Source organism: Puma concolor, chromosome A2 (genome assembly GCF_028749965.1).
Source record: "Puma concolor isolate L17-30 chromosome A2, mPumCon1.1.hap2, whole genome shotgun sequence".
In the NCBI taxonomy this organism is placed as follows: Eukaryota; Metazoa; Chordata; class Mammalia; order Carnivora; family Felidae; genus Puma; species Puma concolor.
Genome location: NC_141668.1, coordinates 41,325,963 through 41,470,141, shown reverse-complemented (window position 1 = coordinate 41,470,141; position 144,179 = coordinate 41,325,963). Strand labels below are relative to the sequence as shown.

At 35.9% G+C, this 144,179-nt stretch overlaps 1 long non-coding RNA gene and 1 pseudogene across 1 annotated transcript; one reads left to right on the top strand and one right to left on the bottom strand.

Moving 5' to 3' along the window:
* Positions 1 to 36,111: 36,111 nt before the first annotated feature.
* LOC112866384 (ATP synthase peripheral stalk subunit d, mitochondrial pseudogene) lies at positions 36,112 to 36,696 on the bottom strand (annotated as a pseudogene).
* Positions 36,697 to 73,913: 37,217 nt separating this feature from the next.
* Positions 73,914 to 127,809, top strand: LOC147583119 (uncharacterized). Its single transcript, XR_015242843.1, has 3 exons — positions 73,914 to 74,014; positions 121,774 to 121,878; positions 127,595 to 127,809. It is a non-coding gene; the product is annotated as an uncharacterized LOC147583119 (long non-coding RNA).
* Positions 127,810 to 144,179: the final 16,370 nt, after the last annotated feature.

The following is a 144,179-nucleotide window of genomic DNA, read 5'->3' as shown; positions in this document are numbered from 1 at the left end:
GTTGTAAATGGCAGGATTTACTTTGTTTATGGCTGGATAATATCCCTTTGTATATATATGCCACATTTCTACTTATCCATTCATCCATCTTTGGACACTTACGTTGTTTTCATGTCTTAGCTGTTTTTAATAATGCTGCAGTGAACATGGGATATAGATACCTTTTTGAGTTAGTGTTTTCATTTCCTGTGGATGAATACCCAGAGGTGGAATTGCTGGATCATATTGTGGTTCCCTGCTGTTTTTCATAGTGACTGCCCCATTTTGCATTCTTTACATGCTGTTTTCCACCCTGACTGTCCAGGCTGTTTTCCATTGTGACTGCCCCAATTTGCATTCCCACCAACAGTGCACAAGGGTTTCCTTTTCTTCATATTCTCAACAACACTTGTTATTTCCTGTCTTTTTGATAATAGACATCATAACAGGTGTGTGGTGATAATCTCATTTGGTTTTAATTTGCATTTCCCTGATGATTAGTGATTTTGAGCACCTTTTCATGTATCTACCTATTAGCCATCTCTATGCCTTTTTTGAAAAAATGTCTATTCAGATCCTTTGTCCACTTTTTAATTGGATTGTGACTTTTTTTCTTTTCTTTTCTTTTTTTTTTTTGCTGTTGAGTTGTATGATCATGAGTTATTTTATATTCTTACTTTTGGCCCTGATAAGTTTTCCTGAAAGATGCATCTGTTTTACTGTTCTCTCCAGAACATTAATTTTCAAGGCTTTTCCTTAAGAAAATTGAAGGTCAAAATCATGTAAATGTTAATAACTTGAAGACTGTTTTATTTTCTTTTTCATATATAATGTACTACAGATCTATAGGAGTGTAACACTATGGGACAGGGTGATTTTTGTAACAACCAGTACCTTAGCAGGTGTGCGGAGAGGAGGTAACTTAGGACTGATTATCAGAAGAGTCCGCTTGCCCGGCTGACCCTTGGCTGGCTTTTGTAATGATCTCTGATTGATAGGTTGTTCTGTGTGCCTGGGACAATGGATTCTGTTGTCCGACTTGTCTGGGCTATATACCAACAGTGTGATCAATAGTGAGCTCTTACTTTTCTTTTAACAGTCTGAGATTTCAGTGATTGTGGCTGATCATAAAGGCAGAGTGTCTGTCTTACCGGCTCACAATAAAAAACCTTGGAGTTTTAAGGGGCCTTACTTGAGCAGGAAAACTGCATAAGTGCTGTTACATTTTGCTATTGGAATAAGGAGACTGTAGGAAGCCTGTGCATGAGTTCCTCTAGATTCCACCTGATGTGTCTTTTTCCCTTGCAGACTGCTGTAATAAACTATAGCTGCGAATACAGCTGCATTTGAGCCCTGTGAATCTTTCCAGAGAATTGCTGAAATTGTGTTTGTGAGGACCTCAGAATAGAGGTCCTCAGTTACCAGTTATAGAATATCATGCAGTCAGGGATTATGTTAGGAAAGGTTATCAGAATTTATCTAGGGCAAGATCATAAATAATAGCTGGTTTAGAGTGTGAGAAGATAGCAGTTCCTCTGGGCTTAGCCCTAAAGGAGTTAGTGATGAAGTGAAATCCAGTAAAGGCACATTTTTTTATTGTTTTCTTCTTTTGTGTTGACAGTATGATAACCCATATGCATGTGTGGCTAGTGGATACCTTACTGAACAACGCCAATCTAGAAGTTTCAGATTTTTCCTGGCAGACACGTAAGGTGACAATGCTTGTTAGTTCTTAACATGGAATGAGATGGTCCTTTATTCTGGTGGAAGACATCATATGCCTACATTTTTTTCTCAAGCTGAAAGCATCTCTCCTGTACTCAAAGGCAGCGTTCTATAAAAATCTTTAGTTAAGCACTTAAATCAGTAAATTTTTTAGCATTTCTCCCAATATATGTTTTGTTTGTTCTTTATATGCATGCATCATTGTATTAATAATATATTATACATATTAGAAAATACACTAGAAATTTTTAAAGAATAAGCTACAGTAAATATAAAGTCTAATATTATTCTCCCACATAATAATGGTTGCTTTGAGTACCTGTGAAGTATGTGCACTTGCATTTGGAGACCTCACCCTTATTTCTAAATTCCATTCTTCCAGAACGTACTGTAGTTCATTGAAGAAATGTGTGACTGTGTTGCTGGTGCAAGGAAAATGCACCATAACCTTAGAACATGTTTTGGTACCAGAATGTAAGAAAGTGCTCAAAGAGTGATGGAGACATATCCAAATGATAATTGGGGCAAATTGAAAATCAAAATAAAATGTTAGCCCTCAATTTTAAACACTTTAAGCAAATTAGGAAACCATGGACCCATATTTATATAAATAAATAATGAATACCTAAATAAATTCAATAGAAAGGAAGCTCTACCATACAGTATCTCCGCTTAAAATAATCATTCATTGATTAATGAATGTAAAATACTATAAATTAACTTTTCAGTGGAGAAATTTGGCAGATATGATCTTAAGCAAGTGATAAAACTAACATCATTGATAATGAGAGGTAGAAACATCATGTAACCTGTGATGTTATGCACTGAGCAGAAAACATTCAATGTATCTTTGAATTCTAAACAAAGGAACAATTTATTTATGTGGAAAATCAGAAAAACCCCAAATGAGAGACTTTTTTAATGAAATTACTGACCTGTATGTCAAAGTTATGAAAGACAAGGAGACAAGCTGTTCCAGTTTACAGTAGGGTGAAGAAACATGACAACTAAATTCAACATGTGATCCTGGATGTATTAAAGACTTTACTGGGATAATTGGCAAAGTTGAGTGAGTTCTGTGAATTAAATGATAATCTAGTGCATAATGCTAATTTTGTGATTTTGATGGTTATAATTTGGTTTTGTAGGAAAAAGTTGTTATTTTTAGTGTATGCAAACTGAAGTATTAAGGAGTAATAGGATCATTTTGATTTTAATTTATTAAGTGGTAGAGAAAGTGTATTGTATATATATGTACCTGTATATATGCATACATATATTTATATAGACAGGTGTATTATATACACAAACATACAAAAAAAGCAAATAATAAGCCAAATGTGAAATGCAGATGACGTATATACTGAGATTCTTCTCTTTTTTTTTAAATTTTTTTAGAGCAGTTTTAAGTTCACAGCAACACAGAAATTTTTCATATACCCCATGTCCACACATTCATAGCCTGCCCCCCCCCCCACTATCAACCATCCCCCACCACAATGGGACCTTTTTATTATAATTGATGAAGCTACATTGACACATCATAATCTCCAAAAATCTATAGTTTACATTATGGCTCACTCTTGTTGATTCTGTAGTTTTGGACAAAGGTTTCACGACATGTATTCATTATAATGAGTTGGGTTTCTTTTATTAGTTTTGCAACATATCTGAAAGTTTTAAATCATGTCTGAGGTTTTAAAAAGTTCAAAACACTGAAGATATTATCTTAGAATTAGGAAACATGATATTTGCATCAGTAAAAACTTTTGCTTTGGCCAGGAGGCCATAATAATTGGCCTCTACCTTGGTAGAGGCCTTGAGAGAAAGACTGTGAGCCAGGGAATAGAGGGTCCAGCTAAGCTACACCCAGGGTTCCCCACCCACAAGAACTGTAAGATAATAAATATTGCCTTAAGCCACTAAATTTTTGGTTAATTTGTTATTCCACACAAGGTAACTAACATAGGTAATAGGCACTGTTATGATTCTCACCTTTGAAAGTGAGGACTCTGAAATTCGTTTCTGGAGTAACTGCTGGGATGTTCTTTGGTTTAAACACTCAGTGAGTATACTGGTACTGCCAGTTAGTTATCTGCCTGACTCATAAAGAAATTTGTCTTATTGTCATCCCCCAAAATGTCTTTTGCTTATGACAAAGCCCAATAACTAAGGTTTTCAGGGATTGTATTCTGAGAATACACTGACCAAATGCTTTAGCCAAATCTGTGTAGAACCCATTTGTGTGCTAGTTGAGCATATTATACTTTCAATAAATGTTTCAAACTCAGACTTTCTAGTTGAACTCTGGAACATTTCCCAGATTTCATAGATTTTTAATAATCCCCTGGTGAAACTATACTAGTTTATATTATTTTAACTGGATCTAGAGTCCTCTGAATCCTTTATATTGTATACTTTAGGTTAGGGATTCTGATGGGAGCAGCCTAAAGTATTAAAGGTCACAAGAGTGTGCTTAATTCTAATCTCTTTATTTACATAAATATCAATAAAATGGTCTCTCTGGAGTGTGTGTGTGTGTGTGTGTGTGTGTGTGTGTGTGTGTGTCTTTTTAACCAAATGCTTTTTATAGTTACTTTCCAATATTTTCATAGTTAAGTCTATTTAAATTTTATATAAATGTATTTTGCAGAATTTATTTTTCATTATTCAACAAGCAAAAATAAGAGAATAAAGGATAAAATTGCAAGAATGTGTTCTCAGTTAAAGGTTACAGAGGCATTGAGTTATTTGTCTCCTCAACCCTTATGTAAAGTGTATGGACTCCCCAGACCTGTCCCTGGCAGATATGAGCGGCCTTACCTTAAGTCCCAGTCTGAAATACAAATTTTAACATTTTATGGGGTCATGCCAAAAGAAAGAGCAGGATACAGCTTAGTAAAATCTTTGATAATGTACTTTTTCCCTCAATCCTGCCCTTTTATTCAGTCACAAATATATTGGGCAGGCTCTTAATAACAGAAATCCACTGTAGCTAATATGGGCAGAAAAGCAGTTTAAAGAGATGTCATGAAAGAATTCTTACAGAGATTGGGAAAGCTGGAATTTAAGGCTAATCAGCAAGAAATCATTTCCAGTTTGATTATGCTCTTGGATCTTGAAACTGGATTCAGACACCACAGCCTATACCAATAATACCCCGATACCTCCAGTGACATTTGCCTCTGGATTCTAGATGGTATACAGATAACTGCTATACTCTTACAATGAGCAAAGAGGAAGCACCTGCCACTGTCACTGTCTCTCCAAGAATGGATGCTGTGTGACTCTCACTTCTTCACCGCCTTCCAATTAAAGCTCAGAAGCAAGTGTTTGAATCCAGGCTTCCAAAAGGGGAAGGGTTATTTGACTTCTGCATGGGAGTGGCGTTTGCCTCCTAAGTTGAAAGAGTCCTTACACATAGGACTTTTGTTAAATGCAAGTAATGTGAAACAATGGCAAATGTACATGCAACCAACCATTATCATAAATCCATTAGAGATGATAGCTAAAATGGATCATTTAAGAATGGTGAAAGTTTAAATGATTATAAAACTAAGGAAATCTCTGTAAGGGTTGTTTCTGAAGATGTTAATGCACTGCTTAAATATTTAAGAAAAAATTAGTCTGTTTCAAAGCCATTTTCTGAGCTAAGTTCTGTTGGTTTTAAATTTGGAATGAAAAGTATGATTATTGGCCTAATAATGATTTGGAGGCTCATTTACTATCGTGGGTTACTGCTAAGCAATGTTTCAGATTCATTCATGATGGTAGGAAAAAAGTCAAAGTGAATAAAATGAGGCACGTTAACTCTTTTTCTTCCCTTACATTAGACATTCTTCAGAAATAAACGTGTTTATTAATTGATATTTTATTACCATCATAAGTTTACAGGAATCTTATTTTAGTTATTATGATACTTATATAAATACAGGTCATCTAAAGAAATGTGGTGATGAAATTATGAAATTTGGTATGTAATAACTGAAATGCTTGTGCTCTAAAACAGTTACCATTCTCACACTTTGAAAGCAATGTATGGTTTAGATTAAAAACGTTTATTCGGGACCAATATAGATTATGGGACAGCATTTAAAGAAATTCTCAACTCCTGGGATCTGTGAGCTTTCTAAACTGGATGACTCAGTCAACAAGTCATGGAACTTCCCTGTAACATGGACTGTAAAGTGTGACTCAATATAACCCTGTTCTAACATATTAGACTGTCAAAATCTTCTAAAGAAAACTGTCTTGTATTCAGTAATTTATTTGCACAATTATAGAATATTTTAAGCTTTAACTTTGTTCTCCTACCCACCTGTATGCACATGTGTGCACAAACACACACAAACCAACACACAGATAGACAATTAGACACACATACTCAACTGGGACGCAGAATAGTCAAACCTGTATTTTACTATCAGTTCTCCCACATTTAATTCTTTGAAGAACCAGACTTCAAAAAATAGTAAGTCCAATTACAGCTTGACTTTATAGCCAAACTCAAGTCTTGAGTAGTAGATAGGTGAGTTGTAATAACCGTTAATCAGTTTTTATAACTAGTGAATCTAGTTATAAGAAAAGCAATGTGTGGCAAAGAGGTAATGGAAGGAGGGTGGGAGTGGCAAGTAAAAGCAATAAACTTGTTCAATGGTATAATTTCCTTTTTTTATTTGGCTTTAAGAAACCAATTTGGGATCTGTTTTCATAAGTAAGTTCTTAACTCTGGCCCTATGATATTGTGATTGTAAGAAATATATATTTAGTCATTCAGATGGCCAAAATATATTTCTCATATATATTTGGTCTTTGTTCACAGTTCCTGGCTCACAGCTCCCAAAACCATAGCAATTTTTAAGTGTGGAAAGTGTTAAAAGTGTCTTTTGTTATATTAACAGGCTATCATTTGGAAAGCACTTAAAGATGGAGCCTGGTTGCCAAGAGAGCCAACCATGTGATTAGAAGGTTAGAATTTTAAGTCTCACCCCCTGATCTCTTGGGAGGGGAGAAGAGGTGGAAATTGAGTTTATTTGCGAAGGCTGATGATTTAATCAATGGTACTTAGGTCATAAAGCTTTTTTAAAACCTAAAAGAGGGAGAAGGAAGATGGCGGCGTAGGAGGACGCTGGGCTCACCGCGCGTCCTGCTGATCACTTAGATTCCACCTACACCTGTCTAAATAACCCAGAAAACCGCCAGAGGATTAGCAGAACGGAGTCGCCGGAGCCAAGCGCAGATGAGAGGCCCACGGAAGAGGGTAGGAAGGGCAGCGAGGCGGTGCGCGCTCCACGGACTGGCGGGAGGGAGCCGGGGCAGAGGGGTGGCTCGCAGGCCAAGCAGAGCCCCCGAGTCTGGCTTGCAAAAAGCGGAGGGGCCTGACGGACTGTGTTCCGACAGCAAGCGCGACTTAGCGGCTGGGAGGTCATAAGTTAACAGCTCTGCTCAGAAAGCGGGAAGGCTGGAGGACAAAGGGAAGGAGAGCTGCTGAGCCCCCTGACAACAGAGCTCAGTTTGGTGGGGAACAAAGGCGCTCACCAGCGCCATCTTCCCCGCCCATCCCCCAGCCAAAATCCCAAAGAGAACCAGTTCCTGCCAGGGAACTTGCTCGCTCCGCGCAAACACCCAACTCTGCGCTTCTGCGAGGCAAACCTCCAGCAGCGGATCTGACTCCCTCCTGCTACCACAGGGCCCCTCCTGAAGTGGATCACCTAAGGAGAAGCAAGCTAAGCCTGCCCCTCCTGCCCCTGTGCACCTTGCCTACCCACCCCAGCTAAGATGCCAGATCCCCAGCATCACAAGCCTGGCAATGTGCAAGTAGCCCAGACAGACCACCCCACCCCACAGTGAATCCCGCCCCTAGGAGAGGGGAAGAGAAGGCACGCACCAGTCTGACTGTGGCCCCAGCGGTGGGCTGGGGGCAGACATCAGGTCTGACTGCGGCTCCGCCCACCAACTCCAGTTATACACCACAGCACAGGGGAAGTGCCCTGCAGGTCCTCACCACGCCAGGGACTATCCAAAATGACCAAGAGGAAGAATTCCCCTCAGAAGAATCTCCAGGAAATAACAACAGCTAATGAGCTGATCAAAAAGGATTTAAATAATATAACAGAAAGTGAATTTAGAATAATAGTCATAAAATTAATCGCTGGGCTTGAAAACAGTATAGCTGACAGCAGAGAATCTCTTGCTACAGAGATCAAGGGACTAAGGAACAGTCACGAGGAGCTGAAAAACGCTTTAAACAAATGCATAACAAAATGGAAACCACCACGGCTCGGATTGAAGAGGCAGAGGAGAGAATAGGTGAACTAGAAGATAAAGTTATGGAAAAAGAGGAAGCTGAGAAAAAGAGAGATAAAAAAATCCAGGAGTATGAGGGGAAAATTAGAGAACTAAGTGATACACTAAAAAGAAATAATATATGCATAATTGGTATCCCAGAGGAGGAAGAGAGAGGGAAAGGTGCTGAAGGGGTACTTGAAGAAATAATAGCTGAGAACTTCCCTGAAGTGGGGAAGGAAAAAGGCATTGAAATCCAAGAGGCACAGAGAACTCCCTTCAGACGGAACTTGAATCGATCTACTGCACGACATATCATAGTGAAACTGGCAAAATACAAGGATAAAGAGAAAATTCTGAAAGCAGCAAGGGGTAAACGTGCCCTCACATATAAAGGGAGACCTATAAGACTCGTGACTGATCTCTCTTTTGAACCTTGGCAGGCCAGAAAGAATTGGCACGAGATTTTCAGTGTGCTAGACAGAAAAAATATGCAGCCGAGAATCCTTTATCCAGCAAGTCTGTCATTTAGAATCGAAGGAGAGATAAAGGTCTTCCCAAACAAACAAAAACTGAAGGAATTTGTCACCACTAAACCAGCCCTCCAAGAGATCCTAAGGGGGACCCTGTGAGACAAAGTACCAGAGATATCACTACAAGCATAAAACATACAGACATCACAATGACTCTAAACCCATATCTTTCTATAATAACACTGAATGTAAATGGATTAAATGCGCCAACCAAAAGACATAGGGTATCAGAATGGATAAAAAAACAAGACCCATCTATTTGCTGTCTAAAAGAGACTCATTTTAGACCTGAGGACACCTTTAGATTGAGAGTGAGGGGATGGAGAACTATTTATCATGCTACTGGAAGCCAAAAGAAAGCTGGAGTAGCCATACTTATATCAGACAAACTAGACTTTAAATTAAAGGCTGTAACAAGAGATGAAGAAGGACATTATATAATAGTGACAGGGTCTATCCATCAGGAAGAGCTAACAATTATAAATGTCTATGTGCCAAATACCGGAGCGCCCAAATATATAAAACAATTACTCATAAACATAAGCAACCTTATTGATAAGAGTGTGGTAATTGCAGGGGACTTTAACACCCCACTTACAGAAATGGATAGATCATCTAGACGCATGGTCAATAAAGAAACAAGGGCCCTGAATGAGACATTGGATCAGATGGACTTGACAGATCTATTTAGAACTCTGCATCCCAAAGCAACAGAATATACTTTCTTCTCGAGTGCACATGGAACATTCTCCAAGATAGATCATATACTGGGTCACAAAACAGCCCTTCATAAGTTTACAAGAATTGAAATCATACCATGCATACTTTCAGACCACAATGCTATGAAGCTTGAAATCAACCACAGAAAAAAGTCTGGAAAACCTCCAAAAGCATGGAGGTTAAAGAACACCCTACTAACGAATGAGTGGGTCAACCAGGCAATTAGAGAAGAAATTAAAAAATATATGGAAACAAACGAAAATGAAAATACAACAATCCAAACGCTTTGGGACGCAGCGAAGGCAGTCCTGAGAGGAAAATACATTGCAATCCAGGCCTATCTCAAGAAACAAGAAAAATCCCAAATACAAAATCTAACAGCACACCTAAAGGAAATAGAAGCAGAACAGCAAAGGCAGCCTAAACCCAGCAGAAGAAGAGAAATAATAAAGATCAGAGCAGAAATAAACAATATAGAATCTAAAAAAACTGTAGAGCAGATCAACGAAATCAAGAGTTGGTTTTTTGAAAAAATAAACAAAATTGACAAACCTCTAGCCAGGCTTCTCAAAAAGAAAAGGGAGATGACCCAAATAGATAAAATCATGAATGAAAATGGAATGATTACAACCAATCCCTCAGAGATACAAACAATTATCAGGGAATACTATGAAAAATTATATGCCAACAAATTGGACAACCTGGAAGAAATGGACAAATTCCTGAACACCCACACTCTTCCAAAACTCAATCAGGAGGAAATAGAAAGCTTGAACAGACCCATCACCAGCGAAGAAATTGAATCGGTTATCAAAAATCTCCCAACAAATAAGAGTCCAGGACCAGATGGCTTCCCAGGGGAGTTCTACCAGACGTTTAAAGCAGAGATAATACCTATCCTTCTCAAGCTATTCCAAGAAATAGAAAGGGAAGGAAAACTTCCAGACTCATTCTATGAAGCCAGTATGACTTTGATTCCTAAACCAGACAGAGACCCAGTAAAAAAAGAGAACTACAGGCCAATATCCCTGATGAATATGGATGCAAAAATTCTCAATAAGATACTAGCAAATCGAATTCAACGGCATATAAAAAGAATTATTCACCATGATCAAGTGGGATTCATTCCTGGGATGCAGGGCTGGTTCAACATTCGCAAATCAATCAACGTGATACATCACATTAACAAAAAAAAAGGAGAAAAACCATATGATCTTGTCAATCGATGCAGAAAAGGCCTTTGACAAAATCCAGCACCCTTTCTTAATAAAAATCCTTGAGAAAGTCGGGATAGAAGGAACATACTTAAAGATCATAAAAGCCATTTATGAAAAGTCCACAGCTAACATCATCCTCAACGGGGAAAAACTGAGAGCTTTTTCCCTGAGATCAGGAACACGACAGGGATGCCCACTCTCACCGCTGTTGTTTAACATAGTGCTGGAAGTTCTAGTCAGCAATCAGACAACAAAAGGAAATCAAAGGCGTCAAAATTGGCAAAGATGAAGTCAAGCTTTCGCTCTTTGCAGATGACATGATATTATACGTGGAAAATCCGATAGACTCCACCAAAAGTCTGCTAGAACTGATCCATGAATTCAGCAAAGTTGCAGGATACAAAATCAATGTACAGAAATCAGTTGCATTCTTATACACTAACAATGAAGCAACAGAAAGACAAATAAAGAAACTGATCCCATTCACAATTGCACCAAGAAGCATAAAATACCTGGGAATAAATCTAACCAAAGATGTAAAGGATCTGTATGCTGAAAACTATAGAAAGCTTATGAAGGTAATTGAAGAAGATTTAAAGAAATGGAAAGACATTCCCTGCTCATGGATTGGAAGAATAAATATTGTCAAAATGTCAATACTACCCAAAGCTATCTACACATTCAATGCAATCCCAATCAAAATTGCACCAGCATTCTTCTCGAAACTAGAACAAGCGATCCTAAAATTCATATGGAACCACAAAAGGCCCCGAATAGCCAAAGTAATTTTGAAGAAGAAGACCAAAGCAGGAGGCATCACAATCCCAGACTTTAGCCTCTACTACAAAGCTGTCATCATCAAGACAGCATGGTATTGGCACAAAAACAGACACATAGACCAATGGAATAGAATAGAAACCCCAGAACTAGACCCACAAACGTGTGGCCAACTAATCTTTGACAAAGCAGGAAAGAACACCCAATGGAAAAAAGACAGTCTTTAACAAATGGTGCTGGGAGAACTGGACAGCAACATGCAGAAGGTTGAAACTAGACCACTTTCTCACACCATTCACAAAAATAAACTCAAAATGGATAAAGGACCTGAATGTGAGACAGGAAACCATCAAAACCTTAGAGGAGAAAGCAGGAAAAGACCTCTCTGACCTCAGCCGTAACAATCTCTTACTCGACACATCCCCAAAGGCAAGGGAATTAAAAGCAAAAGTGAATTACTGGGACCTTATGAAGATAAAAAGCTTCTGCACAGCAAAGGAAACAACCAACAAAACTAAAAGGCAACCAACGGAATGGGAAAAGATATTTGCAAATGACATATCGGACAAAGGGCTAGTATCCAAAATCTATAAAGAGCTCACCAAACTCCACACCCGAAAAGCAAACAACCCAGTGAAGAAATGGGCAGAAAACATGAATAGACACTTCTCTAAAGAAGACATCCGGATGGCCAACAGGCACATGAAAAGATGTTCAGCGTCGCTCCTTATCAGGGAAATACAAATCAAAACCACACTCAGATATCACCTCACGCCAGTCAGAGTGGCCAAAATGAACAAATCAGGAGACTATAGATGCTGGAGAGGATGTGGAGAAACGGGAACCCTCTTGCACTGTTGGTGGGAATGCAAATTGGTGCAGCCACTCTGGAAAGCAGTGTGGAGGTTCCTCAGAAAATTAAAAATAGACCTACCCTATGACCCAGCAATAGCACTGCTAGGAATTTACCCAAGGGACACAGGAGTACTGATGCATAGGGGCACTTGTACCCCAATGTTCATAGCAGCACTCTCAACAATAGCCAAATTATGGAAAGAGCCTAAATGTCCATCAACTGATGAATGGATAAAGAAATTGTGGTTTATATACACAATGGAATACTACGTGGCAATGAGAAAAAATGAAATATGGCCTTTTGTAGCAACGTGGATGGAACTGGAGAGTGTGATGCTAAGTGAAATAAGCCATACAGAGAAAGACAGATACCATATGGTTTCACTCTTATGTGGATCCTGAGAAACTTAACAGGAACCCATGGGGGAGGGGAAGGAAAAAAAAAGAGGTTAGAGTGGGAGAGAGCCAAAGCATAAGAGACTGTGGAGAACTGAGAACAAACTAAGGGTTGATGGGGGGTGGGAGGGAGGAGAGGGTGGGTGATGGGTATTGGGGAGGGCACCTTTTGGGATGAGCACTGGGTGTTGTATGGAAACCAATTTGACAATAAATTTCATATATAAATTAAAAAAAAATCAAAAAAAAAAAAAAAGAAAATTAAAAATAGACTTACCCTATGACCCAGCAGTAGCACTGCTAGGAATACCCAGGGGATACAGGAGTGCTGATGCAGAGGGGCACTTGTACCCCAATGTTTATAGCAGCACTCTCAACAATAGCCAAATTATGGAAAGAGCCTAAATGTCCATCAACTGACGAATGGATAAAGAAATTGTGGTTTATATACACAATGGAGTACTACATGGCAATGACAAAGAATGAAATATGGACCTGTGTAGCAACGTGGATGGAACTGGAGAGTGTGATGCTAAGTGAAATAAGCCATACAGAGAAAGACAGATACCATATGTTTTCACTCTTATGTGGATCCTGAGAAACTTAACAGAAACCCATGGGGGACGGGAAGGAAAAAAAAAAAAAAAAGAGGTTAGAGTGGGAGAGAGCCAAAGCATAAGAGACTCTTAAAAACTGAGAACAAACTGAGGGTTGATGGGGGGTAGGAGGGAGGGGAGGGTAGGCGATGGGTATTGAAGAGGGCATCTTTTGGGATGAGCAGTGGGTGTTGTATGGAAACCAATTTGACAATAAATTTATATATTTAAAAAAAAAAAAAAACTAAAAGAATGGATTTGGAGAGTTTCTGGCTTGGTGAACACATAGCTATTCAGTGAGGGAGGTGCCCTGGAGAGGGCATGGAGGCTCTGTGCCCTTTCTCCATACCTTGTCCTATGTATCTTTTCCATCTGGCTATTCCTGAGTCATACCCATTTGTAATACACTGGTAATCTAGAAATTAAAATGTTTTTCTGAGTTGTGTGAGCCACTCCAGCAAGTTAATTGAACCCAAGGTGGAGATCCTGGGCACCTTTCATTTATAGCCACTCTTTGAGAAGTATGGGTAACAACCAGGCCTTGAAACTGGTATCTGAAGAGTGTGTGTGTATGTGTGTGTGGGTGTTGTTGTGTGGGTGTTGGTGCGTGGGTGGGTGTGTGCGCATGCACGTGTTGGAGCTGGGGTATCAGTCTTGTAGGACTGAACTCCTAACCTGTGGATTCTGATGCTATCTCTGGGTAGCTAGTGTAAGAATTGAGTCGATTTCTCCAACCCCCTGCTGGTGTCTGAGAATTATTAGTCAATGTCAGGGAATCCCCCTTTCCACATTGGAAATTGAGTCTCAGACTAGCAAAAGAAGCCCTTTTAAATTTACTGTGAACATTTTTATTGTATTTGTACTGGTACTGCTTTTGCCTTTAAGGCATGTATAATCTGAAACAATATAATTGTATACTTCTAAAATATAGAAATAATAGAATAAAATCTGAATTGATAAAAAAGTAATTAGCACATTGTACTCATTATGGCAAAAACAACATTACTCTTTCCTAACATAAAATCTTCTTTCTATGACCTGGATCTTATTGTAGAGAAATGGAATATTATAGTAATTAGAACTGTCAATTTTAACAAAGAAAACCTAGATTATCAGATAACCAAAGGAACTATCTTCTTTCTATACTCTGAAAAAAATATTCTATAAACCTGATAGAATCTTCATAATTTTCAGACTTTTTTGGATCATGCTGATAAGACATTCTCTTATGAATGTATGTGATGTAAAATCAGTGGCTGTTCACCACACAGTGACAGGAAGGTTAGGGTGATTAATGTGGAATGGGGGTAGGAGGCACTGGCAGAATGTAGCATTTTCATAAATTGTATGTTCCCCAAGGAGCTGCTTATTATGGCGCCTTCAGCACCAATCCCATCATTTCTTGTGGAACATGCCGTATTCCAAATTAGTGCTCCATTCCCAAGACAACTTTCCTCGAGAGGCAGTCCTTTCCTGTACCGTGGATTCTTTTGACAAACTATTTCAGCAAGTGACACTTGTCCTCTACTTTCTCCTTCACGTCTTCCTCATCTGGCTCATGAATTTTCAGTTCATGTTCTCGTACATTTGGGGGAAATTCTAGAACACTACCAACTGGACAAGTACTTAATTTCAACTCTGGCCATCAAATAAGTCTTTCAGGGTTTTAACACTTTTTCCACTTCTATGTTTCCTCATATTCTTATACTCAAACCTATGTTATTTCTATGCTTTTACTAAGCCCTGTGAAAATAGTAATAAAATTGATAAAGCTAATCTCAATATCTTTGTGGACAGAGATGGCATATAAATTAACATCTGAGCTGTGCTTCCATAGGCATGGTGTTCCAGGAGCTTGGTCTGGGGAGAGCAGCAGGGAGAGTTAACTTATGGGCTGTGGTACACGTTAATAAAGGGAGGAAAAGGGATATATTTTGTGAAGAAACCAAAATTGAATGCCAAGCAGAACAAATAACTGAGAAAAAAATCCAAATACTATCAAGGAAGTAAATGTATAATTTTGATGAGAACTTTTACCCAAGGAAAGAATAATCTGGAAGAATTCTCTGTGCCAGAAGAATTTTGTCAGAGATTCTCTTGACAGCCTCCCGTGCTTTCTGCCTTTGGTAAAAAGTACATTCTTAAGGGCAGTAAGTTTTCTTGAAATTCTACCCCTTCTTCAGAAATCCCTAATCTCAAGTAGGGTGGAGATGTTTTTTTTTTTTTTTTTCAGGTTTTCTTAGTGGGTGGTTTAAATATGCCTTTATATATTCCACTGTAGAGAAATGAGTTCTGACCATGGCCCTACAGGATGGACTTTCCAACTAACAAGGGTGCAGTTGCCAAGGCATTAATGAGAGCCTCTCTCTCCACTCACTTTGTTTACCACTTTATTCAATTAAAAATAAGAGTTTATCAAATGCCAAGGGCTGTACAAGATGTTGATGGCAAGTCAAAATAGAAATTGTCCATGTCATCATAGAATTCACAGGTTGGACAATTTATAAGCTCACTCCCCTCCAGCCTGGGTCGGTCATCAATTTAGAACTTGAGGTGCTGGGTGGGCAGTTAGTATTCATTTTCTGCATAAGAGCAGAGTAAGGTGGGATATTCATTGGTAGAATTTCATGAAATAGAGCTTTTTCTAGAGATCTTCAGGGAACTTACAAGGATTGTGTGTTTTTTCAAAAGTATGCCAAGAGTAGGAAAGGAATCCATTGTTACTATGAGAAAGGATATTTTTGATGAGGGACAGCAACAAATCAGTATAGATGGACATGGGGAGCAATCATGTTGTTCGTTAGGCATAACAACAGTTTAGTATTCATTTGACCAATATGTACCTACTACCTATTCTCTGAAAAGCATTGGAGATACAGCCTGCAAGAAGCAAATGTTTTTCTTTCTCTCATGAATCCCACATATTAACTGGAGAGACAAATTTAAAGAATGTAATTACACAATTTATTAATGAATGTAATTGCCAAGATTAAAGAGAAATTTCAGAATGTAAAGAGAGCACATCAGGAGGGTATATAACTTAGTTTAGGGCATTTGTAAATGTGTCTTTGAGTAAATTATACAAAGGGTAAGTAGAAGTTTCTATAAAATGTGTGCAGGAAGGATACATAAATACTATCGTCACAAGGAGCAGTCTTTGTGCACTCTGGAAGAATGATTAAGTATGATGAGTGTGAGTAACTAAATTTGGAATGAGAGCTTTTGGGGAGCACGTGGTTGTCTCTGCTCTGTGGAGCAGGCAATTCTTAATCTTATGGTTGTGATTTCAGGCCCCACGTTGGATATAGAGATTACTTACATAAATAAAATCTTTATTAAAAAGGAAAAAAGAAAGGGAGCCTTTGGGAGTGAAAGGCAGAGAATGGTAGACAAGGGTTAATTTCTGTGATTCCTAATTGACCACATTAAAGATTTCATGTTTTATCCTACTTGAGCGGGCATCTATCTAAGTTCTTGGGTCAGTGAAATGTCACAAATAGATTTGTCTCTAAAAAGTACTAGGAAGAATGTGTTGGGTTGAGGACAAGAATGAATTTAAAGAAAGCAGTGAGGAGACTACTTCATTATCCAAGAAAGTGGTGGTATAGATATAGAGTATGGTGATGGCAGGATTTGTTGTTGGGATGGATCTAAGGAGTAAGCAAGAAGGAAGAATCAAGTTTCTCTCTTATATAACTGCATAATAATTGTGCCAGTCACTGAAATAGAGGATATAAAAGTATTAATCCTTTTTGGAAGAAATAATCTAAATTTTATAGAGAGAGATAGAAGTGCTTCTACAAATAGCAATGTCAAATAGGGAGATGGTTCTGAGGTTCTGCAACTCAAAGGTGAAGTCAAGGCTAAAGGCATCAATGTGTGAGTCATTGTATGTCAGAGTGTAATTGAAGTTAGGAAAGTGGATAAGCTTGCCTGGGAAAAAGTGTAGAGTGAACAGAGACTAGCACATAGGGTCAAACCTAGAAGAACTACAGCATTTTAAAGATTAGAGGAATAAAAGAGTCTACAAAGGAGGCTGAGAACTGACCAGAAGTATAGAAGGAAAAGAAAGACTATCTTGGGGTATATGTCTTTTAAGTATATCACTGGTCTTCAGGGATCACATTTATAATCAGGATACCACTATTATGAACCCTCTGTGCCTCAATTTGCTCATCTATAAAGTAGAGGGTAAGAACACTTACCTGCCTATCTCAGGGGAATTTGAAGATCAAATATGATAATGTCCAAAAATAAATTCAAAATGGATTAGAGACCTAAATGTGAGACCTGAAACCATAAAACTCCTATAAGAAAATATAGGTAGTAATCTCTTTGATATAAGCCATAGAAACACTTTTGTAGTTCTGTTTCCTATGGCAAGGGAAACAAAAGCAAAATTAAACTATTGAGACTACATCAAATAAAAAACTTTTGCACAGCAAAGTAAACCATCAAGAAAACAAAAAGAACCTACTGAATGGGAGAAGATATTTGCAAATGGTATATCCAATGAGGGGTTAATATCCAAAATACATAAAGAACTTAAGCAACTCAACACCAAAAAACACAATCCAATTAAAAATGAGAAGACATGAATAGACATTTTTTCAAAGAGTACATACAGATGGCAAAGAGACACATGAAAAGATGCTCAACATCACTACTCATCAGGAAAATGCAAATTAAAACCACAATGATATACCACCTCACATGTGTCAGAATGGCTACAATTAACAACATAAGAAACAACAGGTGTTAGCAAGGATGTGGAGAAAAAGGAACCCTTGTGCATTGTTGCTGGGAATGCAAACTAGTGCAGCCACTGTGAAAAACACTATGGAAGTTTCTCAAAAAATTAAAAATGGAATTACCATATGATCCTGTAATTCTACTACTAGGTAATTTATGAAAACAAATAATAAGTTTGAATATGAAAACACTAACTTGAAAAGATATTTGTACCCTAATTTTATTGTAGCATTTACAATAGCCAAGATACGGAAGGAACCCAAGTGTCTATTCATAGATGAATGGACAAAGAAAGTGTGGTGTGTGTGTGTATGTATGCGTGCACACATATGCATGAGCATACACACACATATAGAAATATTATTCAGCCATAAAAAATGAAATCTTGCCACTTGCAATAACATGAATGGAACTAGAAGGTATAATGCTAAGTGAAATAAGAGAAAGACAAATACCACATGATTTCATTCGTGTGGAATTTAAGAAACCAGACAAAATTAAAAAAGAAACAAAAAACAGACTCTTACCTATAGAGAACAAACTGGTGGTTACCAGAGGGAAGATGAGTATGATGGGTGAAATAGGTAAAGGGGATTAAGCGTACATTTACTGTGGTGAATATTGAGTAATGTGTAGATAGTTGAGTCATTTTATTGTACACCAGAAACTAATATAACACTATGTTAATTATACTTGAAAAAAAAAATACATGATAATGTCTGAAAGGTCCCTGAGTACAAAAAAAAACTCTATGACAGCTTAAATTATAATTATGCATCATCATTTTCCCTCTTAAGTGTTTTATTATCTCTGTGTTCCTGAGGGTAAATGTACATGAAAATAAGACTCTGCCAAAAGCTTTTACTTAGCATGCTATCTCCTAACCTCTTTAGGTAAAGTTTTGTTCATTTTCCATCTCAGCTCAAGACTTACTTCTTTAGGAATGCTTGGCCTCAACTTCCAACATAGGCAAGACTCCATTGTTATAGAACTGAGTTCCTTTGCTTTAGAGGACTTAACTTGGATTTTTAATTAAACAGAATTTTGTGATTATTTGCTTACACTAGAATACATGCTTCATGAGAGCATGGACCATGTCTTTATTGATCTTTGCTTGATTACTATTTCTTAGAATACTCTTTGTGAAAGGTAGGTATTTAAAAATATTAGTAGAGGGGAGCCTAGGTGAGTCAGTCAGTCGAGCTTCCGACTCTTGATTTTGGCTTAGGTCATGATTCCAGGGTCATACAATTGAGCCCGTGCCTCATTGAGCATGGAGCCTGCTTAAGATTCTCTCTCTGTTTCTCTCTCTCCCTCTCTCCCTGTCCCTCTCCCCCACTTGTGCTCTTTATCTCTCTCTCTCTCTCTCTCTCAAAAAAAAAATATTAGTAAAATAAACTGAATAAATGGATTAATAAATGTTTTCTTCAAAAGTCAAGAAAGAGGAATTGAAAATAGAAAAATATTTAATTTACCAACATGTAACTCATGTGTGAAATTAGGAAGACCTAGCTCAGTAAAGCATTTGTGATGCAAAAATGAAGGGCATTGGAGAACAAATAGAAAATAAAATGCAATGATAGAGAACAGACAACTTGTTCAAGAGGATTGGCTATGATAAAGATGGGGGTGTGTGCCTGGGTAGCTCAGTCAGTTAAGTGTCTGACTTTGGCTCAGGTCATGATCTCATGGCTCATGAGTTTGAGCCTGCATAGGGCCTTTTGCTACCATCACAGAGTCTGCTTCGGATCCTTGGTCTCCTTCTCTCTCTGCCCCTACCCTGCTTGCTCTCGCTCTCAAAAACAAACAAAACTTAAAAGAGAGATGGGAGAAAGCAGTGGAAGTATTCTTCCACACCTAGTGAATATACCTTATTTCATGAACACTAGATAAGTGGAATCAACATTAGAGGACTACAAAGAGCATACTTTACAACCTGAAAACAATTCAGAGACTGAAGTTAGACCTGAGTAGCATGGCATCCCACAGAGACATCATTGTTTATGGATATGTGGGCAGTTGCATGTACAAAAAGGGGACCAGCACAGAAGATGAAGATGAAGTATATCATTTTTTGGAGGCTGTCTTCTTCATGTTAGGGTATCATTGTAGTGGGCCTGCCTGAACATGATTCTGTAGTACAGAAAGGAAGGTGTCCCTCAGTAAGCCTGCCATGGGAGTAGGCCTGTTGATGTCAGAAGGTGCGGGCTCAGAAGAAGGTATGTTGGTCCTTCAGGCTGTTTAGTACAGGTGAAGCAAGTACTCATATAGCACATATCCCACATCCCTGAGGATCCTGTGCAGTGCTTTGACCAGGCTGCATTAACACATGGTGGTAGTAGTACCTCATCACACTGGATGAACTGTTTCCCACGTTCATATCCCAGGTCTTAACGAACATCTCAGAGGCTCACTTTGATCATCTGAGTCAGTTTCTAACTAGATGGTATCACTGCACATTTCCCCATAAGAAGTAATTGCCAAAGGTGATGTCCCATGATACTTTAGACTCTAGGTTAAAACATCTTGAATATTTTCCTGAAAGATACATAAGAAATAGACCTGTAAAAGTCCTCAAAAGGGCTGCTTCTCTCTATAGACAATAGCCAAAGTATGGAAGGAGCCCAAATGCCCATCCACGGGTGAATGGATAAAGATGTGGTGTGTATATATATATATATATATATATATATATATACACCTGAAGTGTGTGTGGTGTATAGATATAGATATAGATATAGATATAGATATAGATATAGATATATATACCAGGTGTGTGTGTGTATATATATATATATAGATAGATAGATATAGATATAGATATATATATATATATTCTTGGTGATCAGAAAGAATGAAATCTTGACATTTGCAACTCATGGATGGAACTAGAGGGTATTATGCTAAGCGAAATTAGAGAAAGATAAATATCATATGACTTCACTCATATGTAGAATTTAAGATTCAAAACAGATGAATGTAAGGGAAGGGAAGCAAAAATAATATCAAAACAGGGAGGGGACAAAACATAAGAGGCTCTTAAATATAGAGAACAAACAGGGTTACTGGAGGGGTTGTGGGAGTGGGGATGGGCTTGGCTATTTCCAGCTTGGCTAGAATGAAATTCTCACGTTTTTCTTTAGACTGCTGTTGCCTGTTGGCAGACAACTGACCTCTTCGATAAAGTCTCCAAGGCTTGGAGGAAATTTGATGGTTAGAAATTTCCTTTCCCAAAGAAAGAAGTTGGTCTTTAGCTTTCAGGAGAAGGCCCACGGGAGGCAGCCATTGGGGATGGAGTAATTTTAGGCTCAATGACCCATACTAATTGCCAGAGGCTTTGGTCATAGTATAAAGGAAATGAGAGGCATTTTTAAAGGTGAAGTTCCATCTCAGTGCTAGTTAGAAGTCTCCTATAATCAAAATAAAGTCAATCTCCACGTGACCCAGTCTTCACCCAGTGTTGTAGTTTAATAAATTTCTGTATCTAAAAGTAATTTTAAAACATATAGAGATTAAATTGAGAAAACAACAAAAGAACATTATTTTCCAAATACAAAGAAGAGTTCCTAAAAATTCTATGTCCTCAACTATTTCTCTCAGAATCTGATAGCTACTTCTTTAACGTTTATTTATTTATTTATTTATTTATTTATTTATTTATTTATTTTTGGGACAGAGAGAGACAGAGCATGAACAGGGGAGGGGCAGAGAGAGAGGGAGACACAGAATCGGAAACAGGCTCCAGGCTCTGAGCCATCAGCCCAGAGCCCGACGCGGGGCTCGAACTCACAGACCGCGAGATCGTGACCTGGCTGAAGTCGGACGCTTAACCGACTGCGCCACCCAGGCGCCCCTGATAGCTACTTCTTTGAATCCTGTCTTCTTTTGGTAAAATTCCAGAAAATTCTCCATCTTCTTAGCTTGAGTCAAATCTCCTCTCCTTTTTCCAGTCTCCTTTTGGGCACCAGACCCATCAGTGGCTTTCCATATTTTGCAAAAACAAAAACAAAACAAACAAAAACCAAAATGAAGTTGATTTTGTGCCTCTAAAATTTCCTAATCATCACCCTGCTTCTAAACAATGGAGAAACAGAAATTGTGTAGGGATTCAGAATTCTCCTTAGTAGACAAAGAGAAGGGTAAATTCTTTATTTTCTTGTCACACAAGCTAAACCCCAGATTTCTCATTTCTTGAGCAAATGAATATATTGTGTACCTATTGACTCTAAAGTTGCACCAGCCTCATTTGAATTCAGAGCTGCTAATACTGGATATTTGACTTTGGGCAAGTCAGGTAATTTTCTCCTGTCTCAGTGGAGTTATTAATAGCTGCCACACAGGGATGTTGAGAGGATTACATGGAAAATATAGGAAACGATTCTGTTGTAAATGGCACATAGCTTGCAACAAGAGCTGGTTCCCTTGGAATAGAGTTCTCTGCTTGTGACAGTTGTAACTGGCACAGTAATAATTACTATGAGGATTAATTTTAACCTAAGTTTGTTTCAGCATATAAGGCAAGTTCAAAAATTTGACCAAAGACATTTCACTTTTACATATGACCTTGAATTGTATAACGCTTATGCTGTAAATAATTTTAAAATTATTAGTATTCAAATACCAGTGGGAAAAACATGGAGAGAATAGATTCCAACATGGTTTTTGGCAAATTGCTTACCATATGTGAAGTTGGATATTTTAATGAGGTGTTTTCTCTTGTTTCATCACACTTACTTGTGTTGACAACAATCCCTTGAACATGATCAATGCTAAAATCTCACTTTGGATATTAGTTAATATTCTCATGTTCTAAAATTAAAAAATACCTCTATTTCTACTGACATTCATTTGCCTTTGCTTCTTTTTGTAGTTGATTGTAAAAGAGTTACTGTCATAAATGTGTCATTACCATTAAGATTATTTGAAAACATTTTTATCAGTGTTTATCTTTGCTTCAAAGGATATAGTCAACTAATTTTCATGTCAGCCTTATCCTCAAGTAGAGTAGTTCCAGGGAACTTTTAACTGAACTTATTTATGTCTAAAAAACAACAACGTGCTGAATCAGTAACAAGAGAAGGAATCCAAAGCTTTTGGAAGTCTTTTTACTGAATTGAAAAATTTACTTTCATTGCATCAGTGTTTTATTAGAATAACTAATCAAATATATAATGCCCAAATTCTTTTATTTATCTATTTATTTATTTATCTGCTTATTTCTAAAAATGTTTTATTATTATTATTTTTTTCTTGAGAAAGAGCATGAGCAAGGGAGGGGAAGAGAGAGAGAGGGAGAAAGAGAATCCCAAGCAGGCTCCATTCTCAGTGTGGAGTCCGATGCAGTGCTCTGTCTCACAACTGTGAGATCATGGCCTGAGCCGAAATAGAGTCGGATGCTTACCTGACTGAGCCACCCAAGCACCCCAGGAAATTCTTTTAAATCAACGTGTTTGTGTTTTTCTTAAAAAATCATAGTTTGTGTCAAGGTAATTCTAAATTACATTGGATAACCAATTGGGATCAGATGGTTTGAATCAGTTTTAGTGTATGTTTCATTCACAAGAACCAATAGCATTCTTCTACTCAGGAATTTAGGGAATGAAGTCATTTGTTTATTAAAACAAAAATAGCAAAAATTTCTCAGAGTAAATACAAACCAAACATAAAACAATTTGGAATTGAAAGTGGAAAGTCACTAATAACTTCTTCTTTCCTTCCTTCCTTACTGCCTGCATTCTTTTCTCTTTTTTTCTGTCTTCCTTCTTTTCCTTCCTTCCTCCTTCCTTCCTTCCTTCCTTCCTTCCTTCCTTCCTTCCTTCCTTCCTTCCTTCCTTTTTCTTTCTGTCTTTCTTTGTTCTTTCTTTCCCTTTATCCCTTCCTTCCTTCCTTCCTTCCTTCCTTCCTTCCTTCCTTCCTTCCTTCCTTCCTTTTCCTGCTTTAATATCTTCCTTCAACTCATGTGAGAGACCCTATCCACAGGGATTTGAGATGGGGAGGTGAGCAGAGAGAGGAAATACATGTAGGCATCTCTTTGCAAATTGTTCTCAATGGTAGCTTCAGGAGGGGCAGACATGGGCCAAGAAGATTATATTAGAATGTACTAGAATATGTTTGTAGGCTATAAGGAAGAAAGAAAAATTAATATTTGTTGATTCACCTAGATTAAACACTTGTCTGACATTTGACATTTAACTGAGGGCAGTATTTCCCTTTGACTGCAGAACTACATGGTAATCTACCCTGCACAAACTCCTGTCCTGCCCATAGGTGAAGGAGTGAGAGGAGAGAAAACAGGGGAAATTAGAGTAGCACCTGCAGAACAGTCTGGTGCCTGAATCAGGTATAACTGTTAGTCCTAAAGGGATATACCATCATGTAGCCTGTGTCAGGACTGCTTTCCTTTTTATGGATGAATAATATTCCATTTTCTGGATGGACCACATTTAAAAATTTTTATTGATGCAAAGCTTTTTAAAAATTTTAAATTGAAGTTAATATACAGTGTAGTATTGGTTTTATTTGGGATTGTGTGACTACATAGATCAATTTCAGAAGAATTGACTTGTTAAAAATATTGAGTCTTTAATCCATTACCACAAAATATCTCTTCATTTATTTATGTTGTCTTTGTTTTTTTCTACTTTTTTGAGGTTTTATGCATATAGATTCTGCATATATTTTGTTAGATTTATACTTAAGTATTTTATTTTTTGAATTGTTATAATGTACATATATTACACAACATATTGTATACTAGATTGTATACTATAATAATATACAATATAATATAACCATAATTTGCACCTTTGATATGCTTGCTTTTTTACACAGATTTCTGGGAAGATTTTTTTTGGTGAGAGGAATAAATTCTGTAGAATTTTCTTTATAGCCAATTGTATTGTCTCTGAGACAGTTTTTTCTTTTTCAATCTATTTATCTTTTATTTCTTATTTTTGTCTTCTTATATTATTCTTTTACTTGTATTATTGTCTTTTTACTTCCAGCACAATGTTGAATATGAATGGAGAGAAAGAACATTCTTTTGTTCCTGATCTTAGAAGGAATGTGTTCAGCTTCTCATGATTTAGTATGGTGTTAGCTGTAGGTTTTATGTAGATGTTCTTTATCAAATTGAAGAATTTTTCTTGATTCCTAGTTTTATGTGGGTTTTTACCATGAGTGGATATTGGATTTTATTAAATGGTTTTCTGAATCAGTTAATATGATCGTAGGATTTTTCTGTTTATGTTAATTATATTGATTAATTCTCAAATGTGAGTTAGCCTTGCACACTTGGAATAAGTTTCACTTGGTTATGGTGTATGACACTTTTTATACATTGATGCATTCAAGTTGATGATATTTTTGAGGATTTTTGTGTCTTTGTTCATGAGAGACGTTGGTTTATAGCGTTCCTTTCTTGTAAAGTCTTTATTTGTTTTGATGTTGGGGCACTGATATCTCAGAGAAAGAGTTGGGAAGTATCTCCTTTGCATCTTTTTTCTGAAAGAGATGTTAGAGAATTGGTGCCATTTTTTCCTTAAATGTTTGTTAGAATTTACCAATGAAATGATCTGGGTCTGGTGATTTATTGGTTTGGAAGCCTATTGCTTATGATTCAACTTCTTTCATAGATATAGAATCATTCAAGTTTTTGTGTGAATTTTGGTAGTTTGTGTCTTTCAAGGAATTAGTCCATTTTATTTAAATTATCATATTTGTGGCCATAGAACTGTTCATATTATTCCTTTATCATTTTAATCCATGGAATCAGCAGTCATGAGTCCCTTTCAACTCCCATATTAATAATTTGTGTTTTCTTTCTTTTTTGTATGGTTAGCCTGGATAGAAGTTTATAAATTTTATGGCTGTTTTCAAAGAACTACCTTTTAGTTTTATTTATTTTTTCTATTGTTTTCTTGTTTTCAATTTTATGCTTAGTGCTCTAACTGCATTTTTTTTCCTTTTTCTTGCTTTAGAATTAAACTGATAATCTTTTTATAGTCTTTTAAAGTTGAAGCTGAAGTTAATTGATTTTAGATATTTCTTTTATATCATAAGTGGTAAATGTTACTCATTTCCCTTTAGACACTGCACTGTTTTCACAGCATGACAGTAACTTTGATAAGTTGTATTTTTATTTTCATTTAGTTCAAAATATGTTTTAATTCATCTTGAGACTCTTATTTAACCCATGTGTTATTTAGAAATGTTCCATTTGATTTCCAAATACTTGGTGATTTTCTAGCTAAGTTTCTGTTATTGACTTCTAGTTTAATCTCATTGTAGTTGGAGAACATACTTTGTAGTATTTATATACCTTTAAATTTGTTAAAGATGTTTTATGGCCCAGAATGTGGCCTCTTTTGGTTGGTGTTCCATATCAACTTGAGAAGAATGAATATTCAGCTGTTAATGAAGAGAGTATTCTAAAATTATCAATTAGACCAAGATGATTGATATTGCTGTTCGAGTCTACTCTCTCATTGATTTTCTACCTACTTGAACTATCAATTACTAAAGAGGAAGATGTTTTAATATCCAGCTATAATAGAGGGTTTGCCTATTTCTCTTTTCATTTCTATTTGTTTTTGCCTCACATATTTTGATGCTCTAGCACTAGGTCATACCCTTTTTGGATTGTTTTGCCTTCTTGGAGAATTAACCCCTTCATCATTGGGTAATGTTCCTCTTTATCACTGGTAATTCTCTTTGTTCTGAGTTTGTCTTGTTGGAAACTAATATTATTCTTCCAGCTTTCTTTTGATGAGTCTTAGTATAATTAGTCTTATCCCTTCCTTTGCATTTATCCTATCAGACTCTTTATATTTGAAATGATTTTGTTTTAGACAAAAATAAGTTGTGTTTTGTTTTTTATCCAGTCTGAAAATTTTTATTTTTAATTGCTATATTTAGGACATTTTATTTTATTTTATTTTAAGATTTTATTTTTTTAAGTAACCTCTATACCCAACATGGGCTCGAATTCACAACTCTGATATCAAGAGTGGTACATTCCACCAACTGAGCCAGCCAGGCGCTCCTTAGAGTGTTTTAATTTAAAGTGATTATTGATATGTTTGAATTAATATATTTTTTTAACATTTATTTATTTTTGAGACAGAGAGAGAGCATGAACAGGGGAGGGTCAGAAAAAGAGGGAGACACAGAATCTGAAACATGCTCCAGGCTCTGAGCTGTCAGAACATAGCCTGATGCGGGGCTCAAACTCACAGACCACGAGATCATGACCTGAGCCGAAGTCGGACGCTTAACTGACTGAGCCACCCAGGCACCCCATGTTTGGATTAGTATTAACCATGTTTGTAAATATTTTTTATTTCTTGTCAGAGATTTCTTTTTCAGACTTCTTTCATTTTAATTAAGCATATTACACAGTTTCATTTTATGTATCCTCCTAAAATATCAAGGATACATTTTTACAAATATGTTATTGGTTACCTCAGAGTTTACAATACACTTTTTGACTAACGTAAGTCTACCTTCAAATAACACTGTTCTCCTTCTCTTGTAGTGCAAGTATCTTAAGTCCAAGCATTCCCAATCTCTTGCTCCTGCTCCTTATAACATTGGTGTCATTTTACTTTGCTTATGTGTATGCTATCACCCAATGCCTTGTTGCTATTATTACTTTAAATACAATTAACTTCTAGATCAATTAAGAAGAAGAAAAGGCCCCTACCTTACAACACTCACAAAAATTAGCTGAAAATGGATTAAAGATTAAGTTAAGATCTGAAACTGTGAAACTCCTACAAGAAAACATAGAAGGAGGGAAAGCTCCTTGTCATTGGACATCAGCAAGTCAGACTATATGTAACTAAAAAGTTTCTGCACAACAAAAGAGAAAAGGAAGCCTACAAAATGGGAGAAAATATTCTCAAAACATAAATGTGATAAGAGGTTAATATGCAAAATATATAAGGAACCCATATACGTCAATAGCCAAAAGACAAATAATACAGTTAAAAATGTGCAAAGGGGCAACTGGGTGGCTCAGTCGGTTGTGTCTGACTCTTGATTTCAGCTCAGGTCATGATCTCACAGTTTCTGGGTTCGAACCCTGCATCAGGCCCTGTGCTGATGGTGTGGAACCTGCTTGGTATTTTCTTTATTCCCTTTTCTCTCCGCCCCTTGTGTTCTCTCTCTGTCTCTGTCTCTCTCAGAAACAAATATATATTAAAAATAAGAAAATAAAAACAAAAATGGGCAAGGGATCTAAATAGACTTTCCCAGAGAACATATACAAATGGTCAGTGGTACATGAAAAGGTGCTCAGTATAGCTAATGATCAGGGAAATGCAAATTGAAACCACAATAAGATATCATCTCACACCTGTTAGAATGGCCGTCAGTGCTGATGGGGATGTGGAGAAAAAATAATGCTGTGTGCTGTTCATGGAAATGTAAATTTGTATAGCCACTATGGAAATCAGTATGGAGGTTTCTCAAAATATTATAAATATCATATGATTCAGGATTCCACTTCTGGGTATTATCTGAGGGAAATGAAATCGCTATCTTGAAGAGATATCTATACCCCTAGTTCACTGCAGTATTGTTATAATAGCCAAGACATAGAAACAGGTGTTCATAAGTGGATTAATAGATGAAAAAAATGTGATACATATACACGTGCGTGCGCGCGCGCGCGCGCGTGCGCGCGCACACACACACACACACACACACACACACACACACACACAATGGATGATTATTCCACCATTAAAAAGAAATCCTGCCAGGGGCGCCTGGGTGGTTCAGTCGGTTAAGCGTGTGACTTCAGCTCAGGTCATGATCTCATGGTTCGTGAGTTCGAGCCCCTCATCGGGCTCTGTGCTGACAGCTCAGAGCCTGGAGCCTGCTTCGGATTCTGTGTGTGTGTCTCTCTCTCTGTCCTTCCCCTGTTCACACTCTGTCTCTCTCTCTCTCTCTCTCTCTCTCTCTCAAAAGTGAATAAACTTTAAAAAAGAAAAAGAAAAGAAATCCTGCCACTTATGACAACATGGATCAACCTTGAGGGCATTAAGTTAATTAAAAGAAATCAGACAAATACTGTGTGATCTTACTTATATGTGGAATCTAATAAAACCAAACATGTAGAAACAGAGAGTAAGTTAGTGCTGGCCAGGATCAGGCAGATGGGGGAAATGGGTGAGAGAAGTCAAAGGATACAAACTGCTAGTTATAAGATAAGTAAGTTGCGGGATAATGTACAAAATAATGGCTATAGTTAACAATACTATATGATACACTTGAAAAGTTGCTAAGAGTGTAGATCTCAGAAGTTCTCACCACATACAAACACACAAAAATGGTAACTATTAGGTGGTGGATGTGTTAACTAACCTTATTATGGCAATCCTTTCACAGTATTCTAATATCAAATCATCCCATTATACACCTTAAACCAATCCAATGGTACCTGTCAATTATATCCCAATAAAGCTGTAGAAAAAGAAATAAGAAAAATATTTTATTTTATTTTCATTTATTCCTTTCCCACTGTTCTTTTTTTTCTTTACATATATCTGTGTTTCTGACTTAATTTTACTTCTCTCTGAATTAACTTCTTTGGGTAGATTTTACAGGGCAGGTCAGCTAGTGATAAATTAATTCTCTGCTTTTTTTTTTGTCTGAGAATCTATTTTTCCTTCACTTTGGGGATAATTTTGCTAAGTGCAGATTTATAAACTGATTTTTTTTCTTTTAACACTTAAAAATATTTTGCTTCACTGTCCTCATGCTTGTACGTTTTCAGAGAAGTCTGCTGTAATTCTTCAAGTTATTTTCCTGTAGGTAATCCCTCCACCCCTACTTCTTTTAATGTGGCCCCATAGTCTTTGGTGTTCTGTTGTTTGAATAGGATATACCTCATGTTTTGCTTTTGGTGGGTATTTTTGCTGTTTCTCTGCTGGGTGTTCTCTGGTTTTCCTGTATCTGTGGTTTGATGAGCATCATTAATTTTAGAAAGCTCTTAGCCATTGCTGATTCAAATATTTCTTCTCTGTATATTCTGTCTTCTCTTTCTGGTTTTCCAAATGTTTATATATTAGGTCTTTTGAAATTGCCCTCGAAGTTCTTGGATTTTTTTTCAGGATTTTTTTTTCTATATTTCCATTTCACTTTTGGAAATTTTTATTGCTATGTATTTAAGCTCACTAATTCTTTCCTTAGCCAATTCAAGTTTATTGATGAACCCATTAAAGATTTCTTTATTTCTGTATCATGTTTAAAAAAATTTTGGTTTCAGCATTTTCTTTTGATTCTAAATTCAAATTCCCATGCCTCTGCTTACAAAATCCATCTGTTATTGTATATGTATCTGTTTTTTTTCCATTAGAGCCTTTTAACACATTTATTATAATTATTTTATATTCCTTGTTGGTAATTCCCACATTTTGTCATATCTGAATCTGGCCATGATGTTTGCTTTTTTTCCCCATGGTCCATGTTTTTTCTCTTAGTGTGTTTTTCATTTTTTTGGTTTAAATTTGGACTTGTTGTTTTGGGTAATAGGAACTGAGATAAATGAGTCTCTAGTGTGAGGATTTATGTTAATACGGGTGGGTGTTACACTGTATTTTAATTTTGTTGTTGTTGTAGTTGCAAGATATTCTAAATTCCTCTAGTGTCCTTGGTTTTGTCTCTTCATAACTTTGGGCATTTTTAAGTTCTCCTTTCCAGAGAGCATTTGCATTTTGCAGGTTTTTCAGCTATAATCCACTCTGATTTACTATAGTCTCCTGGTATGGTGATAGGGCATAGCGGGGAAGAAGTATTTAATAATCTTATTATTGAATCTCAGCCTTTTAGTGAGCCCATGTCTCTGGTCTGTGACTTTCACATGTCTTTCCTTGTATAAAGTTTCTAAGTAATGATACCCGGCTTGAGAAGCCCCCTCTCCCCCCCATAACCTTTTTCACACAATGCTTATATAGGTAGTTATACTGCCTCTACACAATCCAGTTCATGTCACATAAAGCAATAAATAATAATAGGGAGCACTTTTATAATTTTTACTCTGTGTCAGGGACTAGTCTTAGCCCCTTATATATTTTAACCTAATTGTTCCCCATAAATAAATTATGAAGGGGTACTATAATTATCTGCATTTTGCAGTTGAGGAAACCAAGAGACATGTTAAATGATTTGCCCAGGGTCAGTCGCTAATAAGTGGCAGATCAGGAGTTTGTCATTGAGAAGACTACATCTTGAGTAATTGGAGACTTGGATGGATGGATGGATGTTGGATAAATGAGCCTTTGTTTTGCCAGATAAAAGCATGATTTTAGCTTGTTAGTTATTACTTTCTTTTGCTCTCATGAAAGGGCATAAAAAGCATAGCGTTTCTACAACCACTTAGTATATTTTTTACCAGTTATTTCTGTGGTTGCTACCTGACAGCAAGTCAATACCTGTTACTTGTGAATGTTTTTATTTCTTTAGTGATCCCCAAATTTATATTCCTCCTGCACCAATTATTGAAGTGTAATCGAGTCTTCACCAGTAAATGAATTAGGTAGGTGAGTCTGTAAATGTTTCTGATGAAATTAGGTTTCATTTTCTGTGGAGTCTGGTGGAAAAAATTAGGCATTTAATTCAATGAGTTTTGAGGACACAGTCTGAGCTTCATTGATTTATTTACCATTATTCCTTTAGTGTGGACTTTGGAAATGTAGTTATAACTATTATATTTCCAATAAAATAGGAAACTGAATTTTCACTACTGGAATGTTGGCATATATTTGGGTTAGTTTCTTTTTAAATGTTCCCTATATTTTATATTTAAAATTGATTAAAATAACCTGTTTTATACATTTATCAACATGATCAAATATATCCTATGCTTTAGGCTAGAAGTTTGGGACGTTTGGCTACCAAACATTTCATCCTGTTCATACCATATTGGCCAACATTGTATAAAGCCTAACATTTGCTGGAATTTTAGCAAGTGAAAAGAACCAGGATACAAAAGGTATCTTCTGTAAGCTTAATCTGTAAATTTACCAGATATATTTATTTTCTTTAAGCTCCTGAATAAAGCTTGGATATGAGAATTATGATCCTTTAAAAATGTATTTTTATGAAGATAGTCAATTTGGTCAAACAGTTGGGCCCACTGGTCAGCTAACATGAAGAAACATTTTTAGGTAAATATGATGGAATGTAATATAACAGGGAATCTACTCTATGCCTCAAACATATAGAATACATAGCTGGATAAATTAAATGCATAGCTAAACTGGAAATCAAGAATGGAAGAAGCCACAGGCATTTGAAAAGAATCAGAAAAGCAAAGAACACTGAATAGACACCTAGCCAAGATGTCCATAGGGAAAACTAAGGAATATGGGGCTCTACTCCTGATATATACTAATAATCCTGACTCCTGATTCGAAAAGTATAGGAAGCAGGAGTTGAGTTGACATGAGAAGGCCAGGAACCACACAGGCATATATTGTGAATTGTATCCCAGAAAAATTCCACCCCGGTTGCCACAGGAAAATAGCAAAGGAATTTTCTGTCTGCCATCTGTCTGAATAATATCCTCCCAATTTCATCCTTGTAAACCTTTGTTCTACTTGAAAGGTGAATAAAGGGGACCTTCTCCTGCCACAAGGCCTTTGAATCTATTGTTTCCTCTGCTTTGGATGTTCTTCCAGGGAGCCATGTGTCTCATCACTTTTCCTTGATCGGGTCATTGGTCAAAGATCATTTTGCCAGAATGGCCTTTCCTAAACTGCCTGTCCCCTTTACCTTTCTTTAGATTTCACCATAACGCTTATCATCTAAAAGATGACAAGTTGATTTGTTTACTATCAATCTTTGTCTAGTAGAATTAAATGCTATGCTTACAGGGACATGTTTAACCTCTTACTACATAGAAAATCATCTGGCATGCAGAAGATGCTCAGTAGTGGTTGTTATTAAGAATGTGAGGAAGGAAAGGGAAGGGAAGGAAAGGGAAGAAAGGAAAGGAATACAAACAGGTAAAGTAAATAAAAGTTTGCCTCTCTAAAAATAAAGGAGACATAGTTTGGGATTTATTGCTCACTGAGTTACCAAGCTGTTCTCATTTTTTAAAAAGTTGCAAATATTATGAAGTCATCAGTGATATTGTGTGAGGAAACAGATGTGCATTTGATATTACAAAGAATTAAGACTCAATGTGTTTAAAATGCCAATTTAATAATCATCAGTGCATTACTACCCTCTAATCAAAGATCTAGTTTATGGCAGGAACCATTCTTCTCGATCCTGCTTGAGTTTAAGAAATTTGTCCTCAAGATTGTGCTACTACAGAAGTAGCAAAGAATTTATACCCACATTTCTTTCTCAGTTCATAATCTCTCTTCATGTTTCCTGTATTCTACTCATCTTCACCAATAGACACAATTTTTATAAACTTTATTATATGTCTGATGTCAAGTGGATTTTAAGATCAAAGTAGGCAAATGTGACCCAATGGCCATGTCCAGTCAGTAGAACTCTCCATGGGACAAATGTCTCCATATGGGACAAATACCAAATTTTGAAATCCTTTAGTGCCTTTTCATGATTTTGGTGTATAACTTTATGCTATCCAGGTTAGAAATGCTGACTTCCTATCTAAAAACTTTAATTTCCACAATATAAGATGTAAACCTTCATCTGAGTCTTGAAAGGTGTATAATACTGTGCCTTCTTTGGATCGATCCTGAAGGGAAATATAAAAATCATGACTTTTATCATGTTACCTACTGATTTTTAAGCACTATCCATAAGAATTGCCCTTGGTTATGAATATTTGAAATCTATAGGGCAAACATGAATGACAGTAAAGAGAAAACAGGGTCAAAATTGGCAAAGATTTGTCAGACTGAAGGAGAAGATGTTTTAAGAAAGGTGAAGAAGAAGTTTCTTTGAGAGACCTACAAATGAAATCTAGCATTCTTAAACATTTTATTTATTAACTTGGTTCAGTATCATGAATATTGGATTTGATTCTTTGAGAGGGCCTCTCTTTACATTCCTGTCTTGAATCCAGAAGATGAACTTAAAGTATAGTGTGGTTACTTACACATCATTATAGGCTTCATATTGTTTTAATGATTCATTCTTTCAGTAAGCATTTATTGTTCATGACTAATTGCATAAGCATTTAAGCTGCGGTTGAAATCTATCCCGTTTAATGAATTGATTCAGTATACTACTATTGTGATCCACGTTTATCAGCTTGGGGTCAGAACATCTGGGTAGGCAGAGTTAACAACTGGGAAAGTTAAGACATTCCTCTTCCTTTGCTCTTCATAATAATTCATAGGAGAAATAATGTAGTCATCTCAGTAACTTTTGTTTGTGTGTGGAAGTGGGAGTTGGGGAATGGTGGATAATAGTGACCATACCCAGATCATCCTCCAGTGTGAAAGAAGCAGGAACAGAACTGAAAGGAAGGCAGAAAGAAGCTCTGTTTCTTTAACCTCCCAGAAGAGTGTGTGATTGGCTAAAAATTTAATTCATTGGCTTACTCTAATTACAATTCAAACCAATCTATAAAAACTGGCCACATTTTAATGATGGAGCTCTAAAATTATTCTTCTTTAAGAAGACATCATACCTATAACACATGTTAAATGCTTCTTTGTTATTATCTTAGCCAAAAGTCACACTTGGACACATTTTCTTCCTTTATATTGAGCAACATATGATGGAATGAACCCTTTAAAAGAGTCCTTCTGGACATAATTTAAGACAGAGTTTGTAGGACATGTGGGTGGCTCAGTAAGTTGAGTGTCTGTCTCTTGATTTCTGCCCAGGTCATGATCCCAGGATCATAGGATCGAGTCCCAGGTTAGTCTCCACACTAAGTGTGAAGCCAACTTGGGATTCTCTCTCTTTCACCCTCTGCCCGTCTCCTCTGCTCATGCTGGATGCAGATTGTCCATGACTAGCATGGTGATTCAACAGTGTTATTAGGGGCCTGTCCTACTCCTGAGTTTCATTTTCTTCATGTTTAGTGTATGGCTTCCATTTCTGAGGTTTTTCTATGGCCCAATGTAGCTTCTGATGCTCTAGGCAACATATTTATGTCCTGAGCAGCATAAAGGATAAAGATGGAAAGAGAACATGTCAGATACCTCAATGGGAATACCTCAGGGGAGTCCACATTCTCAGCATCCCCACTCATATACCAGTAGTATGTAAGAAATTAGTAACGTGGACATACCTAGTGGGAGGCTAAGAAATTGATCTTGGCTAAAGATCGCTCCTGAACAAACGGTAGGATTCTTTTCTGAAAGAAGAGGTAAATGGATACCTGGTATGCAACTAGAGGGTCTGTCACGGAAAGTGGGATGACCACAAGGTATCACATGTGTGCAGGGCTTGCAGTAGCTGGCAGAACATTGAGAGGTCCTTATGTAAATCAAGACCAAAAAGGTCATGATTCTTTTATGTCAAACATCAGGAATTCTGTATGAGAAAGGTATACCATTAATAAATAGGGAGGCAGTGGGCTATCATTAAAATCCAATTGGGGATTAAAACAGACTTCTTTTCTTCATTGATGATTTTATATTCTTCATCCTTGAGGAAAATATAATTTCTTTCTTTTTTAAAAAATGTTCATTCACTTTAGAGAGACAAAGTGCACGCACGTGCAAGTGGGGAAGGGTCAGAGAGAGGTGAGGACAGAGGATCTGAAGCAGGCTCTGTGCTGAGAGTAGAGAGCCCGATGTGAGGCTTGAACTCACAAAGAACATGAGATCATAACCTGAGCCGGACTCAGACACTTAGTCTGCTGAGTCACACAGGTTCCCCAGAAAAATATAATTTTTACATGGTTAAGAACTGAAGACTTTTAGAAGATTGGCCAGTAAAGATTGAGAATAAAAAGAAGTTTAGCTACAGAGTTTTTAAAAAAATGCTCGTTTCTGGGGCGCGTGGGTGGCTCAGTCGGTTGAGCGTCCGACTTCAGCTCAGATCACGATCTTGCAGTCCGTGGGTTCGAGTCCCGCGTCGGGCTCTGGGCTGATGGCCCAGAGCGTGGAGCCTGCTTCCGATTCTGTGCCTCCCTCTCTCTCTGCCCCTGCCCCGTTCATGCTCTGTCTCTCTCTGTCTCAAAAATAAATAAATGTTAAAAAAAATTAAAAAAAATACTCATTTCTTCTATATCTTTGATACAGTGGTCAATGAGTCAATGATATGTCCTGTCAAATCTAGTTATTTAATTCTCATGACAGTGAGTTTCTGTTTGTTTGTTTCTTTGTTTGTTTATTTATTGTGTCCACAGTTTATAATACAAGGACCAGAGCTTTCTCCCCAACTCAGGTTTATAAATTTTTCAATTGGCTTGTGAGGTCAGTAGGGATACTTTTTTTTTTTTTTTTTTTTTTTGTCTAATTTGGTTTCTGGGAAGACTTTATTCAGGTCCTCAATGCTCATCTGTTCACATGGAATTATGTTCTTCATCTTCTCCAGCTCTTTTTCATATTCCTCATTCCTGGCCTTTGAGGGAGACAAAAACTCAGCACATCTTTTCACATCTTCTTTTTCTTCAGCAACTACCTGGACAGTATATTTACCTCTGGGCATTAAACTTCTCAAAGTCATCTACCAAGCCAGACGTCACCACATTGACCTTGTAGTAAGCCCAGTAAAGGGCTTATAGCAGGTGGATTCTAGGGGAGAGTAGCCAACCTGGATGGAGGTGAGGGTCTCATTCCAGGATTTCAGGGAGTTAGCAATGGCCTTTTGGTTTCCAGTTATGGTCTCCCCAAAAGCTACCCAGTCAATGACTTTTAGAGCAAGTTTTTGCCCAGCTATCTTGAGATCTTTCACCTACCCTGGCAGCCCCATGAGTTTCTTATTTTAAGGAGCAATAGTTAAAAATGTGACCCATATCATTTGAGGAACTTAATCCTGGATTTAATAATGCTGGTTGCTGAGCCTGCTCTAGAGATTTGGAGACAGTTTAGCTGTGATGTGGTCTAGGACTTTCTAGTTAGCAAAACCTCAAGGTGGCTCCATCCTGTCTAGAAAGTTTTCTGTTCTTGGTTATTGGATTTTTTGGAGGGAGAGAGAATAGGTCATTGTGGTAGAGAGTAGGCACAGAAGAGTAGAAAGCAATATTGGAAAATTTTCATCAGAGAGATACTGTAATTAGTTTTCCTCAAAGGAGCATGAACCCAGTAATAGCCTGAACAACTTCAAACCACAAACCTTAGTAAACACCTGTTACTTAATTATAAATTTTTACTAGTTAAGCTTTCTTTTTGCCTCACTTTCCTCATTTATTAAAAAGCTTATTCAGTTGCATGAGTTTTAAAATATTTTGTATCAGTGAAGTGGTAAAAAGTAAAAGTTACCCATTAAAATAAAAGTATTTGGAATTGGCTGATTTTCTTGTCTTACATACTTATTTGATTTTTCTTATTATTTGCCAACCAGTGTTTTCTAATTTTGGACTTACTGAAGAAAGTCAATAATTTTCTGTGACTTACTGATGGATCTTTTGTAATTACTGACATATTCAGTCACTGTGAACAATCATTAATTTAATGTTCTCATCATTCCTTATCTAGCCTATTCTACATATTTGATTATTGTTTCCCCTGAGCTCCTCCCCATAGCATATAACATATCCTCAATGGAATGTAAGCCACATGAAGGTGGCATTTTATATCCATGCAATGCCTTTCTCTTACATATTATAATATCTTGTCATTTTGGAAAATAAAGTAAAAAATGTATCTTAAATGTAGCTGAATTTCAGGGCACCTGGGTGGCCCAGTCAGTTGAGCATCAGACTTCAGCTCAGGTCATGATCTCACGAGGCTTGTGGGTTAGAGTCCCACATCTGGCTCACAGCTGTCAGCCAGGAGCCTGCTTTGGATCCTCTGTCCCTTTCTCTCTCTGCCCCTCCCCCACTCATTCTCTCTCTCTCTCTCTCTCTCTCTCTCTCTCTCTCTCTCTCACACACACACACACACACACTTTCTCTCTCTCTCTCTCTCTCAATAATAATAAACATTAAAAATATTTAAAAATGTAATTGAATATTATTTTGGCAGTAAGCTAAGTAATAATTTTTAGCTATTCTTCACAGTGGCCTTATAGGCTGGCTGCTATTTATTTAAGGTTATCTTTCCCCTAGAGAGGATATTACAAAGGGAAGGGCAGATTCTTAAGTTAAAATTGTGTTTCCTGATCAAAAGCACAGGATTTATATGATTGCTTTACTAAAATTATTGTTGCTGCTTTTTATTTCACTCCCAGGTTATTTGGTAAATAGAAACTAAACTTTCTTGTCAATTTATACTTACCATAATTTCAGAAGCTGTTGAGGTTGAAAGCATGAGCTATATTCCTCTGAATCCAGCAATATGAATTTTTAGTAGAAAAAGAGTAAACAAATTCAAAGAACACATGAACTGTTATTAAAGGTTCCTGTTATCATAGAATTAAAAGTTGTTAGTTGTAGATTAGCAGTGTGGGTTATTTTTTTTTTATATATATATTTTTTTTCAACATTTATTTATTTTTGGGACAGAGAGAGACAGAGCATGAACGGGGGAGGGGCAGAGAGAGAGGGAGACACAGAATCCGAAACAGGCTCCAGGCTCTGAGCTGTCAGCCCAGAGCCCGACGCGGGGCTTGAACTCACGGACCGCGAGATCGTGACCTGGCTGAAGTCGGACGCTTAACCGACTGCGCCACCCAGGCGCCCCTAATGTGGGTTATTTTTAAAAACAACTTTACTCTTAATCAAATAAATCCATAATTATAGAATTAATAAATTTATGTTTATAAAATAAGTTGCCTCAGCTTATTGATCAGCTTACAGAATCATTTTAGAATGTTCACAGGGAAACAATTAGCTTTCCCTTCCCAAAATATATATTCCTTTCTCTCAAAATGTCTTGAGAAGAACATTCCAACTTCTAAAATTTCCATAATTGCTCTTGTCTGTATCTTCTAGTTTACTTTTTTCTAATGACTATATGATTTAGAGAAACTTCATTTCTATAATTCTTAAAATTTCATCAAAACACTTTCCTAAGCTATTCAGGTAAAACAAAAATATATATTTTCTGACTAATTCAAACAATTATTCTAATATTCACTTCATTTTGTGTATACCTACCCTTTTCCTATACATTTTAGACTAAATTTGTTTGATTCTACTCCCTGCTAGTTACAGTTGAGTCTTGAACAAAAGGAGTTTGGACTACATGGGTCCACTTACATGCAGATGTTTTACAGTACCCTACTGTATGTGTATTTTGTTGATGATTTTCTTAACAAGACTTTTTTTTCAAGCTTCCTTCATTCTAAGAATACAGTATATAATACATACAACATACCAAGTATGTGTTAATTGGCTGCTTATGTTATCTTTAAGGCTTCTAGTCAGCAGTAGGCTACTAGTAGTTAAGTTTTGAGGGAGTCAAAAATTATATGTGAATTTTTGACTGCATGGCCCCTAATTGCCCCTAATTATTGCCCCTAATCCCATGTTGTTCTAGGATCAATTGTATTTTCAACTTTTACAACATTAGCCAAGATTTAAGAAAGTGTAGGAAGAAAGAATGTACCTAATCAGTAACCTGAAAGTATAGCTAATGAATATGATCACTACATAAATAGCTGTCAAAACATGGATATTTTTTAAAATGAACGGAGGTGCTAACCAGGCCAGACACAAGGATAACTGTTCAAAATAACTGAGGCTGTCCTGGGAAAACTGAGGCAAATGTTCATACTGGTGATAAATAATTCACCACAAGAACTAGCTAAAATTCCCCATATTCTGTAAATTTATTGCAACATGCACTAGCTAAGATTTCCCATATTCTGATGCATATATTTTTACTTTTGGGGAGGAAACTTTTGACATTTTCATTGAACTGCACTTAGTTCTGGGATGGGAGTGAGGTGCTGAGGCTCAGCACTGAAGGAAACACATCCCACCATGTTGGTTCTCAAAGCATGCATATCAAGCTTTCCTGTTAAATAGAGGTATTACCATTTTATGGTATCTCCAATGTTTTAGGATGTAGTACAGATAAACTGTAATTAAGCTGTCATATTTAGGTACAACTGTGTAGTAAAACTGCTTTTAAAAACAACATAATTTAAAGGAAAATCTATGCTTTCAAATGCCTAGTGCTTTTTTAACTTTTAGAGCTTATCTTAGGAGAACTAGTAAAGTGTAGGAGCATCTTTAAAGAGCAAACAAGTATTAGATGAATGAAGTCATTAATCTGTGGAAATCTCTTTGAAAGACAGAATGTTTAGCATAGCAAGTGGTTAAATAGTGATCGAAATGTAAAAGACAGAAACTAGAAAAAAAAATAACATTATTACAGTTAAGGTTGCTTAAAATCAGTTTAAAGTGATTTAGAATATCTATTCCTTCTCTTCCTCAGAATAACTTCATATAATATTCTGCACGGTTCCTGATTTGTACTCTGAATTGGCAGGAACAATCATTTCCAGATAGATCTGTGTTTACCAGTGGTAATGAACACATCTATTCAAATTCTCCTTCTAAGTGGAGAATTCACCTGGGTGGCTCAGTTAAGCATCTGACTCTTGGTTTCGGCTCAGGTTGTGATCTCATAGTTCTTGAGTTCAAACTCTGCGGTGGGCTCTGTGCTGATATGCAGAGCCTGCTTGGGATTCTCTCTCCCTCTCTCTGCCCCTCCCCCCCTCACACACCCCCCCCCCCAAAATAAAAAAATAAACATTAAAAGAAATTCTCCTTCCATATTTGATTAGAAATACTGGTGTTGCCTCAGTAATAGAAGTTTATTATAAAAAAATTACCAGTTGTTGAACTGAGTAGTACCCACAGCAATGCCATGTTTTGTTGTGGAGACGTCCGTTTTGGTACTAGATCCTTTACTGCTTGACAGTGATTACTTATGTAAGTAACTTTTCCTCTTTGGACTTAACCATGTGTGTGAACAGGTTGGAATTAGCCTCAAATGTCTTCTACCTTGAATGTTTGGTGAGTGTTTTGTTTTTTTTTTTTTTTAACATTTATTTATTTTGAGAGAGGGAGAGAGACAGAACGCGAGCAGGGGAGGGGCAGAGGGAGAGGGTGACACAGAATCCGAAGCCGGCTTCAGGCTCTCGGCTGTCAGCATGGAGCCTGATGTGGGGCTCGAACTCACGAACCGTGATATCATGACCTAAGCCAAGTTGGACACTCAACTGACTGAGCCACCCAGGTGCCCCTTGGTGAGTGTTTTACTTTAATATTATAATAGAATTTCTCAACTTCTTTCTCTCATTATTGTATATTTTCCATGTTCCTTCTATTGTAGGGTTTTCTAATTTTCCTTTCCTTTCCTTTGGAGAGAAGCTTCTGAAGGAATAGATTCATGCATTTTTCCACATTTATAACTCTGATTCACTAATACCTCAACTTTTTGATATGGCTTTTCTCTTACCATTTAACAGATTAATTATTATTTTTTAGGTCACCAAAGACATTTGTGTGACTAACCCAAGATGAGCATAGGAATTCTTATCTCATGTAACATCTCTGCAGGATGTGACCTTTTGAGGCACTTTTGCCATTTTGAAGTTCTCTCCATCATGGTATTTCATGACATTTCTTTTTACTTTTTTTTCCTTAACTTCTCTAGCCACTCTGTTTTTTTTTCCTTTCTTTACCCTCTTCTTTAATATTGGTATTCCACGAACCCTTGTTCAACTTTTCTTTAATTCTACTTAAACCTATAAAAATTTATCCATATCCATAAGTTCAATTTCCACTTATTATGTACATAAATCTCTCTCATTAGACCAAATCTTTTTTAGGTTCTGTTTTACTACATACCTAACATTCATCTGAATATCCAACAGATACCTCAGGTTCAACAACTGTAAAAAAATAAACAAAACCAGTTTAGCATTCTAATACAAATGTATTCCTCCCAGAGTATCCCTTATCACTACATATACTTGTTGCCCAAGTCTCGACCTTTTATCAGTTTATCTACTTAAAAAATTATCAAACTCTTCTTTCCTCTTCATATTCATTACAAATGACTGTGGGTTAGCCTTATTATTCTTTGCATTTATGTATTAATAATACAGTAGCCTACTGGCTAGTCTCTTGTTCTTCACCCCCAACCACTGTCTAAAATTTTGGCATAGTTACAGCTTTCTGAAACAGTGAATTTGTTCTAGTTCTTGTCTGCTTGGAACCCTTCAATGTGTTTTCATGGCTCTTAAGATAAAGCCAGAGTTAATTGGGGCAGTGGATTCAGCAGCCGACTTCAGCTCAAGTCATGATCTCATGGTTCATGAGTTTGAGCCCTGCATCAGGCTCTGTGCTGATGGCTCAGAAACTGGAGCCTATTTTGGATTCTGTGTCTCCCTCTCTGTCCCTCCCCTGCTCATGCTCTGTCTTTTTCTCTCTCAAAAATAAACATTAAAAAATTTTTTTTAGAAAAAAAAGATAAAGCCAGAATTACTTAACATGGAATAAGAAACCTTCCTGAGTTGGCTCCTGTCCATCTAGTCTCATTATCCTGCTATATAGCACTCTATAATTATTTATATATTTATTTCTTCCCTTGAATTATGTGTCCTTTGATGGTGAGGACTGTGAAATATCTCATGAGCTCAAACTCATGGAAGTGTGTCCCACATTTGAAATATGTTCAGATGGTATTAATTATTTAATTAAAAGATTATCAAGTTTAATAAAAGTAAAATAGGATTAATATGTTCTCAAAGTTATACAGAGTTAATACCTACATCGAAGAATTAGAAACCTAAATCCTAATCTTCAATCTCTTATTAATTAGTTGTGTAACTTTCACCAAGTCACATAACTTTCCTGGTCCTCAGTTTCTTACCTATAAAGTGATTGTGTAGTGTTAAATGATTTCTTAAGCCTCTTCTAGTTCTGACTTTCTGTACAACCTGGTACTGTTCCATGGTCATAATTTAATGAGACACATTAACTTTTCTGGCCTCTAAGGAACAATTTCCTTAACACTCAAATATAGTGTTTCACCCTAGTTTCTGTCCTATATCTAAGTATGTTTTGCCCAAGGGAAAACAGGCTCAGAGTGCTGTGATGGTGGAGAACAGTTTCTCATTTCCATTGGTTTTATATAAAGGGGAGAAAATGGTGTCATAACTCCAGTGGATTTATTTCCTGCTAACTTTAAAAGCTACGAAATGCTTGAAAATATATCCTCAATGTCACTGATTAGAACGTCCTGTGGAGACAAATTAATTTTCTCTAAATGACATTTGAAAACTTGCTAAGGGCAAAGAACAGGAGAATATGGCTATCCGATGAGTCATTTCATAATTTCAGGGTGAAGTTGACTACCTTGTATGATAAGTTTTTGTGGAGCAAACAGGACAAGGTGAGTTTTACCCAGCTATGAGCAAAGTACCTATTACTAATTTAGAAAAGGGAGGGATAACAGTCTGGAAAATTATAGGCACATTTAAATAACTAAATGTGCTATAAAGATATATGCCAAGATTTTGGTGACAAGACTTAGAAGAGTTATGGGTAAATTAATACACAGGGACCAAGTTGGATTTATGAGGCATGAAATAATTACAGACAGTATGAAGAAGAGTTTTATGTTAATGCAAATTGATAGTGATACTGAGACTCTGGTGTTTGCAAATTCTGTTAATATCCTGGAAGTGTGTAATAGAATGGAATAGAAATAGCTAAGCTAATATTAAATCATGTAAGTTTATAAGTCTTGTTTTTTTGAAGAAGATATTATTGTAGCAAAAAAGGTTGTATATTTATGGTGCTAAATACCCAACATAGAAAACGTAGATAATGGAATGCTACCAAATTGGAAAGACATAGGTATATGATTGAGGTAACGGTTCTTTTTTTTTTTCTTCTTCTTCTTCTTCTTGTAGACTGGCTACATGTTGAAAGTCATTTTTAAGTAGCTCCTACTTGTTTTACTCTTTTTCTTATTTTAACTTTTGTGATTAAAGAATGGCTTAAGTCACCAGTATGACACATTTTAAATAATACATTCTCAGTCATGGGGATTTGAACTAATTTAGGAGTTGCAAATTTAAAATGCTGATGATAGTGTATTCTTACCAAGTCTACAGAATATTTGAGTGAGATGCATGTAATCCTTTTGACTGAAAATATTAACATTTAAAATTTCACAGAACTAAAAACAATGTTTCAAACATGCCCATTACCGGTAGAGTAGTAGTTTAGACACTCAGAAGAGCTCTCCTGCAAAACAACTAAATCTTGCATTACAAACACATTGCTGAGTTTCAAGAAATAAAGGAAATCTTCAGGGGCCCAAGCAAGCAAAGAGCAAAGCTGTAAGTTGAAACCTTACCAGGAAGCAGTGAAGAATAAGTAACAGGAAAGCTGAGTTGGTCCAAGGTATAAATAAATACCCAGGCTAACCCTGTGATTAAATGCTGTTATGAGGATGTATCATAGTGTGCAGGAGCCTAACCAGGAGGGTTAAAGAAGCCCCAAGTAGGTACCAGAACCTGTTGGATAACAGCAGAAGCAAACAAATCCTTTTTTGTTTGAAGTATCATACTTTTAGGGCCTTATGATTCCCACAGACTAAGGTCAAGAAAAGAAATGCTTATAATCAGAGACCACAAAACACAGAAGGAAAGAAGACCCAAGGGTAAGTATCAGCGTAAAGAAGAAATATTTCAGATGCTTTTTAAAAAGTTTTTGTTTTTAAAGGGCACTTAAGGGGTGGCTCAGTCAATTGAGTGTCTGACTCTTGATTTTGACTCAGGTCATGATCCCAGGGTCATGGGATTGAGCCCCATGTCAGGCTTTGTGGTGAGTGTGGAGCCTGCTTAGGATTCTTTCTCTCTCTCTCTTTCTCTCTCTTCTCTCTCTCTCTCTCTCTCTCTCTCTCTCTCTCTCTCTCGGTGCCTGGGTGGCTCAGTCAGTTAAGTGTTCAACTTCAGCTCAGGTCATGATCTCACGGTTCGTGGGTTCAAGCCCCACATCGGGCTCTGTGCTGACAGCCCAGAGTCTGGACCCTGCTTTGAATTCTGTGTCTCCCTCTCTCTCTGCCCTTTTCCCTGCTCATTCTCGATCTCTCTCTCTCTCTCTCTCTCTCTCTCTCTCTCTCTCACACACACACACACACACACACACACACACACACAAATAAATAAACATTAAAAAAAAAGATTCTCTCCTTTTCTCCATCTACCCCTCTCCCCATTTGTGGTCTCTCTCTGTGTGTCTGTCTTTAAAATAAAAAAAAAAAAATTAACGTTTTTTTAAAGTATAATTGATATTCTTAAACAAGGAGAGAAAATGGAATTGTATAAAATACTCAGTTAAAACCGCAAAAGGCAGAAAAACTGTGGAAGATAAAAGTAAGAAAATGGGCAAGAAGAAAAAAAAGTAACAAATATGGTATATATCAATCCACCTCTATCAGTACTCATTTTAAACATCAATAGTCTATGCACCAATTAAAAACAGAGATAGTCATGCTGATCAAAGAATAGTATCCCAGTATATATTGTCTGTAAGAATCTCAATTTTATTAAAAGGACATCTTTGAATAATAATAGTAAAGGGATGCTGAAAGATATACCACACTAACACTGATCAGAAGAGTGAACATCTATATTAATTTCAGCCAGAACAGACTTCAGAGCAAGGAAAGGTATCAGTGATAAAGAGGGAATTGCATAATTATAAAGAAGTTAGTGCTCCAAGAAGACATGATGATCCTTAATAAATACATGTCTAATAGAACATCAAAATATGTGAAACAAAAACTGATAGAACTACACAGGGAAGTAGATGAATCTACTACTGTAATTGAAGACTTCAATGCTCCTCCATCAGGAGTGGACAGATCCAGCCGCAGAAAATTAGTATGGACATAGTTGAACTCAACAGTGCCATCAGTTAACTGGATATAATTGACATCTATTGAGAATTCATCAAACAACAGCAGAATACACATTCTGTCCATGCTCACATGGGACATTTACCAAGATAGACTATGTTCTGGGCCATAGATCACGCCTTAAAAATTTTAAAGGGCTGAAAGTTCTAAGCTTCTAATCCTAGCTTAGTCTTTTAGTGACTGGCCCTCATTCAGGACTATTGCCTCACCAACCATTGCCTCATAAGAACAAAAGACACTCCTATCACCCAGGAAATTCCAATGGAATTTGTTGTATAATGCCACCTCTACATATATCCATTTTCCAAATGTGTGTATTATTGGTGAGATTTCTAGTCAGTTCCATTTGTCTGACCTTGTGCTAGTTTATCATTCTGTCTAACTTATCATAGCCATTTAATTGTTAATGAGGTAAGTTCTTATCAATCCCCTACCTGTGCTTCTTCTCAGGAAGTATCCTATATATTCTGGAATCGTTTTTTAGGCCTAGTTATTCTAACTCAACAATCTACTTTCAACCACATTGCCATCATCATTTGATATTACATTTGACAATTAACAAATACGTATTTGGCATCTACCATATGCATATACATGAGGTATGTTTGGGGATGTAGCACTGCACTGTGCTGTTAAGGCTCCTGAACGACAGTAGCTTATGGACTTACTCTGGATTTCCTTTACCATGCTCAAAGCTAGCAAGCAAGCATGTTCTCTTTTAAAGGAATGTGAAATTCAAAGTTGAAGAAAATATGACCATCCTCCCCCTGATTTTAAGAGATGCAAAATAAAACTAAAGCTAAGGAGTTCACGCCTAAGCATAACTGACTTCCAGCCAATTCCTAATACCTATTTAAAATCCGGCAGGTATGCACATCTGTATACTTTATTCCACATTGGTGAAAGTCTGGAAAGTTGGTGAAAGTTTGTTAAAGTAAAATTAGAAAATCTAACCTTCAAAGTAAGTAGAGAAGGTGTTTCCTTGATGTGATGCATGTGCTTGTAAGAAGGAGCTGGTCTTCTAAATTTTTTTTTTCAACGTTTATTCATTTTTGGGACAGAGAGAGACAGAGCATGAACGGGCGAGGGGCAGAGAGAGAGGGAGACACAGAATCGGAAATGGTCTTCTAAATAGTCACTATTCTGAGTTCATGGCTACATTATAATCATTACAGAAATTAAATATTTAGGTACCAAGATTATCAACTGCTCTAATGCAGCTAGTACTTGCACTATTTGTGATGGTAGGGAGTATTTTAATTAAGAAAAGTCAGACTTCTGAGGATTAAATCATCTGTCACTTACCTTCCAAAATGGCAACTAGCCAACTGAGAACAAACTTTCCTAAATAAAAGGGATAAAAAAGATGTCTAGGGAATTCTTCCTTCTGAAGCCAGGAAGCAAATGGAAGACCATGGGGGAGGCAGAGGAACAGCAGAAAGAAGTGACAAACCAGAAAGCTCACATTTTCACTTCACCTATCTCATTCCTGCTGTTTACACTTAGGATGTGATTTTATGGAGTACTCTGTTCTCAAAGAATTTTACCAATCCGGACAACACTGGACCCAGAGAGAGTGCTGAAACCAGAGGCCACATAAAACTGGAAGAGTGCAGATGGGGTGGCAGAAGCTTATCAAGAGACAGAAGCTTGTTTAAAAAATGTTTTTAGAAGACAGTATGTTACCATATAGCAACAAAAGGTACTAAGTTCCAATTGAGCAAAGTATTAAAGAGCATAAAGTGCTATATAATTCTGTCTGTATTCAAAGCCAGTGAAAATGAAGTCAGGGAAGTTATGGGAATTAATTTAAGTTGAAGTGGGATAAGGCAGCAGTTTATATGATGGCAATTGCTGGTGCCTGTGCTAGAGCAACTTTTTGAAATCTCAAGTTTCTTTCCCATTTGTATGTAGGGATAGGCCTATCAGAAGACCTGGCTCCAAAAGCCCATTGCCTCACCAAACTCTACATATATTGTGGATGCATCATACTTTTCAAAACCCCTGAAGAGGAGAGAACAAAGGAGCAAAGAGAAGCCACTTTAGTACACTTCTGGTTGATAATAAATTTTGCTTTTAATGCTAAGTCTTGTTAGACTTCTACAGAATGAACATCTATTAGATTTCTTTTTAAGATCCCTTCTCTAAGCTCCTAAGTATATACAAAAGGTCCTAGATGGAAATTTTTGTTCGACTAGTTCTAAAAAATGTAGGTTTCTTTCCTTTTGTTCTTTTTCCTTTTCTTTCCTTTTCTCTTCCTTCTTCCTCTCCTCCCTTTCCCTCCCCTCTCCTTTCCTCTCCTTCTGTCTTTTTTTTTTTTTTTTTTTTTTGCTTCTTTTATCTATCAGATTTAGAGCACAAGTGAATCACAAAAGGAGGCAAAGAACCCAGATGGGACAAATGATGCCTAGCAATAGGCCACATGTTTGAGTCTGTAATATGTTTTCACTCTCTCTTCTAAATTTTGAATATAATCCCAGTTAAAAAATAAAAAAGCTTCACAGCTTGCATACCTGACTCCTCATTCTCTCTTCTATTTATTATTTCTTTTTTTTTTATTTATATATGAAATTTATTGTCAAATTGGTTTCCATACAACACCCAGTGCTCATCCCAAAAGGTGCCCTCCTCAGTACCCATCACCCACCCCCTCCCTCCCACCCCCCATCAACCCTTAGTTTGTTCTCAGTTCTCAACAGTCTCTTATGCTTTGGCTCTCTCCCACTCTACCTCTTTTTTTTTTTTTTTTTTGTTCCCCTCCCCCATGGGTTTCTCTTAAGTTTCTCAGGATCCACATAAGAGTGAAACCATATGGTATCTGTCTTTCTCTGTATGGCTTATTTCACTTAGCATCACACTCTCCAGTTCCATCCACGTTGCTACAAAAGGCCATATTTCATTTTTTCTCATTGCCATGTAGTACTCCATTGTGTATATAAACCACAATTTCTTTATCCATTCATCAGTTGATGGACATTTAGGCTCTTTCCATAATTTGGCTATTGTTGAGAGTGCTGCTATGAACATTGGGGTACAAGTGCCCCTATGCATCAGTACTCCTGTGTCCCTTGGATAAATTCCTAGCAGTGCTATTGCTGGGTCATAGGGTAGGTCTATTTTTAATTTTCTGAGGAACCTCCACACTGCTTTCCAGAGCGGCTGCACCAATTTGCATTCCCACCAACAGTGCAAGAGGGTTCCCATTTCTCCACATCCTCTCCAGCATCTATAGTCTCCCAATTTGTTCATTTTGGCCACTCTGACTGGCGTGAGGTGATACCTGAGTGTGGTTTTGATTTGTATTTCCCTGATAAGGAGCGACGCTGAACATCTTTTCATGTGCCTGTTGGCCATCCGGATGTCTTCTTTAGAGAAGTGTCTATTCATGTTTTCTGCCCATTTCTTCACTGGGTTGTTTGCTTTTTGGGTGTGGAGTTTGGTGAGCTCTTTATAGATTTTGGATACTAGCCCTTTGTCCGATATGTCATTTGCAAATATCTTTTCCCATTCCGTTGGTTGCCTTTTAGTTTTGTTGGTTGTTTCCTTTGCTGTGCAGAAGCTTTTTATCTTCATAAGGTCCCAGTAATTCACTTTTGCTTTTAATTCCCTTGCCTTTGGGGATGTGTCGAGGAAGAGATTGCTACGGCTGAGGTCAGAGAGGTCTTTTCCTGCTTTCTCCTCTAAGGTTTTGATGGTTTCCTGTCTCACATTCAGGTCCTTTATCCATTTTGAGTTTATTTTTGTGAATGGTGTCAGAAAGTGGTCTAGTTTCAACCTTCTGCATGTTGCTGTCCAGTTCTCCCAGCACCATTTGTTAAAGAGACTGTCTTTTTTCCATTGGATGTTCTTTCCTGCTTTGTCAAAGATGAGTTGGCCATACGTTTGTGGGTCTAGTTCTGGGGTTTCTATTCTATTCCATTGGTCTATGTGTCTGTTTTTCTGCCAATACCATGCTGTCTTGATGATGACAGCTTTGTAGTAGAGGCTAAAGTCTGGGATTGTGATGCCTCCTGCTTTGGTCTTCTTCTTCAAAATTACTTTGGCTATTCGGGGCCTTTTGTGGTTCCATATGAATTTTAGGATCGCTTGTTCTAGTTTCGAGAAGAATGCTGGTGCAATTTTGATTGGGATTGCATTGAATGTGTAGATAGCTTTGGGTAGTATTGACATTTTGATAATGTTTATTCTTCCAATCCATGAGCAGGGAATATCTTTCCATTTCTTTAAATCTTCTTCAATTACCTTCATAAGCTTTCTATAGTTTTCAGCATACAGATCCTTTACATCTTTGGTTAGATTTATTCCTAGGTATTTTATGCTTCTTGGTGCAATTGTGAATGGGATCAGTTTCTTTATTTGTCTTTCTGTTGCTTCATTGTTAGTGTATAAGAATGCAACTGATTTCTGTACATTGATTTTGTACCCTGCAACTTTGCTGAATTCATGTATCAGTTCTAGCAGACTTTTGGTGGAGTCTATCGGATTTTCCATGTATAATATCATGTCATCTGCAAAGACCGAAAGCTTGACTTCATCTTTGCCAATTTTGACGCCTTTGATTTCCTTTTGTTGTCTGATTGCTGATGCTAGAACTTCCAGCACTATGTTAAACAACAGCGGTGAGAGTGGGCATCCCTGTCGTGTTCCTGATCTCAGGGAAAAAGCTCTCAGTTTTTCCCCGTTGAGGATGATGTTAGCTGTGGGCTTTTCATAAATGGCTTTTATGATCTTTAAGTATGTTCCTTCTATCCCGACTTTCTCAAGAGTTTTTATTAAGAAAGGGTGCTGGATTTTGTCAAAGGCCTTTTCTGCATCGATTGACAGGATCATATGGTTCTTCTCTTTTTTTTTGTTAATGTGATGTATCACGTTGATTGATTTGCGAATGTTGAACCAGCCCTGCATCCCAGGAATGAATCCCACTTGATCATGGTGAATAATTCTTTTTATATGCCGTTGAATTCAATTTGCTAGTATCTTATTGAGAATTTTTGCATCCATATTCATCAGGGATATTGGCCTGTAGTTCTCTTTTTTTACTGGGTCTCTGTCTGGTTTAGGAATCAAAGTCATACTGGCTTCATAGAATGAGTCTGGAAGTTTTCCTTCCCTTTCTATTTCTTGGAATAGCTTGAGAAGGATAGGTATTATCTCTGCTTTAAACGTCTGGTAGAACTCCCCTGGGAAGCCATCTGGTCCTGGACTCTTATTTGTTGGGAGATTTTTGATAACCGATTCAATTTCTTCGCTGGTGATGGGTCTGTTCAAGCTTTCTATTTCCTCCTGATTGAGTTTTGGAAGAGTGTGGGTGTTCAGGAATTTGTCCATTTCTTCCAGGTTGTCCAATTTGTTGGCATATAATTTTTCATAGTATTCCCTGATAATTGTTTGTATCTCTGAGGGATTGGTTGTAATCATTCCATTTTCATTCATGATTTTATCTATTTGGGTCATCTCCCTTTTCTTTTTGAGAAGCCTGGCTAGAGGTTTGTCAATTTTGTTTATTTTTTCAAAAAACCAACTCTTGGTTTCATTGATCTGCTCTACAGTTTTTTTAGATTCTATATTGTTTATTTCTGCTCTGATCTTTATTATTTCTCTTCTTCTGCTGGGTTTAGGCTGCCTTTGCTGTTCTGCTTCTATTTCCTTTAGGTGTGCTGTTAGATTTTGTATTTGGGATTTTTCTTGTTTCTTGAGATAGGCCTGGATTGCAATGTATTTTCCTCTCAGGACTGCCTTCGCTGCGTCCCAAAGCGTTTGGATTGTTGTATTTTCATTTTCGTTTGTTTCCATATATTTTTTAATTTCTTCTCTAATTGCCTGGTTGACCCACTCATTCGTTAGTAAGGTGTTCTTTAACCTCCATGCTTTTGGAGGTTTTCCAGACTTTTTTCTGTGGTTGATTTCAAGCTTCATAGCATTGTGGTCTGAAAGTATGCATGGTATGATTTCAATTCTTGTAAACTTATGAAGGGCTGTTTTGTGACCCAGTATATGATCTATCTTGGAGAATGTTCCATGTGCACTCGAGAAGAAAGTATATTCTGTTGCTTTGGGATGCAGAGTTCTAAATAGATCTGTCAAGTCCATCTGATCCAATGTCTCATTCAGGGCCCTTGTTTCTTTATTGACCATGCGTCTAGATGATCTATCCATTTCTGTAAGTGGGGTGTTAAAGTCCCCTGCAATTACCACACTCTTATCAATAAGGTTGCTTATGTTTATGAGTAATTGTTTTATATATTTGGGCGCTCCGGTATTCGGCGCATAGACATTTATAATTGTTAGCTCTTCCTGATGGATAGACCCTGTCACTATTATATAATGTCCTTCTTCATCTCTTGTTACAGCCTTTAATTTAAAGTCTAGTTTGTCTGATATAAGGATGGCTACTCCAGCTTTCTTTTGGCTTCCAGTAGCATGATAAATAGTTCTCCATCCCCTCACTCTCAATCTAAAGGTGTCCTCAGGTCTAAAATGAGTCTCTTGTAGACAGCAAGACCATAGATGGGTCTTGTTTTTTTATCCATTCTGATACCCTATGTCTTTTGGTTGGCGCATTTAATCCATTTACATTCAGTGTTATTATAGAAAGATATGGGTTTAGAGTCATTGTGATGTCTGTATGTTTTATGCTTGTAGTGATATCTCTGGTACTTTGTCTCACAGGGTCCCCCTTAGGATCTCTTGTAGGGCTGGTTTAGTGGTGACAAATTCCTTCAGTTTTTGTTTGTTTGGGAAGACCTTTATCTCTCCTTCGATTCTAAATGACAGACTTGCTGGATAAAGGATTCTCGGCTGCATATTTTTTCTGTCTAGCACACTGAAAATCTCGTGCCAATTCTTTCTGGCCTGCCAAGTTTCAAAAGAGAGATCAGTCACGAGTCTTATAGGTCTCCCTTTATATGTGAGGGCACGTTTACCCCTTGCTGCTTTCAGAATTTTCTCTTTATCCTTGTATTTTGCCAGTTTCACTATGATATGTCGTGCAGAAGATCGATTCAAGTTACGTCTGAAGGGAGTTCTCTGTGCCTCTTGGATTTCAATGCCTTTTTCCTTCCCCAGTTCAGGGAAGTTCTCAGCTATTATTTCTTCAAGTACCCCTTCAGCACCTTTCCCTCTCTCTTCCTCCTCTGGGATACCAATTATGCGTATATTATTTCTTTTTAGTGTATCACTTAGTTCTCTAATTTTCCCCTCATATTCCTGGATTTTTTTATCTCTCTTTTTCTCAGCTTCCTCTTTTTCCATAACTCTATCTTCTAGTTCACCTATTCTCTCCTCTGCCTCTTCAATCCGAGCCGTGGTGGTTTCCATTTTGTTATGCATTTCGTTTAAAGCGTTTTTCAGCTCCTCGTGACTGTTCCTTAGTCCCTTGATCTCTGTAGCAAGATATTCTCTGCTGTCAGCTATACTGTTTTCAAGCCCAGCGATTAATTTTATGACTATTATTCTAAATTCACTTTCTGTTATATTATTTAAATCCTTTTTGATCAGCTCATTAGCTGTTGTTATTTCCTGGAGATTCTTCTGAGGGGAATTCTTCCTCTTGGTCATTTTGGATAGTCCCTGGCGTGGTGAGGACCTGCAGGGCACTTCCCCTGTGCTGTGGTGTATAACTGGAGTTGGTGGGCGGAGCCGCAGTCAGACCTGATGTCTGCCCCCAGCCCACCGCTGGGGCCACAGTCAGACTGGTGTGTGCCTTCTCTTCCCCTCTCCTAGGGGCGGGATTCACTGTGGGGTGGGGTGGTCTGTCTGGGCTACTTGCACATTGCCAGGCTTGTGATGCTGGGGATCTGGCGTCTTAGCTGGGGTGGGTAGGCAAGGTGCACAGGGGCAGGAGGGGCAGGCTTAGCTTGCTTCTCCTTAGGTGATCCACTTCAGGAGGGGCCCTGTGGCAGCAGGAGGGAGTCAGATCCGCTGCTGGAGGTTTGGCTCCGCAGAAGCGCAGAGTTGGGTGTTTGCGCGGAGCGAGCAAGTTCCCTGGCAGGAACTGGTTCTCTTTGGGATTTTGGCTGGGGGATGGGCGGGGAAGATGGCGCTGGCGAGCGCCTTTGTTCCCCACCAAACTGAGCTCTGTCGTCAGGGGGCTCAGCAGCTCTCCTTCCCTTTGTCCTCCAGCCTTCCCGCTTTCTGAGCAGAGCTGTTAGCTTATGATCTCCCAGACGCTAAGTCGCGCTTGCTGTCGGAACACAGTCCGTCAGGCCCCTCCGCTTTTTGCAAGCCAGACTCGGGGGCTCTGCTTGGCCGGCGAGCCGCCCCTCCGCCCCGGCTCCCTTCCGCCAGTCCGTGGAGCGCGCACCGCCTCGCCGCCCTTCCTACCCTCTTCCGTGGGCCTCTCGTCTGCGCTTGGCTCCGGCGACTCCGTTCTGCTAATCCTCTGGTGGTTTTCTGGGTTATTTAGGCAGGTGTAGGTGGAATCTAAGTGATAAGCAGGACGCGCGGTGAGCCCAGCGTCCTCCTACGCCACCATCTTCCCTACAACTCCCCTAATTATTATTTCTAAATGGCTCATCTTTGAGGTGATTTTAAAGGGGTAGTGTTATAGAACTTACGTTTCCTTATTTATGGAAGAATTAATCAATTGTGTTTAACATTATAAGTGCCTAGAAAGTCAACTTTGACCACTCTGATTACATTGTTAAGGTAATACTGAATTTCTTATTTAAATACTGATTATTATTTTCCACATGATTGTATCAAATAAAAGCAATTACTATTGCATTTTGACTACATTTATTGCCAAATAAATGAATGCCTTGAATTTTTAAGTCAGGTGCTCTGTTCATTGAACTGTTTACAGAACAGAATGGTAGTTAATGTATATGGCATTTCCCCAAACTAATTCCATTTGCCACAGAACAATTAAAATATACAGAATACAGCCTCACTTTTACTAATTCATCTGGTTTCTATAATAAATTGTGTGTACTAGTGTTGGCTAAACTAATGAAAGTATGTTTTGTTTGTGAAAAAATAATTCAGTACTATATGTTCATTATTTATATGATGGGTGTAAATTCTTCAAAATGCTTCTCTTTATTATACATTTTTTTAAAGTTTTCACATATTTCAGATAACTAGTATTTTTTAAAAAAACAGTTGTTCATATAATATTTTAGTGTATAGTTCAATGTATATAGCTGCTTTCATTCAGCCTTGAAAATAAGATTTTTTAAATGAATCACTTATTCTCATAGAAATTTATGTTGTATAATAACTTCTGAGCTAAAATAATACGCAATTGCCACAAAAAGGCAAATTAATTACAGCATAAAAGGTCATTTTTAAGTTTTCTGACAGTGTAGAACATTAGAAGGACAAAAATCAATGGCACATTGTTCTATGCTGGAAAACATCTTGATTTAATCAAGACACTGTGTAGGCTTTTATGATTCAAAATAATTGTACTTTCTATGAAATCAGACATTAAGTTTGTAAGCTACTGTTTTAATAAGAAATGAATCAAAGATTAGAGAAACATTGCATTTACTTTCTTATTTTCTCTTACAAACAAATGTAACTTTCCAACACAAAGGCATTTCTTTCTATTTACTCTTTAAAGTTATATTTATACAATTGATGTATATTTTCAACATTAATGAAATAGCTCTCAAAATGTATAACCACATAGAAGTATAACAATTATAAATTCAAGGATAACTTATCCTTGAAATTCAGGTTTTTATCATCTTTCATTGAATGGAAATTTGAAATGGTCTCTCTGGGGAATTATTTTCATTAGTACTCTCATCACCAATTCCCCCCAAATGCCCTTATTTAAAGATGAGTCATTGCCTTATTTCAAAAATACATTTTTTCTCTTTGCTTTTCTTTCTATCCTGAAAGCAAATGAATTTTAGGATTCAAAACATCATTGGCTAAACACTTTAACACTATTAACTGTGTGCTCATAAGTGAAAATCATGAGTAAATTTTATAAGAGGTAATGTATTTTATACATGTATTATACTGAAAGACTATGGAAATTGGTGCCAATAAACATGAGTTTGAATTCTAATTTTCCCACATTCCAGCATTTTGAGAATAGCAAATCATTCTCTGCATCTTTTTTTTTTTAATTTGTAAGAAGACAATAATCTGATTTAAAAAATCATATTTTTGTGGGTGCTGGGGTGGCTCAGTCGGTTAAGCATCTGACTCTTTATTTCAGCTCAAGTCATGACCTCATGATTTGTGAGATTGAGCCCTGTGTCAGGCTTTGAGCTGACACTGTGGGGCCTGCTTAGGATTCTCTCTACCTCTCTCTCTCTACCCCTCCCCCATTTGTTCCCTGTGTCTACCAAAATAAATAAATAAACTTAAAAAAAATTAAAAATCATATTTTTGTAAGGAACAAGTAAAACTCTTTAGATAAACATATTGATGAACCATAAAATACCATAAATATCTCTGTTATTATGTGAAACCAAAGATAAAGGAGTCATTGAGAATGTAAATATGTAAAACCAAAGACAAAGCAGTCCTTGGGAATGTAAAAACAATATGGAGGTTCCTCAGAATATTAAAGATAGAGCTGTAAGATCCAGCAGTTCCACTCCTAGGCATATATCTGAAGGAAGTGAAGTCACTATTGTAAAGAAATGTCAGCAACCCCATTTTCACTGTAGCATTATTTGTAATAGCCAAAATCTAAAAACAGGTTAACCTAAGTATCTACTGATGGATGGGTAAAAAAAAAATACAGTGTGCGCGCGCGCGCGCGCGCACACACACACACACACACACACACACAGGGATATTCTTTAGCCATAAGAAGAAAGAAATGCTGCCATTTGCAATGCCATGATTGGATTTAGAAGGCATTATACTAAGTGAAATAAGTCAGAAAGAGTAAGATACTGTATCTCATTTGCAAGTAGAATCTGAAAAAAAAATCCCATATTAGTAGAAACAGAACAGAGCACTGGTTGCTAGAAGTGGGGGATATGGGAGGGAGGCAAGATAAAGAGGGCCTGATTATTTAGACATTGGAAAAATTATTTTACTCAGAGCTAAGTCATAAAATCAACATAGCATACATAACTAAGCACAGTCATCAAAAATACAGAATGGCTAACGGACATGATAGGAATTAAAATAATATAATAGAACATTTCAAAAATAAAACATGGTTAAAAGCCAACTTATTCATAAAGGGTGTTGGTAGCAAAAGACACTTAGGAAATTCAATTATCAACTCTACAAACTCTCATTTGATTCCAGCTTGATGGCTTACCATGACCTTTAAATTCAATTAGTATGTAATTAAAATTCATTCTACTTTCATTTAATATAGCATGGGAGGCCAGTTTTCTCCTTCAGATCTCCAGGGATTTGGGGGGAAAGATCTATTTCAAATATTTGTCTACAATTCAGTTCTTACATCAAACTCCATTTTGTCTCCTGCTGAGCTATCATTCTTCTGTATCCCTTTCCCACAGAACCACCCAAATGAGAATGAGTGCATAACAATATAAAATTGTGACCGAGGTTCCAAGGGTGGTATGTGGGTAACATTTGTAGCACAGCACAGAACAATATAGAACTTGAAAGTCATTCAGCAGCCATATCTAATCACTGAGTAATTTCAAAATTCACCTCTCCTTGAAGAGCCTCACCTTTGTAGGTTTCTTATTCCCATTCATTCTGGTTGTCTCTCCCTAAATCAAAAATCTCCCCTCTCTCTACAATGGAGAACAATTCAGTACCCTCCAAATTAACTGCATGTCTTCTTTGCATAGTCAGAGTTTATTAGACTAATTATTAAACAAAGAACCAAGGAGCAGTTGTAGAATCTCACACTTAACTATGTTAGTTTCCTAGAGCTGCCTTAACGAGGTACCAAAACTTAAAAGTCATGAGGCTTAAAACAACAGATATGTATTCTCAGTTCTGGAGGCTTGACGCTAAAAACTAAGATGCTGACAAGGTTTATTCCTCCCAAGGAATTTCTGAGGCAGAATTGTCCTTTGCGCCTCTCCTGGCTTCTGAAGGTTGCTAGCAATCCTTGGTGTTCCTTGGCTATGGATGTATCTATCACTCCAGTCTTTGCCTTAGTCTTCACAGTGGCTTTCTTCTCCGCTGTGTCTGTTTTTAAATTTCCCTCTTATAAGGACCTCAGTCATTGGATTCAAGCCAGCCTTAATCCATTATGACCCCACTTTAACTTGATTGTATCTATAAAGACTCGGTTTCAAAAGAAGGTCATCCTCACAGGTTTGGGAGTTTGGATTTCAATATTTTTTATTGAGAGATGCAATTAAATGCATAACGTGGAGCAAATGGCTTATGTAGGAAACTTAAAACCAGATTTTTCTCTATTGTCGACCAGCCCCAAGATTTGGCATAGCTGTTAGTCTCTAATAAGAAACATCCCACTTTGTTGGGTGCTCAATATTTTTGTGTTTTGTAGGGTGGCAAAATAAGTCACCCAAAAATATGGTATTTTTGTATAAGACTTATTTTGAGCAGAAAGCAGTTGAGAAGAAGCAGATACAAGAAAAAGCTGTCTGCTGTCCCCTATTTGCCTGAAAGCAGGACATAAATTTATAAAGGTGCCCTCTTCTCCTCTCTACCGGGAAGGACAAAAGTTAATCACTGGAGACAACTTAAGACTTTTATCAACTTAGCGACAGCACCAGAGGAATTTATATAATAAACTTTATTAACTAGCCTTGTCTGTCATTAATTTCCCATATATTTGCCTTCCCACAATTTGCCAGCCTTGGAAACCCTTTTTGTTTGTCCTGTCACTTCTCTAAAAAAATATTGTTCCTTTGTTAAGATGCTACCTAAGCCCAAGTTCTAACCAAACCTCTGTTACTCACCTTGTGTACTCTTCATGTGTTATATGCGCAATGCATGTTAGTAAATACTTGTTTTTCTTTTGTTAATCTGTCTTAGGCCCATCTAATTTATAGATCCCCAGCTGGAGAACCTAAGATGGTTAGAGAAAGAGATTTTTCTTCCCCTCTAACTCCTATAAATATATTTTAACTTTCTTATGGGATCAAATAAATTACTTGGGAATAGATTGATCCATTTCAGGTCTGTCTTTTAAGATTTGTTAGGTGGGAACACAGCAATGCTCAATTTAGGACTAATTATTCCTCCACAACAGAGGCAAGGCTCTTCTGAGTACTCTACCCAATGCCTGAATCATGAGGCTTTCCAGTTGGCTTGGTGGGAATGGGCACTATTTCCAGTTCTATGTGAATTCCAACACCTTTGCTTCTAGGCTTCTGGGTGGTTCTTTCCCTGACTTTGGGTAGTTTCCTCACAGACACGTATTGATCAGTGCTGAGAGGGCTCATCTGCAGGTTTATAGATTTCTCTCTTTGGGCAGCTTTCTTTTCATCAGTGGTCTGCCCTGTGAACTCTACTTACTTTGCTCTACCAGTCTCTCACCTTTATCTTCTCCGATTAGGGGATCTGCTGAGCTCTGGTTGGGTCCTCCCCCACGTACTGCAATCTTGTGTGACTTTACATCCTCCTGTGTGTGAGCATTAGACTGCTTCCAATATCTTGCTGTAAACAGTGCTGCAGTGAATAACCTTGTGCTTATTTTCATATTGTTAGAGGTTAATTTAACAATAAGATTTCTAGAAGTACAATTACTGAGTGAAAAAGTAAGTGTACGTGAAGATTTTTTGTGTATTGCCAAAATATTTCCCTGGAAAGATTGTATCACTATCCATTCCCATTAGCAACGAATCAGTGTGCCTGTTTCCCTAATCCCCATGAACCAAAAATATTGCCATGTTTTTAAATTGTTGTCAGTCTGATAGTTGAGAAATGGTATTTTAATATCATTTTCAGTATCGTTTCTCTAGTTATCATTGAGTTTGAACATCTTTTCATCTGTTTGAGGACCATTTTTATGTCTTTTTTTTGGTGAATTTTCTGTTGAAAATTGTGTGTGTATATATGTATTTTAACCTATTAACTACAAGAATTTACTACATTCCAGGTTCAGATAACTCAAAAACAACCTTAGTTTGACATATTCTGGAAAAGTTTTAAATCTTGAAGATTTAAAAAATCTTATAAAGATCCTATAAAGAAAATGAGGTCATAAACACTCATGCTTAATAAAATAAGGTACCATATTTAGTACTTTTGATATTGGCTAAGGCCATGAGTTCTGGGTTTGTGAGATTGAGCCCCACATCAAGTTCTGCTGATACCACAGAGTCTGCTTGGGATTCTCTCTTTTCCTCTGTCTTTGCCCCTCCCTGGATCATGTACACACTCTCGCTCTGTCTCAAAATAAATGACATTTAAAAAAAAGTTACCATCTCCCCTTTATAAATTCTCACTCTTTTGGTTATATATTTTGTTTGGTTGAATGTGAATTTGATATACTGAGAAGTGAGAGTTCAATCAGCTATCAAAGTTGAGATATTTAGGCAGGGAATCTACAAAAAAGGAATTCAAAGGAAAATACTAAGTTAAAATATGAAATTAAGCATAATTAGTCTATAAATAGCAAGGCTCAATGAGGTCATATATAGCTTATAGATGGCCTTTAATCATCATTTGTTAATTAATTCATTAATTAGTAGGGGACATTCCAGATTGAAAGAAGAAAAGGACTTAGAACCAAGACTTAGTTCTAAGGACTAAGAAACTGCAGAATTCAGAGGTTAGGTAGGGAAAGAGAAGGCCAAATAGAAAAGTAAGAAGTGATGAGCCAGAAAGAGCAATATTATGAGAGAGGAGAATTGTCAGAAAGCTAAGTGGGGAAGGCATTTCTAGAATTGAATCATAAACTATAGAATTCTTCTAAGATGTCAAATAAAACAAAGATATACTATAACACTTCCTAATGAGCATTGATTGCTTCATCTGCCTGCTTTAGGCACCAAAACTTCATGTGCAGTAGTTAGCTAGATCTAACAGTCTAAATTTGAGTTTCTAACTAGAAGAGCTTTTCTAACCATTATATAACCTCAAATTACTGCTATAATATGAAAAGGTAAATAGATTGTCTGAAAAATCTTTCTCTACAACATCACTAATCAAACTTCAGAGCAGTAACTTCAGGGCAGTGGGGAGATTTAATCTTCCATGAAATGCAGTGCTAAATAAAGAAACCTAGTGACCATTTGCAAATAGAGACATTCATCAAGTATAGATGGGATGAATGTCAGGAAGTTGAGCACTCGTTTGGTACATACACACTATATAATTAAAAAAGAAATTAACTGCTACTGGAAATGTCATATTTGAGAAAATTGTTTTAAAATTCTACAGACAAAGTCAGATTTAGGAGAAGAAACAAAAAGTTATTTTAAGTATTTTTAGAATGTATTATATGGAAATTTTTTGGAGAACTTGTATGTGTATGACAGAGAGTATGTTTTCATAGTCATATTTTTATACTGGAGTATTTATTCATATTCAGAAGTGTTAGATAATTGAGATAAGCCTAATGTCTCTGATAGCAATAGAAATTTGAAAACAAATTTGAAACAGTAGAGAAATTATTTTATTTGGACAGGTTCTTGATAATTCAGGGAGAATTATGGACTCAGCATTTCCAAAGCCAAGATTGTTCATAAATTATCTTTGTGTGTTTATTTTTTTGTTTAGTACAACAAAACAAAAAACCCCACAAACCTATGTTTTGGAGTAAGTTTAAAAAGTTCCATCACTTTTTGTTAATGAACCTACTATCTGTCTGCATAAATTGGCAAAATTTTTATCAGATTGAATCCTGATTAAAAAAAAAAAATACTGGACACCTGGGTGTCTCGGTCGGTTAAGCCTCCCAACTCTTTGTCTCAGTTCGGGTCATAATTTCACAGTTCCTGGGATGAGTCCCACCAGGTCTGTTTCTGCTCTGACAGTGTGGAGCCAGCTTGGAATTCTCTCTCTGAGTGCAAGTGCATTCTCTTCCACAAAATAACCTTAAGAAAAAATTTTTAAAAAAGTACTTCCTTTGCAAGAATTGAGCTTCAGTGGGCTAAATTTTTAAGATAGACATTAAAACTCCTTTTTCACTATAGAAAGTATATTAAAGAATTCAAATTTCATGTTTAATTATTATCCTAATAGTACAGTCTTGGAACAAATGAGGCCAAGTCTGTTAATAATTTAAAAATAAACTTTTTTTAATGTTTATTTTTGAGAGAGAGAGAGGCAGAGTGTGAGCAGGGGAGGGGCAGAGAGAGAGGGAGACACAGATCATAATTTAAAATATGATTTAAAAAATTGGCAGTATAGTTTAGTTCTTATGGATGGTAAAACTTGAGTGATTATATTTGACCTTTTTAATCAAGTCAAGCATTCAACTTTGTTTATTTTTTGTTAATATCATTTTCATTAGTGACCTTTGCACTTGATTTAAGTTTAATTTTTTTCCAGTCTTATAAAACTTAATCGTAGATATGGAAACAAGAAGCTTAGTCAGTATTTTCCAATGTGTTTACAATTATTTTTATCAATAGCCAATAATCTGCAGTCTGTTTGTATGTTATTAGATACTGCCATGTTGTTTTTCAACTTTGTGTGTACGTCTATACATTATCAGCAGTTTGTGAGAGTGATCTTTACTTTATATCTTTAACAAAAATTTGCATTGTTAAACTTTTATTGTTTTTTTTAGTTTTCTAGGAAATACATACACACACATATTTTTCTATTGAGTTGCACATACTTTTCTTAATTGCTTATAAAAAGTATGTAATTTGGGTAGAAATAGTTTTTCTTTATGTTATACATATTTCTCATATTTAAGGGTCTATTATTGAGAAGTTCTTAATTTTAGTGTAATCAAATTTTTCAGCTTTTTAAATTATGTATACATTTTGGGGATTTCTTTGAGAGATATTTTACTATTTCTAGATAAATAAGATGTGCCTGATATTTTTTTAAGGTTGTATTCTTCACATTTTTTATTTTCAAGAATGTGGAATAGAGTTTTGCATACAAAAAGGGTTATTGTTTAGTGGTTGTTTTCTCAGTTCATTGCATTGGTCAGAGGTTTTGTAATGTATAAAATATCCATTTCAAAACTTTGTGAGGTTAATTTTTAATGAAGTTTCTATGTGTGTTTATTCTGTAATTATTGACAGTACAATTCTGTGTATGTTCATTAAATGGTGCCGTATTGTTAGTAATTTGTAAGTGATGTGTTGAAATAACCCATTGTGATCATGGGTCCATCAATTTCTGTTTTCTACATATTAAGGTAAGATGTTTAGTTAAATGCATTTAAATTTAGAATTTTAATTTCTTTTCCTAAAATTGTGTTTCTTTGAGAGAGGGAGAGAGTGTGCAAGCAGGTGAGGGGCAAAGGGAGAGGGAGAGAGAGAATCCCAAGGGGACTCCATGCTCAGCACGGAGCCCAACATGGGGCTCAGTCTCATGAACCTTGAGTTCATGACCTAAGCCAAAATCGAGTCAAAGAGTCAAACACTTATCCAACTGAGCCAAGTGCCCCAAGAATTTTAATATCTTCTAAGTCAATTAAAACTTTTGTTTCTGTAGTCACCATTTTTATCTCTGATAATTCTTCTGACCTTAAAATCTCTTTTGTTTTATACTAATGACAGTTGGTCAGCATTTTATAGTTGCCATTTTTCTGTATGTGTTTCCAGACCATCCCTTGCAGTCTTTCTATGTTCTTATGTTTGGAATAAACATCTTATAATCAGAAAAAGTTGGAGTGGATTTTTAATCTAACTCAACAATCTCTGTCTTTCAGTTGAATTATTTTACTAGCATTTAAGATAATTGTGAATATATTTGAATATATTTCTACAGTCTTATTTTATATTTTTTGTCATCTTCCTTTTTTCTGTCTTTTTCTCCTTTTGTACTTACTTTTTCAACAACCATTTTTTTCCCATTTAGGTTTTCTCCTTTGTACTAGACACGAAATTTTTCGTTCTATTTATATTCTTAACTAGCTATACTTGAAATCCAACTGTGAATTTTATTATTTGTACGGTTAATCAGTGTCTAATTTCCTTCTGAAGAATTCAATGAACTTAGTATGTTTTCATTTTGACCATGTGTGCACACACACACATCATCCCAGTTTACATGGACTTAATGACCAGCTATTTAGTTCTTTTAAGTTTATTTTTAATTTAAAAATATGTCTAATATATTGACTTAGTATTTCCATAACCAGTAAATAATATATATCTAACCCTGTATTAATTTTCCTTTTTCTATACAATGTTCTTCTAAAGATAATTAAGTTTTAAGTTTCATTGTTAGCTCCATTTTGCATGGAAAGAAACCTTTGTGTCACCAGTTTTTACTGGTGTTGAGGACTCTTAGCTGTGATAATACCATAGGTCCTAGCCATGTGTGGTTTTAAAATTTAAATTAGGTAGAGCATGTGACCCTTGATCTCTGGGCTGTGAGTTAGAGCCCCACATGGGGCATAGAGCCTACTTAATAAAAGAAAAAGGGGAAAAAAGTGAATTAAACAAAATTAAACATTTAAATCCTTAACTGTGCTAGGCATATTTTTTGTTATTTATTTATTTTTTAAATTTACATCCAAGTTAGTTAGCATATAGTGCAATAATGAGTCCAGGAATAGATTCCAATGATTCAACCCCTACATATAACACCGAGTGCTCATTCCAGCAAGTGTCCTCCTTAATGCCCCTTGCTGACTTAGCCCATGCCTCCACCCACAACCCTCCAGCAACCCTCAGTTTGTTCTCTATATTTAAGAGTATCTTATGTTTTGCCCCCTCCCTATTTTTATATTATTTTTGCTTCCCTTCCCTTATTTTCATCTTTTTTTAATCTTACATTCCACATATGAGTGATGTCATATGATATTTGTCTTTCTCTCACTAATTTCGCTTAGCAAAATACTCTCTAGTGCCATCCACATTGTTGCAAATGGCAAGATTTCATTCTTTTTGATTGCCGAATAATACTTCATTGTGTGTGTATATATATATATATATATATATATATATATATATATATATATATATATATATATATATACCACATCTTCTTTATCCACGCATCTGTCGACAGACATTTGGGCTTTTTCCATACTTTGGCTATTGTTGATAGCACTGCCATAAACATTGGGGTGCATGTGCCCCTTCAAAACAGCACACCTGTATCCTTTTAGATAAATACCAAGTATGCACTAGGCATATTTTAAGTGCTCAGTAGCCTCATATGGCTAGTGGCTATTGTATTGGTAGCACAGCTATAAGACACTTAAACATGGAAAGTCCTATTGGATGGCACTGCTGGAAGGCCTGGGTGGGTGTCACTTCTCATTATTCAAGAATAGTTTCTTTTTTCCCAAATGGCCCTTTAACTAGAGCTTTGAGAGTTGAGCGTCTTAATTTTCAGTGCTCTAGTTTTCCGATTTGGATATTTGTCCCTTTCTTAGTATTTGCTGTTTTCAATTTGCTACCTCTATCTAAGTAGGTTCTTTGGGATTTCCCCTGATTTTTTACAAACTTAGACATACATCTTAAAAATGCTTATTGTAATTTTTTCAGTATCTGTGAGTTATCAGAGGGCAGCAGACCACTATGATACTGGAATAAAAGACAAAATTAGCTGATTTTTGTTATTTCTGTGTATATTCATACATGTTTTCTTTTTCTGTGAACTGTCCACTGTATTGCTCTTTACAAATTATCAATTAATTTCTGAATTTTTTATGGACTTGAAGGAACTCTGAAGGAAACAGCCCCTTTGGTACCAGATGTTCTTTGGTGATGTTGCTTTTTTTCTTGTTTTTGCTTTGTTTCTTTTTGATGTTTGGTTTTGACTCTGTAATAGTATATATTGCCAAAGAGGCTACTTCATTTTAATTTACATAACTTTTTATGGCTTCTCTTGTTTCATATGAAATTTAGGCAGGTCTTTTCCACACTGAAGATATACATTCTTCTTGTACTGTTGCAGTTTATTTTTAATATTTACATCTTGAACCCATCAGGAATTACTTCTCGTGTAACCTTGAGATGGTAGTTTTATATATCCTCAAGATGTATGAGTTTTTGCAACACTATTCATTTAACAATGCATTGTTTTAACTGATAATAAAAAAATCGTAGAAGTTATGCAAAAGTCCTGTGTGTGTATGTGTGTGTGTGTGTGTGTGTGTGTGTGTGTGCGCGCGCGCGCGTGCGTGTGCATGTGTATAGTAATGAAGGTCTAATTTAGGGCTATTTATTTTCTCCTTCCTTATGGTTTGTCTAATATTGCATGAGTAACAGAATAATAGGATTTCCAGAAGTTTACAGTTGTTGATATTCCTTTGTTAATTTTAATGTCTGTGTAGAAACTTTAGAATTCACTTGTTTAAAAAAATTACATTGTGGCTTTTATTGGTAACAGATAATGCTTTAAATATTAATTTAGAAAATTTAACATTTTTCTTACTGAGCGTTTCTAGCCAGGAACAGCGTATTGCCTTTTAATTGATTCAAATTTTATTTTTATGTCCCACAAGAGAGTTTTAAAATTTACTTCATATGAATCTTTAACATTACTTATTAAATATGTTTCTGTAGGTTTAATCCTTTCTTGTTTCTATTGTAAATGAAAGCTTTCAAACTGGTTTTGTTTTTGATAGAGGAAGGCAATTTAAATTTCAACCTCTAAGACAATGCCCTTATTTTTAAAAATATTTTTCAGTTGATTTACTTAGTTTTCCAGGCACACAGTATTGTTTTGGTAAATAATGATGATTTTGCTTGTTTCTTACCTTATTTCTCTCTTTTGTCAAGTCATGTATGCTCTTATATCAAACAGTGTTAAACAACAGTGGTCATAGTGTATATCCTTGCACTATTTATAAATTTAACAAGAACACTGATTTGCATGCAAAAATCTGTCTCCACATTAAAACTATAAATTTTAGATTTATGTCTAAATACGTGTTTAAACTTACATCTATTATCTGTATTTTCTAATGTCTAATAAATATCCAGGATTTTAAACTTGTTATGTACTATTTACATCAGATGTGGATGTAAAATTTTAATCAAATACCTTTTTACCATTTAAGAAGTGATGATAAATATTTTACATTTGTATTGTTATACAAATTATATTAGTAGATTCCTTCTCTTTTTTTAAGTTTGTGTATTTATTTTGAGAGAAAGTGAGCAGGGAAAGGGCAGAGAGAGTGGAAGAGAGAGAATCCCAAGTAGACTGTGCTGTCAGTGCAGAGCCAGATGTGGCACTCCCATCTCACGACTATGAGATCATGGCCTGAACCGAAGTCAAGAGTTGGATGCTTAACCAAGTGAGCAACGCAGGTGCCCAACAATATCAGTAGATTCCTTCAATATTTAAAATTTTCTTTTTAGAAATATTTTTTAACGTTTATTTCTTTTTTAGAGAGAGATAGAATGCTCGTGGGGGAGGGGTGGAGTGAGAGGGAGACACAGAATCCAAAGCAGGCTCCAGTCTCTGAGCTGTCAGCACAGAGCCTGACATGGGGTTCAAACCCATGAACCATGAGATCATGACCTGTGCCAAAGTTGGATGTTTGACTGAGCCACCTAGGTACCCCCTTCAATGTTGAACTATACTTGGGGGAGCCAGGGTGGCTCAGTTGGTTGAGCGTGTGACCTCAGGTCAGGTTATGATCTTGCCCTTCTGGAGTTCAAGCCCCACATTGGGCTCTGTGCTAACAGCTCAGAGCCTGGAGTCTGGTTTGGATTCTGTGTTTCCCTCTCTCTCTCTGCCCCTCCCCCACTCATGCTCTGTCTCTCTCTCAAAAATAAATAAAAATTTAAAAAAATTTTAAAAATACTGACTTATACCTGAATCCAGTAGACTCTAATTAATAAAATATTGTTCTTATTATTTATATTAATATGCATTAATATATGATTATACTCCTATATTCTGTCTGCTAATACTTAATTTATGATTTGTGCCAGTAGTGAAAATGTATTATTTTCTTTGTCTTTCACTTTTATTTAGATTTGCTAAAGATGCTCTTGAACAATTTAAATAGTGTAAATTTTATGTTGCTTAAATAATTGGTAGAATTCCATGAATTTTCTGAGGAATCTATAATTAGTGCTTTATCTTGAATGGGTTTATGTGTTCAGAGGTGTGGGAGGTGAGAGGTTGTTTGTTGACAAGTTCCTCTATTTCTTCTGTGGTAATCTGTATGTTTCAATTTATGCTATCTTGAGTGAGTTATCTTCTATTATTTTGTCTACATATCCAAATTAATTTTCATTGTTTATTTATAATTCTTTACTATCATCTTTGAAAATTTACATCTTCTGGGGCGCCTGGGTGGCTCAGTTGGTTAAGCGGCCAACTTCAGCTCAGGTCATGATCTCGCAGTCCTTGAGTTCGAGCCCCACATCAGGCTCTGTGCTGACAGCTCGGGGCCTGGAGCCTGTTTCAGATACTGTGTCTTCTTCTCTCTGACCCTCCCCCATTCATGCTCTGTCTCTGTCTCAAAAATAAATAAACGTTAAAAAAAATTAAAAAAAAATTTACATCTTTGCATCTTTAACCTTTTTTAAAAGATTAAAGATTTATCTGGTTTATTCTTTATTTTAACTATGGATGCATTTCTCAGAAATTAAACTAAATTCAACTTTTTAGTTCAATATGGGCTATTTATTACTTTTTCAATATAGTCTCCCTTCTTTATTGCTCTGTAACTTTTTAGGTTAGATATTTATTGTATTTATTTTTTGCTTAGTAATGTAAATCATTAAACTATTCAATATTTCTCTAAAGACTACTTTACATGTGTTAAATAGACTATTGAATGTAATATTTCCATTAGTGCTCATTTCTAGGCAGTCTGTTTTGGTTTTAAACCAAAAACTATTTGAGAGATTTTTTTTTTTTTTTATATTTTAAAGTCTTGACAAGATTAAAAGAGTTCTCTTTTTTTAGATTTATAATGTCTTGGACATTCAACTAATATATTCTGGTGTCTCATTTCATTCTGATAATAAACCTGAGAAGTAGACATTTTCCATATTTTGAACAATGCAAAGGGATCCTACAGTATTCGTCATGGAAAAATAAGACTGAAATCTAAAATTAAGCCTTGTCAAGATGTTGGGTATTTCTTTTTTCACGTACATATTAAAAGAATTAATGTCTTTATTTATTGAGTAAATGAAAGAATGTGATTAAATGAGACATAGGAGTCTGATGTACCACAATAGTAGGATCAGTCACCCTTTTGGTGGGATGTGCAGCTTGAAAGCATTAAGAGATGTTAGTGGAAATGGTGGAATTTTGAGACAAGTTCAACAGGGCACCCTGCTGCAGTATTAGATAAAGATTTCAGATTTTCTGGCCCCAAGTCACAATGCCATCTTGCCATAAAACTGTGACACTTGCTAGTTACCATTTTTTTAAGTTTATTTATTAGAGAGAGAGAGAGAGAGAGAGAGAGCGCAAGCAAATGAGGGAGGGTCAAATAAAGAGAGAGAGAGAGAATCCGAAGCAGGCTCCGTGTTGTCAGCTTAGAGCCCGAAGTGGGGTTCGATTCCATGAACTGTGAGATCATGACCTGCGCCCAAATCAAGAGTTGGAAGCTTAACTGACTGAGCCACCCAGGTGCCCCACCATTTTGTTTTTTATTTTCCTGGTTAAATGTCTTACAACATGATAGGATGGAATCTGAAAACTGGATACTAAATAATACTTTCACAATATGTTGTCTTAATGATCTATTGCAGATAAGTATCATTTAGGGATTCTCTTATTTACAGGATGAGTAATAAAAGCTCCAAAATTACAAATATAATTTCATTTGTAATGAGGAATCCCATCTCTCTTTTAAGCTTTGGTTATTTCCTTGAGAATGCACAGAAGAACTCTATAAACCTGAATCTCTAGCAAGCATTTTATAGTACTGTAGCTTAAATGCTGTGACTAGAAGGTTCTGTGGTATCTAATTTACACCTCCTTTTCCCCCAAGAGAAGGTGAAGACCTGAAAGTCAAGCTGTTCTTTTTGACCTAGAATGTAGGGAGAAAATCTAGACCTTTCTGATGGCAATCACCGTCACACAAAACTCTATTGTAATGCCCTGGAAACGTTGCAAATAATTCTGGGTGGGTGATAGGGCTTAGATATACTTGTGCTTCCATAGAACACCTCTAACCTTGGTCATATGTTACAATAAAAATAAGTCTGCTTCAGCAGAACATTCTGGGAATAACAACACAGATTGTCCCAGCAAGAGAAATGTGTTAATTATTTTATTTCATTTAAGTCAATAAGTGGCTTGTCTCTTAAATGACTATTAGCCCAGAACTAAAGTATCCTGCTTATAAAAATTTGGTTGACAAAGCTTGTCAGTGTCTGCAATTACGTTTATTTTATGTACATATGAGAAAAAATGTAAAAACCCCATTTGAAACAGCATCTGTCCTCCTTTGAAAGCAGAGATCATCCAGTTTTTGTAGCGGATTTGTCTTTTTTAAGGCAGCAAAATTACCCTATTTGTTTTTACCACAACCTATAAATGTCAAATATTCTCAGTGAAAATGATAAACACATAATTTAACTGTCACATATATGCTCATAAAGCAGGAATGTGTTTTTGGTGAAACTTGGAGATGGGGTTTAACTTGGATTACACTATTGTAAAGTTATGAATATATATGGAATATGTATTTATTGATCTTCAAAACAGTATTATTTGTTATTTACTTATTAACATATTTTAGAAATAATCACTTATGCTCACTATTTCCTAGTAAAAGCCTTCTTTATTACTTTGAAATAAGTTACATATGTTTATTTGGGATTATGTTACTGGAAATAGGTCCACAGTCAAGCGTATGCCATGACACTGAATGTAAGCAATGACTTAAAATTAGATGTGCTACTTTACAGGGTGTGGAGTTGAGTCAGAGTACAATACTAATAGAAATCTAGTCCATAAAAAACGCTATTAGAGGCTTGGGGATGATTATATGGTTATTTATCTATAAACATTGGATTTTTGGAAATAAATGATGAATTTCTACTACTGCCATACATTCCCATATATTCCTATTTTCCAAAGTACTGATAGGTCATATATATTTATTTTTGATGTTAAATAGAGAATATCTGACATATATTAAGAATTTACTGATATTTGTAGACTTATGTCAGTCTTTTCCTTTTTCAAAATGGCACACATCTCCTAAAATCCTTATGAATTGCTGACGTTATATGATTTTGTTGAATGGATTGGCTTACTCCTCTATAATAATGTAATCATAGGAGGTGGGAGGAGGAAACTAAGTTAAACTAAACTTTGTACTTTTTCTAGTAGAGGAATAATTATAAATCTATAGAAAATCATAGTCATCCTGTCACCAGAGTACTAGCTGTTGTACACACATGAGTAAAACAGGCCATGAATGTAAAGGCACTGCCTACATCATTTTCTTGTTTTAAAACACTTCTTTCCAACCTATTTCCTGCAATTCAGAACCCAGACTAGAAATCAGTTAGTCATCCTTAACACCTCCTTCTCATGCATTCTCTCACATGTAGTCTATTAGCAGTGGTGTTGACTTCACTTCCTAAATATTCAGGACTCCATCATTTCTCCCTGCCACCATTCTACTCCTCGTGCGAGCTGACATCTCAGTTCTCTGCATCTCTTCAGTACAAGTGAAAAGTGCTACTTCCCAGGTCAGTCTGCTTCCACTTGTTCCCTTCTCAATTTATTTTCTATTATGTCCATGTCACTCTCATGTTTTCAACCCTCAGTTGTGATACGAATGTCAAGCTAAAGTCCATGTTAAAGCCTAAGAGCCTGAATGACCTCACCTATATCTAACTCCCCAACCTTAACCACATCTTGCGCTATTCTCTTGTCCTTTCTGTTCTCCCTTCTTACAATAATCCATAGTTACTGTCCTGTAATTTTCTACCCAAGGGTCTCTGTACATGTTATCCTCATTGCCTGGAGCATAATTTCTTCCCTTCTCCTCCACTTCCTAACTGAAGAAGGAGTCTGAGACATTTCTCAGGTCTCAGATCAAGCAATGCAGCCTTCCCTGACTTCCTTGACAAGTATATTCTCTTGCAGTTTTCCTTCTTAGCACGTATGATAATAGCAATTTGGGTAATTATTTGGTTAATACCTATCTCTGTCACTAGACTATAGTTCTGTGAAGGCAAGGTGGTGTTAGTTATTGTTAACACAATAATGTTATTATTTTATTATTTTTATTTAGTATAATGCTTGCTACCTTACTGAATATTTGCTGAATGAGGACTGTGAATAATGAGTGACAAAATTCAGTTTAAAAGACTAAAAACAATGAAAGAAAGGTAACTTTGGAGCTGGGATACCTGGGGAAGTAGGTCAACCTAAACAGAGTTTGAAATTGGGTCACATTCTTCTGGTGGCAGGTCCTACTCTAAATAATTATAAACCTAGTCTTACAATAATAATCAAAAATGAGTATCATTAGTTGAATATTTACTATGTTTCAGGAGCTGCATTGGGTTCTTTATATAGTGCCTTAAAAGATTTGAGCCACGATTTTAAAAAGCATCTACATAATAAGGAGATGTCAAATGTTCCCAATTTCTGTGACATTTTTGTCTTTAGCAGGCAAAGATATCTGCTGAAGAGACATCAATTTGAATAAGTATGTGAGGATAATGTTTTGAGATGTAAACAGATGGAAGCTTCTTTTTTTGATATTTCCAACTATTCCATATGGCAGAAGGATTAGTTTTTTTTTTTTTTTTTTTTTTTGATCAGTCAACGTCAGTTTTTTCTATCCGTGAGGTTAAAATTTCTGCCCTGTCTGGGATGAAAGAGAGAGGAGAATGAGAGAAAAGTCTAAAGATTAAAAGCTAGTGTGTCTTAGAGTTCCCAGGAGAGATATGATAGAATCCCTATGGCAACTAGATCAGAAGAAGCCTCATGCCACTGTTGTCTGATGGGGCCAAGAATGCAGCAAGATCCCAGAGTTTACCTTTTCCTGTGTGGTGTGGAAGCAGAAGAAATGTCTGTGTCATCCATGTAGTCCATGTAATGTTTCTGAGTCAGTAGACTCTACTCTCAAGACCTCCTCATTGTTGAGGTGTTGCTAGAATATCTATTCATTTGACCCTTTACCTTGTGCAAAAGAGAGCACATTTGCATTTAGCTTCCTTCTTGGAAATTTGTAAATTATTTTGACTACTTTATGGTTTTGTTTAAATAGAAACCTTATTTCCTAGGGGAGGAAGAGAGGAAAGGAGAACGGTATTAGCCAGAGGGATCCAGAGAGATGACAACTTGAAAATCTCGAATGACTAATACTGCTGTTTAGTATCACAGGAATAAAGTGCTTTATATAGACATAAGGAGTCGATGAAACTATATTACTCATAAGGCAAAACACATTTTAAACAAAATTCCATAGGCCAAGAAAGCCAGTTTTCTTAAAAAGAACTAGATTTGCTGTAGCCTCTGGGCAAGACAGGAATTCTTATTGCCTGTGTAAGAGCAAACACTTCCTACAGTCTTTTGAATTTTATGGGTATTTTCTCAGGTTTCAGAAAAAAAAAAATATATATATATATATTTTAGAACATAGAAGTAAAAGCTTCTTTAGAAGTACTTCCTCTTTTTTAGATAATAAACACATGAAGCATGCCTTTTTTTCAGGGATAGAGGTTGGTTTGAAAGCCTTAATGCTCACAAATCACATTATTGTCATTATATATTTTTGGGTGTTTTTTTTCCAAATAGGTCAATTTGTAGGTTCAAAGAGACTTTTCAAAATTTGTATCAGTAAAAGAAGAACATGATATGCTTCAGAAGTACTTTGCTATTTAGTTTTTCTTCTATTTTATCACCACCATCTTTGCTGGTTGCTATGCAATAAAAATTTGATTGCAATATGGAAAATTTAAAGAGTTTTTTTCAATAAGCAAAATCAAAGGTTTCTTTTTTATTATTTTGCTGAATTCTAGTGAGAAACCTATTTTAATATTCAAGATATTCTATTCTAGGATCAAAGGTCTAAATTTTTCTTGGAGTCCATGTAGTTTATATGTGGTTTTCTAAAAGTTATTTATCAATGCAGAATTTGTTCTATAGAGAGCAAAATGCTGTGTACATCGTATCAGAGTATATTTGATTTACCTGTGATTTGAACTATTATATTTTTCTTCTAGCTATAAAAAGAATGCTGACTGTCCAGTAGAAAGGTCAGCAGGCAATGCGGCAGCGTGGTACCATTCAAGAAGCACCAGCCTAGGAGACAGAGGACAAGGGACAAGGTACTCCCTGACTGTTTTTAATGATCTTGTCTGTGCTGAATGCCCATTAGTTTTGAGCCAAAGAAAAATAATTATTTCTTCCACATACTTAAACGTGTATAATTTTTTGTTTTCCTCTCCCAAATAGGAGAGAAATCTACTCCAAGTTAGCAAGATTAAGAGATTATTGTATGCATATGACCAATCAGCATGAGCATCAACCTACAGCCATTAATTGAGTTTATAATAATTGCCAAGAAAGGCAGTGTGGTTTAATTGAGGAAATAACAGGCAAACCTGAGCTGATATTTTAGTTTTAGTACTTATTAGCCATGTATACTTGATCAAATTCCTTAAATTTCTGGGCCTCGTCTACAACATTAGACTAACAATGTTTACCTTCCTGTGTTGCTATAATGATTAAATAAAATAATTGACATATGCAGTGTATATCACACAAAGTAATTACTCCATAAATGATTATTTTTATACTGGAAAAACTCTGATGTTTCACCATCACCAGTTGTAATGTGTTTCTTCTGATAAGCCTCATATACCTGCCACTTACTTTGTCCTCTTTGGACATTTGGTAAGGATTTGATGGTTATTCAGCTCTCCATCATGTGGCCCTGCCATTCTGTCCAGCATTTAATTGGTCTGTAACCAGTTGACTGAGCAAACAGCGAGTAGCCTAGGGCTTAATATAGGATATATCAAGAGCCCAAAGGGGCATTTATCTCTCTTCAGTGGGGAAATTTGAATGTGACATTCGCAGATATGTATCTTCTCTCCTGTTTCCTGTCTCCTGTCTTCTGTCCTGTCAAAATAAACCTGCATTACTCACATTATCCGAACGTGTCTCTGTTCACTGAGTGCGAACCAAAAAATGATACATAACACAGTTCTCCCTTTCATTTCACCAGTAATATGACACCTAAGTGATACTTTCAGTGGTAAACATTTTTTCTTACTAAAGAACCGGGTATAAAAGACTATCGTCCAGTTTATTTCCAAGGAATAGAACTCCATCCACCATTGAGACCCGCTCCAGAAGCACAAGAACTAGAATATGCAGGTCAAACTGTTCACTGGTCTCAGTCCTTGATAAAATTACTATTTAAGTGTCTAATGCTTATTTCATTTAGTATCAAAGTAAATGGTAATTGGGGAGAAAGTGATGGATTAGTTTAGTTATGAAGTGTAATAGTTGCAAAATTAAGTACAATGCCACTAAGTAGAAATTTTAGGCATAATTACTTCCAAGGGAGATAAAATTTTCAAATAGCCACTTTGGAAGATTACTAATTCATGTTTATAAATTATATTAAAGATGAAAAGCATTATTTAAATGTTAGGGTATGATCTAATGTGCCTCAAAGAATTTAATTTATGTGCAAAATGACAATTACCAGATTCTAATTAAATAGTAAGAGAGAGTAATGGTCTAATGCTTTGATGATAGGCAGAGTCCTAATCATCTAGATTACTAGAATCTAGTTCTAAGTTTGTTGGTCTTAGGCAATCTCTATTTTTTCTGATGAAACTTAATGAAATTTTTCTTTTCACGGGAATTAAAAAAAAATAGAGAGTGCTTGGAGTTGGTCTGACATTTTAAATATCATTAATTGATTTTGATAGAACTAATCAATTGACTTCTTTAACTCTTAAAAAGTTAATTCTTGTTTTCTTTAGCTCTTAAGGAATAAGATGATGTAGATATATATACATGAATAATTATGATTTTTTTCCTCAGAGTAAAATTACTATAATCATTCATATATATATAATTTATATTATATATTCATATGTATATATATAATTTATATTATATATATTCATATGTATGTATGAATATGAAAAATAATTTAAACTGGGATGTAAAAATTTTTGTATATTAAACCATTTCTTAATGACCTATAAAAAACTCTACAATGAATTTCATGTTTCCGTTTAGCTGTGGAATTAATATAATATTTCATAAATCTACCATCTAACAATTTTGTGCATCATAGCCTTATTTAAGGGTCAACTTAGAACAAACTAGACCTGTATTTAAACTGAAGTCTTGATATTTTCTTACCCTGCATTCATGCTTATTGATTTTCAGTGTTTGTAGTCATCCAAAGTCTTCATCATTCATTCATCTATTATTCATCCATCAAGCTATTACTGAAACTCTTCTATGTGTTCTGGATGTTCTGCTAAATTTAGAGAATGTAAAGAAAGTTAGAGCTCATCTTCTCCTCTAAAAAATTTCTTCTCCAGGGAATGGGATAAATAAGTAGGTCAAGTACACCAATGCATCAAGTTGTAAAGATAGTATATATACTGGGAGACTAAATCAAATATGTACACAAATTGATGAAAGAACAGAGAAGTCTTCCTGTAGTTTGTTCTCTGAATGGAATATTAAAGTATAAGTAGCTATTAGCCAAGGAAAGCAAGGAAGGGATGTGGTGACCCCGTTCCCTGAGATGGAGCTGATTGAACAAAGAAGGGAAGATACAATGTTAATTGTGCATGTCTATATATAGTGTGTACTAAAAAGGGGACCACTAGGAGGGGAGCTTAGAAAGGAGGCAGGGGCCAGGTAAAGGTAAACCTTGCAGGCTAAGTGAAGGAACATGGATGTAATCAAATAAGTCAGGAGGGGCCAAGGTTTTTCCTGCTTAAGGAACAACTTGTTCCATATTTCTCTGTACAAAAGCATTCAGTACCCTGTATTGTATACCTTTGGCCCTTTGGCTCTCAAGAGAAGAGGATCTGTATAATATGGCTTGCCAGAAAGTATGTATACATCCCAATTAGGGCTCTCTACTTAAAGTTACTTCTCATATTTCCTTAAAGTACATCACAATTGGCTATGTAGTGCTATTAAACACTGTCTCTAGGATAAGTACATTCATACTTATATGTATGTAGTAACAGATTCAATGAGGTAATTAATGGCCAAGTCCAGTAGAATAGAAACTGTGAATTATCTATGTAAAGCAATAATATTTCTGTGTTTAAATAATTAGGCAGTATATATTACATATAATATAGTATAAATAAATCTCAAGGCAGATTTTCACTGTGTGACTTCCTGACTCACCCTAAGGAATCAGAAAATGATAGTTAACTTTTAGAATAATTTAACTACACAGGTCCTTTGGGTAAGAGGAAAATTCCAATAGTAATTAGCATCCTCATTATCTAGGATGCCTATACATTAAGTTTAGGATATGAAGTTACTGGAAGAACCTAAAAGGAAATGGAAGCTTATTCCAACTTATGTCTTATCTTCTGAGTTTTCTCTCTCTTAATTGGGGGAGGCATTGCCTTCTGTACAACGTGAAGTTCCAATAAATCTTCAGGTAGAGTGTAAATAATGTATGTTAGCTCCATTTATGGGATAATATAAATGGCTAAATTTGTGTGAAAGTAAAGCAAGAAGCTTCATTTCATGACCTTTCAATTTTTGTCATGTTAAAATAGTCTTCAAGGAATCAATTCATTTCCATATCTGGAAAAGGGAGGATATATGTCCCAGTTATTTCTTGTGGCAAGGTAATTTATTGAGATGTAAATTTGTGAGTATGAGGATGGGGCATACTATTTTTTCCAGTGTCCTTGAAGAACCCTGACCCTTCAATTCCAAAAAAGTGTTTTTTCCTGTCTTAGGAGCTCTTTCCAGTGGTAAGCATAGACTGCTACCTACGTTAGGATGACCACATATCTCTTTTTTCCTGGGTTCATACGAGGGCAACAGATGATGCCCATGCTCTGCCCATAACCCCTCAGATTTTTTTTCATGGAAGTGTGTCTTCTGTCCCAACAGTGGGCACTTCTGTCTTTTTGTGGGAAGGCTCCTCACAGATTCCTGTGACCCACTTTGGCAGCACACAGAGAACTGGAAGTATCTGGGAAGTTACTTATATTCATCTAGAGCTGCACTTACTGACTGATGGGTGCAGTGGTTTAAATATTCTAGCTCCCTTGTCCCCTGGCCCTCTTAAGTGTGACCCATACCTTTTCCCTCTCCAGAGACGTCTTAGGTAGGGTTGCCAAATGTAGCAAATAAAAATACAGGATGTCCAGGAAGAAATTGTTTTTAAGTATGTCTCATGCAATATTCTGAACGTATGTATGCCAAAAAATTAATTTTTGTTCAACTTGAAATCCAGTGTAACTGGATGTGTTGTACTTGATCTGGGACCCTCACTTTTGTGGGACTTGACTGGAAATGGCATTCTTGCTTGGCTTCTCTCTTAGACAGTTCTACCTCCGCACTCATCTACCATGTTTCCTTGGGAATATATCCTAAGAAATCACTTTAATACAAATCAGAATCTGCTGGGGAGCCTAATCTAAGACAACCAGCTTTATCTGTTGCCTTGCCATGATTATTAATCCTTTCTCAAAATGTTCTGGTTTGAATGACAAATTTTATGATCACTCAAGCTATTATAAAAACATAAGTTACTGGGGACGTTGTACTGTGTTCTCAAGGAATACACAGAGACATGAAGTAGAGACTATGGGGTGGGAAATTGGAAACATCATAGAGAAAAGGCTTTTCAACCACAGGGCTTGATCTAAAGTTTGTGGTTTCCACAACAAGTGGGTATAGTGATTCAGACCCTTGAAATACCCTGGAGAGGTTAGAAGATTTATTTGCCTATTTTGTGCGACTAAAGGTGTCCTTATCAAAGTTCCCTGTGCCCAAATATATCATAGAAATAGCAGAACAATCAGACCATAGGGGCTATGCAGGTTTGGATAATATTCCATATTAGCAAACAAGGACTACTGAAGCCTGAAGTTATGAAACACACCTGGGGCCTTCACATGGCCCTGAGCTGCGTATGCATCAGCCCTAATAATGGTGAAGATTAAATTCTCTATTAACCCCAAGCGATGAAAATAAGTCATATTTAATTTTTTTTATTTTTATTTTTAAAAATTGAGGATAGTTTTTATTTTTTAAAATGTTTATTTATTTTTATTTTCGGGGGGGGGTGCGTGTGTAAGGAGGGGAGAGGCAGAGAGAGAGGAAGAGAGAAAATCCCAAGCAGGCTCTGTGCTGTCATCCCAGAGCCCCACAAAGGCCTTGATCCCACAAACTATGAAATCATGACCTGAGCCAAAATCAAGAGTCAGACGCTCAACCGACTGAGCCACCCAGGTGTCCTTTATTTGATTTAAATAAAATAGCTTTATTGTGGGGTACATCTAAGTTTGTGGCTACAAATTTCTAGCATCACATTTTCTAGAAGTGTATAATAAAGCTAATAATTACTTACTACCTCTTTAAGTTTTAGTTATAACTTCGTAAGTACTCAAAATGGCCACCCAAAACGTTTTGTGTTTATTTGAATCTAATTTCTAGATTTATATACAAGATCATTTCAATATTAACTTTCAGTGATCTCAAATAATACCCATGAAAGTGAGACAAATATTTCATGAAGAGAATTGTATGGGTTAGCATGTGATGTCATTTGTAGGATTTCAAATTAAATATTACAATTAAATTGCAGTCACCATGCTATCATGCATTCGTAAATCAAAATGTCACATATAAATCTGAAGCCAGCTACTAGATTCACCTTTACTTAATGGATATAGAAGTTGTATGAATGGTATGGTATTAAACATATAAAACCAGAGTATATTTTCTATTACTTTAAAAAATGATCTGTGTTAATCAGTTTCTTTGGCTGAATTAGTATGGCATGACCCTAGCTTTGAAATGTACTTAATTTTCTATCGTCAGTACTTTCTCAATGAAGAAATTGGAGGACATGATAAATAGCCTTTATTCTAAGGTCAGACGTAAGATACTCAAAGCTAATGGCGAACATCATTCTAAGCCACAGCAAATGAGCCCTACCAACATAACAAACTGCTGATATCAGCCTGGAAACCATCTTGAATGTCAGGGATATGCTCTTCATTTGCAGCATTTGATTGTTCATATAAATATTTAATGAAAATATTATTAGACTATTCAGCTGAGTGAAATAAACTGATGGCACAAGGAGCTAGAGACGCTTACTTAATATTCACTAAATGAGATGGCATAATAATTTATTTTGCATATTATAGAAGTCTTTGGAGAGGTTTTGTACTTTTAAACTTTTTAGCACTATTTAAAAGGCATCCTGACTGCCATCATTATGAGTTTTTAATGTATTTTTATGGTTAATGAAAATGTAGCACACATTTTATAGGGAGAAAGAAGACCATCATCCACATAATGGATGATGGAAATAAGGTACCTCTGATTCTGAAGGTTGACTTACCTTTAATATAGCTTCACTGAATCTTACCATAAATGTTAACTTTATACCACATAAAATTACACAGTGGGTTTCTCAAGAGTAGAACTTAAATGATTAAATGGATAAGGTAGAAAGCTTTTTAACTATCATGTGAGCTTTGAATTTTCAGGAAAATTGGAAGTCGCCTGTTCTGAATCATGTATATTTTAGAACGCTGTTTTAGCGAGGCAATATGAAGAAATATTTGGCAAAACAAGTTTTAGAAAACTGTTATCAATCAGATCATACATTTACATATAACATTTCTCAAATTCTTTCTAAATGATGCATCTATTAGTTATTTTGAAAAAAAATATTACTTGAGGTTCATGTATATGTACACAGGATAATAAAATGGGTAGAAAAAGAAGACATGTGTTCTAAAAATATGTTCCTTGGAAAGTCAGGAACAAAAAGGTGATACCTACTTTTAAAAAGTTTGTAAAAAAAAAAAGGTAGCACTAGAGAATAAACTGTATGCGTGTGTACATGAATGTGCTCACATGCTTAGGGTGTTTTCTCTCCAGTTTACCCACAAGTTATAGAAAGAATAAATCCTTTGCATTATTTCTTAAGTGTGAGACATAAAAAGCATTTGCCAAGCTTGCTTTTATTCTTGGTATTTGTAAGGAAACTAAGATAGTGAATACACATAAGCATTAAGAAAAAATTCCCCAGAATACTGCTGAGTTGGGGTAGCTCAGTCAGTTAAGCATCTGACTCTTGATTTCAGCTTAGGACATGATCTCATGGTTCCTGAGATCCAGCCCTGCATTGGACTCTGCGCTGAGCATGGAGTCTGCTTTGGGATTTTATCCCTCCATTTCCCTCTGTCCCTCTGTCCCTCTGTCACTTGTACCCTCCCTCCCTCAAAAAAAAAAAAAAAAAAAAAAATACAGCTGAGTCAGCAATAAATGTTAAATAAATGTAACATTTATGTCCCTCAGACTTCAGCAGTTTATGGTATAAACAAGTCATCCAATCTGATGGGTATGAACAGAAATATATAAGCACATTTCAAAGAGCCATCCACAAATAATCAGCATACTGTGTGTATACTTCAGAATATCTTCTAGGACTGTGAAGAGTCAGCAGCAAATCCATTAAATAGAAGTAGTTTAAGAGAACTTGCCTATGAACTTCTCCTCTCCCACAAAGAGTTTATTGAAAAATGCAATTTGGGAAACATAATTCTAGGAAATTGTACCAATTAGCATTTTTGTAAGGTTAATTTTTAGATATAAGAACACCAACAAAATACATCTTTAAGGCAACCTCTTCTCATGCCATAGAGAAAACTATATCTTCTTTTTAAGTTTTTTTTCAAATTCTAATTAGTTAAAATGAGTGTAATATTAGTTTCAGGTGTACAATAGAGTGATTATGCACATCCATTAAACACCTGGTGCTCATCACAACACATGCCCTCCTTAATCCCCATCACCTCTTTAACCCATCCCCCACTAACCTCCCTCTGGTAGCCATCAGCTTGTTCTCTGTAGTTAGAGTCTGTTTCTTGGTTTGCATCTACCTTTTAAGAGTATAGTTTTATAGGGAATTTTTTTGTTGTTTGCTTTTGTTTTTCTTTTACTACCTGTCTTCCTTTTATCTATTTAAAAATTACACTCAACTTTAGATTAATGGCAGCCTAGGAAATTAGACTTAAAGAGAAATTTATTAAAACTAAGCTTGGGGACACTTGGGTGGCTCAGTTGGTTTCATGTCCAACTCTTGATTTTGGCCCAGGTCATGATCGCAGGGTCATGGGATCAAGCCTTGCATCAGGCTCCACACTGAGCATGAGACCAACTTAAGATTCTCTCTTTCTCTCTCTGCCTCTCTCTTTCTCTCTCCCCTTCTGACTCTCTCCCCTGCTCTCATGCTCTCTCTCTTTTTAAAAACCAAATCAAACCAAACAGACAAAACTAAGCTTGAAGGCATTGCAGAGTTATCAAGGCAGTGAGGAATAATGAAGTCAAGATCTAGGAAAATAAAGAAATCCATTGAGTTGGGCCCCATATTTGGGGTGACTGCTTTTTTCCAGATAAATTTCAAAAATACAAGCAGACTTTTTATAACCTCAGAAGACTTGGGGACAAAAATTGGTTTTCAGAGAGCATCATGGAGGGAAGATACTGGTGAATGCCCATACACCCCAAGTAAGGGTGATGTGGAAGATATTGGCACTTAAAGAAATTTCAGTTTTGGACTTTCTCAATCCCAAATTAGATCAAAATGGTTTGGGTTGTTGTGCCCTTGCCCACTTGCTAGTAGCAAGCATAAGTCTTCTTTGTGTGAATATGGTATTTTCCTAGGCTTCAAATTATTTCTTTATTTTGTGAAATCAAAAGGAACTAGGCACATGAGGAGATGAAATGAGAGAGTAAAAAACAAACAAAAAGAATAGGAGAGAAAGAAGAGGAAAAAGAAGGAAGAAGAAGAGAAGACAAGGGGAAGGAACAATAGACTCCAAGAAAAAGATCCCAACGGAATCTGTTTGATGGAGTTCTCAGACACAAACTATCTAATCACAATTATTTAAAAAAAAATATTTTAATTTTTTAGCAAGCTCTACACCTAGTGTGGGCTCAAACTTACAACCCTGACATCAAGAGTTGCATGTTCTATCAACTGAGCCAGACAGATGCCCCTCTAATCGATATTCTTAATTCAGAGAAATAAAACACAAAATTATAACTTCAGCAGAGAATATATGAGAGATGTGTATGTGTGCATGTATACACATACATACAGAAAAATACATTGACTTAATTGCAACTATGGAACTGAAAAATAAAACAACTTAAAATTCAGGTCTAAATAGATTAGTGTAACTCCATAGTTGTTATGAATGAAGAGGGGATTAGTAAATTGGAAGAAGGATCAGAAGAACATAGGTAAAGAAAAGCCCAGAAGCAGAAGATGATGGATGGCACAGAAGAGAAAACTATTAACATGGGGGCAGTAGTTGAGTACTCTATCACATATGCAAATAGAAACACAAAGGAGAGGAAGGAATAGACAAGAAAACACTGCTTGTAAATGACACAGGAAAAAAAAAATGTGTGTGTGTCTAGTAAACCTACCTAATCTTAAGAGTTTAAAGTGATTGAATATAAAATTAATTTCCTCCAACAAATAAAACTACAGTTCTTATTGGTTTAAGCCTATGGTTAAGAAGGAAAGAACACTCCTATGATAGACAAAGAGAGATCTTTTACTATTATTTTATGAGGGAAGGATACTCTTTGAAACTACACCCAATGTTAACATTATAAGAAAGGTAAAATGGAGGACAACTTTAAGCATAGATTAAAAAATTATAAGCAAAATAAAAGCATATCAGATTCAGTAGTATATAAAAAAGATGATGTATCATGATCAACTTAGGTTTATTCCAGGAATGTAAGGTTGGCTTGACCTTCAATAATCAGCCAGTTTTATTATTCATATTAACAAAATAAAAGCACAAATATATAACCACTAAATCAGTATGGAGAAGGTATTTGGTAAAATTAAACATATATTATGACTTAAAAAAAACTTCTAACAAATTATGAATAGAAGAAACATCCTTATTCTGATCATAGATAGGCACAGAAAACATAAAGGAGGTTTTGTGTTCAGTGGTGAACTATTGAATGTTTTCTTTCAGAGATTAAGATTAAAACAAAGATTTCCTCTCTTAGTATGTCTAATAAGCATCATTCCTGAAGTCATAGCCAGTACAATAGGCAAGAAAAAAAAAGATAAGAACATGGAAAAGGAAGGGAGAATACACATATACATTATTATAATTAATATGCAAATTGACAAAGGTGTTGGATACAATGTCAAAAGGTAGATATGGAATTATATATATGTATATATGGCCTTTGCAGTAACATTAAAATGTTTCAAATACATTGGAATAAATCCTGTGAAAATCTGCCACAGAAAACACTAGAAATATTGTTAGATAGATTTAAAAAGACCTAAATAAACGGAAGCATATACCTGGTCCAAGGATGAAGAGATTTAATAATTTAAAGATATCAGTTCCCCCCCACCCACCCACAAATAGATTTTTATATTCAGTACTATCCCAATCAAAAAACTGGCAGATTTTTATGTGACTATTCGTAAGGTGATACTGATTTAGTAATACAAATGGTATTTCTAAGCCAAGACACTGCTGAAAAAAATAAAAGGTGATAGAACCTGGCCTATCATATAGCAACAATGACTATGAGAGAACCTCAGTAGAACAAAACTGACATATCAGAACAGCATTGTGTATCTATAAACCTTCATAGGGTGCAACAGTGACCTATGGGTGGGCAAAGATTGTTTCAACAAATGGGACAGTGTCAATTGGATATCTGTATAGAAAAAAAAGAACTTGACCTTTTTTTCATGGCATATATAAAGTACCAATTGCTTGTACACTGCAGAATTTGGAAGGCAAAACATGAAATATTTTAGAAAACATGGAAGAACTTTATGACCTTAGGTAGAGAACTATTAATGTTTATTTATTTTGAAAGAGAGACAGCATGTGAGCAGGGGAGGGGCAGACACACACACACACACACACACACACACACACACACACACACAGAATCTGAAGCAGGCTCCGGGCTTCTTCGAGCTGTCAGCACAGAGCCTGATGTGGGGCTCAAATTCACGAACTGGGAGATCATGACCTGAGTGGAAGTCCATGCTCAACTGACTGAGCCAACTAGGCACCCCAAAAGAAGTATTTTTAAACAGGATTCCTAAAAACATTAGCAATAAAAAAGATTATTAACAAATTAGACTACATTAAAATTGTGTTTCAAAAGTAACCATTAAGAGAGAAAACACAGAATGAATGAAAATATTTATAATCCATGTAATCTAGAAAAGACTCCTATCCAGAATATAGAAAAAGTACAAATCAATAGGAGAAACAGAAATTCCAAAAGAAAATGGGATGGAGACTTGAACAGGCACTTCACAAAACAGGATATCCAAATGACTAATACAAATACGAAAAGGTGTGTGACTTTATTCATCATTGTGGGAATGCAAATTAAAACAACTACCTTACTCCACTCACCACTCTCCTGAATGTCTGTAAAGGTTAACAGTACCATTTGCACAAGAGTTTGGTGCAACAGAGTCTCTAATACACTGCTGGTGAAGTAAAATTTAGCATCAACACTTTGGAAAACCATTTGCCATGATCTGGTAGCTTTCTATGATTTTAAAATTCTACTCTATTTCCATGTGGGTGTACATGTGCAGCAAGACTTAACAAATGTTCATAGAAGCATTATTTATAATTGCTAAAAACTGAAAGTAACATAAGTGGTCATCAAGAATGAGATAGGACAGAACATAAGAGACTCTTAAATATGGGCAACAAACAGAGGGTTGCTGAAGGCTTGTGGGAGGGAGGATGGGCTAAATGGTTAAGGGGCATTAAGGAATCTACTCCTGAAATCATTGTTGCACTATATGCTAACTAACTTGTATGTAAACTAAAAAAAATAAAATAATAAAAAAAGATTGAGTTGGGTAAATGATTATGATATAATTATCCAATGAAACCATCTATTGCACTGAAAATCAGCAAACTTCACTACACATACCACATGGATGGAGTGTATAAACATAATGCTGACTAAAATATGCTAGACACAAAATAAAACATTTTGTATTTTGAGATTCAAGGGACCTAATTCAAAGGACAAAACACGTGCATATGTTTCAGATTAAAATGTTTTCCAAAATATATACTTCTCTTAATGTAACATATTTACCTATGAAATTATAAAACCTAGCAAAGTTCACTGCATATAACATATGCTATAGAAAGACTTGCCGACTGGATGAATCCTTAATTGTTTTAGTGAATGATTTCTGTTCTTCTAATTGGACGACCTGCTGTATTAACCAAAATTTATTCTTCCTGAGCACTTTTCCATTTTGGAGTAGATGCAGTTAATCTGAAGGAGATAGAAGAGGAAAGAATAAAACAAAGAATCTGTTACAAACTTGATGACATTATTGGTCTCTTGAAAGAGTTCATCATGTGCCCGGCTAGCTCAAAGTCTTGATTTAGTTAGGGAAGAATAATTGTTTTTCTTAGACTACAATCATTAAATCAGAAAAGAAGAACACTACAAAAGATTATGTAGACACAAGTGCCAGTGCTAGATTTGATTGGATGTGTCTAGAAGATATCATCACAAACACTGATAATGGTTCAGTTCAACTGAACTATGTCATTAAGCCTGATTCTCCCTCCTAAGGTGGAGAGAGGGATTACAATGATCAACCCAGACTTCTAGTCCAGATCAGTGTTTTATGGCAGTGAGAAATAAAATTTAAGAGACTGCCTTTCTTCATGACTTTAGGGAAGGTGAGTGGAGACGTTGGAAAAGCATTTCAGCCTTTTTCTCTCAAAGTCAAACTTTTTGGCTGGATATTACTCTATAGTGTTTCTCTGTCATACTAACCAGTGTATGGTCAAGGGTAAATCTCCTGGGGTAATGAGTCTGTTGTTCTCTTGGTACAGAAAGAATTGAATCGAAAGTACTAAAGAAAATCAATATACTGAAATCCAGGTAAAGAACTCATAATTTGTTCTTCAGAAATGTCAAAGCTAAAACAGGATACTGAAACTTTCCCTTAAGCTTAAAAACAGTAATCCTGTAATATAGAATGTGATCTATGCGGATAAATGAACACATTTATTCCTTAAAAGAGAAAGCTGAGAATAGCATATAATGTAAATTTAATATTTAAACATCAATTTTGACCAAAAAAAGGGATTTTTTTTAGTGAGGGTTCTTGTAATTAACTGTCATTCTGTGGAACTCACTGATAAAATCCTAAATGTACAATGTCATGTTGTTCTCTCTTTCCACTGAGGAAATAAATTTAACCTACAGCAGTATAAACTCAGTCACATATATTGAGGACTGTTTTGATAGCAAAGGTCATTGAATTCAAGAATGGACTATTTGGAAGAGAATTCATGGATTCTGCTACTGTGTAGTTATTGAATAATAAGACACCTGTCTAGCAAGACTCTTATGCATTTCCAGCAGAAGCCAAAAGGATGAATCAGATACACTTTCAAGGACCTTTGCCATCCTATAATTCTACAAGACTGATGCAATATATTTTAAGAAGCATAATTCAAAGGTCAGATGGCAGAGTCATATGTAGCATTGTTGCAAATACAAATCACTTCTGCAATATTTACAGATATTGATAAATGGTATATAGTGAGCTTTATCCTTTAAAAATTTTTTTTATTATTATTTTTTTATATTTGAGAGAGAGAGGGAGAGAGGCAGAGAGAGACACAGACAGAATCTGAAGCAGGCTCCAGGCTCTGAGCTGTCAGCACAGAGCTCAATCTGGGTTTGAACCCGCAAGCTATGAGATCATGACCTGAACCGAAGTTGGATGCTTAACTGACTGAGCTACCCAGGTGCCCCAAGCTTTTTCCTTTCTTAACATTTCTCAATCTCTGATGAAGAATGTAAAATTCCCAATACATTGTTATACTCTATTATGTGAAACAATTTCTAGTATAGTAATGAAATAATTTTTGATACACTTTGTTTGGAATCAGAACATTTTTGAAATATCAAGAAATCCCACTTCTTTTGTAGACAATTATAAACCATACATTTTGGTATCCCCAATATTTAATTTGATTTGTTCAAATGGTTTCCAGATCCTCAAGGTCTTTTTAAAAAAAATGTAAAGTGAACCGTCTAAAAAGGCTTTTGTGGTTACAATTAAATTAAATCATACTCTCCCATAGGCTTGGTATTATTCTAATTGTTACCCTAACATGGCTGTGATTTCATCACCAGTCTTTCTGGTCCTAATTTATTAGCTGTACAATGAAAGAAATATTGAAGTCTGTATTTTGATGCATTATGTCACATTTTCCTTGGTTTTCAAATATCTGTGCTATTTGCCTTAAATTATACTTTTTTATGGCACATGGCATTTCTTTTCTATTTTCTTTGTGAACATCATGAAAAGAATACTAAGAATATGCAACATCAGAATATCAGTGTTTAGAATAAAACATGAAACTAACAAGTACTGATAATTTTCCTTACGTAATAAACTCAAACTTGTCTTTTTCTTTATTAATAAAAGTTTGAAAATCCCTAAATATCAAAAATAGAACATTTAGAACACTCAGGTGATGAGGTATTGATTGCACCAACAAAATCAGGAAGGACATGTTGAATGAAGAAATTGACACAGACAATATTCATTTATAAATGAAAGCAGAGTTATCCCACAGTGCTTATTTTTACCTCTCTTATCCATCAGGAATTTCACCATTATGTCACTGTATTTAGAGTGGAGGTCTTTTAGCATCATCCTCGCTCATCTTATGTGTCTATCTGTAATTTGAAGTAATTTCCAGTAGATGGCAATATGGGTACCAAATCCAAGAGGCCACTCATTTTATAACAGATATGCCCACTACACTAATGGATATTGTGGAAGATCAAGGAAAGTAGCATGAGTGTAGAGCATAATGGAGAATACTATTTATTTTAAAATTGAACATGCGACTGAACTAACAAGAGCAGGTTGATATATAATGAGAGATTGGCAAGCAAGGATTTTAATGACAACAACAAAATACTCTGAAATCTATTTCTATATCAGTCACTACAATAAATTTGAATTTTCTCACTAGAATATATATATTGGATCATAGCTGAAGCTTCACTGCATTTTACTGCATCCAATTTTATGGATTTCGGTCTTTCTTGTTGCCTGTTTATCCTGACTTCATACCTTTGATCCAGCCTGACCCTGTGAAACTTGCTGCCTTAGCAAAGAACAGTAACCAGTCACACTTGCATTAGCTGTTTTGGGTCAGCCTTGCTTTATACTCATACCACTACCCTTCTCTTTCAGAGATCCTGGCCCAGCTGTATCCGCATTTCTCGTATCCTCTTCCAGTCTTTGGATTTGTACACTCGTTTTCTGTTTCTGGACTTAATACTAGTGTTCTCTTAGGATGCTGGCTGAGTAACATCACTGTTCTCTCTTAGCTCCATGGGTGGGATACCCAGCTCCAATTCTTTCTCTTGACCTGTCATTGGCCCCCTGGCAGGGTCTACTCAAGTCCCCAGATGAGGACTGTGTTCAGTGTTAGCTGCATAAAATATAGTACAACTAACAAATGACGTTTTTTATTTCTGGCAGAATTCTTAGACACTCTAGCTCCATAGGTGGTGGATTGAACACTCATTACATGAGCATACTCAAATGCAAATGTCTCACTGATATTTTGGAGGGCTGGGGAAATCTGCCAATGCATTGCTGTTACCACTTAAACATTTCTGATTTTAAATTCAGGAAAGTACCTGCAGACTAGAGAGCTGAGAAAAGAGATAGCTTTGTTTTTTCCAATGAAGCATTCCATTTTCCAGCTTTAATTAAAACAGATGTCTTATGTGAAGATTCTTTTATTTATGTAGAATGCACTGCTAAAATGTACGCTTTCACCCTCTGAAAAGCTTTCACTGACCAGGAAAATGAGGCCAGGATAACCCAACTTCATTTAAGTCCTTTGAAATTTCAAACATTTCAATTTCAAGTGCTCTTCACAGAGTCTTTCATGCTAAGCTCTATGGGTAGGTCTGCACAGTGCCGAACGAATTGCCAGGAGAGGTGAGAGAATGACAATTGACCAACCCTTGATTTTTATTCCTGAATCTGTCAAGACTACTCATTGGGAAGTGGATTAATGTTCACAGAAGCCTCTCAATATAAGTCTCAGAGGCTACAGGGCTAACACTATGAATCCTCTTAGAAGGTTTGCAACATTTTTCTCTGAAAGCTCCTAAGGTTATATTTTCAAGGTTGGTGGTGTGTGAAGATTTACTTATTTTGTGAAACCTATTTTAAGGCTTCTTTCCCCTCTCATTATTGATAGATTGATGAGTTATTTATGCTATGAAGCATTCCTCTGCTTATATCCTAAGTAGAGTCTAAGGAAGGGCATCTCCTCTTTTGTTTGTGTTCCTTCTTTTACTAAAAGTCTCATTAGTTTCATTTCTTGTCAGTACTATTTCTTCCCACTCAGGTACCCAAGGTAAGAAATCATTTTCTTCTTTTTGGCTCCTATCATGCTAGGATTTCACCAATTATAATGCAAAAACTTTGAGAAGTAGGTTTCCCTATTATATTTCCTTTTGAAACATGTAGTGCAGTATTCCACATAAAATGCATATCAGCAATTTTATTTCAGATATTGACTGATTGACCTCTCTTTTCAATATGAAGCGATGCAGCAGCCTTATGAAATGTTAGTGTTCATTTCCCATATTGCTTTTCTGACAGAACATGCATTATACAGGGTATTTCTTGCACTTTAATTGAAAACAGGTGTTATAGATCACCCTTAGAAGATTGTAAGTGTGCATAAATTCATACATGTTCGGTGAGAATTCTTCTTTGCTGGCTAAAGTTGGATAAAATGATTTTCATTTGTTTGGAGGAGGAAAAGAAAACAAAAAATATCACTGCATGCATCATGATGTATGTTCAATAAATAGTAAATATCAAGAACATCCTGTTTTGAATAAATATTTTTAATTGTGGTATCAGGTATAAAAATTCAAGTTTCAGATTAAAAAAAAAATATTCTTTACCAAATTGTACTCAAAAAGACTTCCTCTCATAAGCATTTAAAATACCTGCATAAAGATAAGCATATAATTGTAAATATTATCAACAATGATTCTAATACTCTTGGCAAAACTAATAGGAAGGAAGTTATATATCGCTTGTAGGAAGGCACACAATGACTTAAAGAATTCTCTGGAGATCATTTCTTTGTTTACAAAGGGAATACATGTTCATATGTAAAGTAAAGAAAATTGATGATTCTACTATCCTTGAATAAATCTGAATTGCTGATTTTAAGGTATCAAAGTTATCTTTTTTTTCTGGGATTTTCACCTCAGGATTGGAAATTATTCAAATTCAAAACTTTATTCAATTTAAGCAGAAATGTAAAACTTCCCTTGATATCTAACAAAGGTGACTGACATTAAACATTAGATATTTTAGATATTCCAAGATAAAATATTCAGGTTTAACTTGAATAATTTAGAAGTTCTCAAACTAACTAGAGATGTGATTTATAGGCAGACCTGTAAAAATATATTTTGCAAGATACATGGTAACACTCTACTTTTTCAACAAACTCAATTCTATAGAATAAGCTTAGAACTGACAAGGAAAATGGCTGAAACTAAGTCCTAATGCTACCTTATTAGACTCCATTTTTACTCATTATATCAAAAAATATTTACCTTATTTTTAAGACTGTAGTGGATGCTTTTTTCCTCCACTTCATTTTTTTTTTCTTTTTACTTTATTTATCTTATTATTTTATTTTTTAGAGAAGAGAGGCAAAACAAGCAGGGAAGAAGGGCAGAGTAGAGAGAGAAATTCCTAAGCAGACTACATGCTCAGTGCAGACCCTGACATGGGTTCAATTCCATGACCCTGGAATCATGACCTGACCTGAAATCAGGAGTCAGACACTGAACCAAATGAGCCACCTAGGCGCCCCTCCTACTCCAGTTTTTTGGACCAGCAAGATGAATGTTCGCAGCTGAAGGCTTAAATGCTTTCACTGGAGAATTTCCTTCAGCTAAATAAAAGGAAAGCTTCGTGGAAGGTTATATATCCCACCCCAAAACTGCCTACCTCCGTTGCCTGGGAGAGCCGTCGGTCGATGACTGACTGAAATGAGGATCACAAACCTGGCCCGCTTTGCCTCCGCAGAGAACATCTTTGTGATTTCGTTTATGTACCAGAGCATCTTGTGGAACCAGGCTGAAGTTATTAGCCTCTGCTCAAAACTGTATCCTTGCTTGACTTGTTCTTCTTCTTCCCTGTTCCTGTCCTGCTTCCCTCATGCCCCTTCTCCCGAGAGCCCTCCTTTAATATGTCATACCTATTCCCAGAATTCCCAGAAAGTCACTCCTTCTAGAGAATCTGCTTTATGGAAAAGTTCCAAAATAATTAGAATCAGAAAATTAGAAAACTATGGATGTCTAGATAGAGTCAACATTAAAAACAAAGACACGAAAGATGACAGCTTGAAGTTTTAAGAGTTTTGCATTTTACTTGAAATTGTATTTGAAAAATTAGACCGTGATAAGCTATGTAGTAATCTTTAGGGCTACCGATATAAAAAGCCAATAGTGAAAGAATATATAATAGAAAATATTCAAATAACAGCAGCAAGAAAGCATAAACTCATGAACAAAGAATAGATGAGACAAGTAGAAAATAACAGGATGATAGATTAGATTCTAAACATATCAATAATTGCATTAAATGTACATAAATTAATACTGAAATTAAAATGAAAAATTGGATGATAGGTAATTTATGGTTCATAAGAATACAAAAATTATAAAAGCATATACCTATAAGATCATAGCCTTAAATGATTCAAGTAAAGATTAACAGAATTAAAAAAAAAAGAAATGGAAACTTGATAGAAGAAATGGACAAAAATGTTAATGAGTGTATATGGGCCACAGTTAACAAAGTATGTACTTGATATGCACAGAGTGCTGTGTCCAATAATTTCAGAGTACTCATTTGTTTTCTTACTGAAATTGAGAATAAGTATAGGAGACCTATTATTGGAAGTTTGAAAAGAGAGGAAGATATGAGATTACTATCTAGAAGAGTAGGCAAATGGTTAGATTAGGGAAACATCAGTTTCTAGGTAGTACTAGGGCCACTTGAATTTATGACATTTTAATCACATGAGCTATAAATTCATTTAATATTAATGTGTGAGTTTCTCTGGAAATAGAAAGTCAAGAAATGGAGAATTTTTAAAGAATCTAAGATAGCATTATTTGTAAGATGTACCAATTGTATGTGCCACTAAGAAGAAAAAATGTGTGCCAACTAAATTATGCCATGATTCTTTCTGATTCCATAAATATTAAGAGATCTTGATTTAGAGATGTTAAGATATGGGGCAAAAATGCATGCTATTTATGATGAAGTACAGTATGAAGGAATCTAATACGTAAACAGTGTAGAGAGATATACCTGATTTGGGAGTCTGCTAATAAGAAGCAATTCTTAGAAAAGATATATGCCACAGGAAAGAGTCCAATATTATAGTTAGACTGAGTTTGTCTAGTAGGAGACTGATCCAGGATGATCAGTTTTGGAGTGGAAGGGATATTTTAAATAGACAGGCTAATGCACATAAGTTCAGAGTTTGAACTCCAAAGTTTGATTTCTGCCACTTATTATCTATGTGATTCTGAGCAAGCCATCCACCTCTGTGTTTCAGTTTCTCCCTCTGCGAGATTGAGAATATCAAATATTCTCAATATGTGTATCCTCATATATGTGTGTATATATATATACATACACATATGTATGTATATACACACACACACGCACATGTATTTTAACACATGTAAATAATTGGTAAAGGGTTTTATGACTGCCTCTCTCTCTCCAGTGCTGAGGTGAGAAAGAGAGCAAAATGTTCTGTTATGTGGTTATTGTAGAAGAAAGGATAAATGGTTAATATCCATCCACAACCATCCCCTCGTTCTTTTGCATGACTTCTTATTTGAATGGTTTCCTCACCATTACTGATGCAAGACAGAAGACTGAGGACTACTTTTAGCATTTTTTCTTACCCCCCCCTCCACTTTATAGTATCTATTCCAAAGCCCAATGTATTTTCCATGAGTTTTGCTGCTCACCTGAAGTTTGACTGTCTCAGTTTTAGATCAAACTGTTACCATAATCCTTCACTCAGGCTTTTCCAAAACCTTCTACCTTGTTTCCTCACAGGTAGTCCTTTTCTTCCCTCCCTCATGACATGACTTCTCTAATCCCATTAAAATCTTCCAATGTTAGCATTGTGTATCGGATAAAATATCTTCAAGATTCTTTTCAATCTGTCACGAATCTACCATTCAATACTGATAATTAGAGTCTAACGGAGAGAAAAAATAAAACTAAAAATTTTAGTAATTAAGAATCTGAAATAAAAAATAATTTGAAATCATACTGAATTATCCGTTGGTTAGACCAATTCTGTATGATTAAACTGGCAAAAGGAGACCAGTTTCAAATATGCAATAAATTATGTCAGTGATAAGATTATTGACTAGAATTAGTGAAATTATGCCTTGAAATTATCAGGAGCTTCAGGGCTGTAGAAGCAGGAAATTAGGGAAAGGATGCAAGGAGGCCTTGGACAGTCAGAAAGTCTCTCGGGTGACCCCTGTCCATGGAAAGCACAGGAAAAGTTTTGGGACAGTTACAATCCAGGCCAGGTGTGTAGGAATACAGCAGTGAATTGATGTAGACTATGTGACAGAGGAAGCAGGTCAGGGTAGAACAAACAGACTCAAGTTCTATTGAGTTTTGAAGCTAGGTTTGGGACAGGCTCTGGGCAGCCTGACTCAAACTCTGTTTTGAATGTACAGGTATCTCCTCAATGCCTCACCCCCATTTTGATCCCTATTCTGCCGTTTTTAATATGATATGATTATACAGAAATATATTTTGAGGGCTTACATGTTATGTTACCCTTTACGTTACTGCAGATGATATTCATTAGTTGTTAACTTTCATATGCATTAGAATCACCAGAAAAACTAAAATGTCTGATTGAGTAGAGATGGATTAGGGCCCAAGAATCTCCATTGCTAACCTGGTCACAGGTGCTGCAGAGGCTGGTCTAGGGACCACATTTTTAGAACCACTGAGCTCTATGATAGTGGTGGAAGGAGACAGAAAAATCCAAATTCACTGAACTCCCTTTGGGGAGGGTATGCTTTGCATTAAGAACAAATACCTGTTTGGGGGAAGGGGCATAAGACTCCAAAATGAATGCTGAATAAAATGCCTTCTAATCCCCTTCTGCTTTGCTGAGCTTTGGCATAAGTTAAGATATGCATGTCTGTGGAGAAGAACTGGGGCTGAATTTTATCTTCCAGCATTAAAAAGAGAAGAGGTATTAAAAGATCTCAAGAATAAATGGGAGGGAAAGGAGCCAGGAAGACTTTCATACAGAGAGGGGAGGGGGAAAGAAGCAAAAGTAAATCTCTACTAATGGTATTTTAAGGTGGAATTTAGGAAAAGGAAAATGTATAAGGGATTTTTAAGAAATTAGCTCTGGGTATGTAAGCCTGTGAATGATCAGAAATGCTTTGGGGCAGGAGAGCATTTTGCAGAAATAAAAAAAAAATACTACTGTCTGGACCCAGGAATCAGAGGATGAGTGGGGAGCTGATGACTGGTTAAAGTAGCCTTATAAAAATGATTAACAATTGTAAAATATAAATTGTGCCTCAAGCTGGAATCATGATGATCTCTTTTCTCTGTTACATTTGAACTGTTGCAATGTATGCACAACTTTTCAAGTGAAGTAAAAACTCCAAAACTATCAATTGATAGTAGAAAAGTAGAACAAGAAATCTCAAGAGCTTGGGGGCAGGCACATTAGGTAGGAATAAATATTCCTTCAAATGATGAAAAACAAACAAGTTCTAGCTCATTTAATCTCTCATATTTCTAGAGACACATTAAAATCAAGGTCATGATATCTAAGAATATTCCCTGTTGATAGCCATTAATTCCCAGATTTATTCATCTTTACTAAAATAATAAAGTACTGACTTGGCTAGTTAATTAGTCAAGGAAGATGAGAAATATTCTGTAAAAAACTAAATAGTAAATAAGCCAAAAATATTTTTTCAGAAAAATTTCACCTCCTTTTCCCTAAATTAAAAGTATATACCTTTTAAGGAAAAAAATTGGAGGGGTGCCTGGGTGGCTCAGTTGGGCGTCCGACTTCAGCCCAGGTCATGATCTCACAGTTCTTGGGTTCGAGCCCCACATCGGGCTCTGTCCTGACAGCTCAGGACCTGGAGCCTGCTTTGAATTCTGTGTCTCCCTCTCTCTCTGCCCCTTCCCTACTCACACTCTGTCTTTCTCTGTCTCTCAAAAATAAATAAACATTAAAATAAATTTTTTTTAATTGGAAACATAAAAATTACAAATTATAAAATATCCTATAATACAAGTACAGATATTTGGGGATATTATTTACCTGTACTCATTCTCATACATGTCATATACAAAAACACTTAAAATTCTCCATCTTCAAAACTATGTTCATATATCATTTCATATTTTTACTTTTTACTCTTGTGCTTTTGGTATTTTTTGAAATAAACAGTATATTCTTACAATTTATTACTTTTATCCAAATCAAATAGAAATTTTCTCCTAATGGGGAGTTTAGTTTTTTTAATATGATAATATGTGTTATGTCTTTTTATGTATTACTTTTCATGCTATTTTGATTATTTTCATTACATATAGAATTAAATATATATGAATATCTTTATTTTAAATGATTTAGTGTTTATGCAATAGGTTTAAAACAATACATGTGATTAGATTTATGCTTTTCCAGATTGTCATAGTCAAAAACAATTTTTTTTTAATGTTTGTTTATTTTTGTGAGAGAGAAAGAGAGAGACAGAGTGTGAGCGAGGGAGGGGTAGAGAGCGAGGGAGACACAGAATCTGAAGCAAGCTCCAGACTCTGAGCTGTCAACACAGACCCCAACGCGGGGCTTGAACCTACAAACTGTGAGATCATGACCTGAGCCGAAGTTGGAGGCTTAACTGAGCCACCAAGTTGCCTCATCAAGAACAATTTCATTATTTATGACTCCCTCTTAATGTAAAATGAAGAGATTAGCATAATACTCTCTTCCTTTCCAATTTCTCTCAGTGCAATAAGATCTGCATGTATATATATACTTGTATAATTATTATTATTTTTTATGTCATCCTTTAAGCATCAATGTTAGTCTTTTCTTTTTGCAATTTTGTTACCGTACTGGTCACTATTTTTTATCATCATTCTGTCGCCTGGTGTAGTTTTTCACATATTGGTCCTCAGAAAACATATGTTGAATTAATGAGTAATCTAAACTTAATTTTAAATATATAGAATAGCTGTCACAGAGAGGATGATATGAGATAGAATCAGGACTTCTGCTATACTATGAATCTAACCTCTATTTTAGTTCATATTTTCAGTTAAAATACATTGCTGGTACAGGTAACAGATCATTTTTTATTTCATGTTCTGATTTTGCATATCCAAAAATCTCTTTAGATTATCTTTACACATTGATGGGAGCTTATGCAAATATAATGTAAACCAGGATTACATTATTTACCCTAAAAATGGTAACTTATTTTTTTTTAAGCATGGGTATTTATGATCTTATTTTCTTTATCATCAAGATTTAAAACTTTTCTATAATATGTCAAACTGAAGTTATTTTGAATTGCTTGAACCTATAATTTAGTAAATTCTTGTAGTCAGTAGGTGAGTTTAACATGCACAGAAACACACAAACACATGCAGAGACTATTTTTGAATATTTTTTGTTCTTCTATATTTTTTCTAGTTCATTTTTCAGAAATTAGTCCATTCATGACAGAATTATATTCTCTCCATATTTACTTCTTATTCTCTGCTTTTGATATCCATCATGTCTTTCTTTTTTTTTTTTTTTTTAATTTTTTTTTTCAACGTTTTTTATTTATTTTTGGGACAGAGAGAGACAGAGCATGAACGGGGGAGGGGCAGAGAGAGAGGGAGACACAGAATCGGAAACAGGCTCCAGGCTCCGAGCCATCATCCCAGAGCCTGACGCGGGGCTCGAACTCACGGACCGCGAGATCGTGACCTGGCTGAAGTCGGACGCTTAACCGACTGCGCCACCCAGGCGCCCCCATCATGTCTTTCATAGCTATTGTATGTTAAGTATATTTTTGGTCTGTTTCCCAAATAGTAGACTTAAATTTGTGTTTGGTTGATTCTGTTCTTTCTTAACTCATGCAAGAATGTTTTCTGCATTCATCTGTAATTTAAAAAAAAAATATTTATTTACTTATTTATTTTTAGAGAGAGAGAGATAGAGCACAGGTATGATCAGGGGAAAGTCAGAAAGAGAGAAAGAGAGAGAGAGAATTCCAAAACGGTTCTGCACTGTCAGCAAAGAGTCTGATGTGAGGCTCGAACTCTATAACCGTGAGATCGGGACCTGAGCCAAAATCAGAGATGATTAACCAACTGAGCTATGCAGTTACCTCATTCATCTGTAATTTTTAAGCATTTGTTGCTAATATATCCTAGTTACCTTTTCATTTAACTTTTAATACTTCATTTCTGTTGGACTATGTTTTTTTTTAATATGTCTGGAAACTCAAAATGAATATAGTTTTACATGTCCTATTGTTTATTATAGTAAATATTTGTATAGGCTTGCTTTGTTTCTGCCTATTTAAAAAAAAAATTAATGTTTATTTTTGTGAGGGGGGGAAGAGTGAGGGAGAGGCAGAGACAGAGCAAGACAGAATCAGAAGCAGACTCCAGGCTCTGAGCTGCCAGCACAGAGCCCAACGTGGGGCTCAAACTCAGGAATGTGAGATCATGACCTGAGCCGGTCAGACACTTAACGGACTGAGCCACCCAGCTGCCCCATCTTTCTACCTATTTTAAGAAGCTGGTCCCAGGCTTTTATGTTATGAATTATTTTATAGGCCTCAGTATTATTTCTTTTTTCACTTTCCCCTACCCCCAGTTTTTGCAGTCTTGAAGCAATAGAGATTTGCTCTGACCGGAGGTTGCTGACAGTGTGTCTATGTTCTGTATTTCCATAGATCATTAGTTCTAAAATTTTAGGTTAGGGCGCCTGGGTGGCTCAGTCGGTTGACTTCGCTCAGGTCACGATCTCATGGTCCGTGAGTTCGAGCCCCGCATCAGGCTCTGTGCTGACAGCTCAGAGCCTGGAGCCTGCTTCAGATTCTGTGTCTCCCTCTCTCTCTGGCCCTCCCCCCATTCATGCTCTGTCTCTCTCTGTCTCAAAAATAAATAAATGTTAAAAAAAATTTTTTTTTAATTTTAGGTTAAATTATTTAGATCACTCTTGTGTAGGCTTTACTTTATTTTAGGTATTTATATAATACAGCTCTGTGCCCTGAGATGAGAATTTTACATTTTTCATTCCTGGTTCCTGTCATAATTTAAAGCAACCTGTAGGTCTTTTTTTTTTTTTTTTTTCATGTAAACAGTGTTCTTTCTAGAATGCACAGCTCTCTGTGTTTATCTTGTTTTTGCTTCACTTTACATGACTTAACTAAGAAAAAAATGCCTCATCACAGATCCCCTTCTATTTCAGCCTGTGTTGCCTTATGGAGAATTGTCTGACCTAATAATATAGAAGTACTGAGACCGAGAGGTAGAAGTGGTTTTACAGCCACACACAGAGGCTCCCATCAGGAGGAAGGCTGACCGAGGGAACTTCAGTGGCACTGGCACTAAGTCTTTCATGTGGAAGTGAGAAGTGACTTGGGAGAAAGCTTCCTATTTTATTCTTTTTTAGTTGTTTTGTTATTTCAGAAATCTAGGTACTGGTAGATTTCTTACAGTGTCTAAATCTTATCCATTCATTTACTTAGAAATTCAGTAATCTCAGATAAAAGAATCAGCATGGTCAAATGCCCTGTTGTCCAAGGAATCGTAACACTTCAACACACAGCTAGATAGCTAGCTATGCTGCTGCGGTGCCCAAAGCAAGGAAGAATATGATGCAAAAAGAGCCTGAAGGATATAACAATACAAGGCGTTGTAACAGTTTAGCAGACATAAATATCAGATCTGTTTAAGAAATTTTGTTTTTCTCTTAAGAACAATAGTAAGCCATTAATTCCCAGTGAGTTTCTAATGGGTAACTTATAGTAAAATGCAAATTATTTTCTTTTGTGTATCAAGTTCTGTGTGATAATAGCCTTAGCCTACCTGCCTGGTGCCATGAATGCCATTTCTTCTCTCACCTGCTTTAGTGACACTGCTGTCATTTTTGTTTTTTGAACGTGCCCAGTTTAAACTCACCTTAGGGGTTTTGTACCAATCATTCCATCTATTAGGAGTTCTGTTGGTTTTCATGTGTCTGATTATTTTTGCCATTCATTTAGAGAGCTATTCCCTGACTCCCTACCTCTCTTTTATTTATTTATTTCATGTTTATTTATTTTTGAGAGAGAGCGAGAGCAAGCATGAGTGGGGGGGGGTAGGCAGAGAGAGAGGGAGACACAGGCCCGAAGCAGGCTCCAAGCTCTGAGCTGTCAGCACAGAGCCCGATGCGGGGCTCAAACTCATAAACTGTGAGATAGTGACCTGAGCCAAGGTTGACGCCTAACTGACTGAACCACTAAGGCACCCCTCCCTACCTCTCTTGTAAGTTATCCTTTCACATTTGTTGCTATTTGATATTTTTTCTTGTTTTCTTTACATGTTTATTATCTATCATTCTTACTAGCTTAAGCTCCATTAGAAGAGACATCTTATTAACTTTACATCTAAAGCATCTAGAAAAGGGGCGCCTGGGTGGGCTCGGTCGGTTGGGCGGCCGACATCGGCTTAGGTCATGATCTCACAACTCGTGAGTCTGAGCCCTGTGTTGGGCTCTGTGCTGACCGCTCAGAGCCTGGAGCCTGTTTCGGATTCTGTGTCTCCCTCTCTCTCTGCCCGTCCCCTGTTCATGCTTTGTCTCTCTCTGTCTCAAAAATAAATAAACGTTAAAAATTTTTTTTTTTTTTTAAAATAAAGGATCTAGAAAAAAACAAAGGACAAACTAAGCCCAAAGGTAGAAGAAGGGAGGAAATAACAAAGATCAGAAGAGAAATAAATGAAATAAGGACTAAAAGGAAAATAGAAAAGATCATTGAAACTAAGAGCTGTTTTCTGGAAAAGATAAACAAAATAGACAAACCTTTCACTAGTCTCACCAAGAAAAAAAGAGGGGGGCTAAAATAAGCAACATTGGAAATATAAGACATTACAACCAATGCTACACACATAGAAAGGATCGTGAGACTACTGTAAAGAATTATATGCCATGGGGCGCCTGGGTGGCGCAGTCGGTTAAGCGTCCGACTTCAGCCAGGTCACGATCTCGCGGTCCGTGAGTTCGAGCCCCGCGTCGGGCTCTGGGCTGATGGCTCGGAGTCCGGAGCCTGTTTCCGATTCTGTGTCTCCCTCTCTCTCTGCCCCTCCCCCGTTCATGCTCTGTCTCTCTCTGTCCCAAAAATAAATAAACATTGAAAAAAAAAATTAAAAAAAAAAAAAAGAATTATATGCCAAAAACTGGGCGATCTACAAGAAGTAGATCAATTCCTGGAAACATACAAACTGCCAAGACTGAATAATGAAGAAATGGAAAACCTGAACAGACCAATTAGTAAGGGCGTTACAAATGACTAATAATGAGATTTCATCAGTAATCAAAAACCTCCCAACAAACAAAAGTCCAGGACCAGGTGACTCCATTGTTGAATTCTACCAAATGATTAAAAAAGAATTGATACCAGTCCTTCTCAGACTCTTTCAAAAATAGGAGGAAACATTTCCAAATCTATTTAATGAGGCCAACATTGATTGCCCTGATACCAAAATCGGACAAAGACACTACCAGAAAAGATTACAGGCCAACATTCCTGATGAACACAGATGCAAAAATCTTCAACAAAATCTAAGCAAACCAAATTCAGCAGCACATTAAAAGGATAATACACCATGGTCAAGTGGTATTTATTCCAGGGGTTCAAGGATGGGTGAACATCTTCAAACAATGTAGGATACCACATTAAGAAACTAAAAGATAAAATTCATATTATCATCTCAACAGATGTAGAAAAATCATTCCACCAAATATAATATGCATTGATGATAAAAAGTCTCAACAAACTGAGGGAAGAGTAGATGGAACAATACCTCAACATTATAAAGGCCAAATATGACAGACCCAAAGCTAACATCATACTCAATGGTGAAAGCCGAAAGACTTTTCTCTAAGATCAGGAATTAAAAGATACTCACTCTTACCACTTTTACTCAACAAAGTACTAGAAGTTCTAGCTAGTGTACTAGGCAAGAAAAAGAAATACAAGGCATCCAAACTGGAAAGGAAAAGTAAAACTTTTTTAGTGTTTATTTTTGAGAGAGAGAGAGAGAGAGAGAGAATGAGTGGGGGAAAGGCAGAGAGAGAGGGAGACACTGAATCTGAAGTGGGCTCCAGGCTCCATGCTGTCAGCACAGAGCCCAACATGGGGTTCAAACTTACGAACTGTGAGATCATGACCTGAGCCGAAGCTGGACACTTAACCAACTGAGCCACCCAGACACCCTGAAGTAAAACTGTTTCTATTTGCAGATGACATATTATATTTGGGAAATCCTAGCAACTCTACCAAAACATCTGTTAGAACTAATAAGTTAATTCAGTAAAGTTGGAAGATACAAAATCCATATTAAAAAATCAGTTACATCTCTATACACCAATAAACCATTAGAGGAATTAAGGAAACAATTATATTTGCAATTGCGTTAAAAAAATTAAAACATCTGTGAATAAGTTTAACCAATGAGGTAAAAGAGCTGTACATTAAAAACTATAAGACATTGATGAAGAAAATTGAAGATAAATAAATGGAAAGATATTTCAAGATCATGCATTGGAAGAATTAATATTGTTAAGATTTCCATATTATCAAAGTGTGATACAGATTCGATGCAATTCCTATCTAAATTCCAATGACATTTGTCCAAGAACTAGGAAAAACCTTATAATAATTTGTATGGAACCATAAGAGATCCTGAATAGCCAAATAAATCTTGAAAAAGAATACAGCTGGAGGCATCACACTTTCTGATTTCAAACTGTGTTGCTAATCTGTTGTAACCAGACAGTATTGTATTGGCATAGAAAGTCTCCTACATTGGGGTGCCTGGGTGGTACAGTCATTTAAGCATCCAACTTCGGCTCAGGTCATGATCTCACAGTCTGTGAGTTCAAGCCCCACATTGGGCTCTGTGCTGGCAGCTCAGAGCCTGGAGCCTGCTTCGGATTCTGTGTCTCCCTCTCAATCTGCTCCTCCCCTGCTCACACTCTGTCTCTCTCTCACTCTCTTAAAAATAAAAAAAACATTAATTTTTTTTAAAAAGTCTCCAACATCATTAGAACAGAATAGAGAGTCCAGAGATACACTAGTGCATATATGGACATTAATTTGCAAGAAAGGAGCTGAGGATGTGTGATGGGGAAAGGATAGTCTGTTGAATAAAAGGTGTTGGGAAAACAGAATAGACATATGCAAAAGAATGAAAATGGACCCCTATCTTACACCATACAGAAAAATCAACTTGAAATGAATTAAAGATTTAAATATAAGATCTTAAGCCATAAAAGTCTCAGAAGAAAACAGGCAGTAAGCTCTTTGACATTGGTCTTGATGATAATCTTTTGGACTTGACACCAAAGCCAAGATGACAATAAAAATAAAGAAGTGGGGCTACATCAAACTGAAATGCTTCTGTACAGCAAAGGAAACCATCAAAACAAAAAATGAAAAGGCAGCCCGTGAAATGGAGAAAACATTTTCATATATCTGATAAGGGGTTAATATCCAAAATATATAAAGAGCTCACGCAGCTCAATAGCCAAAAAACTCAGTCTGATGAAAATATGGGCAGAGTGTCTGAATAGACATTGTTCTAAAGAAGAAATGTAGATGGCCAATAGGTACATGAAAAGTTAGTCAACATCACCAGTCATTAGGGAAATGCAAATAAAAACCACAATGAGATATCACCTCACACTTGTTAGAATGCTAGTATCAAAAAGACAAGAAATAAGTGTTGTCCAGGATGTGGAGGAAAGGGAACCTTTGTGCACTGGTGTAACTATATTGTCATAGCGATTATGGAAAACAATATGGAGGTTCCACAAAATACTAAAAACCAGTACTACTGTGTGATCCAGCAACTCCACTTCTAGGTATTTATCTGTAAGAAATGAAACACTGACTCAAAAACATATATGTACCCCCATGTTCATTGCGGCATTATTTATAGTAACCAAGAATGAAAACAACCTAAGTGTCCATCAACTGATGGACAAAGAAAATGTGGTATATACATATGATGAAATATTATTTCCATAAAAAGCCATGGAAAGAAGGAAATCTTGCCATTTGCAACAACACAGATGAAACTTGAGGGTATTATACTAATTGAAATAAATCAGATGGAACAAGACAAATTACATAAAAATCTCACTTATATGTGGAATCTAAAACAGAACAAAACTCCAAGCTTATAGATACGGAGAAAAAAATGATGGTTGCCAGAGGTAGGGCTTGGGGGTGGGCAAAATGGTTGAAGTTGATCAAAGGGCGTAAGTTTTAGTTATGAAATAAATAAGTCCTGGGTATGTAATTAGTACAGTATGTTGATTGTGGTTAACAATATTGTATTACATATTTGAAAGCTGCTAAGAGAGTATTTCTTAAAATTTCTCATCACAAGAAAAAATTTTAACTGAATAGTGATTAATGTTAACTATTTTTATGGTAGTGAACATTTTGCAATATGTACAATCATTACGCTTTACACCTGAAACTAATGTAATGTGATATGTCAATGATATCTCAATAAAAAAATTTTACAAAGGAAGACCAAACCCAAGAATATCACAAAACTGAAATGACTGTCTTAAATTTCCACTGTAAGTGTTGAAATACAAAGGCATTCAAAATGATGAGTGAAATAGACTAAATAAAATACCTTACCTTGCTAGAGTGAAAAATTGAACATTTCATCATAAACATTTGCTTCTTGGCATAGTAACCATTGTTTTCACCAGAAAATCTCTAGAGAAAAGCTGTCTTACTCTGATGATGTTTGTTGAACTGTAAATTCCTCAGAGGAAGAAATAAATCTTACTCACCTTGATTTATCACATGGTCCAACATTAAGTAAGATCTCTAATATAGGTTTCTTTGAAAAGCATTAAGTTGAATTGAACTGAGAGGTGTTATACAACAGTGAAGTATATATTAAAATTTTATTTTAAATATAGGTTCTTTTTCATGAAAGTCAAATATGTGTGTGTTTGGGGTGGGAAAGGGCTTGAGGCAGTGCTAAGAGGATGTCTTATACAGATTGGCAAAGCCTAAAAGGAAGAGACATTGATATATGATTTTGTAGGTAAAGGCTTACTGAACACCAGGAACTTGTAGGCCCAAGAGGGGTGAGAGACTGCTTGGGAAACATAGGCATGCATCCCCTGGAGTTTAGAAATATATACTTTTTATTTTCACTATGTGAATAATGCCATTATGTCTTTGTGTAATAACAAGGTTGACCCTTGGGTGGTGTCTAGAAACTTGGATTTTGGTTGGATTTCCAACCCCTAATGAGAAGAATGATTCACTGTTCCTAAACTATATGTGTAAACTATGTGGTTTATGCTGAACACCTCCTTTCCTCCCAGGAGTCTGGAATTTTAATATGTGCTGGGTAGAGGGTACCTATGTGACTGGCTGCCACTGAAAACTGTTTGTCCGTAGTCTCTTATGAGCTTCCCCAGTAGACAATATTTCACACAAGTGGTCACACATTTTTGCGGGGGGGATTAAGCATGACCTACATAATTGCTGTGGGACAGGACTCTTGAAATCTTGCACCTGGTTTTCTCTGGGTTTCCCTCCATGTTCCCTTTCTCTTTGTCAGTTTTGTTGTTTATCATTTTGCTGTAATAAATCATAGCTATGAGATGATTTTATATGCTGAGTTCTGTGAGTCTTCCTAGAAAAGCATGAGCCTAGTGTTCATAGCCTTGGGAGCTCCCAACACAAGTGCACAAGAAGTACTTTATGGTTGTTTTACTTCTTATCTGTTTGACTGGTAGTGAAATTGAATGTGTGTTCAAATTTTGGAGATTTCAATATTTTTTTTATTTTCAAATTACCTGTTTATTTTGTTTCCACAGATAGTTGTCCCAAACAATATTTATTAAATTATCCTTATTTCCCACCATCTTGAAAATCTACTACTGTATATTAAACTGTAAATACATTTGAATTTATTTCAGAACTAAAGTTCATTCATATTGACCTACTTGTCTAGTATTATGCCAATACCACAGTATTTCATTATTGTGCATATTTTTTATAGTTAGTAGGTAGTTGTCAAGAATTTTGCAAGAATTTGAACGCCTCCTTGATTTTTTACATTTTAATCAATTGTTATTGATTAAACATAACTTAAAAAGTTTATTTTAAAACATTTAGTGGAATAGACCTAATGCTTTTACATTATTATTGATAATGGAGTTGAGGGAGATGAGCATAGTAAATAAAAACATAGGCTATTGAGTTAAATGCCATCACTAACAACACTGCATGTAGAGGAAATACTCATTTTGTAGAAGGGATGAAGAACATGCTTCCAGTGTAATAAAGAAGCTTATTTACCAATGTAGTCAGGAACAATAATTCATTTGTAATTGATAATAAGTTTTAAATACTGGATAAAGTTGGAAGTACAAAAATTATGCGTGTAGTGTTGTACACACTCATAAATTACTTAATAAATAGACAAGTTTTTTTTTCTTTGATTATAGCTAAGGTGATTAGAATTTTTTATTGTTTTGCTTTCATAAATCCTATCTAAAATACATTATTTGTGATTTTCAAATTTGTTTTTCTTTAAAGGAATAAAAATGAAGGCTATGTGTTATAAATTATATGCAGAATCTTTCTAAGTCATTATTTTTTTGTCTTACACTTCTCTCAACCATAACTTAACAGCACATTATTTTTAGCAGGTCTTTTATTGATGCTCTCAAAGCAAATCAAAACATGGTTTAACTAGGAACAACAACAAAAAAAAACTCCCTGTTTTACACTCGTACTTAATATAATACAAAATTATATTAGAGAATTATTTTTTTTAATGTTTATTTATTTTTGAGAGAGCACAAGCAGGGGAGGGGCAGAGACGGGGACAGAAGATCTGCACTGACATCAGGGAGTCCAGTGTGAGGCTTGAACTCAAGAACTGTGAGATCATGACCTGAGCCGAAGTTGGATGCTCAACTGACTGAGCTACCCAGGTGCCCCACATTAGAGAATTCTAATAACAAGAATATGCCATAAATTTGTTTGAGAACAAATGTAACTGACTTCAGGAAAATGATGAGAGAAGCAACGTTCTGAAGGACTGGCCATAGACATACATCAGTATGTTTCATGGAAAGAATGGGAGCTGTAAGTTAGTCTAGAGATTTGATTTAGTGGAGAATGACTAAAAAAATTCTACCATGTCAGTAAGTGACATGGACTTTAAAAATTAGAGTTGCTGAAATAAGCAGGACTGATGTTAAATTATGGTCAGATCACTTACTAATAAATTTGAATATTCGAGGAATGAGGAAAATAAGATAAATGGAACATGTGGATAGAAAAAATATATATAAAAAAGGAATAAAAATAAGAAAAAAGATTTATTCATGCAATTAATATATACTGAATATATAGCACATGTTTGCAATGGCAGACGTTAAAGGTAATGTGAACAGAGAGACAAGACTTCTGCCTTCACGAAGGTTGTTGGTGAATGGAATGACAGTGGTAGATAGAAATGAATAAAAATAATAAATTTTCAAATAATATGTTATATTACAGAAATAATATATAAAAAGCATAATATTCAATGCATTAACTTGAAAAGCGATTAATATTTTAGCGTCTTTACACATTCATATTTATTATTTTAATAGAAAAATGCCCTTGTAAGATTAGTTCATAATTTTATTAATTATCTCTAACCAGCATCAATTTGGTAAACATTATGGAAAAATGACAATGTCTTTAGTATATTATATCTTTATTCATTAATTGTAATCTTCATTAATTTCCAATTTGCAGGTTTTGGATGCTTTTATGAAACTACTCTGATATCTTGGGGTTTTACATTGCTTTACTGTATGCAAATGCTGCATGAAGAAAGATATTTTAATATGTTTTTTCTCCAAAGAGATTATATTATACTGGGCTTTTAAAAATATATTAATATCTACTAATCTGTTTGTATTGATAATTTCTGCTATAGCTTTAATTTGTTCAAAAGTAATTTTAAATGCAGTGATACCTTACTGGATGTTAATAAAAACCCAGAAGGTATTCATATACATGTTTGCAAGGGGGATGAAAATGGCAAAAATTATTTTCACTAGGCAGCTTAAAATTTTAACTTAAACATGTATATAATAGTATATATAATATACATATATATAATAGTATATAATAGGAAGTGCTTTATATATCTGATCCACTAGTGCTGTGAAATATGTCCCTAGTACATGCTTATCTGTGTAATTGGATAATAAATGTATTGATCACCCTTTATAAGAGAATTGTTTAAAATATAAAAGTGTCTATAGAGTATTTGCAAAACAAAATCTGTATTTAAAATGAGCACTAGGGGCGCCTGGGTGGCGCAGTCGGTTAAGCGTCCGACTTCAGCCAGGTCACGATCTCGCGGTCCGTGAGTTCGAGTCCCGCGTCGGGCTCTGGGCTGATGGCTCAGAGCCTGGAGCCTGTTTCGGATTCTGTGTCTCCCTCTCTCTCTGCCCCTCCCCCGTTCATGCTCTGTCTCTCTCTGTCCCAAAAATAAATAAAAACGTTGGAAAAAAAAAATTAAAAAAAAAAAATGAGCACTAATAAAACTGACCCATTGGTTGTTTGGAGTTTCTTTGAGAATCTTTAATTTTTTATCATTTGACACTTTGTAAATATAAGAAACAACTAGCCAGCAATCTTTTAATTTTTTTAATGTTTATTTTTGATAGACAGGAAAACACAAGCAGGGGAGAATAAGAAAGGGAGACACAGAATCTGAAGCAGGCTCCAGGCTCTGAGCTGTCAGCACAGCTGACAGTGAGATCATGACCTGAGCCAAAGTTGGACACCAAACCGACTGAGCCACCCAGGCACCCCTAGCCAGCAATCATTTTTTGTTTTTTAATTTTTTTTAACGTTTATTTATTTTTGAGAGAGAGAGAGAGAGAGAGAGAGAGAGACAGAGCACGAGCGTTGGAGGAACAGAGAGAGAGGGAGACACAGAATCCGAAACAGGCTCCACGCTCTGAGCTGTCAGCACAGAGCCCCACGGGGCGGGGCTCGAACTCACAAACCGGGAGATCATGACCTGAGCTGAAGCCAGACGCTCAACCGACTGAGCCACCCAGGTGCCCTAGCAATCTTTTAAATTGGATTTCCAAATATGTATCATGAGCCCTCTTTTTAAAAAAAAAAAAAAAAATTAACTGTAAATGTTAAATTTTGTAGACTAGAGAAAAGATGAATTAATTAACCAGCATTTATTTACTGGGTTAGATTAGCTTGAAATAGACTTTGAAGTACGGCTTATAAATCATTTTGCAACAGAATGAATTAAGCATCTGAATATAAACAGGGTCCATGTAGTACATCATTTAAACAAAGAAAAAAGTGGTGTGCTAACAAAACAAAAACTTCCTGAAGTAGGAAACTATCATGTTTACTTTCTGTTGTTTTTTATGATTTGTTTTTCTCCTTGATTAAAAAAATCTGTGTAAATTACACAGTATTTGATTATACATACTTATAAGACAGCAGATTCAAGAAAATAACGATTAGAAATCTCTTTAATGCTATTTTGTAATCTGAAATCTCTTTCAAATGGTAACTACTTTTAACAATTTAATACAGGTTTGTAGTATGTTTTGAGACTTTTGTTGGGGAGCTTGGGCAGCTCGGGCAGCTCAGTCAGTTAAGTGTCTGACCCTTGATTTCCATCTGCTCAGGTCATGATCTCACAATTGTGAGATGGAGACCCATATCAGTCTCTATGCTAAACATGCAGCCTGCCTAAGATTCTCTCTCTCTCCCTCTGCCCCTCTCCCCTGCTCACGCATACACACTCTCTCTGTCTCTCTAAAAATAAATAAACATTTAAAGAAAAGACTGTTTTGTTGTTGTTGTTGTTGTTGTTGTTGTTGTTATAATTCTATAGGATTTTTCTTTTGTTAATGAATTTTGTTCAATGTCCATGGGTAGAACAAAAGTTCTTCAGTATTCATCTTACATTCTAAAATGAGCCAAAAAAGAAACCAACATTTAGGGGTAAACACTTTCCCTCAGGGCATACAGATTGAGAAAGTAGACATGGAAAGTTAAAGTGACTCACCCAAGACCATACTTAAAGGAAGTAGAAAATGTTGGATTCAAACCTAGATAATCTGGCTACAGAGCCAGTGTCGTTAACTACCATGATTACTGTTTCCATGGAAGAAACTGCATATGCTTTCACTGTTTTCTGCTAAAGGATTCACTTGAGAATATAACTTTATGCTGTACATTTCTGTATCTGTAGTTCTATTTTGATTCTAATTACTACATGGTAACCCATGGTACTGAGGTACCATGGTTTATTTAGCAATTCTTTCTTTAATGGACTTTGGGATGATACCTAGTTTCAACCATAAGCCAAGAACCGGTGAATATCATTGCACACACATCTTTGCTTTAGAAATGTTGAGAAGTGCCAGTTTAAAAGTTATAAAAACATTAAGTTTTGATCGTTTTTACCAAATGGACCACCAAATATACGCATCAAATGGTACTATTATAATAATGTATGAAAATACCAAATTTCTTATGCATTGTTCAAGATAATTTACTTTTTTTCTCTAATCTGATCAGTTAAAAGTTGCATCTCAGATGAAAATTTTTTATTACCCAGTTTACTTGTAAGGTTAAGGATAAATTTTGAGGATTTTTTATATTGGCAATTTCTATTTCTTCTGGATATTGTTTTTTTCTAATTGAAACACTTTCCATTGGTAGTTATTTTTTCCTGATTAGTTAATAGGACTTTCTCATATATTAAGGAGGTTGATTCTGTGTTATACAATGTAAACATTTAATGTAGCTATGTCATTTATGATATCTGTTTATGATACTTTTGGTTATATAAAACCTTTAAATTTTATGTAGTTACATCCATCATTAGATTATAGTTTTCCTAGAAGGCTTGTGTAAACTTAATGTAAACATTTCTAAACTGGAGAACTGCGTTCTTTGGAGCATTTCTGGGGAGGCCATTGCTAGGTGGCACTTAGAAGAATTTTGCAAGGGAGGAAGAACTACTTGAAAGTTCCTAAGATTAGAGCTTTAACAAGCCTAATTTGTCAGAATTTCACTGCATTGTTTATTTCACATCTACCGGTGAAAGAGCTCACTTAGGATTCTAATAACAGGAAAGTAGGGAAGAACTGTACAAAATGAAGACAACAGGTTCCTAATGGAGAACTCCTGTATGGGAAAGAATTAAAGAGTGAGGGAACAAAGCAGATAAGTAGTTTTAAAAGTTTGAAAGTTTGAAACTGATTAAAGTATCTACTTGCATTTGTTGCTAGGGCAGGTGAGCCTTTAAGGGGTAAGTGTAAAAATTAATACTTTAAAACATTATTTATGTGCAGGGTGAAGGAAGATGAGGACCACACATACCTTTGGTAATACCATCCTGTATTAAGTGCTATAAATGTGTGTTTTGGTGTCTGTCAGCAGAAGTCTCTGCTCACTGTTCTTTTCAAAATGTACTAAGCTGTTATTGCACCTTTTCACTTCCAGATACATTTTAAGATGGTTTGACAAGTTTTGTAAATGTCCTTTAGGAATTTATAGAGTAGTTGAAGGAGAAATGACATTTTTACAATGGTGAGTTCTCTCTTACAGGAAAATGTTCTCTCTCAGTTCATTGAGGTCTTCTTATATGACTTTTAGGAAAGCTTTATAGCTTTTCTTTTCCATTTAGACATGACAATTCTTTAATTTTTTGTTTGTGTATATGTTTGTGGGTTTTTAATATTTTTTATACTTTTTTAATTCTTTTCATTACATTTTCTTATGATACAAATGGTACATAGGTAGAAAAATGATTTATGTATGTTAATTTTTATGTAATTTGGCTACTTATTTAACTCTTTTATGTATAAAAATAAGGAATTAATTTTCTTATATTTTCACTGTACATAATTGACATGTTTGAAGACAATTACAATTTTTTTATTAAGATAAAATTGGTATATACCATTATATTAGTTTCAGGTGTACAACATAGCTATTTGAATTTTGTATACACCACAATAAGTCTGGTTACCAACGATTACCATACAGTTGGCCTCCCTTCACCTACTTTTCTCACCACCCAAATCTTTCCCTCAGATAATCACCAATCTGTTCTCTGTATCTATGAGTTTTGTTCTGTTTGTTTTGTCTTTTAGATTTCATATATAAGTGAAATCAGTATGGTTTTTGACTTACTTCAGTTAGCATATTTTGTAGCCAGTAGCCATATTTCCTTTTTTATGGCTGAGTAATATTCCATTGTGTAGTATTTGTATCTGTGTATACCACATCTTTTTTTAATTTAAATTTTAGTTAACATACATTGAAATATTGGTTTCAGTAGTAGAATTAAGTGATTCATCACTTACATACAACATCCAGTGCTCATCACGACGAGTGTTCTTATTAATACCCATCACCCGTCTAGCCCATCTCCCACCCACCTCCCTTCATTAACCCTCAATTTGCTCTCTATTATTCACAGTCTCTTGTGGTTTGTTTCCCCTATTTTCTCTTTTCCCCCTTCCCATATGTTCATACGTCTTTTTTTTAATGTTTATATTTATTTTGGGAGAGATAGAGTACAAGTGGGGGAGGGGCAGACAGAGGGGGAGAGAGGGAGAGGGAGATAGAGAGACAGAGACAGAGAGAATCCTAAGCAGACTCCATACTGTCAGTGCAGAGCCTAACACGGGGCTCAATGTCATGACATATCAGATCATGACCTGAGCCAGAATCAAGAGTCAATCGCTCAACTGACTGAGCCACCCAGGCACCCCTACGTCTTCTTTTTTTTAAGTTTTTACGTAAACTCCAGTTAGTTAACATACAGTGTAACAGTAGTTTCAGGTATACAATGTAGTGATTCAGCAATTCTATACATTACTTAGTGCTCATCATAAGTGTACTCTTAATCCCCTTTTACCTATTTCACCCATCCCCCAACCCACCTCCCCTCTGGTAATCATCAGTTTATTCTCTATAGTTAAGAGTTTGTTTCATGGTTTGTCTCTTTTTTCTTTTTTTCCCTTTTCTCATTTGTTTCTTAAATTCCACATATGAGTGAAATATGTATACAACATCTCTTTACCCATGTATCCACTTATGGGCACTCAGGTTGTTTCTGTATCTTGGCCATTATAAAGGATGCTGCAGTGAACATAGGGGTTCATGTGTCTTTTCAAACTGTATTTTTAAGTTTTTTTAGGTAAGTAGCCAGAATTAGAACAGCTGGATCATGTAGTAGGTCTATTTTTAATTTTTTGAGTAACATCTGTACTGTTATCATACAGTACTGGTTGCACCAGTTTGCATTCCCAGTAGTGTACAGGGGTTTCCAGTAATTGCAGTCTTGAATTCTGCACCCCAGGATTCTATCTTTTTTTTTTTTTTTTTTTTTTTTTTTTTTTTTAATTTTTTTCAACGTTTATTTATTTTTGGGACAGAGAGAGACAGAGCATGAACGGGGGAGGGGCAGAGAGAGAGGGAGACACAGAATCCGAAACAGGCTCCAGGCTCTGAGCCATCAGCCCAGAGCCCGACGCGGGGCTCGAACTCAGGGACCGCGAGATCGTGACCTGGCTGAAGTCGGACGCTTAACCGACTGCGCCACCCAGGCGCCCCTCCCAGGATTCTATCTTAACTAATAAAGTTGTCTTTTAATTCCATATTACTAATTCTAAAATTATATAAAATATTATAATTCTTAATGCATAATATTACATTAACATATTTCTTATTTTCTCCAATGCTCTTATTTGATTGTTTGAAATGCCTGGTAAGCTGATGCTGGTGGTTAGGGCATGGTTCAGATTCTTTAAACATCCTTTTCATGTTCCTCTTCACAAGGCAGATTGAATGTCCTCATGATATAGTGGTGGCCAGATTCCCCCAGATTAAGTGATTCAGGATTAAGGCAGAAGCCAAGATGGCCCCTTGATCTAGCACTGGATATCATATACTGCCACTTAATCTACATTCAATTTGTTAGATAAATCTGCCCACCTTTAAGGGGGAAATAAATTAGTCTCCATCTGTTGGAGAGAAGTGTCAGAAGATCTGTGGGCATATTTTCAAACCAGTAAAATACATCCTACACAGTATATATACTGTTGCACTCATTTTTTTTTTTTATGAATGGTATCATAGTTTCTGTATTCTTCTGCTATTTTTTAAATTCATGTTGTGCGAGCTATCCATACACCTATCCATCTATTCACCCATCCATCTCTTGTTCTAGTATTTTTGCTTACATTTCTATATAAATCCACTTTATTAATATATTTTAATATTTAGTACCATGTTGATGAAATTAAATTTAAGAATTTTAGTTTTTGACTGCAAACATTGGGGCTATCAATGCTCATATAGTTCTCTTATGCAAATGTGTGAGACTTTTAATGGGGAATATATCTAGAAGAGACATTTCTGAGTAATTGTTTTATAATTTAATTTTTATAGATGGTCAAATTACCCTCCACAACAGCATATTAGAGGCCTCTTTGCTGTGTATTCTTACCACATTTGATATCCCTTATTTTTTTTTAATGTTTATTTATTTCTGAGGCAGAGAGACAGAGCATGAGCAGGGGAGGAGCAGAGCGAGAGAGAGACACAGAATCCAAAGCAGGCTCCAGGCTCTAAGCTGTTAGCACAGCTCACACTCACAAGCCACACTCAGTGAGCCGCGAGATCATGATCTGAGTCAAGTCAGACGCTCAACCGACTGAGCCACCCAGGCGCCCCATATATCCCTTATTTTTAAAATTTGTCAGTGTTAGTGTGAAAAGTATCTCGGTATAGCTTTGATTTGAACATCTCTGGTTACTAATCTTACTGAACATAGTTCAAATGTTAATTTACCAGTTTGGATGTTCTTTTCTGAAAATGGACTGTTACTTTTTTTTTTTTTTTTGCCCGTTTTTTTTTCCTGTGAGTTTCTTACTTTTGTGTTTATTTGAGGATATTATTTCTGCTTTGTTGTATGAACACTTTTTCCTCGTAAAATCAAAACTGACACTTTCAGTTCTGAAAACATGAGAACATATATCTCATAATAAAAGAGAAAGAAGCAAGCAAACAAAGAAAAACATTTTTCACTTATGATTAAACAAAACAAAGGAAAACAAAATTAGGATCAATCTATCTTGTTCTGGCCCCAAGATAAATTAAACCTTTAACATAGTCCCTAACTTACTGACTCCCTAATAAAACCAAATTTATTGCTCACTTTTGCAGTGTTGCTATTTGAAGATATATATCCCAATCTTTCGTGTTTAGGGTAATCATGAAAAAAATTATATTTTGGTTGCCTTTGCATACTACACTGTTGAATACAGTTACAGTTTAATAGATTATAATTTCCTTTAGATATTCTATCTACATAATTATATCATCTATGAATAATCTTTATTTTTCAAAAGTGTTTTATTTTTCATGACATCATGTATAACATTGAAGTATGATGAGAGTGGATATTGTAATACATTTGGTCACCATGTCTCTTTAGCCCCCTCTTAGCTGTGACAGTTTTTCAGAATTTTCGTGTTTTTTAAGACCTTTACATATGAAGAGGTACTGGTCAGTTAATTTGTAGAGTGTTCCTCGAGAGGGATTTGCCAGATGTTTTCCCCATAGTTGGACTTAAGTTGTATGTTTTGGGGAGAAAGCCCAGAAAGGAAAATTGCCATTCTCATTGTATCGTATCAATGATGCATACTATCAGTATGGCTTATTACTGATGGTAGTAACCTTGAGGTTGATGTAGTGTTGGTTAGGTGTTTCCATTGTGAAGTTACATTCCATTTCCATACTGTTCTGTTTGGAAGGAAGTCACTATGAACAGCCCTTATATAATGAGTGGGAAGTGACCACCTCCTTCAGAGCAGAGTATTAACAAAAAATTATTTAGAGGTTTTCCACATGGGAAATTTGTCTTTTCACCTACATCTATTTAATCATTCATATCATTGTCAGACACACGTATGTTATACCATAGGATACAACTCAACCCTGCTTTATTTATTTTGTTCAAATTGTTCCAGCTTTAGCTATTGGTAGATCTTTCAGTTGGCCCCTGTGTCCCTTGACAAATCCCCATCCCATCATTGTGTACATACTGTATTGGGGTAAGGATGTATATCCATACTTTCTAGGACTTTAATAAGATGCTCCAAGCTCATTTTGATTATTTCCTGCTCCAGTCCTAGAATCAGCCATTTTTCCAACAAGTACTGGTTTTAACTTAGTTTTTAATTTTTTTTTAAGTTTTTATTTCGTGAGATAGCACAAATAGGGAAGGGGCAGAGAGAGAGAGGGAGAGAGAATCCTAAGCAGATTCCACACCACCAGCATAGAGCCTGATGCAGGGCTCAAGCTCACAAACTGCAAGATCATGACCCGAGCCAAAGCCAGATGCTTAACCAACTGAGCCACTCAGGTGCCCCAGTACTGGTGTCTTTTATTTGAGAATGGCATTAGAAATGAAGATCTATGCGGGGGATGTGCTCTTGCTTCTAATCCCTCTTAGCTGACAGCACAAGCAAATATATGCATGGATACTAACCCCTGAATACTAACACATTCCTATAAATATTTCTATATGTAACTATCTGTATCTGTATTAAGCTAAATCACAAGTTCCTTTTGATGTCTCCAACTCTTAATCTTTTATCACATGTAACATTTCTTTGCTTATCTGTAACTGCTCACTGCAACATTGAGAAACCTGGCTCTCATATCTACTATCCATTTGTTTAATTATAATTATAGTATTAACATATGGTGGTTTTAGACTTGTTAACCTATACCCTTAGGAAAACGAATTTATCAACTAGAGTACAATGCTATGCAAAGTTTCATTGTGTTTAGTCTTACAGACTCCACATATTCCAAAGTTACTCAGACTAGCACCTTTTCTTCCCACCCCTTTAGTGAGATGTTTTCATGCATTTATAATACACTTATGTGGTTTTTATATATGTTGTTCATTTCTCTGCCAAAATTCTTCTATCTTGTGTATTTATGTCTTGACCACATTAGTCATACTTTTGTTTTTAAACATAATCTGCTTTATGCTTCTCCTATGGTTCTTCTGTTATTTTCTGTTGTTGTTTTTATTGATTTTTATTCAAATTGTGTCTCATTTTATACCTAGTGGTTTTTTTTTTGTTTGTTTGTAAGTAAAACTTTGCATGAAAAATGTTTTCAAAATCATTTGAGCTCTTGATAATGCTTTCTCCAGAGAGGACTGACTTTTTCTTCTGGCAGGCAGATGACAAATCTAATTAATACAACCTGCCCTTGAAATGATCACAGCCGGTCTTTACTCTCTGGTTTATTTTCAGTTCAGCTTTAATTATATTTTGTAGCCCTTTAGGTTCCCAAACCTCGGTTATTTACAAGAATTCCCCATCATTGGCAGGTCTTCATTTGCACTCCCCCACCTCAAACGCGTGAAGCTATGGAAAGTTCTGCTCTCCATCATAGCTTTTGGTAACACTAGTCAACGTGATGGAAAAACAGTACCCAATGTCATTTTTACCTTACTCCTAGTTTCTCTAAAATATTGGCTTAAATATTCATCTTTCTTTTTTTTAAATTTGTTTTAATGTTTATTTATTTGTGAGAGAGAGAGAGAGACAGACAGAGTGTGAGCGGGGGAGGGGCAGAGAGAGAGGGAGACACATAATCCGAAGCAGGCTCCAGGCTCTGAGCTGTCAGCACAGAGCCTGATGCAGGGCTTGAACTCACGAGCCATGAGATCATGACCTGAGCCAAAGTCAGACACTTAACCGACTGAGCCACCCAGGCGCCCCAAATATTCATCTTTCTTAAATAACTTTTAGATAGATTCAATGTGGTGACTTTTAAAAAATAATTTGTTCAGTTGTTTTTTATTGTGTAGCATAAGATTATTGCGTATGACTTGTCCCATTACTCCTGGAATAGAAAGCACTTACTGCCCAGTCCTTCCTATATCCTCGCCCTTACATCTGGGATGATTCCCTCCCACCCCCTGCCAGCCCAGAATCTGTTAAAAGCAAAACAACAGGCCCAAAATGGAATACTTTACTCTAGGCCCCACATCAGCAATCCAAGACTTAATTGGTATGGACTCTTATGGAAATGGAATCTTAAACAGTCAATCAGGAGTTGCCTGATCAGCACTGGTTAGGTAATCTGACTAATAGATCCCTGTCATTCCTAAAGGAAAGTAACTTTGCAATTATCAAGCTGTATAAAACGAAAGACTTTTATAGGCAGATGGGAGAAGGAATAAGGAAGTTACAGTAAGCAAAAAAGTGGTTATTTGTAATACCCCTTGCTCCATAAAAATGAGAAAATCTGAGATTCAGTAGTTGGTAAATGCTATCAGGGAGAAGTTAGCTTCATTTTTCTCCTTACAGCTCCAGTCTTCCCTAGACTTTGGCCAAAAACCTCTAACTTTCCATTTCTTCAATGCTTAGAAAATGATTTTTTCTTATACCTTTACTGGTAGCCATATTATATTAATGAAAACAAAAATGCTTTTTAAATCTTATCTCTTATTGGGGCGCCTGGGTGGCTCAGTTGGTTGAGCGTCTGACTTCAGCTCAGGTCATAATCTTGTGGTTCGTGGGTTTGAGCCCCACGTCAGGCTCTGTGCTAGCAGCTCGGAGCCTGGGGCCTGCTTCAGATTATGTGTCTCTCTCCCTCTCTGCCCCTCCCCTGCTCACACTCTGTCTCTCTCTCAAAAATGAATAAATGTTAAAAAAATAAATAAATCTTATCTCTTATTATATTATTTTCCCCCATTTCTTCTTACTATGGAAAAAGTTTTAAATTCGACTGCTATTTCACAGTAGCTTTTTTAAAATTATTATCTCAAATCTGTTATTCTCTGATTCCATTTTATTTTTAACTTCTCTTAAAAATTCCAATTGGTTTTTCCTTAGTTAAATGGTTCCTAATAAGGCCTTCTTTAGCAAGTTGTATAGATGCAGTTTCTTCTTGAATATTACTAAGAATAAAATTACAAATATTCTAAAATTTATATTCTTTTTTATTCTGTTTCATAAATAATTTTAGAGAGTTTGTAAAAACATCCATTTTTATTTAGTTGGAGTATGTTTTCTTATGTTTAGTGAGGCTTTAAAAAATTTTTAAGATACTTTTATTCTTTTACAGTTGAAAGTTGAGATAATTTCTAATTGCTTATATTCTGTCCAACTGCCTATTTTAACATGTTCGAATAGTTCAGTCCTAACAATACAGAAACACAGAAACTTGTTGGGAAAAGTAGAAGCCAGTGTTAGGTTGGCTTCTGTGTCAGTGAATTTTGTATTTTGCATTTTATGTGGTAATAAGGGATCAGCATTTCTATCCATGCCAAATAATAAGCTTGTTCAAGCACTACTACAGAATCTAAATTTAGTGTGTCTGCCTTTGTCTGGTGTGCTTCCCAGAGGTGACTGAGGGGGGCATTTATACTGTAGATGCCCCATAATCTGTTTCTGATTCCAGCCTTTATTAATTAGTAGGGTCTCTAAATAAAGCTTTCCCAGGCATCCTCCAATTTATTTACATGTGGTATGTTTCTTTGTATTATCAGGGAGATAGATAGGGTATCTCCTTTCTTCCACCTGGTTATGTCCATGCTCTAAGTTAATCAAAGTTCTTATCTTGTGGATATCACTCAAATATCTTTGGAATTTATTAAAATCTAATTTTGATGATAAAGCGTTTTTTGTTTTGTTTTTATTTTTGTTATTTTATTTTGTTTTTAGATGTAGAGCCAATGAAATTAGGTAAGTGTGCTCAAGGGAATTTTCAAGGCTGATCTCTGTTTTTGATGTTAATAGGTTCTAATGAAACTGCTATTTACTATAAATAGGATTATGGAAATGGACTTAGCGTGCGTGGTTCATTTTACATATCTGGAGTATAGTATACTGTAGAACAGACAAGTTGTGAGAATAAAGGCATTTCTAAAACTTTTAAACATTGGCTCTTCTTAATATCTTTGCAATTCAGAATTTCATCTTCTGTTCTACCTACATTGTGATAGAAACATTGCTGAAAAGAGTGTTCAACTATTGGATCAGTGTGTTTGTTTTTCTAGCCAGTGACTTAATTTTTCCAATTTGAGTGCTAGATATAAAATAAAATAATTTTATCAGAAGTTGTATCAATAGAATTATAAGTCTGGCTAATATTCTTTCTTTAAATTGATTCCTAAGTGATATCTGATTCAACTGTTAAGTAAGCAGATATTCACTTAGGCAGGTATAATTGACTAATGTGTCACAACTGCCAGGTGGCTGAGAGGGAAAGATTTAATAGTCAACCCAAATACGGAGATAGGACAATTTGGGGAAAATATGCATTATTATTTGAAAACAGAACTCATTTGAAGGACAACAGTATGTGCTTAAGAAAAAAGCTAGGCAGATAGTAGCTGTTTTGTTGTGGAAGTATGGAAAGAGCCCAGATGTCCATCAACAGATGAATGGATAAAGAAGATGTGGTGTATATATATATATACAATGGAGTATTACTTGGCAATCAAAAATAATGAAATCTTGCCATTTGCAACAACGTGGATAGAACTCGAGTGTATTATGCTAAGTTAAATTAGTCAGAGAAAGACAAATATCATATGAATTCACTCACAGGAGGAATTTAAGATGCAAAACAGATGAACATAAGGGAAGGGAAGGGAAGCAAAAATAATAACAAAATAATAAAAAAACAGAGAGGGGGATAAAACATAAGAGACTCTTAAATATAGAGAACAAACTGAGGGTTGCTAGAGGGGTTGTGGGTGGGGACATGGGCTAAAAGGGCAAAGGGCATTAAGGAGGACACTTGTTGGGATGAGCACTGGGTTTTATATGTAGGGGTTGAATCATTGGAATCTACTCCTGAAATCATTATTGCACTATATGCTAACTAACTTGGATGAAAATTTTTTTAAAAAAAGTGTTTTCTTGTGGTCTTCTCTCACACTATATACTTGAGACTTTTTATTCTTAAATACCTATTAACAAGGTTGTGTATTGAAAGCCCAGGGCTTTGCACATAGAGTCTTTTTTTTTTTTTTTTTTTTTTTTGCACATAGAGTCTTTTAATAGATACTAGGCTCTGTCCTTTGCTCCTGCGCTGCTGATACCCTCCCTGAATGCCTTGGCTGCGTGTCACAACCATCCCTAGCCTGTTGTGCCCCAGCTACCATAACCCACTTTTAATGCCTGTCTGGACTCCACCTGCAAATGGATTCTATTTTGATAAGTATATTGTGAACCATGGAATATGATATGAAAATATTAATAATGTATTTTTTTCTTTATTTTTCTAGGAATTTTGCCTTTATTGCTGCAAGATATTGGAAATTTATTCAAGGTTTTGGCTTTTTATGAATCTGAATTTGTGGCACCAGATCTAACTAGAGGATTTAATAAAGGTGAGTATCATGTACAAAAGTTATTTTTCCTGTCCGCTTCATGAGCAGTATTACATACTTAGTACTCATTTTACCAAAACTGGGAGACATGTTTCTGTTGGCCCATATGTTTCCTCTACTCTTAATTGTCCAGAATACAATCTGAGCTATTTAAATTAACTTTCAAAGCCCTTGGTAATCTGGCTGTATATTGATTCTCCAACTCTGTCTCCGTATGCTCTTTTCCAAAAACTTCTGCTTAAGTCAGATTGATCTCGTCATAGTCTTTTGAACACACCATGAGCATTTCTGTCTTCCTATCCTTACTGTTCAAACATCCCTCCAGCTAAAATAAATTTTGTTATTTTTTCCCCATAAGTGTTTCCTTTATTACAACATTCTCTCCTGTTATTGTAAAACTCATATTTTCCTTATTTAATTCATTCAACAAATACTTCTTGAATACTTATTATTACCAGGCAAGTGGATAAGACAAAAAAAGCCTCCCTCATTATAGAACAATAAAGCGTATAGGAATTAATTAAGTAAGAAAAATAATCTTAAATATATATTTTTAGATATTGATCATGATACTAAGGGAAATTAGATTGATCAAAATAGTTTTCATAGACCTTATCAATAACTATCAATTCCAGTCTATGGCACATTTAGATACTGTGCATTAGATTGTTATTTTATCCATGTGTATATAGCTTGCCTGCATAATTAAAGCATAAAATTAAAAGCCTGAATTCATATCTGCAATAGAATTAGCAGTGCAGAAAGAAACAAGAAAGCAATTCAAACTTTGCTTCTTTTTCCCATAAGATAATTTGCAATTGCCAGGTATGTAAACACATTTAAAGCCTCACAATAACACAGATTATTCTTATTGATAGATTGACTCTTGTGTTCCCCTTACCCTGCTTTTCAGCAGAGAGGTAGGCATTCTTATATTCACTTTGAGGATGGGTAAGAAAATTGACTTGGAGGAGAAGTGAGGCTCATCTCTTGCCAGAGAAGTGACCAACCACTCAGTCTCAGGGAGCAGAAGGGTAGAGGGTAGATTCCTGTGTCTCCAGTATCCTTCAGGGGCAAGGCCCCCACTGCTTGGAAGATTCTTAGCATTGCAACCACAGTCCAGAAGGTCCAGCTAGCCACAGAATCTGATCAGAATATTTAAGCTGAAGTGGCCAAATTCTATCAGGTGGTGACAAACTACTTCTGGCCCCCATAATGATGAAACAGGGAGAACGAACCCTCACATCTATGAAGATAAGCACTAAGAAGGTAGTGTAAAATGGTGTTGAATATTAGATTAGAGTGTAGATTGTTTCAGCTCTTATTGTTAAAGCCAAAGATGTTGATAACGGCTTTCCATAAGTTTCGTAACTATCTAATGCTCTTGCCATATGCAAAGTATACATTAACTGACAATTCTATAGATGTCAAACTTTTAGAAAAATATTTATATGCCTTTGTAAAACTTTACAATTTCTTCTCCATGCTTATAGAAATAAAAATTTGGCAGTGATTTCAACACATAAGATATTAAAATTTACCTTTTCTCTTGCATTTTTTTTTCTTGCCTCCTCAACCCCGGAGTGCTGGTGCCACATGTCTCTTGCATTTCAAATGACATCTGTAAATAACTTTTTACGAAATCTGTAGGAAAGTTTTTATGTCTTTTCCACTTGGCTACTGGCACCTACAGAGTTCCCATCTGAATTTGGAGATCTATAGTATCTAGTTATCTGTCTCCACAGGACATGATATTGGGTTCCCTTGGAATTAGAGATAAGCCATCTCTCCAAATGTGTCCTTCTGATAGTTGAAGAGCCCACACTAGTTTGTCTATACACATGTGAAAACCTCAAATCTCGCACTCTTTGGAGGTTAATCAGACGTGCCTTTTGGCAAATTACTTTATTTTTCCTTTCTTATTCATGAGATCACCATTTCTCTCTTTCTGTTTCTCAAAAGGCATTATATGTTCAACTTCAACAGATGTATTTCTTTCAAAATGCTTTATTGTGAGTTATATACATCTGAGAAAACAGATGTATGAACAAAATAATGCAAACGAAAATTTATACCAAACCTCACTATTGAGTGCTGAATGGTTCCAATCACCTGGAAAAAATCAAAGGTACTAGCTTTGGTAATTACCAAGAATTGTTAATCACATATCTTATTTTTCTTTTCCTCTCTATTCTGTCTCATGTTCTATTTCTGTCAATTCAGACTTAGGGATTTTGGCTCTGGACGCCAGCCCATTTTTTCCATTGGAAGTTTTTCAGAAATCCTATGGGTAAGAGAGCATCTGGCTTATGATATTTATAAGTGTCTGAGCTCTCTAATATGCCTAGTTACTGTGGAGACTAAGAGCAAATGGGAACCTGAGCTGAAAACAAACCCGGCAGAGGCTGAACTGAAATGCAGGCTTCTGTAGAGAAAGCATACAAAGTTATTCCACGGTCCTTTCCAACTCAAGTTTTGAACCAGTTATGTTCAGTGTTCTTTGTTTGTAAAGACGGCAGTTTAAAAACAATCATAATATTTATCAGTACTGAAGATAGACATCAGATAACCCCATTTGGCTTAGCTTAATGTGCAATGAAAGTTTTGTGATGTTTGAATCCATTCATTCTGTGTGTGATTGTATATATACTTCTTTTCACTCATTACTATTTTAAAATGTTAATTTATTCATTCTGGGTAAATATTACATATTTCTACCTCAGTTTACTCATTATTGTAACAAAATGTACCTCATATATTTTATGCCACATTATTTGTCAGTTAAACTCATTTATCATGGACAAGTTTTCCTAACCTGAAAAATAAAGGCACAAATGAAGCTACCCTGTTTGCCATGCCCACTTCCTGCTGTACATTTGCCTAAGGCTTTGTTAGTGCTTACCATTTCCTGTTTTATTTTCATTGTTTGAAAGAGATGCTGTGCTTTCCCCTAATACTTGATGTCTAAGGACATCCCCAGCTTTAACAGTACAAAAAAATTTATCTGTGCACCCTCTCTCTTCAAAAGGGTGTTACGCTTTGCTGCAGATGAATCAAATAAAGGGCACTTGGGTGTCGTGGTAGGTTGAGCCTCGGACTTTAGACTTGGCTCAGGTCCTGATCTCAGGGTTGGTGAGTTCAAGCCCCACATCCGTCTCACTGCTGTCAGCCTGTAAGCGCAGAGCCCTCTTCAGATCCTCTGCACCCCTTCTCTGCCCTTCCCCTTCTTGCACTCTCCCAAAAAAATAAGTATTTTTTAAAAAATGAATAAAAGAAGGAACAATGTACTTAAGTTAAAACTAATTTTCCAACATTTAAATATTCTTTTATACATAAAATATATCTTTGATGTCAACAAGTTATGAGTCTTTACACAAATACCTTTATCCTAATTGTAAACTTCTCTTTTTGTAGAAGTGTTTAAAACAATTTTAGTTGTGGAAAACAGGATGTTGCTCAAGACAGGTACTAAAATAGAAAACAGTAGAATTGGAAAGACTTGACATATGAACTCAATTTCTCCATGTCTAAAGTTTGTTCTTTGGGGATGTTCACTGGAGGTGCTGTGATACTGTAGAAAGAATGAAACAGAGATTAAGAATCCTGGGTGCTAATTCTGGCTCCACCATTTAGTAACTGGGTGTATTTTCAAAAAGGAACACTAATTTCTGCCCAACCAGGCTGACAGGGTCCTTGTAAGGATCAAATATGTATGAGAGTACTTTATACACAGAATAGTATCTAAGTCTAATCTATTAATATTTATTGTTGTATTCCTGATTTGCAAAGTAGACTTATTTATAGCAGATGTACAATGAATTGTTTTTAATGAAATATTTTTAAATTACAAAATGATGCATTTTCCTTTGAAGAAGAGAAACAATGAAAGAATATGTAAGTACAAAATTGATAACTATCTTATAAACTCCTTTCTTTTTTTAAATTTTTTAAAAATTTTAATGTTGATTTCTTTTGAGAGAGAGAGAGAGAGAGACAGTGTGAGTGGGGGAGGGGCAGAGGGAGACACAGAATCCAAAGCAGGCTCCAGGCTCTGAGCTGTGAACAAAGAGCCTAACTCGGGGCTCAAACCCATGAAAGTGAGATCATGACCTGAGTGGAAGTCGGACGCTCAACCGACTGAGCCAGCCAGGCACCCCTATAAACTCCTTTCTTAACTCTCAGATACAACTAAGATTAAAAGCCCAGTATATAACCTTCCACAACTGTTCATACTCAAGTATGCGCATGTGCGTGTGTGTGTGTGTGCGCACACGCCTGTATATAACTTTTGCTTTTCTATTTGGTAATTATTTTTGTTTTTCCTCATTATTCTTATCCTAATGAATATCCTTACTTTTCTGAGTTAGTTCTTCCATTCACTTGTTTACTTAAAAGTCTACCAGTTTGTAGAGTTTAAGTGTGATCTCTGCACATGAAGAAGGAAGAGCTGACATGTTGTTTGAAATCACTTTATGATTTTTACATGATGAATGTAACATAACCTAGCAAATTATTCCTTTATTGATGTACATTAATGTTGTGTCCAAGTTTTGCCACTATAAATAATTCTGAATAACCTTAACTTCTGAAGCAAGTCCTCAATTTCTATTGGAAAGATTCATAAAGGTGGGTCAAAAATATGTATTTTTAACAATAAAAGATAATATCAGATCACTTGCTGATTTCCTATTCATATGAGCCATGAATTTAGAGGGCCACTATTTTTGTTTAGCTAATTTTATAGATCTTAAAAAACACACCATTTTTATTGCATCAATTTTCTTCTTTTTTTTACTACTAATTATGTTGTTTATTTTTATTGTTGTCCAATTTAGAAAAAAATTATTGTTTATTATTGTCCATTTTTAGAAAGTAATAACTGTGGTAACATCAGTAATCTTTTGTTAAATATTATTGTGTGTTTGAAAAATCTTTCAAGCCTTAGTTAATATTATGCACAAAAGCTCAATTCCAACCAAAGAAATTGTCTATATCAGTGCTGTCCAATAGAACTTTCTGCTATGATGGAAAGTTTCTGTATGTGCACTGACCAGTATGGTAGCCATGAACCACATGTGACTCTTGGGCACTTGAAATGGAGCTAATGTGATTGAGGAACTACAGACTTAATTTTATTTCATTTTTAATTCATTTATGTTTAAATTTAAATAGCCACATGTAGATAGTGGCTCTTTCAATGGAGAGGGTAGGCTAAAGTACTTTCACGTGTTTAAAATTGATTCTGTGGGCAGGGAGAGTGTGATTTTTCAACTTAATAGTTAAAAATATAGTGAAATGGTTATTTTTGTGTGAACAATGTGTACGTGCTACTTAAGAACTGGTTGGAGAGTGACTCAACACCATTAGTCATCTTGATCTATTTTGGCAGGTCAACTCAATCAACTCTTGCAATCAGACTTAGCATTTAGATGCTTATCAGTCAAAAATGGTACATGGTTCTGCTCTACTGCACTTTAATTGGTCAAGTATGAGGAAATAGCTTTGTAATATTGATTCATGCTTCTGTTTTGTAACTCTTATGTATTAATATGTATTATAAGCTTTGCATTATTAATTTGAGAATATGTATGTTTATGTGATGGGTTGTAATATAACAATTTTCTTTCCTATTTTTTAGGACAAAATAACATTTTCTTTAATTTTAATTTTTAAATTTTTAATTTTTTTTTTAATTTTATTTATTTTTTTATTTTAGAGCAAGAGAGACAGCGCAAGCAGGGAAGAGGGACAGAGGAAGAGAGAGAGTCTTAAGCAGTCTCCACATTCAGCGTGGAGCTGATGCTGGGCTTGATCCCATGACCCTGGGATCATAACCTGAGCTGAAATCAAGAGTTGGATGCTCACTCAGGTGACCCAACGTTTTTTCTCACCTGAATTCTGCCTCATGTGACTTTTCAACACTGGAATCTTTAAAAGGTAAGTTTTACAAAAGTAAAGTATTCAACTACTCTTTCTGAATTGTTAATTTCCTACAATTAGCACTTGAAATGAGTTTCCCTCCCCACCCTCCCTTTCTGACTTGATTTCTGACTCACCTAATCATGAGATTTCAAAGTAACTACTTAGAAGGAGGCTTGTTATTGTCTCCTATTATTTCTTTGCAGAAAGGAAAGTCAAGAAAAGTTCTGTCTTCTGTTACTGGCACAAATCTGGACTTAGTAGAGCCATCCCAATTTCTAAACCCTACCAGTTTAATATGCAAATATCAATGGCTTGAGTAGTAGAGAATGTAATCCTATTATAGTCTCAAATTTATCTGAGTCCTTAGAAATCCTGATTAGCCTTGGTAATCACCTGGCTCCTTTCTTGGATATTATTAATACCTCTGGTGGTTTCACATTTTTCCATGTCAGAAAATATGATTTTGGCTACAGCTGCTTGTGTCAGAGAAATACCATACATAGAGTTTGAGTTTTAATAATAAAATATCTAGACAGATATTTTGTTTCATAGTCACTAATTAAGAATCATATATCCATTTGAAAAGTGAACCCACACTGAAACCTAATTGTTTGCAATATTTGATCTATTCTATTTCATTTACCATCCCAACCACTCTATAATATAAGCATAAATCTATTCCTGTTTTGACCTCAATTTTGCATATAGATTTTCGTGTTATATGAACTTTCCAAGTGCTCATATCCATTTAATATTTTATATGGTGAACTGGGATCTCGAGTACATATATATACCCAACCAAGATTATACCTCCATGCCATAAAGTATGAAAACTATGAGTTTGGAGGCATACCTCCCTACGGTTGGCTAACATTCTCCCAACTTAGGCTACATTCTTTCATCTGTAAAAATCCACCTAATTTTACTTATTTAATACCAATTGTTACTGTTACAAGCATTAAATAAAATGTATTGCCTGCCAGTGGTTATTGCATTTCTATCAATATACCTAACATTGGATAGCTGCCTATAAATTATACTTTTATTTGTTTTTCCTTTCTTGTCAATTTTACTCTGCCCCAATGTAGTCATACTATCTATAGTTGATTCATAAAATCAAATAAAAAATATGCAGTAAGCCCAAGCGGGGTGGGGGGAGCTTTTCAGATCAAATTTAACTGAATTTGAGTCTCAATTATATCAAAAGCCTACAATATAACAATAGACAGCAAAACCAGAAATGTGAATCTTCTTAAGTAGGAAGTTTAAATAAAACTAAAGTGCATCTGATAGTTTGCAAACATTAAATACAAAGGGGAGCTTTAGTGATATTTCAACATGGTTAACTTAGTATGTCTTAAGAATAATATAAATTCCTATGAAATATTTTTTAAGAAAGCTTAGAAATTCCAAATCAGGAGAATGAGGAAAAGGTACATTATTAAAAAGCTATTTGAATGTAACATTTTGCTGATAAAGTATTGTGTAAGATTAAGGATAGCTGCATACACATTTGCATTCCTCCTGTTGAACATTAGGTATTACTTGCCCTTCTACCTAATGGAGTGTGGCAGCAATGACACTATGCCATGTCTGAGCTTAGCATTTAGCAGGACAGGGGCACCTTCCTCCTAGGTCTCTTGGAGTCCTAGGATGACATGTAATAAGTTCAGTGACTGTAAAAAGACACACACGAAGAGGCTGTGAGGCTACATAGAGAAAGTGACCCAGTTGAGAGCAACTTTCCTACCATCCACCTACCAGTTGAATTCCATGGAACGGCCCCTGTAAATGCCATGCAGAGCAGAAGGATCTCCCGTTTGAGCCTGACTCATGCCTGACCTGCCAAATCATGAATTACAATAATGTGGTTTTTTTTTAGAACACCAAGTTGTAGGGTAGCTACTTATTCTATAACAGATAACCAAAAAATGTAGGGGTGAGAAAAAGAAGAGCTCCTTGCCAGTTGCAGTTACATACACAACTGTTTCATCGGTTTTACATATTTTAACTATGAAGATAGCAATCCTGAAATAATTTACCCAAACGTGTTTATTTTAGTAGATTAACTGACCCTTAGTATTGTTAATGTGTGGATAATCTTTGCAACAATTATTGGTCTTTACTATTTTAATTTATAGAACTAACCTCTTATAAAAATTATGAAATAAATGATGCAGGAAATTCGATATTTAGGGAGACAGTATATTGTATTTATAGAAGAAAATACTAAGTTCTCTTTCAAAAAAATCTGAGATAAGATATTTCCTCTGCCACTCATTAACTTGGAGATTTTGATGGAGTCACTGCCTTTGTGGGTCTTAAATTCTTCGCCTGTAAAATTAAATCATTAGATTGCTTATCCTTAGGTAGCTTCCAGCTCTGTTTGAAAAATCTTTAAGTTCCAGGGCACCTGGGTGGCTCAGTCGGTTAGATGTCTGACTCTTGATTTCGGCCCAGGTCACGATCTCACAGTTCATTGGATCAAGCCCCTATGTTGGTCTCTGGCTGACAGCATGACACCTGCTTGGGATTCTCAGGATTCTCTCTCTCTCTCTCTCTCTCTCTCTCTCTCTCTCTCTCTCTCTCCTCTCTCTCTCTCTCTTCTCTCTCCCCTCCCTTGCTCATGCTTGCTCTCTCTCTCTTTCAAAATAAATAAATAAACATAAAAAAAATAAAAATCTCTAAGTCTCTCTTCTATCATTGTTTTATATTTTTTTAAATGTATTTATTTTGAGAGAGAGCGAGAGATAACAAATGGGGGAGGGGCAGAGAGAGAGAGAGAGAGAGAGAGAATCCCAAGCAGGCTCTGTGCTCACTCCAGTGCTCAGCCCTCTGCAGGCTCAATCCCATGACCATGAGATCATGACTTGAGCTGAAATCAAGAGTCAGACACTTAACTGACTGAGCCACCCAGGCACCCCTGTTTTGTATTCTTTCAGGAGATGGTCAATCAGATGCATCCACAAAAGGTGACAAAAGAGGGGTATAAGAAAACAAAGTTTAATATACTCACAGGTTCTAGAGTAACAGAGTCATGAGGGGCCCATGAGGGGAGTGCCAAGGGAGCACAGTCAAACAGGCAGGTGGGGAGCAGAGAGAGAGCACAAGGACCCATGGGAAAATTGGGGTCAGTGTGGAGGACACAAGCAAAAAGCATGAGGGGATATCACTTGAATGACACTAGGTCACAGAGAGAGGAACATAAGAAGGAGAACTTGTGGCAGGGGCCACCTCATCATACTGGGTGCACCTGGTCACCTAGATGGGGTGCTCACAGTATATTTGGGGAGATGTTGAGGCAGCGGGAAAATAAGAAGTTTTAAAACTTACAGTACAAGTTATTAGGTTGTGCTATAGTCAACATTTGTGTCCCCCTGAAAGTCATATGTTAAAATCTTAATGCCCAATATGATGGTATTAACAGATGGGGTCTTTGTGAGGTACATGGGTCATAAGTGTGGAGCCCTCATAATTGGGATATATTTTTATAAAAGAGACTTCACACAGCGCCCTAGCCCCTTCCATCATGTGAGGATGCAAGAAGCCTTCCAGCTGGAAGAGAGCCTTTATCCAACCATGCTGGCTGGCCCGCTGGTCTCAGACCTCCAGCTTCTAGAACTATGAGAAATAAATCTCTGTTGTTCATAAGCTCCCTAGTCTGTTTTTTTTTTTTTTTTTTTTTTTATAGCAGCCCAAACAGACTAAGACAGGTTGCAAATATTTTAACATGTCACAGCAGAATTTATTGTACCGAACCTAGGAGGTTTGAGAGCAGATGACTTCCTTCCCCAACACCAAGTAGTACAATATCTTCAATACTCTTGGCTCTCCTAAATATTTCAGCATTCTAAACTAACCCTTGATGATTTCCCAGTGAAAACTACTTTTGTACAGGAAGGAGTCAGTACATACTGCTTGATTCTCGTGTGTTGGCTTGTCAGGTAACACTTGTAGTTTAGAGAATGCTTACTTATATATTATTTATCAAGGAAGCTCTATTTTCTTATGCCTCCTGTGAGCAATTCAGTATATAAATAATTTGTATTTTCCCATTAGCTTGATGCCTCCTTTGCCATTTCCATACTTTGAAGTTACTTGTGATAGGTTTAAATAATAAAATAATACTAGAGATAATTTAAAATATATTGTTAGCTACAGGAATTTTCTAACTTAATTGGTTTCCCTCAGCATGTGAGTTTTAGGGAGAGAATTATTACTGCATGTGGGTTTTACCTTTAGATTCATGTGGATTGGGTACATTGTGGGTTTCACAGTAGCACTTTCTGTCTTCTTGCCTTCATTTAAGGTGACACTTTGATCAAAGGTGGCAAAGCATGAAATTATGGCCAGCTGTAAAAATGTCACATGCTATTTCAAAATCCTCCTGCAGTTGGGAGAATTTCCTGATTATCTGGACCCACCATGGGAATTAAAATTCAGTGTGCCTGACATTACAGCATGTTTTAACAAGAGCACAATTATATTCCTACCCTGTTCCAATATAGAGTTGCCTCGTCAGAATTGTTAGACAAGTCCACAGAGGATTGGAACTGTCACCAAGCATCAGCTCACACAGGAGAATAAAATAAAGTCAATGGTTTCTGCCTTTATGAAAATCACTAATTGTATTTTATTTAAAAATATGTGCTCCCATGCCTGGAGCAAGCCCTGAGAATGTAAGAGAATCAATCTATTTTCAAATTTTATGGCAAAATACTTTATATGATAAGAGCAGTTAGCTATTTCTTCCTCTATAAAAAAAAATCTAGGACATATGCAGCAACTGTCACAATCATAAAAAATAAGACATTTTGAAAATATGTCTGTAAAATTACCAGCTTTATTTTTATGGAGAAAGGAAAAATGTCTTTTGTGGGCTTCAATTTTATTGAAAAATATTGATCGAGCACCTACTTCACACAGGCTATTTACTAGGCTCTGGGGTACAAGAAATGCATAAATACATTTTCTACCTTTGTGAAATTCGCAGGCTAGGAGAGGAGACAGAAATTCAAATAAAATTAATTCCTAAGTCAGAAGGAAAAAAAGATGTGAAAATAAATAATTGCAACCTAAAGATGATAAGGCTGTCTCATAAGATGGGTTCAAAGACAGTGCTCACACCCAACAGCAACAGCAGAAAAGTTAAGTCTGCAAAAAGTAGTAATCATTTCTAAGAATGTCCTTGTTATAGGAAGGTGAAAGGTATACTATTTACCTGTTTGTAGTAATTTATGAATGTATGTCTTTCATCTAAATTCAAGAATCACTTAAATTCATGAAACTTGTGTGACATTGTCAACAACAATAAAAAGTATTTTTTTTAACTCTAGCTTTAATATTTGGTGTTTGAACCTAAGGAAAATAAAATGTAAGAATTCTTATGTAACCAGTAGACATAAAGTAACAGGAAGGCTAAAGACAAGGAAACAGTGAGTTTTGTTGAGGTGTCTTGACAGTTCCATGGTAGAAAGGTAGAGGTATGTATGCATGAGAGGTATCTGAGCTTCTATTCTACTGTTTCTGTGAGAGCATTTCTGTTTCCATTTATTTTTGTTCAAGTTTCATTCCTCTTTTTTTTCTGCATGATTTTTAATTATCTTTTTTCTTCCACTGAATTTTTTTTCTATTTTTTTAAAGTGAACATTAGATTATTCATTTAAGACCTTTCTTCTTTCCCAGAATAAGCATTTAAAACTATGTATTTCCCTCCAAGAACTCAATATCTACACTCATAAATTTTCACATGTTGTGTTTTTTATTTTCATTCAATAAAAATATTTTTTTATTTCCTTTATAGTTTCTTCTTCGATGGCATGTGCTATTTATTGTAAGTATTTGGGAGTTTCCCAACCTTTTGCTCTTCCTTCTAATTCAAAATTTTTAAATACTTTGATCCTTTAAAATTATTGACTTTTGATTTCTGGTCTAGCCTAAGATTTATTCTGAAAATTCATGCATGCATGAACGGAATGTATATTCTTTTCTTGTATGGTAGAATAGCCTATAAATATGAGTTTGATCAACTAAGCTGTTAGTGTTGGTCAGAGCATGTATAATCTTACTACTTTTCTACCTAATTTTATTTTATTTTTTTTTAATTTTTTTTTCAACGTTTTTTATTTATTTTTGGGACAGAGAGAGACAGAGCATGAACGGGGGAGGGGCAGAGAGAGAGGGAGACACAGAATCGGAAACAGGCTCCAGGCTCCAAGCCATCAGCCCAGAGCCCGACGCGGGGCTCGAACTCACAGACCGCGAGATCGTGACCTGGCTGAAGTCGGACGCTTAACCGACTGCGCCACCCAGGCGCCCCTTTTCTACCTAATTTTAAAAACAATCTATTTTTTATAGAGAGGTATTGACAATCTATACCTATGATTTTTAAGTTGCCTACTTATGCTTTCATTTTGCTTAGAGTTTGCTCCATTGTCCATTGTGGCTCAGTTATTAGGTTCATACATGTTAATGGCTTTATATTTTCCTGATATATTAATCCTTTGGTCATCATGAAATACCCTCTTTGTCTCTAGCAATATCTTTTGTTTTATAGTATGTTCTGTCTGCTGTTAATATGTTTATTACAACTCTTTTGTAGTTACCTTTTGCACGATGCAACTTTTCCCCATCATTTGATATCAATCTATCTGTATTTATGAATCTATAATGTGGATCTGTAGATAGGCTATAATTGAATATCATCCTTGGTTCAGTGTAACAATCTCTATCTTTTGATTAGAGTTTTCATCTATCTACATTTATTGATATTATTGACATGATTGCATTAACCTCTGCCATTTTGCTATTTGTTTTATATACGTGTCTTTTTTGTTTTTTTTTCTTTCCTAGCTTGTTTTGTGATTATTGCAAATTTTTATCATACCATTTTAATTCCTCTGTTGTTTTTCAACATTTTTCCTTTCTATTTATTTTCTTAGTGATTATGCTAGAATTGGAATATGAATCTTAAATTATTGTAATCAATATCAGGTTAATACTTAGTTAATTCTGGACATCAATAGCAACTTTCCGCCAGTATGGTTACATTTTTATTCCTTCTTTGGTACTATTATTTTCTTGTATATTTCATTTATGCATGTAATAAATTCAACAATATAGGTTTACACTTACTGGCTTTTTCTTTTTTTTAATATATGAAGTTTATTGTCAAATTGGTTTGCATACAATTCCCAGTGCTCATCCCAAAAGGTGCCCTCCTCAATACCCATCACCCACCCTCCCCTCCCTCCCACCCCCCATCAACCCTCAGTTTGTTCTCAGTTTTTAAGAGTCTCTTATGCTTTGGCTCTCTTCCACTCTAACCTCTTTTTTTTTTTTCCTTCCCCTCCCCCATGGGTTTCTGTTAAGTTTCTCAGGATCCACATAAGAGTGAAACCATATGGTATCTGTCTTTCTCTGTATGGTTTATTTCACTTAGCATCACACTCTCCAGTTCCATCCACGTTGCTACAAAGGGCATATTTCATTCTTTCACATTGCCACGTAGTACTCCATTGTGTATATAAACCACAATTTCTTTATCCATTCATCAGTTGATGGACATTTAGGCTCTTTCCATAATTTGGCTATTGTTGAGAGTGCTGCTATAAACATTGGGGTACAAGTGCCCCTATGCATCAGTACTCCTGTATCCCTTGGGTAAATTCCTAGCAGTGCTATTGCTGGGTCATAGGGTAGGTCAATTTTTAATTTTCTGAGGAACCTCCACACTGCTTTCCAGAGTGGCTGCACCAATTTGCATTCCCACCAACAGTGCAAAAGGGCTCCTGTTTCTCCACATCCTCTCCAGCATCTATAGTCTCCTGATTTGTTCATTTTGGCCACTCTGACTGGCGTGAGGTGATATCTGAGTGTGGTTTTGATTTGTATTTCCCTGATGAGGAGTGACGTTGAGCATCTTTTCATGTGCCTGTTGGCCATCCGGATGTCTTCTTTAGAGAAGTGTCTATTCATGTTTCCTGCCCATTTCTTCACTGGGTTATTTGTTTTTCGGGTGTGGAGTTTGGTGAGCTCTTTATAGATTTTGGATACTAGCCCTTTGTCCGATATGTCATTTGCAAATATCTTTTCCCATTCTGTTGGTTGCCTTTTAGTTTTGTTGGTTGTTTCCTTTGCTGTGCAGAAGCTTTTTATCTTCATAAAGTCCCAGTAGTTCATTTTTGCTTTTAATTTCCTTACCTTTGGGGATGTGTCAAGTAAGAAATTGCTACGGCTGAGGTCAGAGAGGTCTTTTCCTGCTTTCTCCTCTAGGGTTTTGATAGTTTCCTGTCTCACATTCAGGTCCTTTATCCATTTTGAGTTTTATTTTTGTGAATGGTGTGAGAAAGTGGTCTAGTTTCAATCTTCTGCACGTTGCTGTCCAGTTCTCCCAGCACCATTTGTTAAAGAGACTGTCTTTTTTCCATTGGATATTCTTTCCTGCTTTGTCAAAGATGAGTTGGCCATACGTTTGTGGGTCTAGTTCTGGGGTTTCTATTCTATTCCATTGGTCTATGTGTCTGTTTTTGTGCCAATACCATGCTGTCTTGATGATGACAGCTTTGTAGTAGAGGCTAAAGTCTGGGATTGTGATGCCTCCTGCTTTGGTCTTCTTCTTCAAAATTACTTTGGCTATTCGGGGCCTTTTGTGGTTCCATATGAATTTTAGGATCGCTTGTTCTAGTTTCGAGAAGAATGCTGGTGCAATTTTGACTGGGATTGAATTGAATGTGTAGATAGCTTTGGGTACTATTGACATTTTGACAATATTTATTTTTCCAATCCATGAGCAGGGAATGTCTTTCCATTTCTTTAAATCTTCTTCAATTACCTTCATAGGCTTTCTGTAGTTTTCAGCATACAGATCCTTTACATCTTTGGTTAGATTTATTCCTAGGTATTTTATGCTTCTTGGTGCAATTGTGAATGGGATCAGTTTCTTTATTTGTCTTTCTGTTGCTTCATTGTTAGTGTATAAGAATGCAACTGATTTCTGTATATTGATTTTGTATCCTGCAACTTTGCTAAATTCATGTATCAGTTCTAGCAGACTTCTGGTGGAGTCTATCGGATTTTCCATGTATAATATCATGTCATCTGCAAAAAGTGAAAGCTTAACTTCATCTTTGCCAATTTTGATTCTTACTGGCTTTTTCAATAATATTGTATTTAACTATTTAAGGGAAGAGAGAAAATATATTTGTAGTCATTTATATTTATCCACATTTTCATCATTTATATTGCTCTTTATTTTTTCTTGTAGATTTGAGTTACTGTCTGATGTCATGTACTTTAAGAATGAAACACTTCCTTTAATTTATTGTAAAGCATATCTGTTAGCAATAAATTTACTTAATCTTTGTTGATTTGTGAGTGTTCTATTGTTTTTCTTTTTTGATGGTAGTTTTTTAGGTATATATTCTGGATTGACGGTTTTTTAATTTTTCTTTCAGCGCTTTAAGAAGGCATCTCATAGCTTTCCTGGATTTCATTGTTTCTGATGAGAAGTTACCCATTAATCATACTATTGTTTCCTTGTGCAAGATTAGTCATTTTTCTCTTGCTTCTTTCACAACTTTTAGTCTTTGCCTTTTTGCAGTTTGATATGTCCATATGTAGATATATCTTTGTCCTGTGTGAAATGGTTTGAGCTTGTTGGCTGTGTAATATTTGTCATTAAATTTTCGAAGTTTTAGGCCACTATTGTTAAAATAGTTTTCTCTCCTTTACTTCTGGTACTCCTATTACATGTAAGTTGGTATGTTTCATGTTATTCCACAGATTTTTTGAACTCTTTTTCCTTTCTGTCTTCAGATGGGATAAATGAAATTGATCCATCTTTGAATGTGATGATTCTTTCTTCTGCCATCTAAAATATGCTGTTGGGCCAGTCTATTTTTATTTTGGTTATAGTACTTTTCAACTTTAGAATATCCATTTGGTTCCTTTTAAATAGTTTCTGTTTCCTTATTGAGACTCCCTATATATTGTTTATTGACCACATGTATTTCTGTAATCTTTAAACATAGCTTATTTTAATTCATGAATATGTTTGTAATTTCTGCTTGCTTTAAGGTCTTTGTTATTGTCAACATCTGTACCCACTCAGGGATAGTTTTATTGACTGCTTTGTTTCCTTTTTTTCTTTTCTTTCTTTCTTTATTTTGCGAGAGAGAGTGGTGGGGGGGGGCGCGGGCAGAGAGAGAAGGAGAGAGAGAATCCCAAGCAAGCTCTGCACTGTCAACACAGAATCTGATGTGGGGCTTGAACTACCTAACCATGAGATCATGACCTGAACTGAAATCAAGAGTCAGACGCTTAATGGACTAAGCCACCCAGATGCCCCGTTAACTGCTTTGTTTCTTGAGTGTAGGTCATATGTTCTGTTTCTCTGTTATGTTTCATAGTCTATGGTTGAAAACTGGCATGTTAGATAATATATTGTACCTACTGTGGATTCTGTAGTAGCTGATGTCTCTGCTCAGTTTTGATTTTTTGTTTTTTTTTTTTTCTGGTTTTTTAGCCTGACTTCCTGAGGCTCCTGCATCCACATACCCCAGTGATCAGCCAGTGATGGGTTACAGGTTGTGCGCAAACACTGGGAGCCTATATGATTTCCGCCCTCTGCAGATAGATCTGTGTTTAGTTAGGGAGCATGTAAAGTTCAGACAGCTTCAAGTCTCCTTTGACATTTGCTTTCCTCTGTGTCCTCTTGGATCATGCCTGCATGTACATGCAGGCTGCCAGTCAGCCAGGGATGAATGCAGTTTGTCTTACTCTTCCAATGCTCTTGCATTCCTTTAGTTTCCTTGTAAAATATATGGTAGGTCTGTTGATAGCCCCCAATGAGACTGTAATCCAAGGATGGCAGAACTGAAAGCTTTCCCCATTCATTTTTATTGAGTGCGCTACTTTGCTGATATGCCTCTCAGCTCGTGCTTTTGCCTTGGCTGCAGGTTATGACAGCACTTCGCAGGCAGTGAAGCCCCTACTTTTCATGGTCAACACCACACTAACCAAGCTGGGGATGGGTATGAAAACAGGGCCAGGCAAAAAAGCCACTGACTCCCATGTATCTTATCCAATATTCTGGCAACTTTTCATGAATAAGACTCTTTCACTTATTGTTTGTCTTTAGTAGTTTCCAGGGCTATTTTTTGCATATTTTGCCCAATTTTATAGGGTTTTTTTTTGGGAGGGGAGGGGGAGGATTTTCCAGTCTCTTCATTCTGTCACATACTTTTTAAAAAAATGAGCATTGAGTAGAAACTGATATAACTATTTACAATTTACTATAAGGTTACTATGATTAATACAGTATAAATCTAGAATAGACATAATTAGGTCTATAAGTAAAAGTTCATAAAAGAGTCTAAATAAATATGGAGAAATATATGACAATGTGTTGTTTAAAATGATGTGGAAAAGGTAGTTTAATAGTTTTTACTTGGTAGTGGCATAACTGGCTATCCATATGGAAGAAACAAAGGGAAATCACTGTCTACCAATTATGAATTACATCATAAAATAATAAACTTCAGTAAATCTAAGATTTAAATTTTAATAATTTGTAAATAATAATATTAGAAAATTCAGTACATGGGGAGCAACTTGAGATTTTTCTTAAGCAAGACTAGAAGCACAGAGGCGTCAAACGAAAACAAAATGTTTGAGGGAAAAAAAAGAAAACATCATTCATAGAGTAAGAAGCCAAATGACAACTCTAAGGAAAAAAAATTGTAGTAAATAAAGAGACAAAATTTGGCACTATTAAAATGTAGCCAAAGTCATAAAGTTGGTGAGGAAAAATACAATAGAGAAAAGAGGTAAAAGAGATTGTGGTAGACAGTGAGACATTGCCAATGAGATCTCTTTTCAAGAGAGAATCTTCCACAAGGAGATCCCTTAGATAACAACCTGTAGCTGAAGATGCCTTCTGGATCTGTCTCTGCTATCTTGCACCTCCTCACAGCCCCCAGCAATGATGAAACAGTGATGTTGTAAGGACTCACCATTTCTGCCCATTACAGGAGCAATATTTGTATCATCCCTCTCCACCAGGCTGGCAGTCTTCCTCAGAGCTGCTCTTCCTAAAAAAATTCTTCTTCCATCTACTTTCATAGTCTCCCAGGGCTATGTTGGCCTGAAAGCTCCCTCTCTCTTTTATTTATACTCTCTCTCTCTCTTTTATTTTTCATATGAATAACTCCCAGTAAATCTTATTTCTTTCGAACTTTTCACATTCCCTTCTGCTATTCCTAAAATAAACTTTTAAGAACTTTGAACTTGAAACTCAGAATGATGATCACAAAAAGGGCGCTTCAGAGACTCATCTAATACAGTAAGTTATTATCACAACTAAGTGAGTTTGTCATTGAAAGAGATCTGGGAGAGCAGGTCCTTGTGCAGTCAATAAACTGATCTTATGAATTAAGATTTGGGAGCCATTCTGTAGTTTTGATTAAAAGAACTTCAGTTTCTCTTCCCTAAAAATAAAATAAAATAAAATAAAAATCACCCAGTCAGTTACAAAATACAACATATTGATAAATGTGAAAGAGACAAAAGTCACAAAGGGCTGAATATAAAAAATCGTTCCATGAACAAGCCATGTGATTTTTGTTGCATAGTGTTTGCCTGTTTAGTTTCCTCTGCAAAGTTACTCCCTATTTTTCTCTTTGTTAGTTATTGCTGAAATGTCCATAATCAGGCACATGTCACTAGATCAGGGGTCACTGTCAAGTACTGTCATACACCTTTACTTATTAGACGAGATCACCATTTGTAATTAATTTTTTCACTTTGTAATATCCTAACATTTTGCTTTCCTACCAGATTCTAAATTTTATAACAAGAGAGACTGCCTTGAGAGTTCATTGATGTAATTTCATTACCTAATGCAGGAACTTGCACTAGTAGAATCTCTATAATATTTAATAAATAATGGCATAGATACATACATAGAATTCAAATACCATAACACCTTACATCTTCCATTTCTTACAGTTTCCAAAGCACTTTCAGCACTAAAGCCATTTAAACTTCACAATTACTGTATATAAGATGAGCATACATATTTCCATTTTATAGATGAGCAAATTGTGCCTCATAAAAACAGGCACAAACTGATGGTAGAAAGGGAGAAAACAGGTTTTGTTAGTTAACATCATCCTCAATTCTCTAGCCTGGCTACTCAAAGAATCACCCTCAGATTTACAATATTTATGTCATCTGGGATATTAGGAATGCAAAATCCCAGACAGGTTCCCCCCCAAACCCCCTAAATCATAGTCAATATTTTAACAATTTTCCAGGTGGTATGTGTGCATATTAAGCTTTCAGAAGGATGTTTCAAGACTTTGGGATCCTTTTGATGAGTGAGGTGAAGAATGTAGGGGTGGGGATAGAGTCAAGTTTCTCTGTTTATGTGTGAGAGAGAAGTGACAGGATGAGACAAGAGTTAGGGGAAGTTAGCCCTGTAAAGGGAGAACAGACTGGCTTCAAAACAGAAAATTGAAAATTGAAAAGATGTCTAGTTGGGTTTTCTTAATTGAAAATTTCAGTGTCATATGATGTTAGTGTTCTCTCCATCTCAGCTATGCTAACTTCAGTAAAATATGTATTGCTGTTACTTCTGGGGAATACCAAAACTACAGTGAGGGCATTTTTTATTTGATTGGTGTTTGTTGGTCACTCTGTGACCAGGTGCTGTTTTGTCCATTATGTTATTCACAGAGCAATAGGTTCCTTGAAAAGGAGGTAGAGAGGACAAGTGAAATAATACACATAAAAGTGCTCTAAGCAGTGCAAAGATGCTAAGTAAAAGCACAGAGTTAAGCTAATGTTCATGAATTATCACAATCATGAATGAAAGTGCTCATTTGTGTTTTTATGGAATTTTCTCTATAAGAATATAAATAGAAGAATTTAAGTTTGTGGACACTCTCTAATTGAATAGCTAATTATTTTTTCAGTGTCAGCTATTATGGAGTAAGACAAGAACATAAGACCAAACAAAAACACTTAAGACAAAAATAAACTGCAGCAAGATAAGAAATAATTTACTTGTGAGTTTAATAGGTATAGACTGTGTTCTTTGATGCATTTATATATAATATTTTACAGGCAAGGAATCGAGTATTCAATTAGATTCAAAAAGTATTATGAGTCCTACACTATGGCGAGATAAAGATTTGTGTAGGATATAGTGTCTTACCTCAAAAGTCAAAGATCTGGGATGCTGCAGACTCGGTGGGTATTACTCCTTTAAAGAAATTGTTCTGGGATGCTCTTTACTTAGTTTAATGTAAATATCTTTTCTTTTATTTATAGGTGATCCACTTCCCAAACACAGATTCTGTTTTGTTTTGTTTTGGTTTGGTTAGGTTTATTTATTTACTTTGAGAAAGAGAGACAGCACAAGCAGGGGAGGGGGGGAGAGAAGGAGAGACAGAATCCCAAGCAGGGATCCCAAATGGAATCCCAATGTGGGGCTTGAACTTATGAACTGTGAGATTACGACCTGAGCTGAGATCAAGAGTCAGACACTTAACCGCCTGAGCCACCCAGGCGCCCCTCAAATACAGATTCTTGGTGTATTAGTTAAAAGAGTCTTTTATTTTTTTAAAGACAGAATCCCAATAATTAAAGAAAAAAATATTAGTGGCTTATAATTGAAAATTATAAGATCAGAGGTGCTTTTAAGCAAAGCAGGAGCCTGGCATGGAAACAATGCCATCAAAAGTATATCTCCCCTTTTTTTCCTCTCATTTTTGTTTCTGCTTTCTGTGTTTTCTTTTATTCTCATGCAGGCTTTCACTATGTGGCAGCAATTGTCTAGCATGTTTTTAGTGTCCAGGAGCTTCAGGAGGAGAAACACTTTCTCCTCACATCCTTTCTAGTTCTGAAATTGATGCTAACCGCTCGGCTTGAGTTCTGTGCCCACTCTTGCACCAAGCACAGAATGCAAGTGCATGCATTGTTGTTGGCCCTCTCAAGCCAGGTGGGCTAGAAACCATCTAACTGACAACTCCTGCTGATGGGGTCAGTACTGTTAGAAAAGCAAACTAGTAATCTATGGCTCAGGTGGTTAAGTGCTAAGCGTCCAATCTTGATTTCGGCTCATGATCTCACTGATTCATGGGATCGAGCCCCACATTGGTCTCCACAGTGAGTGTGGAGTCTGCTTGGGATTCTCTCTCTCCCTCTCCGTCTCCCTTTCCCTCTGTCTCTCTCTCTCTCCCCCCTTCCCACACTTGTTCTGTCTCTCTCTCTCTCTCAAAATACATAAATAAACATTAAAAAAAATAAATGAATAAATAATAGAAGAAAGGAGAAAGATAATTTACACGTGAAGGGCAGCATTTTCCAGCTCCAAATATACATTTTGGCGTAAGGATTACATGTGGCTAATTATTTTCGAAAGGCTTCAGACACAGGAAAAGCTCTAAAAACCCAGAGTGGAAGTTACCCTTTTGTAAGACACATTTACATTTATAAGGGAAATCTCCATTTGTGTGTCTAACTTTCTGTACTAGGAAGAGGATGATGACTACATCTCTAGGAACTCTCATCCTTGGAGAAGGCATGAACTTAAATCTACATAGCGACCATAACCTCATTTACTGTGCCTTTCCTGGTAACCTTATGTACCTAGCCCCCCACCCCAACATCTTTTATCTTTATCTGGAAATGGTATTTAAGGTGGTGACTTGGACCATTTTTAAGAGTTGCTTTGTTTTTCTGGGTATCTCCCATGTATAAGGGAGGTATACATGTTATTAAACTTCTGTTTGTTATTCTCTTGTTAATCTGTCTTTAGTTGCAGGGGGTCTCAGCCAAGAACCCAGAGAAGTAGAGAGACAAGTTTTTTTTTTTTTTCTCCTCTACATGAACAGGATAACAAGTCCTTAGTGGCCATATCTGTATTTTGGAACACTTTTTGTAGTATCCTCTTTTTATTTGGTAAGAGATACAAAATTCTAATTCACCTTGAGATAGCAGTGTCTGTAAATGAACATGCACATGATGTTTTTCTTGAAAAGTAAAACATGCTTTATGAGGAGTGAGTTTGGCACCAAGGTTTCAAAGAACTAGCTCTGGAGAAACTCAAGTTCTGTTCAGCAGAAATTTTGTTCTTGGTTGAGATTAATTTTGTATTTTCCCTTATTGAAAGCAATGGCAGAAAACCAATGAAACCACAAAGTAATCTTAAGCCTTAATAATGTCAAAACCAAGCCCAGTACCTAAATGTCCTCCTTTATCCTTCTCAACGAAAAGTTGCTAAACTGCACTTTGCTGAATTTGAAGTCATCACATGACAGTTTAATCAACTCTTTCCTTTCCTTTGCCAAGAAGCCATCTGGCAGTGTGTCTTT